Source organism: Melitaea cinxia, chromosome 13, assembly GCF_905220565.1.
Source record: "Melitaea cinxia chromosome 13, ilMelCinx1.1, whole genome shotgun sequence".
Taxonomy (NCBI): domain Eukaryota; kingdom Metazoa; phylum Arthropoda; class Insecta; order Lepidoptera; family Nymphalidae; genus Melitaea; species Melitaea cinxia.
The window spans coordinates 4,635,275-4,779,453 of record NC_059406.1 but is presented as its reverse complement, the minus strand read 5'-3'; the positions used below and the strand labels follow the sequence as shown (position 1 = coordinate 4,779,453).

The 144,179-nt window shown below is 35.5% G+C and overlaps 7 protein-coding genes across 7 annotated transcripts; 3 read left to right on the top strand and 4 right to left on the bottom strand.

The window, feature by feature from the left end:
• The first annotated feature begins 1,569 nt into the window (after positions 1-1,569).
• LOC123659262 (forkhead box protein A1-A) lies at positions 1,570-2,529 on the top strand. The gene has a single exon (XM_045594511.1). It carries the CDS (start codon positions 1,570-1,572, stop codon positions 2,527-2,529), a length of 960 nt encoding a protein of 319 aa, XP_045450467.1.
• Positions 2,530-46,390: 43,861 nt separating this feature from the next.
• Positions 46,391-56,806, bottom strand: LOC123658814 (ubiquitin carboxyl-terminal hydrolase 3-like). Its single transcript, XM_045594112.1, has 10 exons — positions 56,515-56,806; positions 55,627-55,771; positions 55,167-55,485; positions 53,712-54,065; positions 53,069-53,217; positions 52,116-52,227; positions 51,130-51,261; positions 49,795-49,937; positions 47,764-47,910; positions 46,391-46,855 (listed from the first exon to the last, which is right to left on the bottom strand). The coding sequence occupies exons 1-10, from the start codon at positions 56,603-56,605 to the stop codon at positions 46,699-46,701; spliced, it is 1,749 nt and encodes a 582-aa protein (XP_045450068.1). The 5' UTR covers positions 56,606-56,806; the 3' UTR covers positions 46,391-46,698.
• Positions 56,807-57,315: 509 nt separating this feature from the next.
• Positions 57,316-58,454, bottom strand: LOC123658815 (40S ribosomal protein S17). Its single transcript, XM_045594113.1, has 3 exons — positions 58,342-58,454; positions 58,059-58,210; positions 57,316-57,584 (listed from the first exon to the last, which is right to left on the bottom strand). Exons 1-3 carry the CDS (start codon positions 58,342-58,344, stop codon positions 57,338-57,340), a joined length of 402 nt encoding a protein of 133 aa, XP_045450069.1. The 5' UTR covers positions 58,345-58,454; the 3' UTR covers positions 57,316-57,337.
• Positions 58,455-65,196: 6,742 nt separating this feature from the next.
• On the top strand, positions 65,197-83,990 carry LOC123659180 (46 kDa FK506-binding nuclear protein). The gene is made up of 8 exons (XM_045594433.1): positions 65,197-65,433; positions 65,708-65,935; positions 66,296-66,468; positions 68,631-68,791; positions 69,190-69,406; positions 69,590-69,757; positions 75,720-75,892; positions 83,113-83,990. Exons 1-8 carry the CDS (start codon positions 65,424-65,426, stop codon positions 83,192-83,194), a joined length of 1,212 nt encoding a protein of 403 aa, XP_045450389.1. The 5' UTR covers positions 65,197-65,423; the 3' UTR covers positions 83,195-83,990.
• A 264-nt stretch (positions 83,991-84,254) lies between these two features.
• On the bottom strand, positions 84,255-85,022 carry LOC123659181 (UPF0729 protein AAEL015238). The gene has a single exon (XM_045594434.1). It carries the CDS (start codon positions 84,832-84,834, stop codon positions 84,574-84,576), a length of 261 nt encoding a protein of 86 aa, XP_045450390.1. The 5' UTR covers positions 84,835-85,022; the 3' UTR covers positions 84,255-84,573.
• Positions 85,023-94,708: 9,686 nt separating this feature from the next.
• On the bottom strand, positions 94,709-129,456 carry LOC123659001 (YEATS domain-containing protein 4-like). The gene is made up of 4 exons (XM_045594284.1): positions 129,340-129,456; positions 129,178-129,263; positions 112,085-112,268; positions 94,709-96,595 (listed from the first exon to the last, which is right to left on the bottom strand). The coding sequence occupies exons 2-4, from the start codon at positions 129,211-129,213 to the stop codon at positions 95,955-95,957; spliced, it is 861 nt and encodes a 286-aa protein (XP_045450240.1). The 5' UTR covers positions 129,214-129,263; positions 129,340-129,456; the 3' UTR covers positions 94,709-95,954.
• A 5,396-nt stretch (positions 129,457-134,852) lies between these two features.
• LOC123659261 lies at positions 134,853-136,247 on the top strand. Its single transcript, XM_045594510.1, has one exon. The coding sequence runs from the start codon at positions 134,853-134,855 to the stop codon at positions 136,245-136,247; it is 1,395 nt and encodes a 464-aa protein (XP_045450466.1).
• Positions 136,248-144,179: the final 7,932 nt, after the last annotated feature.

Genomic DNA, 144,179 nt, shown 5'->3' with positions numbered 1-144,179 from the left:
TCTTATATGTAACTTACCTACTAGGTTAATAAATTTCAAAATTTTTTTTATTGATAAAGACACAAATATAAAATTATATCTACGTAATAGCGTAATACAATCTTTTTGGATAGCTATAGTATTCAAAGTTTTGTAGGGCTAGCTCTTCAATTACCATATTCACCTGACTTATTAATTTAAAAAAAAAACATAAAAGTTCCACATAAAAACATTATTTATCAAAAAGTATAACAATAAAATAACCGTTTTATAATGAGCAAATTTTTAATAGCAAATGTATAGACTTGTTGGTAACAGAAGAGTAAAAATTTCCCGTAATTTCCTTATTCCGTAGCACCGCTTTCCCCAACAAAGGCTGGTGTGGAGACAGTACACAAAATGGCGTATTTAAATGGGCGGCAACTGCATTGTTAGGTCGCGTCGTTTCATCGATATCTCTAGTGCTACCCTACTCGCACTCGCGGCTTAATCTCTTTATTTTCCTTTCTCATTCACCATCACATAAAATTTCCTATCTAACAAATGAAAAGCTACTATATTTGTATAACTTTAAAGTCTCTTTTTGAGGGCGTCATAATAAGAGTAAGCTGTATCACAGTCGTTTACCGCGACATGTGAAACTGTTGCACATTGTTCTATCCTTATCCCTCCTGTGTCGAATGACGTATTTTTATATGTGCGTCTCGCTCACCCGCACCTCCTGAGAAGTAATGTGTTATTGCTTGTTGTGATATCTCCAAAATAACAGGGAAGTACTCGCTACGAATTTGTCATTTGTAACGGTTTTAAAAGGACCGACAGCAGGCGAATGAAGTAACTCAATTGTTATAAAAATAGTTTTTTTTTTAAAGTTTTGAAATTACTTTGCGTATTTATTGCATAACTTTCGCAATACCCATGATTTAAAACTAAACTAATAATTAGACATTTTATCTAATTATTTTTTTCTGAAAATATGTATTTTTTTGTACAGCTATGAGTTATCATTTGTTTTTAATTTAAATTTAGTTAAATTGGGAAACTTATTTACTAAATTAACAAAATATGAGGTTTCCATAAAGATTTTCATTCCATAAATGGGTGATTTATGGGATGAAATTATTATTACTTAAACGACAAAGGGTTTACTTACTACATATTTTCTAATCTACGTACCTATTATATCTACCAACCAAAATTCATCGAAGTTACTGCGGTGCTTTAAATGTTTAACAACAAAACAAACTAAATACAGATTAATAATATTTGTTAAGAGTGACACACAACTACAATGAAAAAAAATCTCACTACATAATTATTTTCATTACCTTATTATATTCCCTTTGTATAATTTTTACGACCTTAACCGATCATAAATCACTGTTTATTTGCGATCTGTACGGGAGCCTCAAGGCAGGGCGCGTGGAGTCGCAAAGCCGTCGGAGTGGGGCGTCGCTAAACAAAAACACATATACAAGGAGCGGGCGAGCGGTGATTGGCCGGCGACGGAGCGGCCCCCGAACGAGCGCCTCTGCCGCCCGCCGCCAGCTCAGGCCCGGACGCATTCGCGCACCGACCGTCACCGCGAACATGTGCAGCGGAGCCGACGGAGGCTCCTGGCCGCTGGCCAAAGACGCGCCCGCCGTCACCGCCGCCGCGATAGATCACTACCGACTCCAACTTTACAACTACGCCGTCGCTGAGCGTTTCCGTTTGTATTCGCCGGTTGCACCGTGCTATGGACCGTATGCTCCACGCCTCGCGCTTTCCATGTCGCTGCTTCAACAGCGAGCGCTGCAGCCCGAAGAACCAAAACCTCAGCACAGTTATATTGGTCTCATTGCGATGGCAATCCTCAGCTCGCCGGAACGTAAACTTGTCCTTTCTGACATCTATCAGCATATTCTTGACAACTATCCCTATTTTAGAACGCGTGGTCCCGGCTGGAGAAATTCTATTCGACATAACTTGTCGCTTAATGATTGCTTCGTTAAAGCAGGGAGGTCGGCCAATGGAAAAGGACATTATTGGGCGATTCATCCCGCAAATGTCGAAGACTTCAGAAAAGGGGATTTTAGAAGACGTAAAGCTCAGAGAAAAGTGCGAAAACATATGGGATTAGCCGTGGACGATGACGGTGAGGATTCTCCGTCGCCTCCGCCTCATTCTCCACCACCGACAGCTTTGCCTATGCCTTTTTGGGGCAGCGGAAGAGTACCAGCAGGCACACAAGCCCGTAAGCGGCAATTTGATGTTGCATCACTACTTGCGCCTGACGATGCACCAGAGAAACGCGAGCGAAGAGATAGTAGTGGAGAAGATGAGATTGAAGAAGATATAGATGTAGTAGCAAGTGATCAGGAAGAAATGCGATCGAATGATGAAGAAAGTCGGGTGCCATTGACGCCAGCAGCGCATTACCCGCTGCTCGGTGGCTGGTGGCCGGCGCTCAACCCCACGCTCCTCCAGCAGTTGCGTCGGCACGCTGCACCACCTCACTCTCCAGCGCCCCCCAGCCCTCCGGATCAACAACGCCCACCGGATACTTAAGTAAATTTAGGGAAATTGGCGAATAGTCGTTCTATGTACATATGTGAAAAGTGAATACCCAGTATTATTAGAACATGATATAGTGAATTTAATTAGTTTATTTTTCCATCTTCTTTTCCTAATACTACTTTCTATTTTTTTTCCTAAACCATTTTGTTAAAAATCTTTCAAATTTTATATTTATTTTGCGCGCGTTGAACTCTTTATTGGTGAAACCGTATTAATTATACCGCTATGTGCTTACAGTTTTTTTTTGTTTCTTTCTCAGACGAAACAAAGTGTAAATTATTGTAAATTTATTGTTATAAGTGTAATAATTGTATCTATAAATACGTTTTACAATGAATCTACTTAAAGTGAATAATGATCATTAATTATAAAGTCTGAAAACGACCAAGGGACTGTATGTACATACATACATATATAGGTACGTCATATGGCTATTTGTATATAATGTTAAAAAGTATCTACTCAATGTTGTTATAGTAACGTCAACATGTTATTTGTTTATTAGATCTTGAACTTAGTTAGATCTTAAGACAAGTCTATAAAATCCCAATAAATAGAAAATATACCTTTATATAAATTTCTTTTAATTACTCAACTTAAATTTACCTGGATAATATGAAAATTATAAACATATTCTATAAAAAAAATATAAGTGCATATTATTATTATTACATATACTGTTTTAAATAACTGTTTGAAGATTATTTTTATATTTTATATTTAGAAAATAGATAAGCTAAAATTTCAACGCTTACAAACAGTTTCTACATAATTAACAATATGATACGAAATAGTCTTAATCATCAAATACAGTTTTATTTTAAACAATTAACAAAATTTAATTTAACAATTAAGGTCCATTAATTATAAACTTTACATAAACTACGCTAATAATTTTATAATTATAAAAATGAATAATTAAAAAATGTGCTACTCGAGAAATCTTTTTAAATTTCTGTAAGGAAAAAAATTACAAATTTGTTCATTTTAAAATGAAATTATTTAATTTAGGTCTTTTTTTGCCGTCTTATGCTAGATAGGTACGTACCTACCTACTTATTTGTTTGATATTAAAACGGATAATTAGTTAATAATAATAGTTATATTATAATTAACAAATGGGTAGGTATATGTCGTTTATTTATTTATGCTTTCTTTGATACTAAATAAAATTCTCTTCCAGCCACCTTCATGACGGTGGTACAAGATCCGATTTTGCACATTATTACACAGTAACTACCTACAGTTTTGAACAGTTGACAATCGACTTCCACTTTAACTTTGTATTTTTATTATTATTTAAAATTAACATCCATGGTATTTAAAATGCTCATGTCTTTTGTTGAACATCATGCATTATAATACTACAGGCGATTTATTATTCAAACAGTCAGATCAGACAGATCGACAGTCCTGACTGCCTAGTAACGCTAGGACGTGGTCCGACGCTGACGGATTTTTTTTATTACAATATCTCTTTTTTTATGTATACACACACTCACTTTCATACATGCACACAGCTATACACACATACTAGTTTACACATTACACATAGGTAGGTATATGTACATTAAAATAATTATTTAACCATATTTAAAAAGAATGCATTTTTTTCTATGTAGGTGTTTTTATATGTATCAATGAATCAACAGGTTAAAGATATTAGCATTCAACTGTCAAAACAAACAGTAAATCTATACGAATGTAATAAAGCTAAAAAGTTCGTTTGAACAGAATCAGAATACCTACTAGGTACCTACTTCGGTTTGAAAAATTCTTTTTGTGTTGGATAGTGCATTTCCCGAGGAGGGCTATAGGCTATATAATACTTTAGTAGGTATTCATTTTTCTCAAATTAGGGGGGGAGGGTGAAACTGAGGGGCACAGCTAGTATATCTACACAAACATTAACAGGATATAAGCAACATTTTGGTATGAAATTTAAATTTGAAGATGTTGAAATGACGATCGATGAAAATGAAGCGATATACTACATAACATTATGCATTAATATAAGATTTTTTCTGGAAGCAGAGCTAAGTACTAATGTAGCGAAACCTTACGAAATTTTACTACAATCTTATGCTTTAACTATCGTTATTTAATTGAAATCATTACTTAATTACCAACAATTTCAATAAAGGTAGATATTTATCTGTTTCGAAATAGTGGCGTATGCATAAAATTACAAATAAAATTATATAAACAGACAGAGAGCCCGATAGCAATCTTTACTCAAAGTATATTCAGTTTTATTCATACTAAACTTTTTCTTGCTTTAGATATTGTAAGGTTAACTTAACTTAACTTGATATTTATAAGTTTGTGTTAAAATAATATCTCCAGTTGTAGCTTTCGGACTCGCTATATTTTCTTCGTTTTTTCTAATATGTTAACTAATTTTATTTTTGTTTATTGTGAAGTTAGATAAAGCTTCAAGCACAAGGTTAAAAATCATATAATGGTAATTGCTATTATTATGCATATTAAATTAAATTTATCACGATTATTTTGTATTTTTATATTTTTTAAAGTAAAATACATTCGATATCGAATGTACCTATAATCGAAAATAACTCGATAAACACTCCGACTTCATTTTGCCCTTACCTAATTTTCTGTACGAATATGACAACATATCATTCATGTAACGCCTGTACCTATATAATGTACGTATATAAATGCATAAAAACTTTTGTTAGATATATTTATTAATCTAGGTCCCACGCGAAATCACTTACAACATAATTAAACATTAATGAAATATACATATTTACAATTCACAACTTAAGAATTGAATATTTACAGATATATTTATGGTACAAATTCTTTCCGCGTGGAATGGTGCCAAGAATGCTGGCAGCATTTCCCTATGCCGATATTCTCTTGGTAAAAATGCACCAGCCTTCTTATCACCAGTGGAGGCAATAAGGCGAGGAGTTATATGTTAATCACGAATATGATATATGCACATTTATATACGGACATGCGTACGGTGAGACAAAGTTTAGTTACTAAGTAAATTAAGTAAGGGTATCAATAGCGGCTGACTACTACATATAAAGATAATACTTTTATTATAATGAAAGCAGATACATTTGTTATATACGATTGTGCAGCATATACGATTTGTTGTATGATGATAAAAAAAATTCCAAAATAGGAATTCCTTTTTATATATAACTGAGGTAGGGCACAGCAGGAAATAACCCTTACTGAAAATCACAGCTAAATAATACTGCTTTCAAGCAGTGTTGAGTTCCTGTGGTGAGTAATCCCCCCCCCCCCCGATTCGGCTTGCTATGCTTCTCGTGTTGAAAGTATCTATAAGCTACGGTAAGTATCTGATCGCTTGTCATCAGGTGAGCCGTACGCTTGTTTGCCGATCTATTTGTATAAAATACCTGTATATATCGAACCATGTGATACATTAACTTCAATTAAGTAACGTTCCAAATAGGATAACGTAATATTCATTAGTAGAAATTATATCGTAACAATGCACAACAAATGTTCCCACGACTAAAAGCCAATCTTTTTTTTTCTAACGAAATGATAATGAATCACCTCAAACAATAGGGAAATAAAAAAAGTTATCATTTTCTTCAAAGTAACTACCGCTATTTTATTTGACAAATTCTTGTATTCAGACAACATCATTTATAAATATTTTATGCTTATTCAAGACAACAAATTATTATTACAACAAGACAATTGACAAGACAAATTATTATTATCAGGTATGTATTTGTGTTAATGTAGGTAATGATTAATTTAACTAAACATAAAATGATTAATACAGTGGTTATTTATAATTACTTTCTTTGTATTTATTATTTTAATTAAAATATAATGGTATTAAATTTTATGTTTGATTACATTAGGTACCTTAGGTACTCAAATATCTACATTCACTTGTTTTGGGAAAAAGTCATATTTGCGTTTTTTTTTTTATAAATTAGTCTATATTATTACTAACAAGAGGTGTATTAGCAGGATAAATTAAAGAACTAAATTTTTAAGTTCACCTAAACTACTCTACTAGCTATAACTCCACTTTTTACTTTCACTACAATTGAATAATTGTATTTGCTCGCAATTAAAAAAGAAAAACGACTTCATTTAAATCGACTAGTAATACATACACACAACATAGAAGAAGTAGTCGAGTGAATACGCATACGGTGGGACAAAGCCAGCCCTGCGGTCACCAACTCGCCTGCCCAGCGTAGTGACTATGGGCAAAACACATCACTTCACGCCATTTTTGGCTCCAAGTTGTGGAGGCCTATGTCCAGCAGTGGACTGTATTAGGCTGAAATGATGATGATGAAAACGCATAGAATAACACAACATAACAAATATTAAAAGTACTTATTCGATCTTGACTTACTTTAAATAAGATCACATGACAAGCACATCGTTTAAAAAGAGAATCATCGAAATCGGTCCACCCAGTCAAAAATTCTGAGGGAATTTGAAATAAGACCGAAATGGGATCATCCTACTTTTTTTTGTTTTTAGTCGAGCCCTTTAGCCATTTCAGATAGCCTAACCAGATTCTGTTCTTAAGATCGTGACATAACACAAGGAATGCAGTTTGTCGACGTAACTTACATTCAATTACAACGCCCGTTTCTTATTGCTAGAGAACTAACGCTATACAATATATCAGATCTCTTGGCATTTGTAATTCCAGTAGGCTTATATTATAAAATGCAAAAATACTGGATAGAAACAATGACAAATATGAGTAGGGACATCGATGGTGGTTTGCTTGACAGAAAGCCGGTTTGAAGTAATGTTATAAGAAAGGCTCACAGTCCAAAGAGCCTTCTGCATATCATCATCAACTTCCTTTTTAGCTGACTTCCAAAAAAGGAGGAGGTTCTCAATTCGACTGTAATTTTTTTTCTTTTTTTTTATGTATGTTACATCAGAACTTTTGCCCGTGTGGACCGAATTCGACAAAATATCTTTTAATCGAAAGGTGGTGTGTGTCAATTGGTCCTATTTAAATTTATTTGAGATCTAACAACTACTTTTCGAGTTATATCTAATAATGCGTTTTTACTTGACGCTTTTTTCGTCGACCGACGTTGTATTCTACCGCATAACTTTCTACTGGATGTACCGATTTTGATAATTCTTTTTTTGTTGGAAAGGAACTATGCCTAGTTTAGTACCATGATAAAGAAACCAGGATCTGATGATGGTATCCTAGAGAAATCGAGGGAAACTCTTGAAAATCCGCAATAACTTTTTACTGGGTGTACCGATTTTAATAATTTTTAATTTAATCGAAATCTGATGTTTGTCATGTGGTTACATATAAATTTTATTGAGATCTGATAACTAGTTTTCGAGTAATCTTTGATAACGCGTAGTTACTTGACTATTTTTTCGTCGATCTACGTTGTATTACTCGTCGATGTAATTGAAGTCGGTTTTTTTCGTTTGTGAGCAAACACAATTATTGCATATCTAAAGTATAGTGTGATCCATACGGAAGACTTACAGAGATATAAAAGTGATCCTAACACATTATAATATAAAAAACAAGAAATTTTAAATGTACCTAGTTATTATAAGATAGTCGCAAATCACAACTTTTTTTTTGTTACATCCTTGAGGATAAGTTGAGCCTACTGCTAATTATACCGGAAAACATAAAGAAAAACATCACCACCTACTGCCATCAAAAAGAATTTAGACATTTTTATATGACTGGGGTGGCAAATGAGCGTACTTACTGATGGTAGGCCGTTGCCGTAGCCAATGGACGGCTGCAATACCAGAATCATCGCAAGCGTATTGCCCATTATTTCCAGGAGCTTTGGTGACTTGTTCTCCATAAAAACACAACACAAAAAAAAAACACAACACAAAAAAAAATAAAAATAAAAATAATCAAAACTACTTAATAGCAATATTATGTAGTTGTGATCTTCTTTAAGACTAGGTTCCTTCCCAATCGGGCAGCGCCAACCTTTTGAGCAAGACCTTTCCTGTTTTGCCCTACCCTATTAAAAGTATTAGGCGCTAGTATAGCTGCAATAAATCATCCTTTGTGGTTTTCACTTGGCTACAAAGTGTATAACTTTTATACAATAACTTTATAAAGATACTAAAGAAAAAAATTACCTTTGCCGTTTTGTAATTTACCGATCATTAGAGACAATTGAGAAGATTACAAAAGCCCTTTTATTTCCTATTGTTGTAAATGTAAACAAAGCAAAAAATCACTCAGCAAGAAATATTCAAATATTTTTCGACTAAAATGAATGAATTACTAAAGACTTTTTCGATAATATTTTGCTATCGATGTATTATGAACAAACAATATAGGCTTTGTGGTAATCTGTGAATTGTAAACACAGTGTGAATGGATAAGGTGGTCTGTGCATCAACTTCCTGATCTTTATTTAGATTACAAAGGGTAGTTAAAAGATTACCCAAAGATAAAATCATCTAGCGACAATTCGAAGTTCTTGTGAAATGCTTGCAAAAAGTGTTGCTGTTTTGGGTTTCAAACGATTAAAGCATTTTTGAAGTTAGTTGTAATGATTAGATATCTATTTAAATATTATAAAAGTATATATGTAATCTTAATATAACAATTTTCTAACCGAAATTAGTCTTCGTACAAATAATGTTTTTTATTACAAATATGTCGTCAACAACTCTATGAAACTACTTTTATTCTATGTACAGAATTTCGTCAACTTATAACCTTAACATAACATAAATCAAGCAAAATTAATCAAAATCATTTGAGAATCATTTGAAATGGGTGAAAAGGATTTGATGAGTCGTAGGTACATAACCTTCATACGCTTCAGCCTGTAATATCCCACTACTGGGCATGGGCCTCTTTCCCCATGTAGGAGAAGGATCAGAGCTTAATTCACCACGCTACTCCAATGCGGGTTGGTGGATATATTCCCTACTATAAGTAACGATGGCTATCAGGTGTACATGATAGCAAACGGGACCGACAGCTTAACGTGCTCTCCGAGGCACGGTGGGGAGAGCCACGAGGACTGCACAAACACCCATACCACGGCAAACATCTTCATAATATTACCAAAATTTTGTGCAAGTTTTAACTTGTCGTAGACATTAAGAACTGAGGTGTATTAATTTGCTTGAAATATGCCTCAATCTTTATGCCTATTGTTCTTTACAGATCAGTTATAAGTAGGCACTACAAAAGAAAGACATGCAGAGCATTGTAAGTTGGGCTTAAGTTCTAGATGAGGCGATGTCAATGGCCATCAAGAAAAATTAAGAACCAATTAAGTCATCTCCTCATACTTGGCTATGGCCTATGGCTTTCAAGTATTACAAAACATTCGATTTATCTCCATAATACCTATAGTATCATACTAGCAAAAAACAAAAGAAGGCAGTATTTACATCACCTGAATTTAAGATTAAGAAAAATAAAATACACATATGCCACCTAAACAAAAAACCACCAAGGAAAATAAGAATCGTGAAAAACTTGTCAGAAGAACTATTCGAAAGAAAAAGAGAAGAAGTAGCGGAAAGTATTCGTTTAAAAAACAGGGTAAGGCTTAAGATAAGTAGATTGGATACAGTGTACCTCTACAAGATGCTTTAAATGGTTGCATTAAGATTGTCTATTAAAAAGTACTTGTCAGATCTTAATTAAATTGAAATGGGACCACATGACATGCATCACATTTGATTTTAAAAAAAATCATCGAAATCGGTCAACCCAGTCAAAAGTTCTGAGGGAGTTCTAACATACCTACATAAAAATATACAACCGAATCGAGAGCTTCTTCCTTTTTTGGAAGTCGAAGTTTTAATGAAAAGGGGGGTAAAAACTAGCTTACCCTAGGTTTCGGCATCGATATCGAGCAAGGGTCTCAAACATTTAGTTTGCTAATAATTTACGATGCACACTACTACAACTACTCAAATTAAAATAAAATACAAGAAAAGGAAAGAAAATAGTTTTGTTTGGAACCAAAATATAATAAATAATATGTAAATATTTCGTATACCTACATTAAGTATCTATATTAATAAATTATCCATATAACGATCGCGATTAGTACCGGTGGCAATAAAAGCGGAATGAATAATGCTAAGAAGAAAAAGCGGTCATTTTATCATAAGTAAAGTCATAAATTCAATAAAATAATAAACGGTCTCAAATACTCACTGCTTGAAAATGCATGACTAACGATATCACAAAAAAAAATGTAAACAAACAAGAAAAGAGAAAAATTACGTTTTACGTTTAGTTATAAAAATAACTTGGTAAAAAATGAGTCTACAGTAATAATGTGCATGTTTTAAATTGTCTTTTGAAACAATCTTCTTCTTCTATAACATTTTTTTTACGTCTTCGTATATGGACAAAAGTGGGTAAATACCTTGTACAGACTACAATGATAGTAAAGAGGTATAGAAAGAAGATTTAGAGAAAATACCATAATGTTACGTACCATAACAAAAAATACCATAACAGTTATCTATTATAGTAATTGAAAGGTTTTTTATTATTACTTATTAGGTATAGATAGAAAAATAATTTTGGGAAATACTTAGGTACCCCAGCACAAGTAAGTAAGTAGTAAGTGTTCGACCGAAAATGTCAAGACGTAATGAAGATACAACTTACCTTTACTAACACAACTGAAAGCCATTAAACCAATCAATCAATCAATTACCTTTACTAAAAAATTACAACTTATATTACTAGAACAATAGAATCCTACTAATATTATAAACGCGAAAGTTTGTGAATGTATAGATGTATAGATGTATGGATGTATGGATGTTTGTTCCTCTTTCACGCAAAAACTACCTAATGGATATTAATGAAAGTTTACAGTAATATAGCTTATACATTGGAATAACACATAAGCTATAATTTTTTGAGATAGTGTGTGAATTCTTCAAAATATAACGATAATTGTCAAGTAAGTCGGAAAAAATCTGCCATCTGCGAGCTATTCTGGCGTACGCTGCAAAAACTGTGGAGTTCACGTGTATGTGATGTATGGAAGAAATGTTTATCTTAATTAGTCCTACAAAAAGTCTGCGACAGCATATATCTGTCTTTTATGAGTAAGCCATTATCGCCAAAACAGTGAACCATAAATGCAATAAAAATTGATAATACATATATTTCTAATGCACATTTGGTAGTAAAAAATTTATTTTTATGTCGCAGTACCAATTTTGACGAATTTTGGTATAAAGATAGATATTGAGAAGATAGTAAGCTACTCGAAGTACTTACTGATCCCGCGCAGTCGAAGTCGCGGGTACCAGCTAGTATAATTATAATCATAACTGTATCCCTCAACATCCTCTTATTTTACCTTTGATTAATGAAGATTAGAAGATTAGTCACAGGGATATGCTCTTATGAATTTAATTTTGTTCGGTTTTATCGTATTGTTTGTTTTCTTGTTTTTCCTTTTCTTATTTGCACGTTTGTTAATTTAATTTTAAACTGATGGATGGTCGTAATTGGCCTGTATGATTATAAATGAGGATTTTAATGATTCTTGTTTTATTCGAAAGCTGATACTTGTTTTATATTTCAATTTAAATTTTATTGAGACCTGATAACTACTTTTTGAGTAATCTTTGATAACGCGCATTTACTTGACTGTTTTTTTTTTGGCTACTTACGTTCTATTACTTGCCGATGTGATTAAATGCGGTTTTTTTTTCGTTTACGAGCAAACACAATTATTATAATAAGAAGGGCCGAGCGGACGATAAAATCTGATATTAAATAACTACCATCACCAAAAGACATGTGCAACATTGAGGAGTTGCGGGTGCGTTGCCGGCCTAAAGACAAAGGATGTCTTTCACTCGATCGAAAGTTTAAGGAATCCAAGTGGCATGGATGATACTTAGTCCTACGGCTAAAAGAGCGACAGGAGAAATATTACAGTGGCATCATAAATAATGCTTATTCTAAATTCGCAACGTTCAATAAGTACTCCGAGTAAATTTTGAACAGATACAATAAACAACCAATAATTGTCTATCTCAGCGGAACAGCCTGAAGATAAAATAGTCCATTAGCCATCGATGTGTCCATTCGTTTTGTAAGCGGACGAATGGCGTACAATGTCTACTCCGCGAATTGCCCGTTCCCGAATCTAAACGCTCCCAATTCCGCCAAGTGACGACAAAGGCGACTTTTAGAGGCAACAATGACTGAATGAAGCAAATTACCGCTTTTCGACTCTTGAAAGCGCCCATCCAGCCGCACCGGCTGGCACATTGTCGACGAACGGTTTGCGCTCCGAAACAAACGATAACAATAAACAGTAAAAAGGAAAGTGTAGTATTTTGCGTGAAGTGCGCGGGACAAAGGGTGCGCGGTAATAGGTGTTAATGCGTCGGAATCGTTGAGCATTCTGAATGGAACGCCGCGGGTCTCGGCGCAGAGTATTTTTATAACAAATCATCGACTCGATGATTGAAAACAGTTTTATTGTTGTGTTATTTCTTAACGAACTGTTGAAATATAACATAAAATTAAAATAATTAAATCATACCTACATATTCTTTTAGAATGTTACTTTTGATTTAGATACTGTTGAAACTTATGATGTTGATATAGAACATGTTGAAACTCGTGTAGTAAGTACTATATTTTAGAAACAACAGCAAAGGTTTGCTAAGGTAGCTTTCATTATTGAATTACGCTTAAGTATATCCAATATAAATAACAAAAAAAATTGGCAAGTGTTCCATTAAGAAGATAATAAAGTATTCATATAGGAAAACACGCATATCAAGATAATATTGATAGTAAAATGTTTTAATGAAAAAATATGAAACATATTTAAATTCATAAAAGCAAAATGAGATATTATTTCTACTACATAAATATCTTTATATAACTTTACCTAAAACAATACACACTTAGAACTAAAATTTTGTCACATTTCCCGAAAATCGAAAGAGTAACTTAATATCTATCAAAAAAAATATTATAAAGGCATCATAGCGCAATATAGGCGGTCAACACTCCAAAAAACAGGGCTGATACGAAGGGATGTTTTATACCAGTTAAATAAAAACGTTACTCGAAATTCGTCACAATCTCAATAACTGTAGGGGTTAAAATGGAAAGAAATATAATGTTACGGACATTATAGTTAGAGGGTGTATAGTTAGTTCAAACGCCAGCAAAACAAACAGAAGTGAAGAGGCGTAGAGTGGCGACCGCCCGCAGATTCGCACTTCAGCTGAGGATACAGGCAACGAGAGCAAACGATAGGCATATGCTAGGAAACGGAACTATTTGCTTCTGTTATTTATTTTACTACCCGCTTAACCACTACAAACAATCATTCTAGAAATTTATTTACTACAGACATCACCTTATACATTGTTTGAAAATCAATTTTGTTGAAGGTTTTTTAGATTATCTCACTCGTAAATAAATAATTTTAGATTCCAATTGCATTTGCTTGCTAACGAGAAACAACCTACTTCAATTACATCGACAAGTAGGTACAACGTATTCTATACTTATTATCTCGATTAAATTCGAATAGGACGACATTAGAAGTACCACCTTTCGATAAAAAAAAAGAATAATTAAAACCAGTCCACCCAATAAAATTTATGAGGTAGCACACACACATAAAAAATACTGTTGAATCGATAACCTTCTCCTTTTTAGAAATCGGTTGAAAAAAACGTTGATCGTATTCAACGTTTATGGTTGTCTGTCCAAAGCGATCCTGAAAATTAAACTTTAACGTCATTGTAATAACTTAAGTTTAATACGTTTTTTCTGGTTTAATTACCAATTCCAGACCTTCGTAACTGCAAGTACTCGTAGTACTAGGTACTTACATCGCGTTATCATCGTCCATAACATTATCACTATTTTAAAGCGAATTTTCAGCGAAAATTATTGTGTGCAATTTTTTTTTTTTTTTTTTGTTTAATATACCTACCTACATTTAAAAAAAAGTATGAAGCCGGGACGTGTCGGTTGATTTATTTCAATAAATCGATTTGAGTACTTTGTATTTATTGTAGCGACATTTTTAGACTGCTATTCCTATCTGCTGATTTATTACATGGTTCAAGATTCAAGCTTACAATGCCTACTATTCTAATGCATGTAGCGCAATAGATCAGACGCACGATTGACTTAAACCTAGGTTTGTTTGAGAATCTCAAACTACAATTTGCTTTTATTTAGAATAGAAAGAAAACTGTTTGAAATCAAAACATCAAGGCAGTTAGGTTACTTTTTTAATGGTATTAGGTAGGTTTTTTTATGTTTGCTATTACGTGACGCTAAAACAATAATTAAGTAGATTTTAGATTGCGTATCAAATGTCCGCAGTACTTTTTTTAAAATTACTTACGACATTCTAGGAGAAAACTTTTATCAATAGGAGTTTTTTTTCTTAAAGACATAGTAAAATTTAAAGTTTAAAGTCGATATCTAGGGTGGACCACAAGCAGGACAAACTTTCCTGGGCTACCCCTAGGTCTACCCATAGATGTACTTACATAATAATTTGGTAGTTAAACATCTGGTCAACCATTGCCAAATCCTAAAAGTCGTATAGTAATATGATATGTATAAAAAGATTGTAGTAGTAGCTAATTTCTCTTCCAATCTAGTTCTATCGTTTATTCTACGCATACTTGTTACCCACACGTTACAACACACCTCGTGTATGTTTGATCAATCGCGGGCAAATATAGCCGAAAATCGTCAGTTTTCAACTGAGTGATCCCGGAACAGAAACACTGAAGCGAATATAAATCGCGGACTATTCCCATAATGTGAATGCGAATGAAATGGCATTTAGCATTGAGAGTCGGTCGCGTGTAAACATTTAATTGTGGGACAAGGAAACAGATGCTGATTGCTGGGGCGAGTGATTGTGATTACACAGGAGAAAGTTTTACTTTCCTATAACTTGTCCTTATTAAAACTCATGAAATCTGATTAATTACATTTAGAAGTGCTTATGTTGGTTCTAATCAACAACTTTTGGTTGCGGAGGTTTTTGCACATTTTTTTTTTGTTTCAAGTAGGTACTATATATTCTTTATACCATGCACGAGTCTTTAGAACAATTAGGTAAGTATTATAGGTATTTGTCGTTTTTGCTCCCTCAGCAACTCAAGATGACACTCCTGATTGTTTTTCAAAAAAAGATAACAAAATATTTTATTTCCTGTTTAATGACTTGCTGTCGTCTCGTAAAAAAAAATGCTCTTATACAATAAATTTTATCAAGAAGTCTATACTATTAGAAAATAGTTTTAAACAAATTAGTTACAAATTAATTAAATAATTATTCTTTTTAACCGACTTCCAAAAAAGGAGGAGGTTCTCAATTCGACTGTATTTTTTTTTTTTTTTTTTTTTTTTATGTATGTTACATCAGAACTTTTGCCCGGGTAGACCGATTTCGACAAATTTTGTTTTAATCGAAAGGTGGTGTGTGCCAATTGGTCCCATTTAAATTTATTTGAGATCTAACAACTACTTTTCGAGTTATATGTAATAATGAGTTTTTACTTGACGATTTTTTCGTCGACCTACGTTGTATTATACCGCATAACTTTCTACTGGATGTACCGATTTTGATAATTCTTTTTTTGTTGGAAAGAAGATATCCTTAGTTTAGTACCATGATAAGGAAACCAGGATCTGATGATGGGATCCTAGAGAAATTGAGGGAAACTCTTGAAAATCCGCAATAACTTTTTACTGGGTGTACCGATTTTAATAATTTTTAATTTAATCGAAAGCTGATGTTTGTCATGTGGTCACATATAAATTTTATTGAGATCTGATAACTACTTTTTGAGTAATCTTTGATAACGCGTAGTTGCTTGACTATTTTTTCGTCGATCTACGTTGTATTACTTGTCGATGTAATTGAAGTCGGTTTTTTTTTCGTTTGCGAGCAAACACAATTATTTAGATCCGTGTCACAATCGGAGACAAATATTACACAAAGACTATGTATATTACTTTACCAATATTAGAATACTAGCTGTTCCCGCGGCTTCGCCCGCGTTTAAATCAGTGTGTCACAAAGTTTCCCGGCAAACTTCTAGTGAAACTATCATCAAAATCGGCTTAGCCGTTCCGTAAACCTTCCTCTTGAAGCCCTCTCTCCATTTTCCATTTTCTCTCTCTCCACATGAAAATCCGTTCAGTAGATTTTGAAGGAATTGATCACATACACTTTTGGGGACTTTGTTTTATAATACACTAACTGTTGCCCGCGACTACGTTCGCATGGTTATGAAGATATGCATTACTATTAAGATGTTTAACGCAAATTATTTTTTTATTTCAGTCACTTGAAATGCTTACCACACTCACACTGGGTAACTTTTTAAATGGCACAATTTAGTATAATTTAATAGTTATATTTATAAAACCTCTCTATACACCACATTTTTAGTTTTATTTTCAGGCTGCAGTATAAATAACCTATCAGGCGAAATTATAGTTGCTGTATATGTTTCATACGAACTATCAACCCCAATTAAACCCCCTTAGTGGTAGAATATCGCAAAATCCGTTCTTAGCGGATGTCTACTAACTATAATCTAGCTCCTTGCCAAATTTCATCTTTGTCCATCCTGGACGGATGGGACCATCCAGCGGTTTTTGAGTTCTCGTAATGAGGGAGTCAGTGACCTTTCTCTATATATATAGATTACGACATCTATAGAGCATCATACATTTTAAATTTCAAGTCTCTTACTTCAAAAACATAGGACTTTCATACAAACTTCCAACCCCCGTTTTACCCCCTTAGGGGTCGAGTTTCGTAAAATCCGTTCTTAGCGGATGCCTACGTCTTATAAGGAGCCTACCTGCCAAATTTCAAGTTTGTAGGTGTTATAGTTTCGGAGATTTCGTGATGAGTGACCTTTCGCTTTTATATATATAGAGATTACCCGATAGTTATGACGTTTCAGGGGATAGTTGATAATCCTTTTTAAGTTGAATGATATCGTTATCATCAAATACATTAATAACAAATGTAAACAAGATTTTGATTAATCTCATGTTTACAATAATAGGTACAGACCACCGCCGCGTGGTAAAAAGTAAAAATATTGAAGTAGTTCTCTATGATGTTTTGTTAAACGTTTTATTCGACGATCAGTGTCGAGATGCTGGCTTTGAATGTTTGTTTTATTATGATATCATGGCCAGAAAAACTTTGAAATGTCATCATACAGTAAATGTAATACGGTTTTATGTGCTTATGTAAATTTATTTTAACTTGGATTAGTTTTATGTTTATTTAGTTTATTTTATCATTAAATCAACGTTTTTCTAAATAATGTTCGTATGAGTTTGTATTTTTTATTCTGCTTTTATTGCTGAACTAAATACACGTAATTTTTATTTAAGAAAGCTTTAGGAACTACGTCAGTTCATAAAAAATACTGTTATTTTGTGTACTTTTACATACATTTTCTGGAGTTCTCTGGAGGAGGTTCATGCATATTTTTATTAGATGCTTTTCTTTATTTTGAAATATTGAAATAAAAGGCTTTTTATATTTTATTTTATTTTATTTTATTTTATTTTATTTATTTATTTTTTACATACATTTTATTTGAAACATACAAATCCCGGCCCTAAATTGACCACGTTCTTGGTTCAAGCATCATGCATTATACTTTATCCCACAGGCGATAAATTACGTAAGTGACTTCAGATTAACAGTAGAGTAACTGTAAGTATACCTATATCTACATTAAGATTAGATGAAGTATAATATTTTATTTCCAACATAAAGCGCACATCAAAATAGTTTAGGTGTAGGTACCCGTGTAAAGCCGACGAGGGTCAAATGTTCCCAATAAAATAAATGTTCTTTTTTTATAATATTAAAAGCATTGTGTTCTAAAAATTTTTATTTTTAATTTAAATGTAAACAAATCTCTTGTGAGTGTGAAGTTTTGAAAGCTAGACGCAGCCCTTCGGGGAAGTGTCTCAAGTGTTGACTCTGGCTCGGGACAATGGCGCAAACTGAGCACTGTCCTCGGATTATTTTAAACCACACAACCGAACATTTGTCCAAATGACTCGGACTTTTATACTACTTGGAATGCGCTTTTCATAAATTAATTTGATGACAATCCACAAAATGGTATTAAAAATAAAATAAATTGTTTTTCCTTTATTTAACGATATTTTAAATAAATCGATATAGTAGTAATTACTTACCTACATACTTGCATTTGATTATATTGATCTTTAATCACAATAAGCAGGATTCAGATTTTTTTAACGGTTTGACATTACGTAGTGAAAATATTTTTATTTTTTTATTTTTAACTTTATATTTAGAATTAAAAAAAATATTGTTCAGTTCGCAGAGTTACAAAATAAATAAATTTCTAAAATAAAAGTAGCCAAGTTACATCTTATTTCATCAGCTATCTGCCAGCAAAAGTCCCGTCAAAAGCTGTCCAGCCATTTCAGAGATTATCCGGAACAAACAGACAGACAGAGAGACAGACAAAAGTTGTAAAAAAAATTTGGTATATGTAGCGTGTATATTAGTAATATTACCATATTTAGTAAAAATTGGGTTTTTTTTAATATTACAAACAGACACTCCAATTTTATTTATTTTAATACATAGAAAGGTTTTCGTTAGTTGCGATTTGATATCGATTCGACTCAGTCTGTAACATTACATTGCTGGGCATATAGGCATTTTTATCCATGTAGGAGACGGGTCGGAACTTAACCATGAGTTACGATGATACCCTACTATGAGTTACGATCGCTAACAGGTATTTTTTTAAACAAGAAGTTTTCATTGAATTGAATTTTTACAATATTGTACATATTTACAATTCACAACTTAAGAACTAAATATTTACAGATAGTTATGGTACAAATAATGTCTGCGTTGAATGGTTCCAAGAATGATGGCAGCGTTTCCCCGTCGAATCGCTATGCCAATTTTCTGGGCAAAAAATTCACTCGCAAACCGTCGGTATTTTGACGCCTGCACACACCACTACACCAAAGCGGTTGTTTGTGAACTTTACTTCACACCGAACAATAATACTATATAACCCAAGCGTAACCCATTATATACCGTGTCACTGTATAAAAAAAGACAATCATCATTTCTATACCACTATTTATTGACAGAACAAACCACTCCACAAGAAATATGCGCGTTTCTTTTTGTTCGCTGCGTATAATATTTATATTTCATACAATGTTATTTTTGGATTTCTCAAAATTCCCAACAACGTTTCGGAAAAACAAATACAATATAAAATAAACGTACAAAACAGCACACACTGTTGTCAAAAGCATATCATTAATTACTTTATAAAATACCGACTCAAATATTACGTAAAAAAGGTTCCAAAATTTGTTGATAATACCGAATACGAGTATACGAGTAGCTCATAAATGGAAGAAAGTTTTGGACAAATATTTGACCGAACGGTCGAATGTAATTACGGACGGTGTACGCAAAGCACAAAGACTGGTAGTTGATATAACAGCGCTATTATTTATCGTTGAGAAAACAGAGAAGCTCATTGGAAACACATCGGGGTACATGTGTAAATACGCATCGGGATGACCAGCACAAACATCTCCAGCGGGACGATGACAGTTAATTGCTTATGAATAAATCGGACATCTTACTTAAAAGGTAGCTTTCCGCTCGCGTCTTTACACGCGTTGATTACTCTCTTCGGCTTTTCCGTTTTCGACCGTTAAAATATAGTAAGGATACTTATTTCACTAGATGATAAGGTAGCATTTTCCAGGTACAAGAATTTTCAAAATCGGTCCACTAGTTTTATAAGTAGTAGTTGTAGTCCAGTAAGTTTATCCATTTCCATTACAAAAAAAAACTCAATTATTATTAGATAATTATTGTATTATATTAATTATTAGATATTATAATTTAGAACGATTTTTTTTAATCCACAACAAAAGTCTCTATAAGTTATTTTTGAGATCCTATTTTCTTTTAGTTTTCAATTCGAGTGTTCAAGCAGCCAATATACCGACCTCAAGACGTCTACTTCTAAGTATTTTTTTCTAATCTATTATCATTATTTTTTTACCAACCATTATACAACCATTTTTATTACTTTTTAACAATAGCCACAATTAATAAATATAAATATTTATTTCAAAATTTGGCGAGTAATTAAACTCTGTTTGAATCTTATAAGTCTAAGCCTTTTTGAAATATTTGAAGTGACCCGTATTTTACCTTAACTGTAATACTGGTAAGATCTTATCAGTGTTAACTAATTCGTCTTATTGTAAAATAATTTGCATCGATACTTTACAAAGTTTTATTGTTGATAAGAAACTACGAAACAGCATGAGAAAATAGATTTTGCATAGTATCTATAGTTCACAGTGAAATCAACTTTTTTTTTATTCTGCTATATAATTTAGTAATTATAATTATCTAAATAAATATTTATATTAGAAACAAGATCAAATAGATACTAATTGAACTTCTGAATACATATTATTATTTTTTATCTTGGTACTCAAAAATTTATGATATAAAATGCCTCACAAAAACCCCTATTTATATATTGTTTTCTAATGCTTACGCGAATTTCGCTAATTACAATGAAATAACTTTTTCGTATTTTTTCGCGGTTTATTAAGTTTTTTAGATGCTCAACGTTTCGGATACTTTTTAGCAACCATGGTCACGGAAGGACTGAGTCCAAACCCATATTTATATATTATATTCTATATAATTACTTTAAGGGATACCATTAAATGTCCACAAAGCTCAGAAGTGTAAAGAGTGTGTGGCGAGTGCGTATGAGAGCACTGACAACAATGCAGGAGCCGTCTCGGGTTACAACTCAGATCGTAAACAGACTTTATTTTACTGATAGCCGCGCAACCGAAGTATCAGTGATATCGTCAAACAACAGGTAATTTTTACTTTTATTATAAAAAAAGTGGTTTAGAAATGTAAATTTATTATCACAAAAAATTTATTATCACAAAAAATTTGTATATAAAGTATACACTACTTGACACAGTAATAACCCCTAAAGTTTGTACACCAAATCTAACGTTTACAACTAGGTATTACCTAAACTTCTACAATTTAGTATAATTTACACGTCAGTGTTATGTAGGTCTTCTAGATATATAAATATAAATATGTAAAATTGGAATAATTTTCAAACACATATATTTAAAGTTTAAACCTAATGGATGATGACACGCTTCAGCTTGTAATATCCCACTACTGAGCATAGGCATCTTTCCCCATGTAGAAGAAGGATCAGAGCTTAATCCACCACGCTGCTCCAATGCGAATTGGCGGATATATTCCGTACTATGAGTAACGATTGCTATCAGGAATACATGATAACAACCGGGACGGACAGCTAACGTGCTCTCCGAGACAAGGACCAACAACTAGACCGGAAGTAAATATTCGTATAAACACTAATATCCACTTCGAGCGGGAATCGAACCCGCGATCGTCGGTGTGTAGGCGCCGCCGCGCCGACACGGCACACGCACCATTACACCAGAGTGGTCGTCATCAGATGATGACACATATTGATGTTAATAGTTTTTTTTCGCAAATACTAATTCATTGATGATATTAAAATCTAAAAAAAATGTGTAGTGAAATAAGTAGTAGTTATAATGTACAGTGAAACTTTCGTTTTATTATTTACTAGTGATCCGGCTTTGCACGGTTGCAAAAACTATCAGTGTTCCTCTACTATATTATGCATGTATTATCTATATATTAATACGTGAAGCAAAAACTTTTGTACCCCTTTTTACGAAAATTGCGCGGACGGAGGAGTATGAAACATCGTACACTTATAGATTACTAGCTACTGCCCGCGACTTCGTCCGCGTTGAATAGCTACTTGAAAAAAAAAACCCCGACTTTGAAACATTCTTTATAAGTGCTCCGCTCCTATTGATCTTAGCGTGAGGCCGTGGCGTGGCACGCCGTGGGCGTGTGTGATAGCCTATAGGCTGTATATATATATATATATATATATATATATATATATATATATATATATATATATATCATTACGCTATGTAGCCTTTCTCGATAAATGGGTTATCTAACACTGAAATAATTTTTCAAATCGGACCAGTAGTTCCTGAGATTCGCGCGTTCAAACAAACCAACAAACTAACAAATAAACAAACTCTTCAGCTTTATAATATTAGTATATGTCGATATAGAGGAGTACAGAATGCTGATCTTTTATTATTATGCATAAACATATATTAAATCAATAAAAAAAATATTACACTACCATGTACACTTTTTTGTAAATTGAAAATTTTAAAAAAAGGTGCTTGATTTTCATTTTTTTTTTTTCAATTTCAATTTTTAATTATGGTCGAATTTCGACCATTGGTCGACGAACAGCACATATAAACCTTCCTCTGAAATCACTCTATTTACTAAAGAAACATCAAAATCAGTTGCGTAGTTTTATAGATCTAAGCATACAGACCGCGAATCCCGAACTCAAGTAAATACTTAGGTGAGTATTTTTTATTTATTTATTTATGAAGTTTTTATCTTTTTCTCAACAATCGACCCCTTTTAAAGATAAGGCCAGAACAAAAGATAAACATTCGTAACGGTTTTTTAACCTGTAATCGTTATTATAAAATACTAGAATTTACAATTAGTTAAGAACAGTTATTTTGAATTATAAATGTTTAAAATAACTCTGTTACATTTATTGAGATTAGATTTTATTTTCATTTTTTCTACTTACATTTAAAAATTGAGTTTTTGTAACGTATGCTTATAACAAATTTAAAATTTTTATAAAATACTAGCTGTCCCCGCAAACGTTGTTTTGCCATAACACAAAATTTCAAATATTTTTCTCAATTTGATCGCAGCACCAACTGTCGGGACAAACTGAAATTAAAATATAATAATATTTAATATTTGATGCTGCGATGGTAGCGCAGTCTACCGGATCCAATGTAAAAAAATTCCAAAATTAACAACTACTTATAAATGAAAAATTAGTTAAATAAACATTTTCCAGTGGACCAAATTGTGAATCTAAACCATCCTCGAATCCCCTTGAACTCACACAAAAAATTTCATCAAAATCCGTCCAGCCGTCTAGGAGGAGTTCAGTGACATAAACACGTACACAAGAAATATATATATATATAAAGATTTTTCTTTATAGATTATTGAATTAAAGAAAACACAATTCTATGGAAATCGTACTGAAATTGAAATAATATTTAGCCTAGCGTCTATATTATTGAGAAAAATTGTTTGCTTTTGGGTTATACATACGGACCTATAGTCCACCTCATATGATTCCTATAGAATATATACCTATCAGAAATGTGGACCATCAAGATGTTATGTCTATCGATTTACAAGATGTATGTAAATGACAACAATTACCCCAACTATAGATTATAATTATTCAAATATCAATTGAGTTCAACGACCATTTGATTAAATCAAGCCATTCCTCAATACTCAACGTAGAATATATATAACTATATCTCAATTTGTTTACTCTGGATCTGTTATATGAGCTCAGGTAATAACAGTAACTGGTAAAAATTTACCCCCGCTTCCATTTTTCATTACTATTTTAAAAAACTGAAGAGATTTTATTTTTATTCCTCCCAAACTTATCTACTGACAGCGTAATTTCATTCTTGTTTTTATTTTATTTATCTTAATCTCATATACCTAAGGCCAGTTCGATTGAACGTTTTTGTTTATTTGGTAGTTAAATGTTGTATTGCCTATAAAGGTCAAACATCTAGGCAATTTTTGGGAAAACCGAGACCCGCATTTCTTCATCGAAACGTACTGGACGACAAGACATTCGAATCTAAAACCCAGATTATAACAAACATTTCTACAACTTCAAACAGGTTTCGAATGTGAATCGAAATCCTCATCCGCAATCATTTTAATAGCTCCGTACCAATAAATCTTTTTACATATACCTACTAATCCAAAATAATGATTTTTAGTACTCGCTTAAGAAAAGTGAGGGAGTAAAGCGATGAAAGATTCCAACTGAACGGAAAAGAAAAATAACTTTTATACAACGTCAGTGTGACAAACAATAAACATAGAATTATTGAAACTAAAACTGATATTGACAACTGAACCTTAAAGGCCCAAGTATAAAATATCACGCAATGAAGCCAATGATGAATGTAAATCACACTGTCACTGAAGTCATCAAATAAGTTTATGACGAACATTTAATGATCCATTCCAATGATACAACAGAAATACTTCAAATATTATAACTTAAGTATAAGGTCCATTTAAAGTCGCTACGAGATGCATTATTGGTTTCATTATTTGTTTGCCTGCGACGGTTCATGTTTGCTTTGAAATTCTTTTAGAGTTAGTTAAACTTGACCCCCAAGACTTTTTTACAATTGAACTTTTGTTTGCGTGGACTTCGAACATGACTCTGTAGTTTTTCGACTGAATAATTTTTTAATTAACATATTATGTTAGGTCTCCATAGGTACCTTATGACTAAGCTTACTACAAAATCGAGCCTTTTTCTAACTAAAATCTTAAAAATTTGGTGACCTGAATGTAGCACGAAAGCTAGTAATATTGTTAGACCTTAGTCAATCTTTTGTAGTCCTTAGGCTACATTCACCGATTACTGTTAAAGTTTATTTGGTACATAAGGTACTATCAGCGACTGAAAGCTTTAGGCTTTCCAGAAGCAAATAAAAATATCAGATAGACAAAGTGTATTAGCCAACATGAAATATCGTATCAACAACTTTTATGTGTTGATACCATTATGTGCCACATTACCATCTACACTTATCAGGAACAGCTGAATTTGACCTAATCTTCTTTTTATGGGCGAAGTGAACTTTCTCAAAGAAAGTTACCAGACTATTGCAAAAGAATATTGACAACGGAACAGTAGTAATGTGTGAGCGCGTTTCAATTTGGCTAATTGTTTTAACGATAAAAAAAAACACCGAATAGTGCAATTTTTCACCGAACACAACACTTACTATCTTAGGTACGTGGGGATTATATCCGAATATAGCTTCTACATTCCAACAGAGTATTCAGAATGAGGCGAGTCAAAATCAAGCGAGTAACCCTTACACACAAGAGCAATTTCCCAGCACGTAGCCATGAGTAACTGACATACGTCGTATTAAGTTAGTGTTCAAGTGGGAGGGACACAGAATACCCGTTATCGGCTATCTGATATGCCAAAACTTTTTACGTACTTAGAATTGAAAAAGTTTAAAATTTGTAGCTAGGTATATCCTGATACATCGATGCTTTATACGAAAAAAAAAAACATTCGATAGATGTAAATTAAAATATACATATGTTTTTGAAATTTTTTAATTGAGCATAGCATACGTGTTTAGAATTTATAACCTTAGAATCTGCTGGGATTGTTTCGATATGGACTTTCTGTAAAAAAGCCAGGCAATAACATCACATTTGGACCAATAGGTACTGACTGATAAGATCCTTATGAATTTTCTAGTTTGTAAGAATCATGTGTGTAATTACAATCTGTATGTTTTCTTCATAAAAAAATAAAAAAAAATAAGCTTTTCATAATCGGCATTAGTAAGGCTTACCTCTAGTAGTCAACGCATCTACGATAGTATATTGCTAGACGTGCCTCAGTGAGCTGATGTTTCCAGTCTGTGCCAGAAGCGTCGGCAGTATGCTAATTCGGCGCCAACGCTGCTGCCTCCGGCGCGCTGTTTGTGCGGTAATATTTATTAGGTATATGCGATGTGCCAGCGTTCCGCTCCACATCGCTCTACACCCGCTCAATGAGGGGTGAATACATTTATTGTTTTGTATTTTGAACAAAGCTGTTTAGTTGAGGTGTCGATGATTAAGAGTTGTGCTATCAAAAGTTGAAGAACCATTTTATAACGGCAATTTTCTAAAGATAAATTGTAATTTATATAAGTTGAAGCTTGCGTAACGTGACATATTGTCAATTTAAAGTAAATTTACTAAATCTTTAGAAACTCTCTCCTTTTTATTTATTTTTTCATAATTAAAAACAATGATAAGAAAAAGTTTTGTATCCAGATTATAATAGACGACAAAGGTCTCATGTCAAAAGCGAGCACGCAGCATGGCGTTGATTGGCGCACCTTTATTTCAATATGGCCGCTGCAATCCCGTACCGCCTTATTTACCATATTGCTCCATAATTGCCACTTGTAAAGACCCATTCATTGTTTCAGTTGAAACACGTAGAGGGCTCAATCTACGCCGGTTGTCAATGTCAATGTTCTTTGTTAATTTGATTCGATTGATTCTCACTGAAAGCGATACCGCGGTATTGTTTGGGCGATTTTATAACGAGGCGGCAAACGCAGCTCTTTGTGCTTAGGCTATTGTGGGGGAGGATCCAAACGTTTGAGATGTAGTATAAAAGGCACCGCGATGACGAAGCGCGAGCCGAAATCAGTCTCAAGTTACAGGAAATTCATTTAAATTTTAAAGACAGTGACATTCTTTTGATTTGAATTTCCCTTCTTCATGCCTGTAGCGTTACACTACTGGGCATACTCCTTTTCGGAGGAGAAAAGTTTATTTGTCTCATCTACACAAATAACTGCTAGTCCTGAGATATAACTAATATACTACCTAGATAACCTTTGAGAATTGATAACGTATTTTCTAACAATTAATTTGTAATTTATTTGCAACAATGTCTAAAATTTTGTTTATTTTCGTTTATTCGTAGTCGTTTATAACATAGACCATACCATAGATGTTGCGTTACACACGCCGCTCTTTGAGCCGTCCAAATGATTGTTTTATATTTGTAAAGCGACTTGTGTAGTGCCCCTATTTCAAACTGACGTAATGTAGCATTTCAATTAATTTATACAAGTTTTTATAACAATTCATATCAAATGTTACACCGAGATTTATTCAGATAAGCCGTTAGCTAAATTGTTTGAGCATAGTTAATGCAAACATTGTTTTTAATTGTTACTTTTTTGTTAGTATTTTTGTTTGTTGTAAATTTGTATAAATATTTAAAATAAGTGTTATGTTGCGAATACACTTTTGTACTCAAATTTAGACAGATTAAAGGTTCATTCTTAGAATAAAGGGTTCATTATTCAGGGTGTTTTTGTTATTATCGGAATGAGATTTATACCTAGGTATAACGATTTAAAAGACACAGAAAATCTTAATATACAAAAGAGATATTAATTAGGATCGTCTGGTAAAATACCAAATATTTTTATTAATACGCTAAGAAGATTTACATTAAAAAAATAACTTAAAGAGAACATTTTCTTTCCTTTCATAACTTTTATTATTATATTATTTTTTTATTAGCTCTAGTTATTTTTAAGTAAGGCCTACCACTTCCATTTTCCGCCTGTAACTGTTCTTTTTCGGGCTACGACAAATATTTGTAGGTATACAATTCTGTATGTTAATAAATAATTATATTATAAAGCAATCACAAAAACAATCTACAAATAAGAAACCCCGTCGACTTATAGTTAGAGTTCCCAAAAACATTTTGAAATTAAAAACTCCTACATAGAGAGAGGCCTATGCCCAGCAGTGGGATGTCACAGGCTGAATGCGAAAAACATTTTGAAACAGACATATTTTCTTAACAGTTCAAAAAGAATCTCAAAAATTCCACTAAATTGTTTATATCGAATAGAATCTTAAAATATAAAAGGTGTAGTGAGTAGTCAACCTAACACTAATTTTCAGAAGGCATAACAGGCGACCGGCGGCGCGTGATTAGAGGAGAGACAGATTACAGTCCCGCTAATGCATACGAAGCCTAATGCAAGTTATGTTGTGTTGCTGAGTGAACTCCGGGCTTTACTTGTCCTGAAATTAATATAAATGATATTAAGGGTATTTAGGATTATAAATAAGTAGTTCTTGTAACTCGAAACATACATGAATGAAAAATTCTGGTAAAAGAAGGGATGAAATTTTTACATATTATATAATTATAGGTAGGTATGCACATATAGTTAGTTTAATAGTACAGCTGCAAAAAATGTTCGAAGGAGGTTATCTACTTCAACGATTCAACGGGGTTAAATATATTATCTTGGTGCGTTAGGGAAAAATGATGAGAGTAAATTGTTACGATGCGCGCGCACACCGTCACAAAAAACTGACACCCTGAAGTTAGCTAGTCAACGAAGAAGAAGTAAGCAACACTGACTTCAAGCTAGCTAATGAAATATAACTTCTTACGTGACTACATAAGTACCGACATGTTTTTTCTCAATCAGGCTATATTAAGTACTGCGAAACGAGAGATTTGTTTTTTGACCTAATATTATTTCGTTTATGTAAAGGTTTTCTAGTTTGGATTCTTAGTGGGCTTTCGTAGGGATTTTCTACTGATGAAACCCCTCTTATTACCCGAACGTATACACTGGGTAGACAGACGTATACACTGGGTTAACGTATACACTGGACGATTCCCCATTAATTTCTAGTGGGGTTTGACCACTGCTTAAGAGTTAATTGTTATCAATAAATATACATTCGTTCGTTCGTTTTATACACGTCAAAACAATTCGAGTAATATAATAACTGAGGGTAGGTGACTATCGAACGATGTGCTAGGTGGCGCGTCGATCACCCCACTACTCTAACAGCTAATAATTGACAACTGACATTATCTGAATACACCCAAGTCAAACACTTGACGTTCCGTATTCATACTCTGCGACATATATATATATATATATATATATATATATATATATATATATATTAAGATAGATCAGTTAGTCTAAATATACATTAAAAAAAAACAACAAAAATTCTTAAATGTTTATTTAAATCGTAATATATCTTAAATCTTACTCAAAGAGGATTGAGATAGAACCATTTAACGTACTGCCATGATTTTTAATATGCACAAACAAAAAACTGTTATTCCGTAATGCTGACGTGTAAATAAAGATAGCATCAAATGCGCCGGCGCCGATAGATCTGAGTGATGAACTAATTGACACTCGATATTAGAAAAACTTTTAGAGATCCTTTTAAACATAATTATGGTTACAAATTTATAAATTAACACAACCATTCGATTATTCCTTTTGCGGCATCCGTACAAACGTAAACTTTTAAAAAATGTCTACATTGCAATTAAAAAGTGTGTTTAAATGATATCTTTATTCTTTGTTATCATCTCGACTTTTGCAATGATAAATTTAAGCATAGACGTATAAACGCTTCAGCCTGTAATATCCCACTACTGGACATAGGCCTCTTTCCCCATGTAGGAGAAGGATCAGAGCTTAATCCACCACGCTGCTCCAATGCAGGTTGGCGGATATATCCCTATACTATGAGTAACGATCGCTATCAGGTGTACATGATAACAACCGAGACCGACGGCTTAGCGTGCTCTCCGAGGCACGGTGGGGAGACCCACAAGGACTGCACAAACACCCAGACCACGGTAAATACCTGTATGGCCAATACAAATGTTTGTCATGTGCGGGGATCGAACCCGCAACCGCCAGCGTAACAGGCGTAACGCGGCGTATTATAGACGTATATTAAATATAATTTCATTGATATCGAAATATTAGAAAAATAATAAAAAACTGTAATTTACGAAACAAAACAACTCCATTTATTTTAATTGAATGAAGTTCTTAAAAATTAAGTAACTGAACATTATTTGAGTATTATTATACTAGAGTTTACTAAGCGTAGTCTAATCAGCTTACCTACATTTCGACATACGATTATTTTTAACAAAAACTATATTAGACCATCGATCTCCTTTCACCGACACAGAGGACAGAATAAATAACCTAATATATTTGGGTTATTATTGAAAGTGTGGAATTAAATCGTAATTTCTGTGTGAAAACGTGACAATTAGGCATCGGTGACGTTGTATTAGCCTCTTGGATAACAGAGCGAACGCCGACATTTCCTAAAACATTCGAACGAAAGTGTCAAATCATGCCATCCATTTACGTTTTGTTGATGTTCGTAACATTTGGTTCATGCCTTTACGAGGTAAAAAAGCTTTTTTTTAAACAGTAAAGTTATAATTTTATTAATTTGACGTTCATACACATATCTATATATTAATACCTACGTGAAACAAAAACTTTGTACCCCTTTTTAGGAAAATTGTTCGGACGGAGGAGTATGAAGTTTCGTACACTTATATTTCATATAGAGAAGGAGTGCAGAATGCAAGTATTTTTTTTAAATTATATATAAAAATATATTAAGTCAATAAAAAAATCATTACTCACACTACCATGTATTTGACACAACACGCATATTATAGTCTTTTCTTGATTTAAAAATCTGAAGTCAAATTGTTTTTTTTTTTAAAAAGGTTATTTATTTTAATAAAAATATAAAATTAGGGTTACCCTCTAAAACAGCTATATAGACGTGGCTCAGAAGTGAGATCGGTCTGTAATACTTCAACATAGACTTATCGCCTCTCTTAAAGAACAGCGCCAACACACTAATGGCCCAACAATGGTGCCCGTGGATCTCCGGTATCCCAAGTCGTAGGCTTGCAACACAAACACGATGCAAAAAAGGTTTTATTTTTTTATTTTACCAAATAAACTAAAAAAGATTACTAAAACTAAATTTAATACGAATTTAATATATCATAAGCACCAATTTTATTTTTACTTAATTTCGTATAAGTACCCACGCTTATCAATCAAATTATTTAATTAAGTATTAGTCGAAAACATACCTATTTGTATACAAAAGGTTTCAAACCTCGGCATCGGCGCTCTTCTTTCATGTTTGGTTGTTTACAGCACTCCGTGAAATAGCGCGATCTAAAATAATAATTTTACTTAATAGGAAGTTGGTTCCAAGATATTAATCTAAGTTTATGTAAAGTTTACAAAACTAATTTTCATTAAGATTTGAAAGATTTTGACCACGCAATTTGATTTCATCAAGAGATATAGAATTATAGGTCGGTAGCTATAGCTATGCTATATATAGCTCTTGCTGTGTGGCTACGGCACTAAAGAATTTAGCCACCCCCTCTCTTCCCGTGGGTGTCGTAAGAGGCGACTAAGGGATAACAAGGTTCCACAACCATCTTGGAACTTAAGAAGCCGACCGATGGCGGGATAACCATCCAACTGCTGGCTTTGAAATACACAGACCGAAGACGGGCAGCAGCGTCTTCGGTGCGACAAAGCCAGTACTGCGGTCACCAACCCGCCTGCCCAGCGTGGTGACTATGGGCAAAACACATGAGTTCACGTTATTTTTGGCGTAAACTTGTGGAGGCCTATGTCCAGCAGTGGACTGTATAGGCTGTAATGATAATGATGAGCTATAGCTCTACTAACTAATAAACTATCGGATTCTTTATCAGTAGTGACCTATTTTATCCCAGCTAATAAACTATAATTTAAATTACACCGATTTCTACTCGGAATACTTATTTGACAAATAATGTGAACATTGGCGATAAATCAGAAAAAAAATATAGAGAACTATAATCTGTTGGATTTAATGCGTCAGACAACTGTCAACAGCCGCCACAACAGACCTTAAGTATTTAGATGTTTTAATGTTATATTACCGATTATATATCGGTTTGAATATCGGCCGCTATGAAGATTACGATATTCCATTCACTTAAAATAAATTATTTGAAGTCAAATAAATTGAGTGAAACATAATAATAAAAAAATGTAATTCTTGTATACAAATAACTATAGAAATGAATATAATCTATTCGTCATTTATTTCGGCTTTGACACTACTGTTTTTTGACTCTTGAAAAATCAACTTACGCTTAAAAACGCGAAAACATAGGAAAAAAAATTATAATACGTGGTACACATGAATATTGAAATGGTAAAAGTCTACATTACTACAAAACAAAAAATTTGAAACCATATCATTAAACCTACAAGAAATAATTGTGTTTGCTCGCAAACGAAAAAAAAACCGACTTCAATTACACCGACAAGTAATACAACGTAGATCGACGAAAAAATAGTCAAGCAACTACGCGTTATTAAAGATTACTCAAAAAGTAGTTATCGGATCTCGATGAAATTTATATGTGACCACATGATAAACATCAGCTTTCGATTAAATTAAAAATGATCAAAATCGGTACACCCAGTAAAAAGTTATTAGGGATTTTCGAGAGTTTCCCTCGATTCTTCTAGGATCCCATCATCAGATCCTAGTTTCCTTATCACGGTATCAAACTAGGGATATCCCCTTTCCAACAAAAAAAGAATTATCAAAATCGGTACATCCAGTAGAAAGTTATGCGGTATAATACAACGTAGGTCGACGAAAAAAGCGTCAAGTAAAAACACATTATTAGATATAACTCGAAAAGTAGTTGTTAGATCTCAAATAAATTTAAATGGGACCAATTGGCACACACCATCTTTCGATTAAAACAAAATTTGTCGAAATCGGTCCACGCGGGCAAAAGTTCTGATGTAACATACATAAAAAAAAAAAATAAAAAAAATAAAATAAAAAATACAGTCGAATTGAGAACCTCCTCCTTTTTTGGAAGTCGGTTAAAAACGGATGCTTATCATTAACAACATTAATTCTGTAAATGCTGGCATATACATGCGCTGTCATTATCTGATCACGATACAGCTCAAACTTTGACAGTTACTTATTAAAATCATCAATAAGGAAATTCCGTGATTTGCTTGTCAGCCCTTTCTTTTAGCAATTTTTTCAAATAACTGGATTTACAGAATTATAGTCCGAGTGACTGTTTCAATGTCATTTTATAATAAATTTTAAGCATAAAGAGTATAAGCATTATGAGTACGTATGAATTTGTACTTACTTTAATTTATTTTTATTCGATCAACGATTTAATGCCACGCCCTATCGCCGCTCTTATCAATCCCCGCGGAGCTTGATGTGGTGCGGGGATTTCCGCGCGTCGAGTTGAATTAAATAATTTTTCCACGGAGCGGCAACGTCTAAGAAGTCAATAGTGAAACCCATATACTTACGAAAAAAAATTGTATTAAAAATGTTGAAAAGTTCAGACCTCTTCTTCTTTCCAGATTGAATATATTTAAAAAAATGACAAATTGGGTTTAAAAAAGTTAGCTAAAAAATTTTTGGCATATTTTTCGCCAGTCAAAAACGTCACTGATTGCCTAAATAAACAAATCTACCCTTTATCGATTCTTTGGACAGGACAAAAGCATTTGACTTTGTCTCTTACCCAATTTTAGCCATAAAAATGTACAAGTACGATATCATACTTATACATTTTTCGAGGATACACTCGAACGGCTGAAAAGTTACGTATTCAATCACACAGTTCGTGGAAATTGTAAAAAAAAATCAATAAAGGAAAAAAAGTTTTCAATCTATCTACCAGCATAATGCATACGATATATCACAAGGTAGTATCTTGGGGGCTCTATTATTTCTTATATTTATAAATGACATAACGGATATTACCAATCATTACTTTAGTGTATTCGCCCATGAATCTACAATAACCATCTGCTAAAAAAAAAATATTAATGACAAAAAATTTGAAGCAACTACTTTTACAAAAATCGTAGTGTCTTTCACAAAACAATCTAAATATAAATTTATCGAAAACAAAGTTCATGTAATTTCCAACTACTAATATTACCGTTTCGAAAATTGACATTACGTATAATAACTCGCCCATTGATAATGTGGATTCCACTGTATTTTAGGTATAACGTTGGATAAATATTGTACCTGGAAAGTACACATCCTTAAAAATGTGCAATTAATTAGATAGGTTTATATTATTATTTATTTATGTTTTGAAACGCACATATCCAATAGCAACTGTTGTAATAGGCTTCTTGGCATATCATGGGTATGTGGTATCAAATCTTAGATATAGCCTAATCTTCTAGCTTATTCTGTAGACGCTCATCAACCTTTTAAAATAAATGGTAGGGCACAGCAGGAATTTCCTGCTCAAAATATGGAGCAGCCCGACTGGGGTAGTACCTCGACCTTACAGAAGATCACAGCTAAATAATACTGTTTTCAAGCAGTATTGTGTTCCTGTTGGTGAGTAAGGTGACCAGAGCTCCTGGGGGGATTGGGGATTAGGTCGGCAACGCGCTTGCGATGCTTCCGGTGTTGCAGGTGTCTATAAGCTACGGTAATCGCTTACCACCAGGTGAGCCGTACGCTTGTTTGCCGACCTAGTGACATAAAAAAAAAAAAAATAAATAAATAAATAAAATGTATAATATCATCATCATTATGTGGTAATGGATATTTAGAAAATTGCAAAACGTTATTTAAGTCCTTAAAAACACTACCATTGCCATCACTGAACATTATTAAAGTATGTGTATTTGTAAAAAAAAAGCGTTTGTATCTCTTCAAAACTAATGCAGATATAATGTCACGAACAACAAGATATCAACAGCTTTCTCAGCTAGCTCTTAAGCGTAGAAAGTATTAAATAGTTTGTAAGACCTATGAGGGTGGCATCGTCAGACTGACGAAACCCTCCATAAATAGTAAAGATTAAAAAAAAAAGATATCAACAAAAGTTATATGTGCTGTTATGTTCTATTTATAAAAAAAAAAATGTATACTGTATGGCATTTAAGATTTATAACACCTTGCCTGTAAATGTAATAGCTTTTAAGGTATCAACCTTAAAAGATCTTACAATTGTAATGTTTAAAAAACGTTGTTTGATGTGCTGTTGCAGAAAATGTATTATGATGGTAGTCTTTTTATTCCACGATGTTTAGAATTTTTTTTTAATGACTTTAAAGATAATTAATTAAACGTGACGTATATTAAACAATTCAATGATTGTTATATATTTGTATGTATGTATTTATGTATGTATGTATTTATGTATGTATGTACCTATTTGTATATGTGTTTAAGCAAATATATTCGTTTATGTCTCAATTTGTACACCTACACCGACACAATACCATCTCCTTTGCCCCTAGGTTGCCGGTAAGAGATCGCTTTTCAGCGATAAGGCCGCCCTTTGTACCTTATGATACTCTGTTAAAATCAATCTGATATGTATTATTTCTGTATTGGTGTACAATAAAGTTTATTATTATGTTAGGTTATGTTATGTAAGTACCAACTAGTGCAGGTACTATGGAATATTAATGTATTAAAATATTATGTTTAATGAGGGTAGGTCAGTTTCGAATTAAACGATAACTAGCAACAGTCTTTTCTTTAGCCCCTATTTTGCTGAGATTTATAAATATCTCCTTAAATATGTATCAGAAATTTTTTGTAAGTAATTATAATATATATCAATAAATAATATATAATTAAATTCAATGATAATCTATTGTTAATTAATTTAAAATTATTATATTGTACCTCATTAATATTTGATATTTGCACACCGTAAGGTAGAATAATTATGTTTGGATTATACTAATGTTAACTTTATACTTTGTTCTTGCAAAAAAAGGATTATTATAATTATTATTACCGTTAAATTTTGTACACTGTCATTTCTGTTTCTCCGAGTATATACAATAATATACATTTTTTACGTAATAGCGCACTTTTACAGTTAAGGACCTAAAATATAGTTTAGTTAATAGTTTTAACATAATGGTGCATCAACTCCGGGGAAACACTCTGGCTAAATATTAATGCGCTGGTAAATTGCAATTAACGTCACCCGATAGTGTGTTATTAATTTTTTTTCACTTTCTGAATATTTATGGGGCAATTTTACTAAAAGCATCGCACTCACGTACGGAAGTAAGCCTGCATTTCTCACATCACTGTTTATTTTAAAATATGCATATGATGTAATATGCGAGAAATATTTATAATGTAATGTTATTTCTACTAAAGATTATAAGAGTTTTTAGTGTATATTTTGACGTGATAAGACTAATAAATAGACAAGTTATTAATATTTTATAGTTATATACTCAGTAACTATCTACTATGGCGTATCTTTTTGGTTACGATTCCATTTTAATTGTTGTGCGTAAATTTTTAAATAACTTTAATAATATTAAGTTCAAAAAAGTATATGTACAATTTTTTTTTCATTATATATTATATTATAATATGTATATTTATAGCCTGTTGTTTTTCAGCGACTTATTTACCTAAATATAGGTGTATACCTTCATATAAAAACTTAAATACTTATATGGAATACGAACAAATGTGTGAGCTCGAAATAACTCACAACGAACACTCAAATGATAGGTATAATCAGACTTAATCGCAAACATCATACCAGGATTGGTCGGTGCAATTCTTAGCGCTTTACATAATGAGACATGTGAGACGGCCGTATACGTTTAAGTGGCATGTTAAGGAAGAGGCAAAGCACAGCGGCTTCTCCCCTCTAATTACGCTCCGATCGCCCGATAGCGCTCGCTTTTATCTTTATCCATTAGGCAAATACACGCCTTTAAGCCAGTAATAATATACTACAGTATTTTCCAATGCTAAAACCAATTAAAAATATTTTGATAGACAAAAGCAAATTCTAATTATACCGCGCAATGAATGCGACTTTTTGGTGTTGCCCGAGATAATAGATGTTTATGTGAAAAGCAAACATTTTCGTTAAGGTTTTTTTAACTTTCAACGTAATTATTGTTTTATTCGAGAGCCTAAATCTTACGTCAGTCACATTTTTCTGAAAATTACATTTTTCTGACTATAAAACCTTATTTTAAATTATGAAAATTTTTAGTTACTTTAACATCATTAGTGAGAATGCGTTGTGTAAATTTTCAGTAAAAAAAACTGACTTCAATTACATTGACAAGTAATACAACGTAAGTAGACGAAAAAAAATTAACAAACGCACTAGTCGTCACTAAGATTTTCGAGGGTTACCTTCGATTTCTCTGAGATCCCATCATCAGATCCTGATTTTCTTATCATGGTGCCCCCATCTCCCTTCCAACAAAAAAAGAATTATCGAAATCGGTTCATAAACGGCGAAGTTATCCCCGAACATACATATATATATACACGTACATATGTATGTATATAATATATATATACGGTCGAATTGAGTAACCTCCTCCTGTTTTGAAGTCGGTTAAAAACTAATTTTACATTTTTTATATTATATAGCTTTTTTCTTTGATGTAATTTGAGTCAATTTATTAATTTTTAATGGTATTCTAGAAACTTGCTCTCTTTTCAAATTTATATGAATAAATAAATGAACATCCCTAACGTAGGATTACCTATTTTTTAAATACTTTGAAAACAACACATAGTTAGGTACCGTATCTATTCTATTCTATAGTATCTACTATTTCAGGATTATACATTATGAACTACTTATTACAAAATGTAAATTATTGGACCAATTAAGTTTAGTCATACTTTGGAACATGATTGAAATTATCGTATTAACGACTAGGAATTAAGTGAAATAGAGAGAGGAAACACGAGTGTGACGCGAATGAGAGCCCGCTTTGTCAGTGGCTAATTTGTGAATTAGTGATAAGTGCCACTCAGGCGAACAATCAAATTAATTAAGCTTTGTCGCCTAGCGTTTTAAATAAAAAACGAGAATTAGTCATTTTAGTATCGAAAATGAGTCGTTACAAAATACTTATATCTTTATTACGACCGTTCTGTTGTATTATCAAATCTATAATTAGGTATATAGATTTTTTTCATTAGTATTGGTAACGATAAGAACATTAACGCTAACTGTTATGGGATGGACCTACAAATCTCTATTTCTGATCTAGATGTTTTTGCGTGTGATCTTATGACTTTCCCATCAAGTCTTCGGAAACTGCATAAATTCGCAGTTGTTATTAGAAATACCGATTGCTACTCTTACGTAGTAGGTAATAAGCTTCAACCCTTCTGCTATTGGAGAAAGTAGGCCTTTATTCACAGACTACTTTATATCAGAAGCAAAAAAATATGATTAGGTAAGGTATATTAGGTTAATATAACTATTTTCAAGTATAATTATGCCGATACATAATTATACCCTATACTTAAAAGCTTTTGCGCTTTATATTTATCTATACTAATATTATAAAGAGGAAAGATTTGTTTGTTTGTTTGTTTCGAATAGGCTTCGAAACTACTTGACCGATTTGAAAAATTGTTTTACCATTAGAAGCCGACATTATCCCTGATGAACATAGGCTACTTTTTATCGCGTTATTTATCAACCACATTATTTAAGCAACATATTTTAATTTTTCTATCTTTGTAATTCAGTAACTAGCAACTGTCCGTCGTCGTCGCGTCTCGCTTGTCATTCATATGCACGTTTATTATTCTTATTTAAGAAGAAAAGATATCGGGCTCTTTCTGCATACAAACGTAGTCGACTGTTTCCTTCCTGGATAATGATACTAGATCAAATATTTTTGTAAGATAAAACCTTTAACTGCCATGACCATGCCCCTATGTCTTGGTTTTTTTTTTTCATATTATTATCGTAGGGAGTAGGAGTCATCAAAAACTAGTAATATTGCCTAATTTTTATACATTTTCAGACACTCATTAAAAACAGCACGCGTATTAAAAAACCGGGAACATAGGGGCATATAGCTGAAGTTTTTTTTTTTGTTAATTAAAAAACATAAAAGGAAATTGGCATGTAATGCGGAGGAAATCGTAGAATACAATTACAATATATTAATAGTACAATTTTAAATGACATTTTTTTCTCCATGTACCTAGGTCAACTTTAGGTTCTATTTTACTCTTTCATTTATTCGTACGAACTATTATTATGTATTTATTTACTTATTATTCTACCTACCTTTCCAAAAACTGATAACAAATAATACTTAATTAAATAAGTTATCACATTGTAATAACAACACAGATCATTGGAATAATTTAGAAAAATTTTTTGTTAATAAAAACGTACCCTCACAGTTTTGTCGAGAAATAGATCTGCCCCTTACAACAAAGTTACCGACCTAATTTGCAAAACTAGGTGCGAACGGCGAACGTCGCACAAGGGAATATTTCCTACCACTAGGTAACGTTATTTGGACGCGTCTAATGGAGTAAGTGCTTTGCCAAATGGCCCGCGCCGCGGAGCTTTTAATGCAATTTCGTCTCCCTTTGTGTCAGAATTGGCGCAATCAATTCATTTACACTTTGTTTCGCTAACATTCTACTCGATGTAGCAGTGTAGCTACACCCGACACCACGGCTTTTAGCGACAACCTAATTGGCCTTTCATGCTCACTTTGTTGGAAAATATTTTTGAAACGGTATTTTAGTGATAAATGTGAGACTAAAATGTTTTCTATGTGTAAAATATAGATATCGCCCATCATTCCAAATTACGCTTTATATCATTGAGGGAAAGAAGCTTTTTGATTGTGTTTGTTTACTTTATAATTTGATTACAACTTATAAATATAACTAATCTATACACATATAAATAATATTAAAACGTCTGTCTGTGATTTCAGATATCTGTGTTTTTTTTTCAATATACAAGATACTAAAAAACCCAACGAAAGGAGTTTAAAATTTTTGTTTATCTGTCTTTCTGTTTTTATGGGAATTTCACTATAACATAGAGGTTATGGAGGCATACAACATACCTATAGGCTACTTTTTATCTCGAAATTCCTGCAAAATCGGGATTAACGCGGAAAAACCCGTATTTATATGATATGAAATAACATAGGTATAAGTAGGCAAATCTATACATCTAGGTTAATACTAACACTTATTAAGTAAAAACTTGTTTGTTTGTTTAAACTCTCTAATCTCAGAAAATACTGATTCGAATTGAAAAATTCTTTTTGTGTTAGATATAGGCTACATAGGCTATTTTTTTCTTCAAATTACCGCGGTTGGAACCGAGGGGCTGAGCACTGATAGTAGGTACTTAATATGAGATTAGACACGTTCAGTTCATCTGTTACACAGTAGAATACGCTGTGTGATTACGGCAGTAAGGAATATAGCCACCTCCTCTCTTCCCGTGGGTGTCGTAACAGGCGACTAAGGGATAACACAGTTCCACTACCACCTTGGAACTTATAAAGCCGACCGATGGCGGGATTACCATCCAACTGCTGGCTTTGAAATACGTAGGCCGAAGACGGGCAGCAGCGTCTTCGGTACGAAAAAGCCAGCCCTGCGGTCACCAAACCGCCTGCCCACCGTGGTGACTATGGGCAACACACATAAGTTCACGCCATTTTTGGCGCGAACTTGTGGAGGCCTATGTCCAGCAGCGGACTGCGATAGGCTGAAGTTATGGTTGAAAAGGCGAGGAATATAATTAAGGCGCTTAAGATAGTCCTGTTCCTAAGGCCTACTTTCAATATTGTGTATGGTATGGGTTCGAATGAGTTCAAATTTCGCTCGAATGCTTGGTAGATACTAGATATGATATTAGTGATTATATTTATAAAGTATGGGTATTATTTCAACCATAATTACTTTAAAATTATGTTTGATTAAAATAATTAACAGGTCTCCTAGTACAGTCGCCAGTCTCTCACACAGATTGTGTTTTGTTATGTTGAAATTTGTATTTTGTTTTGTGTGAGAGAAAATAAAATAAATATTTATTAAAAAAAATATTATTAATATAAAATAATCATTTATTTCCCTAATTGTTGTGAAAGTAATAAATCTTATTTAAAGGTTATATTAGTAAATTAAATATATATATAAAAACCGATAAAAATGCCCTCTAGTGTTGTTTGCAGATTTTTTTATATATAACTAGATCGGCAAACAAGCGTACGGCTCATCTAATGCTAAGCGATTACCGTAGCTTATAGACGCCTGCAACACCAGAAGCATCGTAAGCGCGTTGTATTTCGCGTTTAATATGACACTAACGTCAGTCTGTCAAATTCTGAACGGTCACTGGAGGCATCGCGATGTGCTAGCATTGAGAACAGAGGAGGCTCTAGAGTCTAGGACATGTAGCACCCGGGTGTAATTTATATAAAGGCGCGGGACGTCATGCGGCTTAAATTTGTGTGTATATTATATAAAACGGACCTCAAAAATAAATGTCGGTTATTAACATTTCGTCGATTACAAGTATCAACGATATCTATCAATTTGTTCTTTTACGACCTTACGTGCCTGTCTCAGCGCCTCTAAAACCCGGCGCTCGGTTCACATCTCTTCGTGCACTATAGGTAAAGCCGCCCCAGATTGAGAGACTACCTATCCAGAGGAGCACGGAATAACTGAAGAAGTCAACAAAAAGTAACAAATAGTCGTTTTAACGGGTAACATTCTTAAGGTTCTATATTTGTTCCCTATAACTTAAGATTAATTATCTCATTTGTAATGAGTGACATTAAATGACAATATTGTAAAGAAATATCTACTTTATTCAGTGTCAAATATAATATCTATTATTTTTTAATAAATCAAGATAAATATTTGTTTATATTATATTATAAAAAAATATTTACAATGAAGCAAACGCGAATACCTAAACTTATAAATACCAGCTTTAGTCAGTTTGATAGTAAGTAGTAGTAGTATATAAATATTTTTTATTAATATTTAGGATTAAAATAATATAAATCGATTTTGTTTTGTATGTCATATGCATGTAAACAAAATGCGCGACACTTCATTCAAAAGTAACAAAGATTATTATTATCATTGATATATCATTAAGTATATTAGCTTAATTTTTTACTTATATAGGTTAAAAATTCTCACAAATAAACAAATAAAAACTTACTTTATGAAATGTTTTACAATCCCATGAATATCATTTAATCACAGTCCTTAGGTTTTCTGATTAAATACAATGCTAATCCTCAACGGTGTCATGCACCATTATCCAATATTCTGGATATCTGTTATTTTTTTTTTTTTATATTTTGATTTAAAGAAAGTGTTTACAAAGTATTCAGAATGAATATTCTTCTCCTAATTAAATTGCCGTATCCAAAAATATTCTATAACGTAATATACGGAATTTAAACATTACGTATTACGAATGAGACATATATTCCTCGTGGTTATAAGTTGTGTTGTATACCTACAAGTTTATTCTCTTTTCATTTCAGATTTCAATCGTAACGCTATTTACCCATACGTTGCTGAACCCTTTGCACTAAATATAAATGAAGTTAAGCCGACTATTGAAATAATAGAAATCAATTCAGATGAAAGTGAAAAACAATGTTCACAAAACAATACTAGTTATCGGCCCGCTGTAAAAAGTGAGGACGAAAATAAATATGAAGTAAAAGGACAAACTAAAGGAACAAGAAATGTTAAATATGAACAACAATATACAAATGATAGAGAAAATCATAGTGAAGATGATTTGAATGAAACATTTAATAGTCACTGCGGTGGAGATTATGGTAAAAATAACACATATTACAATCGTGTTGATAATATAACGTTTGATACGTCTTCAGATGATCAATATGACGATATTAAAATCATACATTTTAATGATACAATCGTCAATGACAATTCACGCGATTTTAATTCATATGCCGTTACTGATCATGAGGAGGATATAAAAAAAATTATTTACTCTTTAAAAGATATAAAAAATTCGTATGAAAATGATTATAACGTATCAAATGTGAGTTTTGACGATTCTACAAGTCTTTCAACAGTTGATGATGAAATAATAAAATATAGAACTATATTCCCAACACCTATATATAATTGGATACCTAAATTAAATTTACTCTCATCGCCATTACCAGCTGTTACGGAGTTAACAGAACCATATACATACTCAACATCAGATATTACTGATGAAAGTACAACTCATAAATTTGTTAAAAAGTCAGCTAACAGTTGGTTTGATGGAAATACTAACAGAGATCAAAGTCACCAAAAGTCAAAAATTCTCACAAAATTAAGCACTTTATCAGAAAGAGAGAAAAGGAGAAATAAAGTAGATAATATATTAAATAAAAAAACAGAATGTAAAGAACAAGTTATTGTATATTGTGAACCAGAATGTAATTCAATATTAAAACTCGAAAATATAGACACTACAATGAATGTGACTGATAGACCTAATATTACAATAAATAAGGAAGATACGGTAAATGAAAATGTATTTGATGCTTCTAAACAGCTTCATTTAAATTTACCCGAGCCTCAAATTAAATGTAACTCTCAACCAACAACGCGTACTAACGAAATATCTGAACCAATCCAAGAGATAGGAGAAAGTCGTTTTAATAACAATCCTAACGAAGTGATAGTATATGACTATGATTTAGATACGGTAGAGAATAGTGATGAACAGAGTATACGTAAGGAAGAAGGTAATTCAAATTGCACGTTTGTCTCAAAGTGCTTGGATTTATCTCAGACCGTTCCAGAACCTAATTCTATACCTTACTTACAACTATCATTAGACACCAACTTTGACGAAGACAAATCATGTTTTAGACGCTTTTTAAAGTTAATTTTATGCTGCAAATAGAGTAGGTATATATGTATGTATATTGTAAATAAAACGAAATAATTTTAGTTGGCGAATTTATTAAATTCAATCACTATTAACTTCCAGTAATTGAAGTAATTAAAATAAACCTGTTGTTAAACAATTAGGTACTTGCAAAAGAGACCACTTCACGACACAAATCATCAAAACGTTCTATTTACACACAATTTCTTATCACAATATTGTTATCGAGCTGAGAATGTCGCTGCGCATAACGCTGTGAGTACAAAAAACAAAGACATATTTCTCAGGAATGTAAAAATACCATGTTTTACAAATAATAGTCGTAATTTAAATAAATAAACAAAGCGAGCTGTATCGACCTTTAAAAGTGCTATGTATAGAACAGACTTCTAATGCATCAATGTTAATATTAGATGTATTTCGTATTCATTTTAAGCTTAAATAATTTTTATTCCTCCTCAACTATTTATATTTATATTATTGACATTTATAAAGTATATTAAATAAATCGTACTATGAGAACTTGCCCTTTTAACCTGCTTGAATTACGTACTTTTAAGTGACAATTCATTTTCAATAATTTCAATAACACATTTTAAATTAAAAGTTGATATTATATATTCTTCTACATGATTTTTTTTATTAAGCAGACATCTGTCAATATATTAATTCATGAACATAATCCAATATTATATAATAGGTAAAGACGAGTGCCAAGATCATGCCAAACGAGATTGAATTTCTTTTTCAACAATTCGGCTAACAGTATTTACTGGCCGAAGACTAAAAAGTACACACTTCACGGTTGCACTAGTCTGAACATGCCGTTAGTCATAAACGATAAAGTCGAAACTGTCATACCAAACAACATAATTATATTTTTATACATTATAGATAATTCAGCTCATTTTTTTTTGTTCGGCGCTTTGAAATTATACAGAGACAATAGATACATTAGATAAAATAGAAAGATATAACACCAGCTCCTTACATATATGATACATTTTTTGTTGTTGTCGGAATTGAATTTCCATTTTTTTTTCTCGTTTTTGTGAGGAGAATAGCTACACAGCCGTTCTTCGGAATAACATTTGACGCATTAATGTTAAATGATATAAAAATAAGAAATTGCCATAATTAACTAATGCCAAACAACGAAATATACATGTTGATAATACTTATCATGCACACGCTCACGTATAAGGTTGACACGCATAACACCGAGCTCTAAGATGGTTTGTAGTATTGTTATTAACGACCGACAGCCCAACCGACGCAAGAAAACTAAAACAAACTGCCAATATAACAAGTCTATATATATAGCTAGGTACAATAACTTGTCAAATAAATAGTAATATACTGTGACCAGCATTTAAACTAATTTTTTTTTTCGTCATGATTCCTCTGTCAATTTTTAGATATTTTTTTACGCCTATATGTCAAAAATAACAATTTCAATTTTAAACAATGCCAAGACTTTTTTCTCGGTAATATTATAGCTTTTTAGTAGGAACGACCCCACAAGTCAAAAAATCATAAATTACTATATTTTACAAGGTATTTATTCCTTAATAATTTTTTGATATTGAAAAAAGTACATGTTATCAGTGTAACTATCGTTCATTAATTAATTAATTCAGATTAATGACTAACAGTGCCAAAGTAGCACGAATAATTCCGCCAATATCACGTAGAAAGGAGAAGACACGAAGGATGCAACTATTGTTAATTAAATTAATTAATTCTTGAATTTAATGGCATTCAGATGTGCCAGGGAACAGTAAGAACTGTCGATTTCGTCAATGTCACGTAGGATAGAAAAGACACGGAGTATAGTGATTGGTGTGGTTGAGATTGTAACCTATATTGATTGTTACAGACAAAAAGAAGAAATAGGCATAACAATTTTTTAAGTTTAATTTAAATTATTTTAAAATGTCAAAAACATCTGAAAAGTAGTATACCAATGGAAAATTCTTACCTTGTTTTCAACTGACTAATAACTGACTGGGGTCTTTCACTTCTGAGAAGCAATATGCCAGCAATAATATAATCTATTACTTTAATAATGCTAGTGATGTGAAAAACTGCAATCAATCGTCAAATTATTATCCTAGACATTTACGAGTCAGCAAACTAACACTAATAGCAGTTAGTTTCACTCTATCTAGTCTTAACCGATCCGGTCTAATACAAATGTACTAAATCAATTAAGCTGTCGTCGTTATTATGTTAACTGGCAAACTCATTCTGATAGTATTGTAGTGTTCGGTCTGGTATGGTTCAGTCAAGTGGACACCTGCACTGCTTATGAAGAAATCAATTAAAACTCGGTTCCTGCATTAAAAAAAATGGTTCGTTTACGAACCGTTTAATTTCGAACACATTCGTTTCATCGTTTTTGTAATATAGGACACCGAGCTTAAGCAGTTAGTGTCGTAATAGCCGGTGAGGTTAGCGAGCCAATTCCGATAGTAGCATCCGCTCGGCCTAGTCACGTTGATAAAAAAAAACAATTTGTTTAAGAACCATTAAATTTCAAATTAATTCGTTTTTTGAATATAGAAACCGACGTTAAGCAGATAGTGTCATAGCAACCGATGAAAATTGTGAGCTAATTCCGATAGTATAGTCCGGTCGATCCGGTCACGTGGAGAGCGCGATTTCTTGTCGTATGTAGAAAAGAATGTATGGCTTGCAAGAGGCCACAGCGCTGGCGTCCGTCGCTCGAACCGTTTGGTCGTTGAAGTGGAACCACTGGTCTTCGTTGATAGCGAACGCGGTGTAGTGACCCGAGCCGGCTCTGCAAGGAAGGAAATCAATAAATAAACGCTTCATACTCAACGACCCTCAGTAGGATTTTCTCCTGTGTCGGGGGTCCGGAAACACCCACAATACACAATCTCAAACGTCCAGAAGACTATGTTTATAGTCAATAGTCAATAAAAATAGAAATTATTGAAGATAATCCAAAAAGTTTCAGTATTCAATTAAAGCACCAGTTTTCGATTTCAAAAAGAATCTTCATAATTGGTGCACCTTGTAAAAAATTATAAGGTAACACACAAAAAACATAGTCAAATGGAGAACCTCCATCTTCATCTCCATTTAAAGTCAAAAATCATATATAAGTATAGGATAAGCTCAAAATAGGAATGACTATTACCTGAGGCCTGGTGCTATTAATATAAATATGTAGTTCCTTATCACAAGGAATCCTATAGTTCAGGGGCCCCTGCAGCTAACCTGTGCATCCTGGAGGCCCAGTGCTATGGATACTTTTTTGAAGTGAAACTTCTTTAGGCTCATGCGAGGGGTAAAATTTTTATGGATCAAACGCGTCACGCGTCACGAATTTTTAAACGTCCATAGCACGTTGTATACCCGCCTTAGAACACCGCATTACGTTGGCTTTTTGTTTTTTTTTTTCAATTCGTTTTTTTAATTAGTATTTTTTTTAAATTAATTTGCCAAAGAAGTTTCACTTCTGACAAGTGTACTTTGTAAGCACGCAATTTTTTTTATACAGCTAGGTTGGCAAACTAGCAAACGTCTTATCTGATAGTAAGCGATTATCGTAGCCGAGCGTATAGACGACTGCAACACCAGAAACATCGCAAGCGCGCCCCCCCCCCCCCCAAAGCTCGGGTCACCTCGGCCACCACCGGGCCGCAGCAGTATCGGAAGCAGTATGATGCGGGCGGTAGTTACCCCGAGCCGTGGTGCACGATGACGGCGGCCAGGTCGTAGAGGAAGCTGCCGCGGCCGGAGCGGCGCGTGTCGGGCACGTTGTCGAGCACGAACCGGGACATGTCCAGCGCGCTCAGCGGAAACGATATGTTGGTGTCCACCTTGGTCCTGGGGACAACGTTTTATAATCTATACATATAATAAAATGGTAGGAAAGTCAAAACTGTACATTGAATATTTTTTTTAAAGAATACTTGGGGTGTGATCTACAATCGATACCGAAGCCAAAAATATAGTTTTTAGAATTTTTGTCTGTTTGTCTGTATGTATTTCCGGGATAAACTCAAAGAGGACCGCATGGATTTACTTCAAATTTGGCACGAATATTATTAAGAAGTCGGGTCAACATATAGGCTACAAATTATCACGCTATCACCTACGGGGAACGAGCAGTGAACCTTTATTTCTTCAACGCATTCTGTAACAACGTGTAATCTAACGTCGCATATTTGAATGTTGTTATTATGTTAATAACCATGCTATAAGCTAGCTTCATACTATAAATAAAGACATTCTGTAGTATATTAAGTATCAGCATTGCACCCGTGTGAAGCCGGGGCGGGTCACTAGTTATATATAACATAATAAATTATCAAATACACATGACACTAGCGGATCTGGCAGACATTGTCCTTCCCGGAATACAGCAACTAAATTTCATTACTGATGTACCGATAGCACCACCTACGGGTTCAATTGTGTTTTCAAACTATTAAATGAACCCATAGAAATATACGTACAAAATTTTAACCGAATCGGTCCAGCTGTTTAGGAGTACAATGACAAAAACACGCATAGAAGAAATATATATTTACCAGCTGACCCCGCAAACGTTGTTTTGCCAGATATGATATTAACATCCTCAATCCCCCACCCCTTATAACTTAGTGGTATGAATAATAGATATTGGCCAATTCTCAGACCTATGCCCCATATGCACACAAAATTTCATAAAAATTGGTCCAGCCGTTTTGGAGGAGTATTATAACCAACATTGTGACACGAGAATTTTATATATAAGATAAGATTTATCAACGACTAGTGGTCGCCAAGTTGTCGAAATTCGACCATAATTAATTTGAATTATAAGTTTAAACATACAAAGACTATAACTTCAATGATAATAAACAAGAGAATATATATCCGTATGTATGTCAAATACATGGTAATGTATGTAATGTTTTGTTTTTTTGTGATTGATTTAATGTATTTTTAGGCATATTTATAAAAAAATATTAACATTCTGTACTCCTTCACTATAATTATGAACTATAAATGTGCGAAATTTCATACTCCTTCATCCGCGCAATTTTCATAAAAAGGGGTACAAATTTTTTGCTTCACATATTAATATATAAATTAAAAAAAAATGTAAATTACACATATCTTCGCACCTCAAAATTGTGTTGAATTTATCACGAGTAACTAAGAATAAATTTTATTTACAGTGTTGGAAAGGTGTGTCTTTTTTTTTCAAATACATGCTCCTGCCATGCCTACAAAAGATAAACGCATCTTTGAACAAGTTTCAACATTTGCTTCATTAAACTAAGTTTACTTAAAAAGTTACAGAAATTTAAATGATAGACAAGAAACTAATTTTGATAAAAGCCTTGTGTTGATTACATCAAACAAATAAAAATTAAACTGTACACCCTTTCCACTTTTTTCACATTATCTCCTCAACACTGATTGTCTGGATGAGACAACTGTTTAGCGGTAAGACCGCCTGTTGTACATTTTTTTTTTTAATGTATTATGTGATATTTGTGTACAATAAAAAGTAAACTAACATTATTAAACATAGTTGGGTTACAATTTAATTGTAACCTAACTAAAGTAATTGTAGTATTGTAACCTACAATTTTCACAGAATTTTAATCTACTATTACTAAAGATATGCTGTTCAATGTGAAAGAGTGAAAAATGGGCCAAAAAATTAATAAAAATAAAAAACCATTATGTCAGAGAACAGGTAAATTGTTAACTCACCTAAAATAATTATGCCATCGGAATCTCTTGAGATGTAAACATAGGACATTAGGTAATCTTCGTATCCAAAACTGCTTGGTGGACTTCTGTTTACACTTACAGCTACTGCAGAAGTATCGCTCTGTATCAGCCAACTCTTCAACCTGAAGCCACAACCATTTTGATATTACATATCAGTTAAAATACTGGACACTTATTTATATAAAGTCAAGTAAATAGTATAAAAAAGTTGTATTATTAATATCTTTAATATATTATGATATGATCGCTGCTTGTCACAAACAAAAGATACCCATTACTGGAAAATGTGTTGGGTTTCTTAACACAAGTGAGTGATACACCTTTTTGAGGCACAGAACACAATTGTGAACATAAATATTTAGTGATTTTATTTTTATTAGCTTTATTTTTAAAATGAAGTTTTTTCTCCTCTTTGTAACCAACTTCAAAAAAAGGAGGACGATCTCAATTCGAATATTTTTTATGTATCCGCTCCAATTTCGACAATGTGGTCCCATTTAAATTTATTCGAGATCTGACAAGTATTTTTTGAGTAATCTCAAGTAATCCGTATTTACTCGACCATTGTTTCGTCGACCGTCGTATTACACATCTCATAACTTCTTATTGGGCGATTTCTATGATTCTTTTTATAATAGCTGGTCGCATGGACTAATTTAAATTTCATCAAGATATGACTTTAAGGTACTTTCTTGTACTTTTAGAGTAATTTTTGGTACGCGTATTTACTTGACTATTTTTTCGTGACCCTTGTATTACTTGTCGATGTAATTGAAGTCAGTTTATTTTCGTTTAAGAGCAAACATAATTATTCTTTTTGTATCTTTTGGTAATTTCCTAATTGTGATGTCTATGACAAGTGATTTGTTACAAACAACTATATTTCTTTCTTTCTTTACATTTGCAAGCCTATGTTCAAAAAAATAAAATATATCTAATATATAAAATTCTCGTGTCGCGGTGCTCCTCCGAAACGGCTTGACCGATTCTCATGAAATTTTATATGCATATCGGGTAGGTCTGAGAATCGAACAACATCTAAATTTCATACCCCTAAGTTATGGGGGGGGGGGGGTTAAGAGGGTTAATAAAATATTATAAAATTGTGTGTGCTTATCGGGTAGGTCTGAGAATCGGCCAACATCTATTTTTCATTCCCCCTAAGTTATAAGGGGGGGATTGAGAGGGTTAATAAAATATAAGGCAAAACAACGTTTGCAGGGTCAGCTAGTAGTATATATATATAACGCTATGTTCAATATATATATATATTTCTCTTTCTAATACACTTAAAAGAAATAAAAATATCAATACCTGTACGAAGCTTGCTAGACAATCAGTTAGAGCTACAGGTGACTCATGTCTGCCAGTTTCGGGAAGTTCCAGCGAGAGATCTAGGAATGGATCAAACTTCTTACTTTCCGTACCGCAGGCTAAGCATCGGACCTGTAATCATAAAATTAATAAGTATTTAGGGTAACATAGTTTAGAATTTGTAGTTTTTTCAAATGCACAAATTCAGGATATTTGTTGGTCACAAGGTGCCTCATGGAATAGTTTCCCTTATAACCATTTCATGCAGCTATGGACTATTACATATAATTGTGATTCTAAATTGTTGTTACGTTAATGAAGGAAATTAAATAAGGTTTATTTTTGAAGCCGGAATGTCAAAACATAAATGCAATTGAGATAAAATATTAGACTTTATTAAATCTCCATAACTGAACTTTAATAACATTACTAACCTAAGATACAAGAAAGAGCGGCCGACTGGCGCAAAAACACTTAAGTAATATGACTGTAGTGGGTATTTAAATAATAGCTCGCAATAAAATTACGTCATAATAGAGTAACCAACAAACTGATTTAGTTTACAATCCTCTTTGAATCATCCACAACGGTTCAGTATAGTGTCAAGTAATATTTCCTCTAAAAACAAATAATGGTTTTATTTTAGAACTAATAACATAGATTACCCGCCTATAAATAATGCACATCGACCTTTGGAAAGAGACAATTGGTTTATTTAAAGTACTACTACAACTGACATTGTCACTACTAATAAAGAAATAGTATTGAGTCAACCACACAGTCATCAACAATCGTCGTCAGTGCGACGTAATACAATGGGAACAGCGATCGTGGATAATATAATGGGCACATTGGGGCAAGTGGGAGCGTGGGGAGCGTGGGGAGCGTGGGGAGCGTAGGGAGCGTGGGAAGCGTGGGAAGCGTGGGAAGCGTGGGAAGCGTGGGGAGCGTGGGGAGCGTGGGGAGCGTGGGGCAAGTGAGGGTACCTCGCTCTGCAGCGTGCCGCCGAAGACCGCGGTGACGATGGACGCCGGCGCGCGCACGAGGCCGGCGTCCGCGCGCTCCGGCGGCAGCAGCTGCTGCAGCTCCGTGTGCAGTCTGCGGGCGCAGGCGTTACTCGCTTACTGACCACTCATACGCTAACCGACTATGTCAAGTTTCACAAGCTAAATGCTAGTTAGCTTACTCAAATTTGACACTTTAGCCACAGGACTATAAATACTGTTAAAAAAATACCACTTCACCACTAAGAAATAAAATTTAAACTTTTTACTACACAAACATTAAATAAAAATAGGGTACTAAATCATGCATCGATTATACAAAATGCTGTGTGTTAAGATTGGGTACTCGATAACATTATCATCAACAATGTAAATCACGACGTCTTCTATAACAATATGTTGAATATCAATGCTTACATTTGTAACGCCTAACGGTTACACAATATTATTATCTTTCCCCCTCATACATGGTAGGTTCTTATTTGACCAAGTAATACCCCTTTTAATAGCCTCACTGTATTTGAGCAATGTACATTGACTACTGTCTACTGCTGTGTGGCTATGGTGCCAAAGAATATAGCCATCCCCTCTCTTTCCGTGGGTGTCGTAAGAGGCGACTAAGGGATAACAAAGTTCCACTACCACCTTGGAACTTAAAAAGCCGACCGATGGCGGGATAGCCAAGCAACTGATGTCTTTAAAATACATAGACCAAAGACAGGCAGCAGCGTCTTCGGTACGACAAAGCCAGCCCTGCGGTCACCAAGCCGCCTGCCCAGCGTGGTGACTATGGGCAAAACACATAAGTTCACGCCATGTTTTGACGCGAACTTGTCCTAGAGGCCTATGTCCAGCAGTGGACTGAGATAGGCTGAAGCGATACAAAATACATATCAATAAAAGATATTAAATACAAAAAAAAAAATTCAACACACCTATCTAGCATGTATCGCAGAAACTCGTGCGCATCTTGTTGTTGATAACCGCGAAACCTCGGCACTACCTTCCAGATCACGAGGAAGAGGCATTCCGGGGATATAGCGCCTTTCGACCCACATCCACCCGTGTTCAGATTTATAAGCACCTGTGAGCAATATACAATTTCAATAATATTTAATTGCGTTTGCTCGCAAACATTCACATCGAAATACGCATTTTCAGGGATGATAAAATATATACGTCAGATTTCGATACAAAAAAAATCATCAAAATCAGTAGAGTTACGAGATAACACAACAAAAAATTCAGTAGAATTGAGAACCTCTTCCATTTTTTTAAACACGGTTAAAAATACAAAATAAAATTACTTTTAAACTAAAAAAATAATAATTATACTAACGCAAATACTTATATAAATAAATATAACATGCAAAAAATGTGATTGTTTGGCCTTTTTGGTACTGTACTCAGTTTGTGTTTTCCACATACAAATAGATAAATAACATATTTCAAATATACCTTAATGAAACTATACATGATGTATATACTTAGCTTTTATAAGTTGTAATTTATGACTATAAATTAAAGTTAAAAAGTTTATCAAGGAAGCAAAAAATGGTACAAAATACAAACTCATACCTTTCTGAGTTCTTCCGCCATAACGACATCGTGCATTTCTTGTCGAGTATAACTTCTCGAGTGGTACACTTTTCGTCCATTCGTCTTCGTCTCCAGTGATGGAAGCTGACTGAAGTAGCAACTAAATTCCTGTATATTATTCAGACTTTGTAGTACCGCATTCATAAAACATGTATTTCCTAAATTCTTTAAGCCTACAATCTTCTTTTCTCTCTGACTCTTTCCATTGCAATGTAAATTTTTCTTCTCTTTGCTTCTAGAAGGTTGTCCTAAATTCTCTGTTGAACTGCTGTCTTCAGAATGAGATCGTTTCCGTGAACGTGGTCGTAAGCTTCGCACTGGTTCTTCTAAATTCTAAAAATTAAAACACAATTTGTATTTTAAAAAATATATTAATAATTTAAAAAAAAAAATTATACTGCTGGTACACATATGTCTATAAAAAAAATACATAATATAAAGGAAATGTACCATCACTTGTAAGGTTTTGCACATGCTACATTTTTCAACACATCTTTTAATTTATCTAAAATATATTTTAATTTACATAAAAAAAAAGGTTATAATCCAGTGGAGTTGAAAAAATTAATGAAATTTAATTAATATCTCACTTTTTGTCATTAATGATTTTTTTTGTAATAACTCAATTTTTTGTATTCATTGTGTTATTTTTGCAATTTTATAGAATAAAAACTATTATGTTTTTAGTTTTTATTACAAACAAACAAATTTCATAAAGTACACGACATAACTACAAGTTAGGTATATTGTTAGGTGTATTGTTTGTGGTATATTCCTTCAAATGGCAGTTCTGTAAGTGTAATGGATCATGTTCCGCGTGAAAAATAATCCTAGTCCTTTTTAAATTTAACTCTGTTTAAATAGATGAGCTACTATGACAGACTCGTTCCACAGGCTACCTTTCGTGAGCATGTAAGCAAGGCTATAATTTACAATGAAAACATTCTACGACGAAAAAGAATTAGTATCTATGCATTTCTTTAGTTGTATGCGGTAGTTAGTATTCATATTTCACTTTATCAATTTTTCTAGGGCTAAGAAAAATAGCATTAGACAGTTATTCATGGTACGTTGCTAGAGTAGCTCGTACACTAAGAATAAGTAAAATTTAAAAAGGGCTAGGAATTTTTTATTCAGGTGGAACATGATCTATTCCACCCACAGATCCACCCATTTAGATGAACACAGTTAGAAGTCAAACCCCTTGTACATACTATATATACTAAATTTATCTTAAAATTAAGAGGCTTTAAAAGTTTAAAATTTTTGCTTATCAAAAATTACAAGTAAAAAATGATTAGACAAATTCAATATAATTTAGTTGCATTGATTATTATAAAAAAAAAGAACCAAAAATAGTAGTGTCGTAAAAGTCTTGTCAAAAGGGAATTGTTAATTTTTTTTTAATATACATATATTTTGTTATCACCTTACCTTAGTACTTTTCGTTAGTTTGTTTTCTGACACATCAGAGACACTCGGTTCTGTACTTTCAGCATCACAAGAACTAGTAGGAGTCACTTCAACGCTATTATCTTCTGTGATATTCAGCGATAGTACAACCTTATCGCTTGAATCCAATTCGTTTGATGCGGGACTGTTGTGACTTTGACTGTCTCTGACATCTTCAATTTCATCTATGTTTCTATTTGGTTCAGCATTTTCATTATTCCTAACTTGCATAATACTTTGCCTTATTTTGTCTATTTTTTGATGATCTAAATCGTTTGAAACATAATCGTCACATTTGTAACTGGAATGGAGTTAAAAGTACTGTTAATTTAAAAAATTTATTACTTATACACAAAAGATAAATGATTAAAATATGTTCGAGTGGCAGGCAGAAGGTATTGAATAATTTGTTTACATAAATATATGTAGGTATTTGTCTCACCAGTAAACTGAATACACATCGCAACTCATGCAGAGTTGGTGGTCAAGTGATTCTGCATGTTGTTTCGCATGTCCATTGGCATAGCGGCCACAGTTGACCATACCACATTGCAAACACAGCCAGTTTTGCTCTTTGATCATGCATTCTGTATTGAAAAACAAAAAATCACAAGTTATAGTAACAATACTTATATGTTGAACTATTGACACTTTTTTATATAAAAATAATTATTTATAACAGTACTCAGGTATTATATTTCTATATAGAATGATTTTATTACTTTAATTTTGTTTTCATATAAATTAGGGATGTGTTATTATTGTTATTTTTAATCAATTTATTGTTTCCTATAAAATATTTAAGGAAATAGGAAAGATTACTTTTAGTGAAGTATCGAGAGTTTATCGCTTATGATGTCAGAGATTAGCTCTACTACGCAAAACTAAATCTATGCCAGCGTTAATGTAAATGTTTTGCTTCGTGACTCATTATATTCCGTTTCGAATGTACATTATGGGGTTAGTGGCGTCAATCGTGGTACAGAAACGACGCAAGTTATGTGTGACATAAAAAGAACGATATACGAATAAGAAGATATATAAGAACTAGTTTAATCATCTTGCATCCTACAAGAATATAAGACGTTTGATAGATTGATTATAGGAAAACTTTGTGTTTTAGATTATTTAACGCATCGCATCACGTCTTCACGGTCACCCATGCCGCGCCCCCTCCCTCTCCGCGCCTCATGAACAGCTGATTATTTTAGCTCACTGTATTGATTTTTCAAACTAACCTCCAGTTATAGATTTGATGTCGCGTATTTTTACAAAACCCAATGAATACCACTAAATACAGCCTGTAATTAAAATAAATTGCGTATTTTACCTGCACAATTAAAGTCCTTTGTGATCGCAGTCTCCTCACCGAAAAGATTGCTATCCAACTTAACGTTATCTAATAAATGGGTACATTCCATTATTCATAATAATTAAAATATAAAAATAACTAAATAAAATAAGTTTTTTAAGTCATAGAAATCTAAGTAAGTCTTTTAGCAAATAAAATTGGAATTACAAAATGGTACTCTCGAATACGAGCGAGAGCAATTTATCCATTTCACACATTGGGTAGGAGCGAATGAGCAAGAAAACATCAAGCAAACGAAATACCGCAAACAACAATCCCTCCGATCGGATACGCGTACTGACATATAAACGTCATTCAAGTTTTGGATTATTTTGTTTTGATTTACTCAATAGATTGAACTGGTACATTAATATTATATAAAATTAATATTTTTACATACTGTAGTACTTTTTTATTTTAATACTTTACCTAAATGAATTTGATTAAGCTCTCTCGCAGTAACAAAAACATCATATCACTTATAATCAAATAGTGTAATTATTATTTTTCAAAGCTTTTGGGGTGAATGAACTCGAAACTTTTTATTCTTGATTTCTTAGTACTTTTAACAGTTTTAACAAGGAGCAGCGTGGTGGATTAAGCTCTGATCCTTCTCCTACATGGGGAAAGAGGCCTATGCCCAGTAGTGGGATATTACAGGCTGAAGCGTAACTAAATGTAAGTAAAACATGTTTTCAAGAATTCAAAGACATTTTTGCATAGAAACAGGTTATATACTTCATTTGACACATTTAGAGGGTTTATAAATAAAACAATATCTAGATCTTAGAAATTTTTATTCTTAGTTACGTCTGCCACTGTAGCCCCCCTGTGTTGAAGGCTGGGTGAGTTGGAGACCATTAATATTATTGAAGTCAAGCATTTTCAGCATATCCTTAGTGTCAGGGTCCACCTCAATGATGTCGTGTTCCAACGCTGAAACTTCGGGAACGTAATTGTCACGTCTTTCACGTTCCTCCTCCTGGAGCTTGATCGAGATACCGCGGACTTGGGAATGTCTGAGACGTCTCATTAAGTGGGTGGCAAACCTTTAACATAATAATTATACAATATTTTAAAACTTTTATTAAATATTTACATGTGTAATTTTAATTTCCACAACTATTGTATGGTACTAAAACTTTAAAATTATAAGCTAACCAAAGTTTACATGCAAATAAGATTGTTGTTTATTTATATTAAATATAACAGATTCCTTAACTTGCATTATTTATACTTTAAAATTTGTAAAGAAAGATATGAATACTCCATACGTTAAATTGTATATTCATTCATAACATCTAGACAGATCTACTCTTACAACATATACATCTCTATATTACGTTGTATAAAAATGATATTTATGGTGTTAACAAAATTTAATTTTAAAAAACAAATAATATACAACTTGCTAGGGGTTTACTGCTAAAGGTACTACGAAAAGTAATATTTACTACACATATTAATTATGTATTAAAATTAATATAATTAACACATAACCTTAAAACGTAAATATTACTCACCCAGCAATTTTGTTACGAAGAGGCTTCGTTGGAATAATAGCTATTTCCTCGCATATCCTCTTATTTGTATCAAAATCAAGAGTCAATCTTGTGTAGTACTTCTCAATTATGATTTTGGCCGCTTTCTTGACGGTCTTAGTTCGGACACGACCCTGTAATACATAAAAATACCATTTTAAAACGACTGAACATCCATATGTAGAGCTAGATTTGGAATTTAAGAGGCCTTTCCTATCATGATTATTTTGGTAAACAGCGATTTCTAAAATAAAATAACACTCACCATTGCGAAAACTGTGTATTCGCCGTTTGACAATGAATAAAAGAGAACTTCTAAACAGACTATAAATTGTTTATACTATTTCTACAGACAACCAATAAATACTTGTAAACTGGAATTGACAATTCTCTATGGTTCTGACTTATGGTCATAATTAAAATACAATTATTGCTTTTTAACATAGAGCAACACGGAGGGGAGTAGCCATGCACAGACGTTCCCCTCTGTCAAGGTATAAGTCCAAATGGTCCTACGGGTACAATAAAACTAGTTGCAGCCGCACTGATCACTAGACTAAATCTAGTTGCGCGATTGAATCAACGTCCTTCAAAAAAATGCCGAATTGTTCTGTTATTTACTGCAAAAAGAGATCTGCCACGTCAAATTTACTAAAAGATGGCGTTACCTTTCATATGGAAGTATTTTTTTTAATCACATCATTTATGTACACTTCTTTTAAACCCTTTTTTAAACTTAAAAAATACAAATTTTATCAGTCGTGTTGTTTCGGATTTGTGTACCTACACAGACCGCTCGTCCTCTACATTATGCGGATCGGTCGAGCGACTGATCTGAGTTCATTTCCGAGAAGTTGCTGTCGCCGAGTGATAGTGTTGTTACCAGTTTGTTTGTAGATAGTTTATCGATAAAACGGCAAAGGCAAGGTTGGAGACACACATATTTGAGATTCAGATTTATTTATAATATAATATTGCGAGCTTAATTTTAATATACATATTTTTATAATAAAATTGCATTAAATTAAATATAATACAATACTTACGAGTATTAACAAATTTTACTTGAATTGCTTAGTGTGAACTTCGACCATAATGTTTTATATAAACGCCCGATATCCGGTTTGGTTTACACGGGACATAATTAGCGATACAAACCGGAAACTAAAATTGCATCGAAACTGGAAACGTACCAAATCGGATGATACATATCAGGCTTTTTCTGATTTAAGAGCCGAATTAAAGATACGTATTTTATTGGCATATGACTCGTACTTAACTAATATAGAGAGAAATATTAAAAGCAACCTGCACCAGTTTTGGCGTCACATCTCAAGCCTGCGATCCAAAGGTGGTTTTGAGCCATCTGTTGAATACAGTGGCAGCACTGTGAGTGGAAACAAAGGTGCTGAAGCATTTGCTCACTTCTTCTCCAGTGTATTTTTGACTGAACTGCCTAAACTTGATGCGGCAAATATAATGAATCAGAATGAATTGTTCTCGAGTAGGTACATTGGCATAAATTAAGTTACACCTGAGGATGTGAAATCGGGAGTCGGGGCTCTAAAATCAAGTACGTCCGTGGGTCCTGATAGTGTTCCTCCTCGGTTCTTAAAACAGGGTGAGGATTTTCTGATTGAACCTCTATGCCATATTTCAATGTCGCATTAAGAACTGGGCATTAACCCTCTCGGTGAAAACTGACTAGAGTGGCACCGATTCCAAAGAGTTCCAATAAAGCTAGTGTCGAAAAATATCGCCCGATAACTATACGTTAATCTTTGCGAAACTTTTCAAGCATATTCTTCACGCTAAGATTTACAAGCAGGTGGAACCGTTTTTATATAATGAACAGCATGGATTTAGAAGGAGACGATCGGTCAATACTAATCTGTTAACCATTGTTGACTATATCACTTGATTATGGAGGTCAAGTGGATGTCTTATATTTTGACTTTAAAAAATGTAGTGTGTGTATTTTTTTTATAGATTTAATATATTTTTATACATAATTAAAAAAAATATTAGCATTCTGCACTCCCTCTCTATATCTTTTAATTAATCTCGTTCCCTATTATTTGACGGGACTTCCACTGGCAGATGTAGTAAGGAGTAATTTAAGCTACTTTTATTGTAGAAATTTATTTATTTTATAACTCTGTGAACTGAACAATAATTTTTTTGTAAGATATTATAAATAATAAAATACATAATACCTCCTCTAAGCGAGTGATACCTTCGTTGAACGTCCGCGTCGGGATTAATACGTCATCCATATAAATGATGGTGTAATTGACTCTAGAAAGTATTTTATTCATCGCTCGTTGAAAAATCGAGGGCGCATTAGTATATCCGAAAGCCATACGCTTAAATTGGTATTGCCCATCGGGTGTGAGAAACGATGTCTTATCTTGCGAGTTTACATCAACTGCGATCTCGGTACGAGAAGCGAGATCTAAACTTATAAATAAAGAATTACTGGCTAATCAATCTAGCTGATCATCTATTAGGGGCATTGGGTAGTGATCCTTTCGAGTTTTATTATTGAGGCGCGATAATCAATGCAGAGTCTACTTTCACTAGTCTTTTTCTCTACTAAGAGCACCGGACTGGCGTAGGATGAGTTAGACTCGCATACAATATCCGCATCAACCCTCTCTTAAACCATACTCCGAACCTGTTCGCGTTCTGGAAACGATAGTCTATATGGCCTATAGACTACTGGTTGACTATCATTCAGTTCGATTTCCATCTTAACTATGGTAGTAAGTCCTAAATCATTCAAATTATCCGAAAAACATGTTTCGTATTTCTTAAGTAACTCTTTTAATCGTTTAGCTTCAGCATCACTTAACTGTTTACCACAGTGAAATGAACTAGCAATATCGGCACTATCGAAATTTAATAGATTAACATTTAAGTAATTTTTAGTACAAACGACGCGAGTGATCAGTGCATATTGTTTTAACGTAATTGGTCTTTTGGTAAAATTCTGTAACAGCAACGAACCCCTTCCGTTAACCAATTCGTACCCGCCAGGAAGCAAATAGAACTCGGGACTGTGGTATACCACGTTAAAAAACCCTTACGATTACTGCACCCGAATAATTATCACTAAAGAAAACTGGTAACGAAAACATTCCTATTGATGGAACCGTGACGTCATTTAATAATCGTAAATGTAGCTTGGTTGAATTGTCACGTGAAAATATTAAAGAATTAGTAGTTTTTGTTATAATGATCCCAGTATTTTCAGTAGAGCTGTCCCTTATTAAGATTGGATACTTGATAACATTATCATCAACAACTAGCTGACCCGGCGAACTTCGTATCGCCTAACACAAACTTTATCGTATGGTATTAAAGTTTAAATTGACTTTTAAGTATTATCACAAATCTTTTGTATGGGAGTATAGAAAAGTGTTGTTTTTAGACTTTTTCAGGAAATTAAAAAAAATTTTTTTTTGAATTTTTCTCTCCGTAAGAACCATCCTCGTACTTCAAGGAATATTCTAAAAAAAGAATTAGCGAAATCGGTCCAACCGTTCTCGAGTTTTGCGCTTAGCAACACATTCAGTGACTCATTTTTATATTATAGATGTAAATCACGACGTCTTCTATAACATGTTGTATATCAATGCTTACATTTGTAACGCCTAATGGTTACACAATATTATTATCTATCCCCCTTATACATGGTAGGTTCTTATTTGACCAAGTAATACCCCTTTTAATAGCCTCAATGTATTTGAGCAACGTACATTGACTACTGTCTACTGCGGTGTGGCTACGGTACCAAAGAATATAGCCACCCCCTCTCTTCCCGTGGGTGTCGTAACAGGCGACTAAGGGATAACACAGTTCCACTACCATCTTGGAACTTATGAAGCCGACCGATGGCGAGATAACCATCCAACTGGTGGCTTTATAATACATAGACCGAAGACGGGCAGCAGCGTCTTCGGTACGACAAAGCCAGCTGCTGCGGTCACCAAACCGCCTGTCCAGCGTGGTGACTATGGACAACACACATGAGTTCATGCCATTTTTGGCGCGAACTTTTGGAGGCCTATGTCCAGCAGCGGAATGCGATAGGCTGGAATGATGATGATGATGATGACATAGACTACCTAGATCAATATAATCTTGAATTGTATCCCCGTTGATTTTATGATTCAATACATATTATTTAGAAACACTACAGTCATTTGTCTCGATACGCATAACATCCTTGTCCTTGTACTGTATCATTTTTATTTACAGATCCAGTCGGTAATCTGGGGCAGTTTATAGTTAAGTGTCCCAGCCTATTACAAACGTTACCTCTTTCTCTACCAAAGTACTCAGAAAAGTTTGTGTGTTACTACTGAGAAGATAAGAATTACTTACATGAATGGGAGGAGTTTTACAGTCATCTCTTACTACCAACCTTGTCTCACTACCACGCTTGTCGCACGTACTGCTGCCACGCCTCCTGCTGCTGCGCGGTCTGCTACAGCGTCTTCTGCTGCTCTGCGCACTGCTGCTGCGTCTTCTGTGGTCATGCGGTCACCTTCCACTAGTGGTCTCCCGAAAATAACGTATATGTCTTCTGCTGCTAACACTCCTTCTTTTACGACTACGACTTCGCCGAAGAGAATCTTCATTTTCAACACCAGGTCTTGAAGGACTAACTGTCCACTATCGCCGACGCTTCCGTACGCTTGACACAGTTTGACTTCGGTTTCGGCGCCGCTTTTGCCGTTTTTTCTTTAGTGTCGGTGTTCTTCGTCAAGGGTGACTTCTTATTTCATCTTCATCGCTGCTCGAGACGTTCATATTCCAAACGAAATTAATGAATACGTATTTCCAATTGAGGGTACAAAAAATAGGTCAAGGTCATTCCAAGGTTTGTTCGTACGCGGAAAAAAGGAACGAGAAGATCCAGTCAATTTGGATCATATCTAGTCTTGTGGCGAAGGACGCGACTGTAAAAACGCGACGATGTTTCCATATCAAAGAGTCCTCTAAAACACTTCTCGTTATACAGTCGGTAAAAAAGGGAGCTCTTGCTTAAATTTTCGAACAGAACTCATCATGGAGACTAACCTGAACTTTTAAAGCAGAGGTACGATGTTCCGATGTGAAGTATGGTCCCACTCTGCTCAGGATTCTTAGCTTATGCCTATATTATCTTAGCCATGGGCGTTCCCATTATTTTTTAAGTCGGGACAGAAAGAAATAAATATAAATATAAAACTCGATTTGGCGTTGAAAAATACATACAACCCTAAATTTTACCCTTCTACCACCAACCCCTATTTTTAAATAGCTTTTAGCGGCAAGACAACCTTTGCCGAGTCAGCTAGTATTCAATAAAACATTCTTAAAACTCGGCGGTACAATACAAGCTAGGGGACTCATTAACGAGAAACGCGCAAATGGTATTATATCTACTATCTACGAGGGGTTACATTGGACGAAACTACATCTGCCTCATTTCGAGGTCTACTCCAAGAAGGTCACATACATATAAATTGTAATCGGTTCGGTATATTAATCGCCCACAGTAAAAGGCGTCACTCATAGCAATGAATATAGCTGTTTTAAAACATCTCGTAACGTCACAGAAACAGTATAAATAAACAGTGTGGGTGAGAGCACTGACCCATGAGAAACTTCAGCGCTTAAGGGTAGGGTTTCAGATCACACTCCTTCGACAGCAACATTGATGCTACACTTTCAATGGTGGTTGCCCAGCGAGAGCTCAACAGTCAAGTCTGTGCTAGCCAGTATCATTTTATATCAACTTACGGTCACGCCATTTTTGGCGTGAACTTGCGGAGGCCTATGTCAAGTAGTGGACTGCGAAACGCTGCTGTGATGATGATGAGTACCATTTTATTGCTAAGCATAGGCTTTTTTCTCTACATTATTTACTTTTACTCTGTATCAGTAATCTTAAAGTGCTCTGATATTGACAGTGGGAAAATCGAAATATAGTACTAATATAATTCATACAGAATGTACAAATATCAGCGTAAATCAAACACACACGGCCGCTAACTTACCTGCACTACTACATCAGAATGGTTGTTTTATTAAAATATAGGTAAATAACAAATATAAATCTTATCAGTAATATTATGTTTCCATATTCATCACGATATAATAAAATAAAACATGCAAATATTCGTAACATCACTAATGTATGTATGTAAGTATGTAATGTATGTTTGTTAGTGAAATCTGAAGTTACAGTGTTCTTGTAAATTGATTGCAATGTTTAAATAAATAAGTATTGTTGATCTTTTAAGTTTTAGCCGGTGTCTGGAAAGAATTGGATTGGCTTATTAGCGAGACAACCATTTTAAAACTTGCACGCACGTCTGTACTTAGTTATCTCTGTTCTAAAGTTTTTTTTTTTCAATTTTAATGAAAAATTTATATTTCAAACAATATAGAAAATGAAATGGAATAATAAACTATTTAGGACTGCGAGCAATTCACTGTATTAATAGTTAAATGAAATATCTCTCTTGTTCAATTAAAGACTACATGTGATATAAAATTGAAAAGAAACGGGTTGTTATCCTCATACTATTAAACTTGATTCGTTCAATTTGAAATTACGAAGATAATACTTCTATTGCACATACAACGATATTAATTACTTTGCACTGGTCTAGTTATTAATATTAGTATTAGGTATTTTATATTATTAATATACGATTTAGCACTTTAATTTTATTTACACGAACTACATATAAAATTACTCTAAACGGATAACAAATCGCCAAAGAATTTATTACATAATTACTTTTAAAAAATAAATATAAGTTAATAAAAAATAAATATATTTTTGTTACAGGTGAATCTGAAGACCCATGATGGTGGACAAGTTATTTCTATCTATTCTAAAAGAAATAAAACAAACTTTTTTTTAACTTTTACTATTACCATGTAATGTTATTACACAATGTATATAAAAGCTTGTCGCGAGATTTAACGATAAGTTTTTTTTTAGTTAAAATGAAATAAAATATTGTGTATTAAAAAAAAAAATACTTTAAAATTATAATTTTTTTAATTTTTATATTATTTGTCTATGGAACATTAATAGCTCGAATTTTCAAAGACCGTATTAGTGGCGCTGTACTGTCTTTATACTCTTTGGTCTTTAATTTTTATGGTGTGGATTTGTGGAACTTGGAAGGAATCCGCCGCTTCTAAGTGTAATTTTACCGCCTGTAGTGATAATCCGTTAAAGTAGTCTAATTTTAGCGAGATTTTATCTTGTGTTAAGCATTTGTATTAGGCAGTTATTGTATATTATCTTCATTTCCGTACATTTAATAAATTTCCAACATGTTTTGGGGTAAGTTACCGGTAACCGTATAAAACCACGTGTTTGTGAGTTTAAACAGTTTTTACTCAAAAATCCTTTTAAGAGTATTAAGTAACACACGTTTAATTAGATAAATCATACCTTGAGCAAGATTATTTGTTAAAAAATGTAATTTCGCTTTTGTTTCAACTCGTAACGTGTGGGACTTTATGCCGTCAACACATGTTGAATATATTTTGTGAAATATGAAATGTAACGGATGCTTATCTTAATTGACGTTATAAAGAAGTCTCGTTTTCTTTAGGATTAATAATGGAACCGAACAAGCGGTACTCCCAAGTTGTGGAGAAACCATTCCATATCTCGCAGGCGGCTATGGACATCTCAACCGGTGACAATGATCCTTGCCAAGTCATGATTGTGGTGGATGGCAAGAACTTCCTCGTGTGCACATTGCAGAAGAACAAAACCATTCAAGTGCCCCTTGATTTGTATTTCAAGGCTGGAGATTCGGTTTCTTTTTTGACCAATGGTAACTAATTAATATATTATATCTTCAGCAAATCGCATAAGCTAAATAAATGTAAATTTTATTTTGCTTTTTGATTTATTTTGCAGTCTAAAATTTTAGTTATTTTAGAATCACTCGGAAATTTTTCTTTTTTATGTATAGTGTTGAAGAAGAGTATTTAGTCATGTCATGTTACTTGTGTAGAATAAAACAATTTGATAAATACTTCTTACATGTATGCTTTTAATAATTACATATTAAGCAAACGTTAGAAGTGATCAAATTTTATGCTGGTGCTACCAGTGTTAATTTGTTTATTGTGTCAAACGTACTGAAGTCTTTTATGTAATAATATTATTTTTACTCTTAATATTACTGTAGGCAAATGCAATGTCCATTTAACGGGATACTTGGACCCTGAATTTGAGGATGAGCCTTCAGACGAGGAGGAGGCAGAAGAAGAAGAAGAGGAGGAAGTACCAGCTCTGGTCCCTGCTAAGAATAAGAGGAAACTAGAGAACAGCAATGAGGGCAGTGCTAACAAGAAGGCTAAGGTATACAAATAGCATTATTAGCCTGTTATGGATAAAAATGTAATTAATATAATGAAATTACATTTATTTCTGACTTCCACACAGCTTTAAAACACTTAAAAAAATGCAGAGGAATTAAATTTAGGCATTACATTTAAAATTAATGTGCAAAAAAAAAACACCTGATAAAATAAAGTGTCTACATGGCACTATACTGGCACAATAAAGTTGAGACACAGCAGAAAGTCATGTATTATGTTTGAGACCGCACTATACTAATCTGTTATTGTTTGTTACATAGATATAGAATGTTTCGCTACGTAAATGTTCGCTATGTTTCGTTTGCGCAGCGAAACATTCTATATCTATGGTTTGTTAGCAGTCCTTCTCTTGTTAAGCATCAGGTAGGGTGTTAATGTGCAGTGCTTTAGTATGTTTTGAGATATGTGCATGTTTGTTTCTTTATGGTTTTTTGTCAACACCAAACAGTGAGAATATTAGCCAATAGCAAAAGCAATAAAAGCAGACTAGATTTAGTCCTGAATTCTTTAGGTGTAGGTTGGAGTTTATTAATATAATAAGTACACATCAATGGTTGCATTCATGTTGTTAGTTTTACACTATAGGGTAAGAAATTTATAATAATAATAATAATAATAATAATAAATACTCTTTATTGTACAACACAAAGAAACAATAAAAAAAAAGTGATACATATAAAGAAAGATGTATAAAGGAGGTCTTAGCTAAGAGCGAGTTCTTCCAGACAATTCCTTTATTAATTAAAAGCTTTATAAAAAGATTTTGTGCTCAAGTCAACAGTGTCTAATATTTACTATAGCAACACCCATGTTCTACCAACTTCTATTGTGGAAACAAATAAAATTGTCATATTTCAACAATTATCCTTATGAAGATATAACTGTTCAAATTTTATTTGTAACCTTTGTAACTTTTGCTGTATTATGATGGTTCACTCAACCAACTCCTTTTTAACCAAAAAGGAGGTTCTCATTTTGACTGTATTTTTTTATACATGTTACTTTGGAACTTTTGACTGGGTGGACAGATTTCGATATATTTTTTTTAATCGAAAGGTGTTGCATATTATGTGGTCCCATTTCAATTTAATTGAAATATAAAAAGTTCTTTTGGAATTATATCTAATAAAGCAGTGATGAAACGGATATCGGTTTGGCCGGATACCGGATACCGGATATTCGGCCGACCATGTGGCCGAATAGTCGAATATGCGGCCGCCGGATATCCGGCGAAAATTAGCTGTTTGGTGTATCACACACACACACACACACACTTGCTCTTTCTCGTGGGGGTCGTAAAAGGCGACCGAGGGATAAACCTGGCTCAAAATCATCAGGGTCCTGGAAAAGCAAAACTTCATTTGAAACCCGAAATGGGGTCTCCGTCAAGCATTCATGGCATAGCTCTAAAATGTGAAAGACCCCTGCAGCCGAACTGGCTCCACACGTATCGAGTCGTCGTTCCTGTAGGCCTAGCCAGTTAGGTCGAGAGGGTGACGCAGAGCTTAGGCAACTCTGTGTTTTCCTGAAGAGTGTCCTAGGCGACACAGTGTCTGTCTGACACTATCTAAATCGTCTACAATAGACGGACTAAGGCCAATAATGATGATACTGAATTACTATCCGGTATCCGGCCGGCTACTGAATTACTATCCGGTATCGGGCCGGATAGTGAAAACAAGACCGGATAGGCCGGATACCGGATAGTTACCGGATATCCGTTTCATCTCTATAATAAAGCATATTTACTTGACAATTTTTTCATGTCCATTCCATAGGTTCCATTACTTGATGATGTAATTGAAGTCGATTTTTTTTAGTTTGCGAGAAAACAATATTTAAATATATGAACTATAAAAGAGTCCTGAGTATCCTACTTTTATGACAATTTTTTTTATAAAATTAAGTTGTCAAACAAGTGTCTACCTTAGCTTAGACAGCTGCAACACTAGAAGCATTGCAAGCACATTGTTGTCCATATTGACAATACCCCCAGGAGCTCTGGTCAACTAACTCACTTATTCTGTAAAGTCGAGGTACTTCCCCAGTCGGGTTGCTACAGATTCTGAGCTGGATATTTTCTGTCTTTTACCTCAGTTGAGTAATTTTAATTTTACTAATAAATTATTTCTTGACAAACAGCAAGAGAAAAAGGGCAAGAAGGCTGCTGCTGCCGAAGACAGTTCTGACTCAGAGGATGAAGGAGACGATCCATTACAGAAGTTCCTAGAGGGTGAGGACATTGATACTGATGAAAATGATGAATCTTTCAAGGCCAATACATCCGCTGAAGCAACAGACAGGTAGAAAAATTCTTATATTTGTTTGAATTTTATTTTTAAAAGATTAGTGTGTATAATCTGTCATGTTATGTTTCTTCGTATTTTTTTTATGTTATCAATAATTTCTTCATGTATTTCTATTCAAAAGTACCAAATGGTACACATTCATGCTGTAACATCCCACTGTTGGGCATAGGCTTCTTTCCCCATGTAGGAGAAAGATTGGAGTTTAATCCACCACACTGCTCCATTGTGGATTGGCAAATATGTTCCCTACTATGAGTCAAATTGTTATATACTCCACTTAGGCAATTCCTGTAAGTAATGTCCATAACTATACATATCATATCAATAACTTCCCTGGTAAATTGTAATGTATTAGTCGGTAGTATTAATTATTATTTTTTGTATAAAAATAGTGATGAAGAAGATGATGATGAAGAAGAAGAGGAGGATAACGATGACGATGAAGAAGAAGAGGAAGATTCTTCGGAAAAGGCAGAAACAACTCTTGAAAGCAGCCAGGACGGCAGCAATGTAGATGTCTCCAAATTGTCGAGGTCTCAGAAACGTCGCCTTAAGAAAAAACTTCAAAAAGAGAAACAGCCACAAGTGAATGGAGTTGACAAACCCAAGGTGTGAAAAATATATACTAATAACTTTCACTTGTTTTCACTTTAACTTGTTTTCCTGTTTTTTATTGATCTCAATATTTTAGGTAGGCTTAATTAAAATAACTTTTGATAAAGATTTTAATGATAAAAAAGTATAAAAAAAGTAAAAGCAATTTGACATATGTATTTATTTCATATTCTGTAGAAAGAGAAACAAGCGGAGCAGCAAAAGGTTGACAAGAAAAAACCTGAAGCTAAAAAAGATGCTCAAGATGGTGAAAAGAGAGAAAAGAAGACACTCTCAGGTGGAGTGTTTATTGAAGACATAAAAGTAGGCACCGGACCAGTCGCTAAACCTGGCAAAGTCGTCCTGGTATGATTATAAGTTTCTTTATATCAGTTTTTTTTATACAACTATGTTCGCAAACAAGCAAACGGCCCACCTTATAGTAAGCAATTACTTTAGCTTATACATACGAGAAGAGGTCAAAATGTTCGCGGAATGACGGAGAAGGATTATGAAATGAAACAACAAAAACAACTTTTTCCTTTTCAATGTAATCTCCCTTAACCCTAATGCATTTATTAGATCTGTCAAATAACTTAAAACAACGTAATACCGTCGAAAAAAAATGATTTGTCTTGGGCGTCAAAATAGGCCGGAATTGCCGACTTCACTTCATCATCGTCGCCAATTTTTTTTTTTCCACGCAGTCATTTTTTGAAACAAATAATAGTCGCTTGGGGCCAGGTCTAGTCTGTAGGGTGGGTGGTGGTGCAGTTGTTCGAAACCGAACCGGTGAATGACAGCCGTCGCAACCTGGCTTGTGTGCACGGACGCATTGTCGTGCAAAAGGAGCACGCCTTTTGTAAGCTTTTTTCGCCTTTTTTCTTTAATAGCTTTTTTTAATTGATCTAGTAAAGAAGCGCAGTATTCTCCCGTTACGGAAACACCACGTTCCTTACAATCAAACCAAAGAATACCTTCTGTATCCCAGAAGATCGACGCCACGATCTTTGCGGCCGATTGAGACACCCTATACTTCTTAGGGTTTAGGTGTGCCTTTTTTTATGCCACTGCATCGACTCTTGCTTTGACTCAGGTTCATAATGGTGAACCCAAGTTTCATCGCCAGTTACAATTCGGGCCATAACTTCTTCCTACTGTTCAAAAACTCGCGACAACTTTCGACGCGCTCTCGTTTTTGATGCGCAGAAAGCATTCTCGGAACCCATCTTGCACAGACTTTAGTCGTACCAAGGTGTTTATGTAGGATGTTCAAAATAATTGTTTTTGATACTCCAACTAATGCTGCAAGCTGTTTTTTCTTTAGCCGGGCATCTTCCAATACAAGTTTTTCAACTTTTTCGATTATTTCTGGCGTGGTAGCTTCAATCGGCCGTCCAGGTCGGGGGTCGTCTTCAATGGAGAATCTCCTTGTTTGAAAAGGGTGTGCCATTTATAAATCACTAGCTGACCCGGTGAACTGCACATATTTTATTTCTCTAATCGCAACTGAGCAAATAAAACCCTTCCGGTAAAACCGAATTAGCTAAATTGAAAATAAAACTGGAGTACTCAATTGAAAAATTCATACTGTTGTACAAAATGCGTGATACAAAATGACTTCTTTACAAAATATATACAAAAAATTAATTGATAATATTGAAAAATTCAAATTTATAAATGAGGTAGATAACATTGATTTTGACCAATTGTTTCCATTTAAAATTTTTTTTTTTTTTTAATTTAATAAAATTGACAATTATCTCAACACTAATTTGTGTTGTTGTTGTCTCAACACTAAGTTGTGTAATTGTGTTTTTTAATTCTTGGTTAACCTGTCTTTTGCTAATACAAACAGGTTTCGGTGGAGTAGGAAGAGATGAAGATACATACATACCGGTTGTTTCATTTCGGAATTTCAACACGTGGCAATATTGGCATATTTTATCCATCGCACGTTCGAATGTGCAGAGTAATTAATGTCTGGTTCATACTCGAACGCACGGCAAAAGAATGAAGCACGTGTTAATGCGCGACTGGTTTGTTGCCTCGTTCTTTCGAGTTCTCTAAATTTGGCTATATTCTGTTGTCGCGCAGTTCTTGTCCTTAATACATTTTGTCGCAGGCGTTTATCACGCTGTTCTTGAGATTCTTGTCTACGAATTTCTGCTGTTCTAATTCATTGAGCTGCATTTCTTGCTGCAGTTTCTTCCTCTGATTCTCGAGCTCGCAGAGCACGCTGGAGTCGTGCCTATCTGCTACACGCATTGTCGAGGTTAGAGTTTTTCCGCGGCATTATTCTGAAATTTAAAATATTTATAATTGAAATAAATTAATAAATTAGATCGAAATTAATGAATGGATTAATTAACAATTATCGGATAAAAAAATCAAAATAAAAATATGGTTGACAATAATTAATTTTTATGATTGAAAAGAAAATTGTTAAAATATTAATAAGTTAAAAAGAAAAAATGCATGTTTATAAAGTTAAATCATTTATTCATAAGTGCGTTTATTTTATTTTCATTTATTTATTTATTTATTTTTATTTATTATTAAAAAATGAATTTTAGTCTGCGAAATTTACACTCATGAACAAAATAAAATGCAAGTAAAAAATACTTACATGTGCATAAAGTTATGATTTTGCACTGATTGATACTTGCAGAGGTTATATACTTGGTAAATGCACAGGAGTATTTACGTAGAGACTGATGCAGAGAGCTGTACTAAGACTTGCACTGAGATTTTACGGAGACTATTCACACTTTCCGGGAGATAGTATTAATTCACTCATTTAGAAAGGAACTGAACTGCGGTGACTCTTGGTGCCAGTATTTATACCTGAACCTTGAATTTCCCGAACGTTCTGGTTCGCATGCTTCGAGAAGAATCGATTGATCGATTGTTCGAAATAGTGGGTCTCGACTGTTCGAGAGGGAGCTTTGTTTACGCTCAGAGGTCTCAAGAACGAATGAGATACCAAAGCTTTGGACAAACCAGAGATGACGACTCGATAGAATTTGATGGCCAGATCTTGAAACTTTGATTAAAATTTGGCGCCTAGACTTTATTTAATAATTCTCTAACAAAAATAGTACAACATTTTTTTTTTTGTTATTAATGGTAATAATATTGTAATATAATACGCAGTATAATTATAAAAATACCAGTCACAAACCATTAAAATAAACGGTTATATCGTGAACATAAATAAATATTACGTGAAATAAAGTAATAGAATTTTTATTCTAAGAAATAGAACAGCGCCATCTATTGGGTTTATTTGCAACCTAGATGTCAAACAATATTGAAGAATTTTATCGATGAATCAACGTACACCGCCATCTATGAGAACTTTGTAAAAATAAACAGTAAATAAATACTTGCTTAAGAAACAATTGATTGAATTATTCGTTTACATTCACGACATAAGCGAATAATTGAGATGATAACTATCCTATCCAGTAAGTTAGACCAAAATACGGGTACATGTGAAATTTGATTAAAATTGGTTTAGTAGTTTTGGAGTTTATTGGCAACATACATCGTGACACAAGATATATATCATCATTCATCATTACAGCCTATACAGTACAGCCACTACTGGACATAGGCCTCCACAAGTTTACGCCAAAAATAACGTGAACTCATGGGTTTTGCCCATAGTCACCACGCTGGGCAGGCGGGTTGGTGACCGCAGTACTGGCTTTGTCGCACCGAAGACGCTGCTGCCCGTCTTCGGCCTGTGTATTTAAAAGCCAGCAGTTGGATGGTTATCCCACCACCGGTCGGCTTTTTAAGTTCCAAGGTGATAGCGGAACTGTGTTATCCCTTAGTCGCCTCTTACGACACCCACGGGAAGAGAGGGGTGGCTATATTCTTTAGTACCGTAGCCACACAGTACAAGATATATATATATATATATTAATAAATAAATATATATATATTAATAAATAAATATATATACCGGGTGATTTTGAAAGCGTTTTGGAAACGAAAAATTTGAATTATTTATCAATAACAGAAGCTATATATAACGTTAATTTAATAATATATGTAATTTTTTTTTCATCAAAGTCGATATTCATATCGTTTACAGACAAAAAGTGAGAACCAGTAGTAGCGGCTACACGGTAGGTACATTCTAAAAATAGAAATACTATACGTTTTAATATCGAGTCACAAAATCGTATTAGCCAATAAAAAACAAAGCTACCGAATTGCGCCGGAGTCGACCAATGACGGCATTGCATTGAACATGCGAGTGGGCGGGGCTCACTTTTAATCGTCGGCGTCACGCGTCCTTGACTTTCAGTTTCAGTCGGTCAGTAATACCATAGCGGTACATGCGTAAACAAGGTCAAGGACATTTAAATTATTATTCGCCGAAGTTTGAAGATGTTCTTGAGTACTTCGAGCGCGATCCCCGGCGGAGGACAAAGATGGCAGCAAGAGAACTCGATGTTAGCCAAAACTTCGTATGGAAGATATTACGTACACAAGGATTACACCCGTATCATTTTCGTAAGGCTCACGTAATAAACAACACACCGGCAAGAATCGCCTTTTGCCAGTGGTTGTTAAATAATACAAACGACAACATACTCTGGACGGACGAGTCACTGTTTACTCGAGTGGGACTATACAATGTGCACAATAAGCATTACTGGGCTCTAATTAACCCCCACTTGATACGAGAAAACTATTACCAGGTTCGTTTCAGTGTGAACGTGTAGGCCGGTATTATTAACGACCAATTAATAGGGCCTATTTTTATTGAAGGTCATCTAACCGGCAACTCGTACTTAGAGATGTTAAGGAGAGTAATATCTGAGTTAGTAGACGATGTGCCGTTAGCTTACTCGAGAGGTATGTACTACCAAGACGAAGCCGACGGCTGTCCCCCTCATTACGCGAGTGTAGTGCGTGCGTACCTGGACAATGAGTTTAGTGATCGGTGCATAGGTCGAGGAGGGCCTGTGTCTTGGCCACCTGGAAGTCCGGACTTAACGCCCCTGGATTTTTTCTTGTGGTCGGAAATAAAAAGTTATACACGTCAATATGAAAGCTGTGATGATTTACGCATTGCGATAGTGGACGCTTTTGATAAAGTGAAAAGTGATAAAGACACATTAAGAAAATTAAAAGAATTGTATTAAACGTGTAAGTTTGTGTATTAACGCAGCGGACTCCATTTTGAGCAGTTGCTTCGATACAGAGAAGTGTAAATAAACTGGTAATACGTATGTAAGTTAATTATTCTGTAGATAGCTCCGATTTTTTAAATACGCCAGAAATTTATACCTACAGTCCGTTTATAAATTGATTTGTTGTGAAAAGAACAATCGTGGTTAATAATCGAAAAGAAGTTTAAATAAAATAGGTATTTCTGACGGTCCTAAGCCCGTGTAAAGTATGAAGGACAAACGAGTCTATCTACGTAAGTACTCGCTAGCTCGCGCCTATAGGTATACTTTTATCAACCGAAACGCGCACGGACGTGTTTCATTCATATAAAATAATGAATGAATGATCAGTGCCTTACTACTTTCCAAGTCGATCGAGTAAAAATGAATATTAAAATTGAAACTTTTTTTTAGTCAACATTACAATTGATTTATCAATTTTTATAGGTACTATAGATGATTCCAAAGTAAAATATTTCGTTTCCAAAACGGTTATAAAATCACCGTGTATATATTAATAAATAAATAAATATATATATTAATAAATAAATAAATATATATATATACATATATATATATATATATATAAATATATAAAGAATGATGGTTTTCCCAGGAGCGAAATCCCCATAAACAGTTGACATCTCTTGAAAAATGCTTTGAGGTGTCTTTCTTTCTTTGGTGAGAAACTTAATGACGGCATGATATTCAATTTTCTCCATAGTGGCTAGTTTCTTCCCGATTGACTTGTTTACTCGTAGATAACTCAAGAACTAATGGCCAGATTAGGCTAAAACTTGATATATATATATACTAATAATGATTCACTCAATTAGCGCCTACCTGGATGAGTAAGCTCAACCTCGCCAACCCCGCCATTCCGCGAACTTTTTGACCCCCCCTGGTACGTATTGTGTTGCCGACTCTACCCCCTAATTTCCCCCAGGAGCTCTGGTCACATTACTCGCCAAAGAGATAACACTTCTGGTGAGCAATATTATTTAGCTGGGATCTTCTGTAAGATTAAGGTACATCCCAAGTTGGACTGCTCCAGATTTTGAGCTCGATATTTCATAACTCAATGAAAGTTGTTGTTTAAAGATTGCTTAAAATTAATTTAATTATTAAATTGACAGGTGTATTATGAAGGTCGTCTGAAGCAGAACAACAAGATGTTTGACAGCTGCCAGAAGGGACCTGGTTTCAAGTTCAAGTTGGGTGCCAAGGAAGTTATCACTGGATGGGACATCGGTGTTGCTGGTATGAAGGTCGGAGGAAAGAGAAAGATTGTATGCCCACCTGCGATGGGGTAAGTAACGAAATTGGTAATTTCTAGGCAGTTATAATTGAAGTGATATATTTATTAAATATAATATTTTATATAGGCTATCCTTTTTATATTCACTGTTGTTTTTACAATAATGCTAATTAAAATTTACTTGTGCTAATGAACAAAATATAGATTTTCTATAATTTATATCAACCAAGTTTCTTCTTCTTCTTGTATAATGGCTTCCGTGAGGATTTGCCAATGTCAGAGTGAGTCTATGATTTTATGTTTAGGGTAAATGCTCTGCTAAGAATATTGGTGTCATGAGAGTACAAGTGTTAAATATTTATACGGTATTAAAGTGGCAGATTTTCACTGTTGAATTACCTAAAACAAACACAAACACAAATTGTTAATTTATTAGATAGACATCACATTACAATTTAATGTTGTTAGTTGATATATACGAACATAAAATATCAATAAAAGGGGTATGTACATACGATAAAATAGATTTGAAATTACAAGGACGGGGAATAGATGGAGGAAGTAGGTCATAGAGAGAAGAATAATTCTTTGGGCAACAGAAAAAGATATGCTCTGGGGTACCTTCGTCGATCCCACATTCACAAAGGGAGTTGTCCCTGATCCTGATCTTTGCAAGAAATACAGGAGTACATGAGTGTCCAAGTCTAAGGCGACATATTCTTGAACAGACAAATTTGCAAGCTTGACGGTATTGGAAAAACCAAGGTGTAGGAGGGATGGAGTCTTGAATTTCAGCATAATATCTGCCACAGGATCTGCTTGACTGAGACCAAAGGTTATTCCATTTAGTCATCATGTGGGACTTTGCAAATGGGATGAGATCCTGGCAATGTACTCTAAATTGACTAAGGATACCAGATATTGTAGCTTCTTTAGCAAAAGCATCTGCACTTTCATTACCTACAATCCCACTATGTCCAGGAATCCATGCAAGCACAACCCGAATGTTCTGTGAGTGGCATTTAAAAAGTAACTGTCTTATTTTCAGGATGTAAGAAAATTTGTTTTTTGACCGAAATGGGTTTGACACAATAGCTTGAAGAACACTTCTGGAGTCTGACAGTATAATAGACTTATCTAAATGATGTGATTCTATAAAAGAAAGTGCTTCTAAAATAGCTATTGACTCCCCTGTAAAAACTGAAGACATGGCAGGTAATTTAAAGTTTAAAATCACATTTACTTTAGGGATCCAGACGGATACACCAACGCAGCTATGAACAGAAAATTTTGATGCATCCGTAAAAATAAGTATCCAGTCCTTAAACTGTTCGTTTATTATTTGATTAAATTGAATGTTAGCAATAGGTGAGCCTTTTTCAATAGAAAAGTTAAGGATGATGTCAGGTGGGAATATAAGAGATTCAAAAGGAGTATCAAAAAGGGGATTAAGTCGGCATTGATAGATAGGGCAAGGGAGACTAGTCAGTTTTTGGTAACTAATTAAGAGGCATGGGGGATCTTTGTGCAACCAATAATTAGAGGAAGAGAAGAGTCGGGAAAGAGTATGGAGTTTACTAATAAGTGGGTGATAGTGAGATTGAAAGACTTTAAAAAGGAATCTATCAGATAGGTATTGTCTACGAAGATGAAGAGGAGGGTCAACACATTCAACTTGGAGAGCATTAACTGGGGAGGATCGCATGGCGCCTATAATGATTCGTAGTGATTTGGACTGGATCTTGTCTAATGACTTTAAAGATAATTTATTACAGGGTTCTAAGAGAAAAGATCCATAGTCTAAATGACTACGGACGAGGGAATTATAAAGTAGCTGCTGGGAATAAGGATGGGAGCCCCACCATACTCCTGAAAGGGACCGTAACATATTAATGTTCTTTTCACATTTCTGGTTTATGTGATTAATGTGATGTATACCGGTCATCTTTGAGTCCAGATAAACACCCAAGAATCTTACACTATCTTTAACCGGGAAAACTTGTTGGTTACTAGTTATATTAATGTCAGGAACAAGTCTGGAACGAGAGAAAACCACTACAGTACTTTTTTCAATAGATATAGACAACCCATGATTACCTAACCAATCATTCAAATAGGCAATGGCAGAGTTAAGTCGAGTAGTGCATTCATTTATGTCTTTGGAGGAAATATATAGTGATAGGTCATCTGCATATTGAAGGACATTGCAAAAACAATTAACTGAGAGGTCTAAGTCGTAAGTATATATACTATAAAGGAGAGGACTCAAAACAGAGCCTTGAGGGAGTCCTTTCCACACCATTCTTGGAGGGAAAGAAGAATGTCTTGTAGATATAATAATAGAGCGAGAAGAAAAATAGTTATAGATAAAATTTGTCATCCTCACAGGGATACTCAGATTTAGCATTTTCTGCCTGAGCACCGGAAGAAGAACATTATCATATGCAGATACCACATCAAGAAATACTCCCACAACTGTTTCTTTTTTAGAAAATGCAATGCGTAAGTCTGTCATGAAGATCCCAAGGCTGTCCATAGTACTAAAGCCTTTTCGAAAACCGAATTGAGTTTTGGAAAGGACTCCTCCACTTTCCATAATCCATTCCAATCGGTTTTTAATAAGATGTTCAAGGATCTTAGCGATAGTGGACGATAATGCTATTGGTCTGTAGCCATATGGGTCTGTACTAAGTTTTCCCGGTTTCAAGATAGGCAAAACTATTTGTCTTCGCCATTCATTTGGAGGAACTTCCGATTGATATATATAATTTAAAATATCTAGGCAAAGCTTTTGAGTAGCTGGACCACTCTTGACAATAAAAGAGTAAGGAATCCCATTCTCACCAGGAGAGGAGTCTGTTAAGGACTGCAAAACCAGTTGAAATTCCTCCATAGAATAGGGGGCATCGAATTGATTTGATGGGATATGATTTGAGGTTATATACGTTGTACACTCTTCCAATGAAGGGACTGATAGAGGTGCCAACTTTTGCGAGAAGGCATTGATCCAAGTAGATGTATCATTGGACTGATGGTTATCACTAGCAGAAAGTGTTCCTCTATATCTCCTAATGTTTTTCCAAACAATAGAAGGGTGAGAGGCAGGGGATAAACTTTCGCAAAAGTGGTACCAGCCACTCTTTTTCTTTTTAGAGAGCAGTCTATTCACTTCAGCTGCCACTCTTTTATAATTTAAATAATTATCAAGACTCATAGAAGAGTATTGTCGCTCTGCATCTTTGCGACGCTTACATGCATTTGAGCAATCTGCATCCCACCAAGGAGGGGATGTCCTTTTAAAAGTGCCAGACCCTTTTAAAGGAATTACCTTTTCAGCACTTTGCAAGAGTGCATTTTTAAAATAATTATATACTAGGTGGACGTTATTTGATTGGACAGGAGGGATATGACTGACTTCATTATCCGTAACTACTGCAAACTGTGACCAATCTGCTTTGGCCACATTAAATTTCAATCTAGGGGGAATAGGGATAACAGTAGGTCTAGAAGAGAATGATAGTGATATAACAATTGGAAAATGATCGCTGCCAAAAGAATGAGGGAGAATGGTCCACGAGGATAGGGAAGAAAGGGATGCAGAGCAGAATGATAAGTCTACAGCACTATTTGGGTTTTGTAGAGGGGAGACTCTGCGAGTGGGGGACCCATCATTTAACATAACAAGGTTATAATCATCTAAGATATCTAAAAAATATGGGGACAAATAATCACAATAATAGGAACCCCAAGATGTGTGATGAATGTTAAAATCACCTAACACAACAATAGGGGGAGAAATAGAGGAGAGGATAGATGAGAATTCACACAGGACATTAATATTAGGTTCAGGTATATACACAGAGAAGAAAGTAATGTTTAAAATGCGGACAGCCACAATATTGATTAAGTCACTGTGTGGGGGAATGGAAACGGAAGAATATATACAGTTCCTGAAGACCAGTATGGCCACTCCAGCTTTGCCATCAGACCTGTCGTCCCGGAGGCATGTATAGCCCGGGACCCTAAAATGAGAACCAGGTCTTAGCCACGTCTCCTGAACGGCAAGAATTAATGGATTGTGCTTTTTAATTAAATATAATAATTCATGGATTTTGTTTTTAACGCTACGACAGTTCCACTGTAGGATGATGTGCTCCATTGTTGGGAATGAGGTTTGCAAGCTGAGTTAAGTTTTTGTGAATATTGTTCGGTAGCTCGGAATCACTGAACCGGGAAAGCAAGTTGATCAGGAGAGAAGTAAGAAGTTCAATAACGTTATCGTTAGGAGAGAGAGAATCATTTGGGACTGCACATCCATTTGGAGATTCAGAAACAGGTGTCTCTACAATCTCCCTATGAGCATGACTGTCATAGCCGGGTGTGATAGGGGGAGGAGGGCGTCGAGGAGTAAATACTGTTTTTTTATAGGAGATTGTCGTTGGAGGAGTATTCTTTCTATTTATAGAGGAAGCCGGAGAAGAGGAAGAGATTCTTGTAGAGTCAGCAAATGAATGTCTTACATGAGGGAATCTGGCAGAAGCTTCGAGGTAAGATATGCTTTCTTGAGACATGATCAATTTAATGGACTTCTGCCTAGAGTATTCTGGGCAAGAAGTATCATTTGCTGAGTGTGGACCAGAGCAGTAAAGACATGTAGGAGATGATACATTACATGTTTCCCCTTCATGCATCTGGGAGCATTTATAGCATCTGGGTTTGGACCTACATTGTGCTTTAATATGTCCAAATCTACAGCACTTGTTACACTGTATTGTTGGTAATAGATAAGTCTCAACTGGTAGAGAGGAGAAGAAACAATAAACACGAGGTGGGAGCTTTTGAGAATTAAAAGTAAGGACAACTGACTGGGTGGGGATCCAGGTAGGGGAACCATCATTAACAGCTTTCCGGCTCAATCTCCTAGCTTTCATAACCTTACCGTATCCAAGGGGAACCTCTAAATTAGATACAAATTCCTCCATAGACCAATCTACTGGGACATCTCGAACAATTCCCATGCGAGATACACTATAAGATGGAATTATTGCGGTAAATCCAGCAGCTTCAAGGGCGGGATGGTCTAGGAATTGATTAGCATGTTCGGCTGATCTAAATTCAATATTCAAATTCAAATTCAAATTCAAAATATTTTATTCAGCATAAAATTATTACAATTTCTTACTGAACGTCATGAGTCTACTACCAGTTCGGAAAGAAGAAGCCTCTGACCTGAGAAGAACTGGCGGAAGAAACTCAGCGGGACTAATATCATATTTTTTTTTTTTACAGTAATGTTTTTTTTTTTTTTTTTCCCAAAGCAAATCGAATTGAACAATAATTTTATAAGTTGAAATAGCCTGGAAGCGATCACATCATTCCCAAGGCGTACTGTCTTCTAGAAAATCATTAATCGAATAATATCCTTTACTACACAATCGTTTTTTCACAATTTTTTTAAATTTAGCAATAGAAGCTTTTTGAACGTTTTCTGGGAGCCTGTTGTATAAGCGTATACATTGTCCATAAAAGGAATTACTGACTCGGCGTAAGCGAGTTACAGGCACTGCAAGTTTATGTTTGTTCCTAGTATTAATGCTATGCATGTCGCAATTCCTGGGAAATTCGTGTATATTTTTATGAACATACATAACATTTTCGTACACATATTGAGAAGCAACAGTCAATATTTTTATTTCTTTAAACTTATCTCTTAATGATACTCTAGGGCCTAAACTATAAATTGCACGAATAGCTCTTTTCTGCAGGACAAAAATAGTATTGACAGTAGCTGCATTTCCCCATAATAAGATTCCATATGACATAATGCTATGGAAATAACTAAAATATACTACGCGAGCTGTATCTACGTCAGTAATAAGTCTAATTTTTTTAACCGCGAACGCTGCAGAGCTGAGCCTATTCGCTATCCCCTCAATATGAAGATCCCACCGCAATTTCGAATCTATAGTGATGCCTAGGAATTTAGTGGACTCCACCGGTTTTAACATCTCTCCTCCCAATTCTACACCATTATCAACAAGTTTAACATTAGGTGTCGTGAATTTTATTAATTTTGTTTTTTTTTTATTTAATAATAAATTATTTGAATCAAACCAGTAGACAACCTTTGAGAGAGCATCGTTTACATCGTCGTATATAAGTAAATTACGTTTCACCTTAAAAATAAGTGAAGTGTCATCAGCGAACAATACTATCTCATGCTTGTCCTGTACAAAAAATGGCAAATCATTTATGTAAATAAGGAAGAGAAATGGGCCAAGGATAGAGCCCTGTGGAACCCCCATATCCAGAGGAGCCCCAGGAGATCTCTTACCATTTATATCAACCCTCTGTATTCTATAGAAATTCGGTTCCTACCGATTCTCTTGATACCATCCATTACAATGTTTTTGATGTTGTTTTTGAATAAGAAATGTCCAAATTGAATAGGGCGAAGAACCGTACCGCTATTGGATTCAGACTCAGGTTTGGTGACATGAACAACAAATGGAGCAGCATCATCCGAAGAGTATAACCTCTTGTCGTTTTGAAATTCGGGGCTGGTGTATGTTAATTGAATTGAAGGAATCGACGAAGATGGGTTAACAACTAACCTTTTAGTCTGGTCAGAGTCAGAAGTATCGTTTAAAGGTCTTTTTCTGTTGGTTTTGTTACCCCCACCGGGGTCCGGCGGGTCGGTATCCATTTTTTTAATACAAAAAACAAAAAAAAACTACTTACAACGTACACTTAACAGTAAACAACACAAACAAATATATAAATAATTCAATTCAAGTGGGAATTGCCAAAAAACAAGAAACAAAATCGCTAAACACTCGAAAACGCTTGTAACTGACACTTACCAGCACAGAGCAATCTCAACCAAGTTTAAAGAAATAGTAAAAATTTTAAATAATAGTATTACCCTCTTGATGGCTTTTGCTATAAAATGTAACAAACATAATGTCTCACATTGTAAATAATCAATAATACTATTAACATCAAAGTAGAAAAAATCGTCTGTGTGTTTGATGTAACAATTAGTTCTTATTTATATCCCTATCTCACCCAAGTTTTTTGGTTAAGAATAATATTTACAGTATTTACTCTGTCTATGAGACCACAGATTGCATTATATAATTTATTTTACTTTTAATAGTGTAAATTTCTTACTGTAGAAGTATTATTTTAAACATTATTTCTAGTAAAATCTTTTTCTTCTAATATTTGCTCAGATGCTAGTTATTTTATTAAATAAAATTATTTTGCAGCTATGGTGCTAAAGGCTCCCCACCAGTTATTCCACCGAACTCAACCTTAGTGTTTGAAGTAGAATTGAAGAACATCAAATAAGCAACAATAAAACATCAAGAGTGCAGTGTATGGACATATTTGTTTCCGTTGAATTGATTGTTATAAATTGAATGCCATTGAGAGAATGCTTTCAGCATGCCTACTTTTATATTAATATGGAGCATCATCAAAGATAAAGTTTATTTTTTTTAATTGACATTTCAAAAGTATCCAAGTTAAATTCTTTTTGTTGGTGCTCTATATTAGTTTTTAACATGTAAGTTGATAATTTTAGACAGTAAGAATAAACAGGATATATAGATTTTAAGAACTTAAATATCATCAACTTAAAAGTTATCATGATTTCTGGGTGGACAACAGTTTTAGCCGCACTTTTTAAACTAAATATTCCTTAAATTATAAATTAACATCCTATCAATGTATGCTAAGTATTGAGGGAAGTTTCTTTTCTATTTTTCTAAATATGTAAGTAAATCTCATTATTTTTTTAAACTGCTATCAGTTGACATTTTACTTGTTTGATATTCTATTTTATTCAACTTTACAAATTAAAGATAGTTTGTAAGAAATTTAATAAATAAATTCTTGTTTAACTTTGAATGTAGTTCGTTTTCAAGCATTTTGTTGAGTTATTGGTTAAAAAAAAAACTGTGCTAATGTTATTTAAAGAAAATATTCAGTTTCCTGATTAAATTTATCTGTCCTTCAATGTAATAAAATTTTAGCTTTGAATTACATGACTACTGTAGAATTTTGACTCAGTATAAAATGAAAATATTTGTAATTTAAATCTATGAAAAGCTTTGATGTAAAATATAGCAAGTATTTCAATTAATAATCTTTTATTTAAAAATATATAAATTTTATTATATTTTACTTACATAAAAATCAAAAACGAACTTTTAGAGCAGAAGGAAATACAATACCTATTACACATTTCTTGCAAGATCAAAGGTTGCGATTCTGATTATGAATTTACAGTAGTTGTTAAACTATATGACTCATGGCATGTCTCTTTTTTGGTAGCTTTATTTAGGAAAGTGCCATCTATGAACCTAAAGGGGAATGTTTAGTGATTATGACGAATAAAAAAAAAAACTTTGAATTTGTAGTTTATTTCTTTTCATGCTATTTTTTTGGAATTTTGTGTTTTTACATTAAATCTTTAATCTTCTAGCCAACAGAATTTGTATTATGATATAAAAGAAAATCATAGACCAAAATCATTTCAATAATCATTAGATATAAATTAGTAACATCTTTTATTTTTATCCTGTCCTGTCCTAGTGTAGATTGAACTAATATGTGACCTTGAAAATAAAATTAAAAAAAATTAACAATATATTAGAGGGATAATACTTTCGTAAATAAATGTTCCAGAGTAAATATAAATCATAAAATAACTATACTCATATAAGTTAATCAGATTTTAATCGAATGTCGGATGTCTTAGAGGCTTCCGAAGAATCTTTCTGTGCAACTTCAGTAACGTTTTTTTCAACTGCCTTTCTGCTAAATGCACAAACACCCCCTTCACATTTGAAGGGAAATTCCGTCTTCACATTGCCATCAGCATCTTTAACAGCCCACGGGTTCCAAAAACGTAGCACGTAAGGCTGAATGAATTTATGCCACAAAAACAGTAAAACTGGAATGATAAAGCAAGGAACGCACACCATTGTTTCTCTTTATTGGAACTGTATTAAATAAAAATGACTTTCTTTTAAACAATGATGTATGGAATGTCCTAGAATTTACAACGCAACCAAGGTTTCCAACTGTTCTTTTAATCGTAACTTGTGTTTTGGATCTGGATACTTAAAAAGTCATCTATTCGAATGTCAATGTCAAATATAGTCTGACAGTGGATGAGTTGACACAGATTATACACTTTATTTATGTCTGTGTCTGACATAAAAAAAAAGTTGCTTTCCAATTACACAAAAAGCAACACGACAAAACTTTGTACCTACCCATAGAGCAACACAGAGGAGAGTAGCCATTCACAGGCGTTCCCCTCTGTCAAGATATAAGTCCAAATGGTCCTACGCGTACAATAAAACTAGTTGCAGCCGCACTGATCACTAGACTAAAATATCTAATTGCGCGATTGAATCAACGTCCTTCAAAAAATGCCAAGCTGTTCTGTTTTTTGCTGCAAAAAGAGATCTGCTACGTCAAATTTACAAAAAGATGGCGTTACCTTTCATATGTAAAGTATTTTTTAATCACATTATAATGTATACTTCTTGTAAACCTTTTTTCAACTTAAAAATTCAAAATCAAAATCAAAAATAGCTTTATTCAAATAGGCTCCAAGAGCACTTTCGAATCGTCATTTTACAAATTAAAACTTTAGAAATTAATTATTATTTTTGTAAAAGTGAAGCTACCACCGATTCGGAATGTAGATTCTGCAGAGAAGAATCCGCAGTTACTCTTTTGAAAATAATATATAAACTGTGTTTTAGAACAAAATTAGAAACATGTTGCATGAAATACAGCGTCACTAAGTCGCGTCGTAAAAACTTTAAATTTATGTTGAGACAATACCAAAATCGTTTGTGGTATTTTATTATACAGGCGAATACCATGACCCAGAAAGGAAACGTTTACTTTGCGCAGTCGAAAACTTGGAGTTACAATTTTGTTATTCCGTCTCGTGTTTACAATGCGATTATTACTATTTATTTCAAAACAATGAATATTTTGGTGGATATACATAATATTGTTATAAATATATTGCGACGCGATCGTTAATATGTCCACCTTTTGGAAAACATCCCGTAGGGAGACTCGAGCTCCAAGATCGTAAATGCCGCGAATAGCCCTTTTTTGCAAGATAAATATAGTCTCAATATCTACAGCAGTACCCCACAGTAACAAATGTCATTGGTTGGGTTGTTTCAGATTTGTATACCAACACAGGCCGCTCGCCCTCATACATTATGCGGATCGGTCGAACGACTGATCCGAGTCTATTTCCGAGAGGTTGCTGTCACCGAGCGAAAGTGTTGTTACCGGTTTGTTTGTAGATAGTTATCGATAAAAACGGCAAAGGCAAAGGAGGAGACAGACATATTTGAGATTCTGATTTATTTATAATATAATATTGCCAGCTTAATTTTAATATACCTATATAAAAATATGTAGCTATATACCAGTTAGCTGTTATCTATAACACAAGAATTAAGTTGCTTACTTTAGGAACAGACGACCGTGTGTGTATTGTGTATATGTAAAAAAATATATACATATTTTTATAATAAAATTTCATTAAATTAAATATAATATAATACTTACAAGTATTAACAAATTTTACTAGAATTACTTAGTGTGAACTTCGACCATAATGTTTTATATTAATTTTTGCAGGTTTCCTAAAGATCCAAATTTAACGCATATATGGATTTTTTTTTGTAATAACAGACTAACCTGGACGCCCACAAGAAATAGTGTCTTTTGTTCAAAACATTTTTTTTGAATATCATATCAAAAATTGACCGCTCCAGCGGGATTCGAACCCACGTCTCCGACTGACCGTGTCGGCGCTCTAGCCAATTAAGCTATGGAACGATGTACCCGCCAGAGCGAAATTCTTGATATGATGATTTTTATTTTCCGTTTAAGCGAACCGTGGCGCCGTCTATAGTGAGTTCTTTACAGAGACCCGTAACTATTCAAAGTTTCATATTACAATGAAAATCTTTGACAGGAGACGACACCATGCTATTCTTAATATGTACGATTTTATTTTTGTGCTACCCACACATTAGGGATTCTAAACATGTTTTGAATATCATATTAAAAATTGACCGCTCCAGCGGGATTCGAACCCGCGTCTCCGACTGACCGTGTCGGCGCTCTAGCCAATTAAGCTATGGAACGATGTACCCGCCAGAGCGAAATTCTTGATATGATGATTTTTATTTTCGGTTTAAGTGAACCGTGGCGCCGTCTATAGTGAGTTCTTTACAGAGACCCGTAACTCTTTTGTTCAAATAATTTCAATACTTCTGACTTTCAAGTGTGGTACTGGTAAGAATAATAATGGAAAAATATACCTGCACAAGCATTTAATTTTCTTTCTTAATGAAAAAAGAAAACCCACAAAAAATATATTCGTCATATTTATTGAAAAGTAATCCATTTTAAGAACCGGTAATAGGTAATATAAACTGTCACTGGTTTTTAAAATGATATAAACATTTAGTTTATTTTTGACATGATAATTTTTATAGTACATTAGTATCACTTTAAAAATTTAATTTCCCTAACCGAGTACTTGAATTTATCGATAATGCGTATCGACAATTGTTACAACCACAGCTGTAAGAAACTTGTCAGTGTCGTTGCGTCATGTCATTATACTGTAATGACACAGAATGTATCTATGCGTGTGTGAAAAATGTAAGTGTGTTTTTAATTTAGTGTGTGTGAGTTTCGTAGTGACAGACGCTTATTTTTGTGTGGGAATCAATTAAAGTGTGCGTAGCACAGATTTCCCTCCGCAAAAAATGACAGACAGATTTGTATTGGTAAAAAACGTTATGGCTACTCCCCTCCGTGTTGCTTTATGTACCCACCCCACCCAAGCCTGCAAAATAATTATATCTGTAATAAAAAAAAAAAACTAATCTATAGATTTTCAATATCTCAATTCAATTAGGTACGTTGTCCTTTAAAATTGCTTACCATAAATTATTTAATTAAAAATCAATTAGCGGAGCACCAATAAAGAACGTTTCAAAATCGGTTTTTTTCTTTTGAGAGTTTCCGCTGCGTGAGCTGCAGTTTCGCAAAAATCATGTATGACAGAATTGTGCCTATTCCACGCGGACGAAGGCGCGGGCAGAAGCGAGTATTATATACATGAGCAAATAATTCATATACATACTATACAAATACATGTACGGTGTGTGTGTGTGTAATACAGGGATGCTTTATTGAGTAGAATTTACGCGAAACTTCATTTACTTGATTGGACCAGGAAAGAGACTTGTCAATAATTATGCACAGATCTTTAACTGTTGTAGTAAATGGTATTGTGTATCTATCAAAAATCAGGTTTGGTAAGAATTTGAATCAATCAAGGCCAGTTGCCGAGCACTACCCACAATAATCACTTGGCACTTGGCGGCATTGACAACAATACCATGATTCAATGACCAGTTATACCAGTGTATATGCTTTAGATCTTGATTTATAAGAAGAATAGTAGAATTTAGTGCGCCAATCATTGTCTGTTTATAAAGCTGGAGGTCATCGGCATAAAGGTGGTACTGGCATTTTAAATAAAATGTAATTGAATTACCTAATAAAAAGAGAAAATAATACAGAAGATAATTTACCACCTTGAGGAACACCAAACCTTCTTCACACCGATCTGAGTTTCCCTCATCGGTACGAGAAGTCTGCCTACGCCCTCGAAGATAAGAAAACCACTTGATAGCGAGAGTCGAGATAGAGTAACGAGTCAAAAATGCAGCAGATCGTGGTCGACAGCGTTAAATGCATTGCTGAAATCTATTAGGACTAAGACAGTCACACATTTGTTCACCTTCCTCTCTCTTATATCTTTAGTGATAGCAATACCTGAATACGACTGATCCCATCTAATGGCCTGTAGATATTTTTGAATCTCGGGCAGATCGACAAGCGAAAAAGTAAATAGAATAGAAAATCCGGCTTAGGCAAACTATAGATGTTTGAAAAAGTGTTGGATTTAATTTGTGGATCAATAGCAGATGAAGAATCATCATCATTACAGCCTATACAGTCCACTGCTGGACATAGGCCTCCCCAAGTTTACGCCAAAAATAACGTGAACTCATGTGTTTTGCCCATAGTCACCACGCTGGGCAGGCGGGTTGGTGACCGTAGTACTGGCTTTGTCGCACCGAAGACGCTGCTGCCCGTCTTCGGCCTGTGTATTTCAAAGCCAGCAGTTGGATGGTTATCCCACCATCGGTCGGCTTCTTAAGTTCCAAGGTGGTTGTGGAACCTTGTTATCCCTTAGTCGCCTCTTACGACACCCACGGGAAGAGAGGGGTGGCTAAATTCTTTAGTGCCGTAGCCACACAGCACCGATAATGACAAATGTGGCTACGCCATACAGCACAGATGAAGAAGAAATATTGGAATTGAGAGCCAGATGAAGAAGAAAAATGGGAATTGAGATCATTAGGGTGTGGTAGTGGTATTTTCTATAGGAGTTAGTTGTTTGCCTATACCGAGAGTTTTTTAAGAATTTTACTAAATCCGTTGCAGAGCAGATATTTTCATGGAAATAACGGCGTTTTAAGTTACGACATAACTGACTGCACCGGTTCTTGTGTGTTAATTTATGGATCAATAGCAGATGAAGAAGAAATTCCAGCCATTAATGTCTAACGTGGTATTTAATAAAGGAGTTAGTTGTTTGCTTATACCCAGAGTTTTTAAGAATTTTAGTAAATCAGATATTTTCATGGAAATAACAGCGTTTTAAGTTACGACATAACTGATTGCATCGATACTTGTGTATATGCAAACGGGCAATGCTGATACTAAATATACTACAGAATGTCTTTGTATACAACGTTCAGAGCGTTTTTGTCATTAGACAATAGAAACATATATTTCTTAGAGGTTTTCTTGAAAGAGTGACAAATAATTGGCTATGTGAAAAACACTCAACGCTCAAATCTATGCCTGCGACGTTGAAAGTTTGACTCTGCGATTTACTAATGGTTTACAAAATTTACTCAGTTCTTGTTTGAGCTTTTAACTGAGGTAGGGCACAGCAGGAATTTCCTGCTCAAAATATGGAGCAGCCCGACTGGGGTAGTACCTCGACTTTACAGAAGACCACAGCTAAATAATACAGTTTTCAAGCAGTATTGTGTTCCTGTTGGTGAGTAAAGTGACCAGAGCTCCTGGGGATTGGGTCGACAATGCGCTTTCGATGCTTCTGGTATTGTAGGCGTCTATAAGCTACGGTAATCTCTTACCATCAGGTGAGCCGTACGCTTGTTTGCCGACCTGGTGATATAAAAAAAAGCTCACACCAACCTATACGTATGATTATGAACAAATTGCCATATTATTAATGTGAGCTGCGGTATATTATAAAAACCACAATAGATATGTAGGTACCTATTCTATTAAGTTCTTTTTTGAACATAAATACCTAACGGCGTCGTAGGATTTTCAAAAGTTGAAAATTGTTGCTCTAATACTCAATTGAGTTAAGTTTTAATTGAAACCAAGATCTTAGCAGAAGAAATACAATTGATAAGTTATGGTTTTAATCTAATCCTATCCTACCTAATGTACTTACTACGAGTGCGGTTTAAAAATTAGACGTTAATACCGACTAAAGTACGAACATACAATTCCGTCAAAAAAATGTTGCGTTGAAAACGTTTTGTCTTAAAAAAGAATTAATTTTTTAGTTACTATCATACAATTTCGAATATTTTTTTAAATTTATTGTAGCGTACTTATAAGTATGGATTATCTTGTCGCGCTGAAAAGCACGTTTTATTATTACTTTCCTCGCTAGAAAGCTCTGATAAACGCGAGCGATCGCTGCTAATTATAAAGTTCTACTGGGTGAATCGCGTCTGTTTTTCGGAGTATCTAGGGCTGTTGGCCCTAGCGCTTGACAGCGTCACCGGTACTGAGACCCAGACCAGTTTTTTTTTTTTTTTTTTTTTTTTTATAGAAGAGGGGGCAAACGGACAGTTGGCTCACCTGATGGTAAGTGAAAACAACATCCACAAACACCCGCTACATCAAAGGATTAGCAGGCGCGTTGCCGGCCTTTCAAAAAGGAGTATGCTCTTCTTTTGAAGGTCCCTAGGTCGTATTTGTTCGGAAATACCGTAGGTGGTAGCTGGTTCCAAAGAGGGGTCGTGCGTGGCAGAAAATGGCGCAAAAATCGAGCTGTCGTAGACTTCCAGACATCGAGGTGATGTGGATGAAATTTTGAATTTTGACGAGATGTCCGGTGGTGGAATTCTGCTGTAGGTATTAGTCCGAACAATTCCTCAGAACACTCCCCGTGGTAAATACGGTAGAAGATGCACAGTGACCCGACATCTCTACGCAGCGCCAAAGAATCGAGCCGATCGGAGAGAGTCTTGTCGCCAACGATTCGAGCCGCTCGGCGTTGAACACGGTCAAATGGAAGGAGCTGGTACTGGGGCGCCCCAGCCCATAGGTGAGAGCAGTATTCCATGTGGGGCCGTATCTGTGCCTTATATAATTGTAGGCGGTGGCAGGGCATGAAATACTGCTTCGCCCTACTGAGCACACCAAGTTTCTTCGAGGCTAGTTTAGCCTTTCCTTCCAGATGACCACGAAATTGCACATTGCTCGATATGTCGACGCCTAGTATCCCAATACTGGCTGAGGCTGTTAGGGGAGTGCCTTCAAATTTGAGAGGAACGACGAAGGGTGATTTTTTTGCGGTAAACGCGCAAACTTGTGTCTTAATGGGGTTGAACTGGACCAGATTATGTCGTCCCCATTGCGAGACTTTGGCTAAAAGAGACTCGATTTCAGACACAAGTTTGTTCCGACACTCATCGACTTGTTCCCGAGAAATATTAGGACGGCCTGTGTATAAGGCGTCCCCGGTGCTGTCGTCCGCATAACAATGAATGCCACTACTTTGTAACAGGTCATTGATATGCAGAAGGAACAAAGTAGGTGATAGTACACAGCCTTGGGGAACGCCAGCATTGACAGACTTGAGGTCCGAGCATGCACCGTCAACAACGACCTTGATGTTCCTGTCTGTCAAAAAACTGGTGATCCATTTACATAGTTTCTCGGGAAGCCCATAGGATGGTAGCTTTGTTAGAAGTGCCCTATGCCACACCCGATCGAAGGCCTTCGCTATGTCCAAACTAACCGCCAGCGCTTCTCCCTTGCTCTCAACCGCCTCCGCCCATCGGTGAGTTAAGAATATTAGAAGATCACCAGCCGAGCGACTCCGTTGAAAGCCATATTGGCGATCGCTAATCAGCTGGTGCTCCTCTAAATACCGTCGGAGCTGGCAGTTGATTAAGGATTCCATAATCTTTGAGAACAAGGAAGTTATAGCAATTGGTCTATAATTGGACGGATCTGAGCGGTCCCCTTTCTTAGGGATCGGGTGCAGCAAAGCCATCTTCCACGAGCGTGGGACAACGCCTAACGAATAAGAGTGCCGGAAAAGACGCGTGAGGACGGGTGCCAACTCAGGAGCACAAGTTCGTAGCACTAACGGAGGGACGCCATCGGGCCCACTCGATTTATTGATGTCCAACGAAAAAAGGGCTTTGCGTACGGAGCTCTGTTGGAAAATTATTTCCGGCATTATTGTATCACACCGAGGGATCGTCGGTGGTATTTTTCCGCTATCATCCAAAGTCGAGTTGGACGCAAAAAGAGAGCATAAAAGATCGGCCTTCTCCTTCGCGGTGTGGGCCAACGAGTCGTCCCTCCTGTGCAATGATGGTAGGGATGGCTTACAAAAATTCCCTTGGACAGCTTTGGCGAGTGACCAGAATGCACGAGTTCCCGAAGGAAGTCGAACCAATCTCTCCCCAATTCTGCTCACGTACTCCGCTTTTGCCTCAGCGATGACTCTTTTGAAGGACCTGGAGGCAAAGTTATACTCCTTTTTTAATGCGCTGGTCTTTACATCCTGGGACATCGACGCATTAGCCCAAGCTCGGTAGCTTTCCCGCTTATGGCGTGCAGCTATTTTGCAAGGTCGACCAAACCAGGGCTTGGATTTGCCGCCTATAGGCACCGCAGAGAACGGAATAAAAAGTTCCATGGCTTGCAGAACCACTTCGGCGACAGAATCAGCAACGATGTCTGGATCATCCAGCGAAAAGCAGATTCGCCCCCATGGGTAGGATGCGAAGAAGGACCGCATTCCATCCCAATCAGCTAACCTATAGTGCCACACGCGTCGGCTGCCCGCAAAGCGGGGCCATGGTGGGCGTGTGACTGGCACAGAACTCCGGACCAGACAGTGGTCCGACGAGCCAAGTGGAGAGTCCACGGAAACTACATAGTTGTCCGGGTGAGACGTCAGCAGAAGGTCCAACAGGGAAGGTATATGATCTTCCACATCAGGGATACGCGTTGGTGATGCTACTAATTGTGTCAGATCATACGCTGAGGCAAAGTCGTAAACAGATCTTCCCGCATGATCGGTTGTACGCGACCCGAGCCACTCGGTGTGATGGGCGTTGAAATCACCAAGTATCACGATCTCTGCGGATGGGATCTGTTGTAGCACGGTGTCTGTAGCCATTTGTATGTGCTCCATGAGTCGATCAGTTTCGTCGTTACCGCTGTGGGACCTATATAGGCAGGCATAGACGCGGGGATGGTCGTCGCTGTCTATGCGCAACCACAGGATGGAGAGGTCCCCACCTTCAAGACTGCCGAGGCGACGAGAGCAGACATCCTCTCTGACGTACGCGCAAACTCCAGCCCGCGGTACAAAAAAGTGTTCTAATTTGTACCCCGGACAGGAGAGATAAGAGGTATCAGCTGGAGAGGATATCTGCGTCTCTGTCAAAAAGAGCAAGGCCGGCTTCGCCGTCTGGAGGTGGTAGTGGACGGCGTTAAGATTAGTATGAAGCCCTCTGATGTTACAGAAATCCACAGTCATAGTGGTAGGGGACTTCTGCCGTCTGCTCCGTTTACCCCAGGCAGTTAATGTTTTCCAGTGGACTCGGGATGTCCGTTCGTCCTAAGGGTGTCTCCTAGCGAGATCGCACCTCGCCTTAGGACAAAGTTGGTGTGGTGTGTGAAACGCGGCATGCACCGCCGCCGCCCGGCCGGTACCGCTGTAATCGCTATGTCCCTACATTTTAAATCTGTTATATCTTCGAAAATATTAATATAATTACACGCTGTAAAGGGTCATCTATATTAAATGCACAATGTATTTAAGGTACTCAAGTGGATATTGGAGATGGATTGGAGGATTATTGCTGTATTGCTCAAAATCGCTTCGTTAATAAGCAAATAATATAATATTTCTCGTAAAAAGTAAAGGAAAGAAAATGGTTATTGTGGGTTATCCCTAAGAGATGAACATAAACCATTGTGTACTTTTTTGTAGCCCTTCTTAAGGCGTACAATACTGTAGTACATTATTTTTATCTATCTCGTAGGGTTCAGCCAGCGTTTGCAATGTAAGCGCAAAAAATGTGTTTATTTACGACGAAAATTATCAGTATTTTTCTAGTATATTATGCATGTAATATACACATTCCTTTTGAACCACTCTATCTATTAAAAAAAACGCATCAAAATTAGTTGCGTAGTTTTAAAGATCTAAGCATACATAGGGACACACAGATAGCGGAAGTGACTTTATTTTATACTATGTAATATTAAACCAGGTTTAAATTTTTCACCGTCTGTTTTAATTTACGTATTCTATAAAAATCGTAATTTCGATACAATATTATTGTAAAAAATAGAATATAAAGGGATTATAATAAACATTTCTTTTTTACTTCCTTAACTATTTATTTTTTAGAAATATAGCAATAAACTTTTTTTTTCTTAAAAAAAAGTACAACATAAAATAATTAAACAGCACAACAAACTTAAAAGAATAAAAACTATAACTCTTAGAAATAAGTAAATTCCTTTTATCACATTTCTTTTGTCAAGAATATACGTATCTATAAGTCTACGTATATGTAAGAATGAAACTAAACTTTAAACTTAACTTAAATTATAATTTTTAACTTAGTTATAAAAGCACCCTTTTCACAAATTTTAAATAGTAATATGGTAACACAATATTTATAATAGGAACATAGTTACATTCATATTTTTTACTACGATCATGGATACCTATTCTGATTCATAGTAACACTATGATGAGTATATAATTGTTGTTTTTTTAACATTTCAAACTAGGTATATGTTTAGTTTGTTAATAAATGTTAAATACAAAATTGAACAGAAAAATGTGACATTATAAAGTAGTAATTTTAATATCTGGCAGAAGTATGGTAACACTGCTAATTACTATTTAAAAAAAATTAATACTAAGATTAAAGGTGTTATACAATTTAAATCCTAATAAACCTATAGATTCCATAACAACATTGACTTTTGAGATCTTGTTCACAGCACATTTACTCAAGTCAAACAATGTAAACATAATTATTAGTTGTATGTAATGAACGAGATAACTAATAAATATAATTTAAATTGTATGTAACATTGTATATAAATATCTTTTACTACAATATTCTCTTTTATATGAATTTCAAGTCAATACGCTATAAAATATAATAAAAATAACTTCTTACTCGATAATAAGAAGAACACGTAACAGTCTCATGGCACAGCTTATTTTATTAATATTGTATTGAATAAATATAAATAAAGTGGACTGCGCAATTCACTTACTGACAATTTGTTCGTAACAAACCACGAGACATCGATCACTATAATTAATTACCTTTGTTTTATGCAATTGAAGCAAATTGTGTCTTATATGACTTACTAACTAATTATTCAACCTTATCTAATAAATATTTGAAACGAACAATGAAAAAGCACAAATTAAACAACAAGAAAACATATAAATACAAAACAAAAATTCAAGAAAATTTCAGTAACCCTAAATTAACTTCACTGAGAGACAAAACATTACCTACCTCCTACCTAACTTATTAACAATTTGTTCCTGTATATAATTAGTGCTTGTTAAAATGCGCAGTCCACTCCACGTTTGTTAAACTAAAATTAAACTATAAATGACTAATTAGAAGGCACGTTATTGCATCGCGTAGTCCGCTTCTACACTAGTGAGTGCACCTCGCAACGACGCAGGCAACTCTGGTACCCTGTATATAGGATCTGAGAGCGGGGGCAGTACCAAAGCGTTCACTGATTTCTCGTAGCCACTGTACGATATATATAACTGTGACACGTGGTTTATCTCGTCCTCGGTCATGGCCACTGCGCGTAATTGCTTTCTGATGTCAGAATTTATCAACTCGCCGCATTTAGAACAAATCTCATCTAGTATGCACGATTTTGATAAGGTCTTCGCTCGATGTTTACAACGAACTGGTTCGATGAATTTGTAACGTTTTGTTTTCATCGCCTTCTGATCTTTAGAACGGTTTTCCGAAAGGACGACTACTAGTTTACCCGAGCTATCCACATTTCCGGTTCTGCCGATCACTTCACCTCCGCCTTTCATCAAGGCACTGCACAACGTTTCCGACGGATTCTCAAAATCGTAATAGACGCACCTCGACTCCGAGCTCGCCTTGTTATTATTCTCGATACGTAGACTATATCTGAGACAGATTTTCTTTGGCTTTTTCGCGAATTTCAGGTACACGTGGATCGGTATATCTATCGAAGAACAGCCGGATTCTTGGATTTCATACGGCGGTTCTTGAAGAACTGAAAATAAATATATATAGAGATCAGTTAAATGTGAGGCGGAGTGAACTATTGCGATCTTGTTTGCAGTGTGCTTGGTTACCGACTATCACGCACGTGATAACGATAATGAGTTTGTTTTATTTAACATGTAGCATTTCTACAAACATTGATATGTTTAGTATGTAAATCGTTGAACAGAAGCGAAGGGTGATTAATTTAAATATTTGTACGTTTATCTCTAAATTTTAAAATAGCACCAATTTTAAAACAAATGTAGTGTGAAGAGTTTGTAACTAATACCGTTAATGTTAATGGGATTTGCTCCACATAGCTTTAAATTACGATAAGATAATTTATATTTATTTTCAAACCTTCATTGGCCCTAACGCTATGCGTTATAGGTACATATAAAAAACGGGGCTTTTACGATCATTCTTGAGCATCACCCGTCATCTGGTGTTTGTAATAGGTAGTGCCAAAATATCGTAAACTTAAATAACCATAACAAACATGAAAAATATGTCGTTTTACATATAATCATAATTTCACTTAAAGTTATAATCATAATTTCAATTATATTTCGTTAAATTTTCTGTAAACTTTTATTTTTAAGATTTATGCAGTAAACAGTAGCAGTAGGTCAGAGAAAAACTTTCTTCGTATTTTATATAGAAATTCAATACATTAATTAAAATATACGAAGGTGGGATGATAAGTAACTAGCCTAATAAGAAAACACCTAACTTTCCGTGATCAAATTAATTTATTTTTCGACATAGTCTCCGTGAACCTCTACGCACTTATTCCATCTTCATTCTAAAGCAGTAATGCCTTCCATAAAATGATTTCTTTTGAGGCCTGCAAAATACTCCTCTACAGCGGCTATGACTTCATCATTTGTGGCAAATTTCTGTCCGCCCAAAAAAGTTTTGAGCTTAGGGAATAAGTGGAAGTCTGATGGCGCTAGATCACGCGAATAAAGTAGGTGGGGCAGCAAATTATATTTCAATTCGATGATTTTTGCCATAGCTTTAATACATGTGTGAACCCTAGCGTTGTCTTGGTGGAAGATGATTTTTTCCCAAACTTGGTCGTTTTTGCTGAATACTTTGATGAAGCTTATCTAAAAGATTAGCGTAGTATTCTCCATTACTTGTTTGACCTTTAGGAAGGTAATCTATCATCAAGATCCCATCTGCATCCCAAAATACGGAAGCCATCACTTTTCCAGCCGACTTTACAGCCATGGCTTTTTTGGAGCCGGGCATCCCGATTGAGTCCACTATTTTGATTGAATTTTTGATTTTGGTGTATAATGATGAACCCATGTTTCATCTGTTGTTACACCATCATCATTGGCCTTAGTCCGTCTGTTGTAGACGATTTAGACAGTGTCAGACAGACACTGTGTAGTCTAGGACACTCTTCAGGAAAACGCTGAGTTGCCTAAGCTCTGTGCCACCCTCTCAACCTCACTGGCTAGGCCCACAACGACGAGTCGATACGTGTGGAGCCAGTTCGGCTGCAGGAGTCTTTCGCATTTTAGAGCCGCCTTTTACGACACCCACGCAAAGAAAGGGGGTGCTATTCTACTCGGCCCACACCACACGGCATTGTTACATATCGATGTATTACTCTAAAAACGGTCCAGACATTCTTTTGAGTTTTGCACCCGAATCCTTTTTTTATCGTGCGTAAGCAATCGCGGCACTCAACGGGCCGATAACTTTTTCATATTTAATTCCTCACTTAGGATATGATGTACCCGTTCTTTTGAGATACCTGTAGTGTCAGCTATTTCAGACAACTTCAATCGTCGATCTGCTATAATAACCATATCATGTACTTTCACGACCATTTCCGGAGTCGTGAGGAGGAGGAGTCGTGTGAAAACGCTTTGGCTCTACTTTCCTGATGCGCACAGCTAAGGAATGGAACTCGTTGCCCGCGTCTGTGTTTCCCGAACGATACAATCTGGGTGCCTTCAAGGCCAGAGTGAATAGGCTGTTATTAGGCAGGCATGCTCCACCTTCGACCGCATCATCACTTAACATCAGGTGAGATTGTGGTCAAATGCCTGCCTATTTGTCATAAAAAAAAGAAGTCGTGACGCTTTTTCGACGTCCAGGGCGGGCTTCATATTGGATCGCACCAATTACAGAAATTGGAGTATGTTCGCGATTTAGGTATCACTATTGATGGTAAGTTACGTTAAATAATGTATACATTGATAACATATGCAGGTCGGCACGCAAGATGTTGGGGTTTATTTTTAGAAATTCTAAACAATTTAAAAAACTTAAAACCAAAAAAATTTTATTCACTACATTAGTAAGGAGTAAGCTAGAATATGGAACGCTCATTTGGAACCCTAACTACCAGACCCATAAAGATAGATTGGAAAGTATACAGAGACGGTTTACGCAATTTTATTCTATTGGACAGGACAAAAGAATGCCCTACTACTCACGGCTAAATAAGTTTCGGTTAAACTCACTCTCTAACCGGCGCAAGTTACTTGATATGGTATTCTTACACAAACTAGTGAATGGAACTGTGGATAATTCAGAACTCCTAAGCAAAATTTCAATTAACGTTCCCTCTCGCATACCACGATATCCCCTTTCACTATTTGCTTATAAAACCCAGAGAACAAACCTCGGGTATTATTCCCTCATCCCTAGACTGAGTAGGCTCTACAGAGAATTTACAGTTAAAAACAAGTCACTAGACATCTTTGCAGATAACTTAGCTGTATTTAAAAAGAAACTATTAAAGTCATTTGATTCCTCAAATCAAAAGTTATGTAGCACTAATATTAACTTATCTTAATTTATAATAGTAATAGTTATGTATTTAGTTCTTTATTTTGTATGTATTTTTTTTAATTTAAATCCTATATGTTTAAAATCTTTTGATGCTGATGACTCAATTGTCTAAAGCGCATGCTGTAACTACCTTTAAGAGGAATTATATGTATATACTTAATACCTTTGCATATATCTAATTGTAAATTTTTTAAACATGCAATTCTGTTGGTGGTTCTAATTAAATAAATAAATAAATAGACACATGCACGACCGTGTTTAAACTCAGCCACCCAGTTTTTTACTGTGGCTTAAGAAGGAGCACATTTACCCAAAACATTCTTTAACTCGTCATAGATATCTTTCTTAATTTCATTTTTAAAATGTCACCTGTTTATGGTAACAACATCAAACAGTTACAACAAACAAGTATCAAAAAGATTTAACTAAAACCTTTACTAGAAAATGCGAAAAGACTTTTTGCTCGAACAATTAAGTACTAAAAACAATAATAAGTATGATGATGTCATGAGTGGGTCGCTTGACATACGTGTAAACATGACGTTTGCGAAATGACCGACCAGCAACTAATTCGCAAACATTACATTATAATACCTATGTATAAATTAATACTTATCACGACACGATAAAAATATATATAAATATAGTTTATGTAAGATATCTTACAAATACTTCCAAATTACTAAACTTATTCAAATTATATTGTATAAAATAAACATAAATCAAATTTGAACAAATTTTAAATGGTTGTTTTTCTCTTTGTAGTAGGTATGTATAAGAATTTGTTAGAAAGAGTTTTATTTTTTGTTATTTACCTCTATATAATTCTTTGTAATCGTTTTATAAAAGTAATTATTTCTTAGATGAAACTGTCCATAAGCATGCCGTGCCGTGGCAACTTTTAAATAAAACAACAATCAGCAAATAACTTCAAACATTTTTGTAAAATCTATACTAGTGTATGTTTTATAAATCTTCCTAATAAATAAATAAATTAATTAAAATTTCTTAACGAACAAAGTAAACACCTAGTTTCAATGAAGAATTTTATATAGCATCGAATAATTTTACTCAATAGGTATCGTTGTATATTTTATTGTTATTAAAAATTAAATTTAAGTTACTACCACATGATTTTATAGCCAAACGACAGTCAGGATTATTCAATATATTGATGTGATCTCCTTGTTAAGCATGAAGGTTACATGTTATTTAATTACCTTCTTTATAATATTAGATAATACTATGACATTATCATTAGTATTATTCTGTCAAAATATCAATACCTAATTATTTACTATGTCTTATTTTATTGTTGAATAAAGCCAATATTCTATTTGGTTCTGTCTTATCTGTATCAATTTATTCAACAATAATTTTGTGTTTTGCTGATATTGTGCTCGCTATGCCTGACGAAAAGGAAAAGTCTTCCTCAATATCGCGGTATCTACGTCCCGAACGTTTTGACGTGGAACCCGCAATGGCCGGCTCAGACCTGAAATGGATTCATTGGAAGTACTCATTTGAAAATTTTATCGCACAGGAAGCCGCTTCGGCTGACGATGCCCTTAAGTACAAACTCCTTGTAAACCATATTTCGCCATCAACATTTAATTTCATTCAAGCTTGCACCACGTACGTCGATGCCATGACCACTCTCAGTACCACCTACGAGAAACGAAAAAATATTACCTTGGCTCGGCATCGCCTTGCTACTAGAAAGCAACAGCCTGGCGAAACGTTAGCTGAATATTCGAGATCTCTTGCCATTCTTGCTCGTGAATGTCACTTCAAAGCTGTTACTGCTAATGAACATCAAAACGAAACCGTATGTGGTACGTTCATTGCCGGAATATTGTCACAGAAAATAAGAGAAAGGCTGCTAGAAAAATCGACTATGTCTCTGGAATAAACATTGAATCTGGCAATATCTTTAGAAACTGCTGAAAATACTTCACGATTACTTACAGTATCATCTCCATCAACGTCTGCTGTCCCTGTTAATGCAATCTCTGAAACTCAAGCACCGCAACCAAAGCTCAATTTAGCAGCAACAAGAACTCAAAATTTTCAATACAGTCGCCCTACGCAAAGTGACCGCCGATGCTTTTTCTGCGGTGGCAATGTTCATCAAAGGATCAAGTGCCCCGCTAATAATGCTCAATGTCAACTTTGCTCCAAAAAAGGACATTTTGCAACCGTTTGCCGTAGTTCAAGACCAGGTCAACGTACAGTAAATGTTATTACCACAGACAATGACGACGTTACTCAACCCCAACTTACCGATTCTCATTTGTCAATTATATCCGCTGCTGCTCCATCAAGCCTACGCAAAGCTACCATTCCTATTACCTTGAACAACTATCAAGCAGATGCGCTACTCGACACCGGAAGTTCAATCAGCTTTATCGATAAGAATACTGCTCTAACCATGAACCTTAAACGAAAGCCCTGTCGACAAGCGATAACTTTAGCATCTCTTAACAATATATCATATGTCGAGGGACTATGCTACGCTACAATTCAGATTGGTGAACATATATACCAGCATCAACCTCTGCTCATTGTTGGCGATCTGTGTGCTGACGTTATCATTGGGCATGATATATTAGGAAAACACTCATCATTTGAACTTCAATTCGGGGGAGACAAAAGGCCCTTGAAAGTTTGCAATGTAATGGAGGCATCTGTCCCACCAGCTTCAGTTTTTACCAATCTTTCACCAAATATAAAACCTATAGCTATTCGCTCCAGACGGCATTCTCAAGAAGACCAAGAATTTATATCTAACGAAATAAGCAACTTACTTAAAGACAAGGTTATCGAACCCAGTATCTCGCCTTGGAGGGCACAAGTACTCGTTACGAGTGATGGCTATCATCGGAAGCGTCTTGTCATAGACTATTCTCAAACTATAAATAGATTTACGGAACTAGATGCATATCCTTTACCTAACATCGATTCTATCATAACTCAAGTCGCTAAATACAATATTTTTAGCCAAATCGACCTCAAAAGTGCTTATCACCAAGTTCCAATTCTTCAAAAGGAGAAGGTATACACCGCCTTCGAAGCGTGCGGGAATCTCTACCAATTCACACGAATACCATTTGGAGTCACAAATGGTGTAGCGGCTTTCCAGCGAACCTTACAGTATATCATTGATTCGGAAAAACTGAAAGGTACATATGCTTACTTAGACGATGTAACTGTATGCGGAAAAGATAAGCAGGATCATGATGATAACCTTCGCAAATTCATGAAAGCTACTGAAAAATACAAACTCACTCTAAATATGAGTAAATGCACTTTTGAATCAGAATCCATAAATCTTCTCGGCTATACCATCCATCATAACGTTATCAAACCTGACAAATCTCGATTGGAACCACTGACGAATCTTCCTATCCCATCTGATACAACTACTTTGAAAAGAGCACTGGGACTATTCGCTCATTATTCAAAGTGGGTCAACAACTTTTCTGCCAAAATCAGACCTCTGATCGAAGCTACATTTCCTTTATCTGAAGAGGCTATTAACTCTTTTAACAATCTAAAGATTGACATTTCTAAATCAGCCTTGGCTGGAATAGACGACAAAGAGATATTTTCTGTTGAAACTGACGCCTCTGACTTCGCGATCGCAGCAACGCTGTCACAGAAAGGGCGTCCCGTAGCGTTCTTCTCACGATCGCTTAACGATTCTGAGAAAAGACAACCTTCTATTGAGAAAGAGGCTTGCGCTATAGTTGAAGCTTTACGCAAATGGAGACACTTCTTGATTGGAAGACACTTTCTACTCATAACTGATCAACAGTCTGTTGCATTTATATGTTCAACCAAACACACTCTAATAAGATCAAGAACGAAAAGATCGAGAGATGGCGCCTAGAATTGTCTTGTTTTAAATACGACATTGTTTATCGACCCGGAAAACAGAACTTTGCTGCCGATGCGCTCTCTCGAGTCTGCATGCACATAAATACTTTGTCTAATAGCTCCAAACTTGTTGAACTACACCGATCTCTTTGCCATCCTGGAATTACACGTATGGTTCATTGGGTCAGATCGAAGAACTTACCATATTCCATCGAAGAAGTGAAAAGAATGACGGCAGCATGCCCTATCTGTGCTGAAATCAAACCTCGTTATATGAAACACCAAGGGCATCTGATAAAGGCAACTGCACCTTTCGAAAGACTGAACTTAGATTTTAAAGGGCCGATTCCATCTAATACTCAAAACCGATACATTTTAACAATAATCGATGAATATAGTCGTTTTCCGTTTGCGTATGCCTGTAAGGATATGACATCCGGAACGATCATAAATTGCCTTAAAGATTTATTTTCCACGTTTGGTACTCCGGCTTATATCCATTCCGATAGAGGAAGTTCATTTATATCGGATGAAATAAGACATTTCTTAACCTCACTGGGAACATCTTGTAGTCGCACCACCCCTTACAATCCCCAAGGAAACGGTTTGGTTGAGAGACTAAATGGTACGCTGTGGCGAACAATTCAATTACATCTCAGATCGAATAACGAAGACGTTGCTAACTGGGAGAAAGCTTTGCTGCCAGCGCTACATTCCATAAGATCCCTCTTATGTACGGGAACGAATGCAACGCCACATGAGCGTATGTTCAACCATCCTCGTCGCTCGATAAACGGCCAATCTTTACCAACTTGGCTTCATTCACCCGGACCTGTTTATATGAAGAAGAACGTAAGGAGTTCCAAATATGATCCGGCTGTAGAAGAGGTACAGCTGTTACAAAGCAATCCTGAATATTCTTACGTTCGATTAGCGGATGGACGAGAGACGACAGTCTCTAATAGGTCCTTAGCGCCACTACCACAGGCCGTTGATGATGACTCGTCGGACGACGAAGAGCAATTAGAAATGGAGGAGGTCCCTTCTAACGAAGCTCCACCTGCTAGCCCAGAAGTGGAGAGTACACAAGTTCGTCGCTCTGTTCGAGAACGCAGACCTCCAGCCCACTTTCAAGATTACGTCTCTTCATAAAGGGGGGGGTGAATGATGTGATCTCCTTGTTAAGCATGAAGGTTACATGTTATTTAATTACCTTCTTTATAATATTAGATAATACTATGACATTATCATTAGTATTATTCTGTCAAAATATCAATACCTAATTATTTACTATGTCTTATTTTATTGTTGAATAAAGCCAATATTCTATTTGGTTCTGTCTTATCTGTATCATATATTAAGGTCATTTTGAGTTGAAGATCGTTTTTTACTTAAAAATAACAATATTCGTATATTTTATCCTATAGAAAACATAGCAAAACTTTGTTAGGGGTTATTTATTAATCACATGAGCTTGAGAGGGAAAAATCTTAAAATATCATACGTAGGGAAGGAGGGGTACGGTGTCATCCATAAATTACTCCACACCTGGGGCGGGGGGACAGGGGAACCACGAAGTGTGACATAGTGTGACAAGGGTTGGGGGGTGTGACATTGCGATTCAAACTATAACATACTAGCATCCCACACGGCTTCGCACTAATATTTAACCATAATTTAAAAAAAAATCCCAAAACTTTTTGAAAATATAAAAAATCGGTTCAATATTTTCAGAGCATACTGACTGAAAATAAAAACAATAAAATTTTCCCTCTTTATAATATTAAGTAGTAGGTATAGATAACATTGTTACTATTAAAATAGTTTTATTTTTTTATACCTATATAATTATGTTCGATTGATGATGATTTTATAAAAAATAATTAAGAAGTAAATAAAAGTAATGTCAAACTGATGTTTTGATAAATAGCAATTTCTAGATGTAAAATTGCAAATTATGTGACGTCACACTAGATAGGGATGGGCTCTCGTATTTGTGACCATCTGTGCACAAGACGCAGTAAAAAAATTGTGAAATTCTTGTGACGTAAGGATTAATGTATGGCCCTTAATGAGATATGACGTGTATTTATTTTTCGTTGAACGCGTGATTTCTACACCAAAAATAGCCAATAAAAACACTTCAAGATTGATCTCTCTTTGGAAAATTATATCACGATGCTTAATTTTCTAAAATCATATTAGATTTTTATCATTAAAAAAAATACAAGTAATATTTGCGTATCAGGGAGGGAGTAGTTTAAAAATTCACCACATATCACCATAGTAGGGCTTAAATAATTGTGTTTGCAGACAAACGAAAAAAAAACCGACTTCAATTACATCGACAAGTAATATAACGTAGATCGACGAAAAAATAGTCAAGTAACTACGCGTTATGAAAGATTACTCAAAAAGTAGTTATCAGATCTCGATAAAATTTATATGTGACCACATGACAAACATCAGCTTTCGATTAAATTAAAAATTATTAAAATCGGTACACCCAGTAAAAAGTTATTGCGGATTTTCAAGAAGTTCCCTCGATTTCTCTGGGATCCCATCATCAGATCCTGGTTTCCTTATCATGGTACTAAACTTGGGATATCTCCTTTCCAACAAAAAAAGAATTATCAAAATCGGTACATCCAGTAGAAAGTTATGTGGTATAATACAACGTAGGTCGACGAAAAAAGCGTCAAGTAAAAACGCATTATTAGATATAGCTCGAAAAGTAGTTGTTAGATCTCAAATAAATTTAAATGGGACCAATTAGCACACACCACCTTTCGATTAAAAGAAAATTTGTTGAAATCGCTCCACCCAGTCAAAAGTCCTGATGTAACATACATAAAAAAAAAAAAAAAAAAAAATACAGTCGAATTGAGAACCTCCTCCTTTTTTGGAAGTCGGTTAAAAATTGCTTAAAAGATCATATTATTAACGGACGACCATATCTTATCAAACTTTATAGAGATGATGCGATAGAGTCATCTCATTGACTTACCAGAAAAATAGATATTTCTTGGTGTCAGTGTATGTATGCTCAGTTCTGCAGATTACATTAGAAATAATAAGCAAATTATTCAATCGAATATCATGATAGTTGAAGTTTTTTTTTACCACGTCGCCCTAAATACAACAATTTACTACACTTATAAACAAACAATAACCGCTCTGGGGTAGTGCATATAGGCACATAAAACACAGACGATTTACACGTTCGATTCCTGGTCGAGATGGATATTTGTATTTGTACTAGAGTTCTACCCTGTCGGTCCCGGTTAATGTCGTAAATAGGTACCTGTTAGTGATCGTTACTCATAGTAGGGAATATATCGGCCGACCCGCAGTAGAGCAGCGTGCTTGATTAAGCTCAAATCCTTCTCCTAATAAAGAAAGAGGCCTATGCGCAGCAGTGGAATGCACAGGCAGACAACTATAGCTCTATATTGTAGAATGTGCCGAAGAGAACGCGTCACACACATTGGTGGATTAAAGGATCCAGAATATCGGGATAAAAAATATTACCTATGTGTTATTCTGAATCTCCACCTATCTACGTAATATGTTTGATTAAAATCGGTCCAGTAGTTTTTGCGAGAAAGAGTAACAAATATAAATACATACATTCATAAACATTTTTGAATATCATATCAAAAATTGACCGCTCCAGCGGGGTTCGAACCCGCGCCTCCGACATACCGTGTCGGCGCTCTAGCCAATTAAGCTATGGAACGATGCACCCGCTCGAGCGAAATTTTCGATATGATAATTTTTAATTTCGGTTTAAGCGAACCGTGGCGCCGTCTATAGTGAGCTCTTTACAGAAACCCGTAACTATTCAAAGTTTCATATTACAATGAAAATCTTTGACAGGAGACGACACCGTGCTATTTTTAATATCTAAGATTTTATTTTTTTTGTGTTACCCACATTAGGAATTCTAAACATTTTTGAATATCATATCAAAAATTGACCGCTCCAGCGAGGTTCGAACCCGCGCCTCCGACATACCGTGTCGGCGCTCTAGCCAATTAAGCTATGGAACGATGCACCCGCTCGAGCGAAATTTTCGATATGATAATTTTTAATTTCGGTTTAAGCGAACCGTGGCGCCGTCTATAGTGAGCTCTTTACAGAAACCCGTAACTATTCAAAGTTTCATATTACAATGAAAATCTTTGACAGGAGACGACACCGTGCTATTTTTAATATCTAAGATTTTATTTTTTTGTGTTACCCACATTAGGAATTCTAAACATTTTTGAATATCATATCAAAAATTGACCGCTCCAGCGGGGTTCGAACCCGCGCCTCCGACATACCGTGTCGGCGCTCTAGCCAATTAAGCTATGGAACGATGCACCCGCTCGAGCGAAATTTTCGATATGATAATTTTTAATTTCGGTTTAAGCGAACCGTGGCGCCGTCTATAGTGAGCTCTTTACAGAAACCCGTAACTATTCAAAGTTTCATATTACAATGAAAATCTTTGACAGGAGACGACACCGTGCTATTTTTAATATCTAAGATTTTATTTTTTTGTGTTACCCACATTAGGAATTCTAAACATTTTTGAATATCATATCAAAAATTGACCGCTCCAGCGGGGTTCGAACCCGCGCCTCCGACATACCGTGTCGGCGCTCTAGCCAATTAAGCTATGGAACGATGCACCCGCTCGAGCGAAATTTTCGATATGATAATTTTTAATTTCGGTTTAAGCGAACCGTGGCGCCGTCTATAGTGAGCTCTTTACAGAAACCCGTAACTATTCAAAGTTTCATATTACAATGAAAATCTTTGACAGGAGACGACACCGTGCTATTTTTACAAACGCGCTCGACCGTGGCGCCACGGTTCGCTTAAACCGAAATTAAAAATTATCATATCGAAAATTTCGCTCGAGCGGGTGCATCGTTCCATAGCTTAATTGGCTAGAGCGCCGACACGGTATGTTGGAGGCGCGGGTTCGAACCCCGCTGGAGCGGTCAATTTTTGATATGATATTCAAAAATGTTTAGAATTCCTAATGTGGGTAACACAAAAAAATAAAATCTTAGATATTAAAAATAGCACGGTGTCGTCTCCTGTCAAAGATTTTCATTGTAATATGAAACTTTGAATAGTTACGGGTTTCTGTAAAGAGCTCACTATAGACGGCGCCACGGTTCGCTTAAACCGAAATTAAAAATTATCATATCGAAAATTTCGCTCGAGCGGGTGCATCGTTCCATAGCTTAATTGGCTAGAGCGCCGACACGGTATGTCGGAGGCGCGGGTTCGAACCCCGCTGGAGCGGTCAATTTTTGATATGATATTCAAAAATGTTTAGAATTCCTAATGTGGGTAACACAAAAAAATAAAATCTTAGATATTAAAAATAGCACGGTGTCGTCTCCTGTCAAAGATTTTCATTGTAATATGAAACTTTGAATAGTTACGGGTTTCTGTAAAGAGCTCACTATAGACGGCGCCACGGTTCGCTTAAACCGAAATTAAAAATTATCATATCGAAAATTTCGCTCGAGCGGGTGCATCGTTCCATAGCTTAATTGGCTAGAGCGCCGACACGGTATGTCGGAGGCGCGGGTTCGAACCCCGCTGGAGCGGTCAATTTTTGATATGATATTCAAAAATGTTTAGAATTCCTAATGTGGGTAACACAAAAAAATAAAATCTTAGATATTAAAAATAGCACGGTGTCGTCTCCTGTCAAAGATTTTCATTGTAATATGAAACTTTGAATAGTTACGGGTTTCTGTAAAGAGCTCACTATAGACGGCGCCACGGTTCGCTTAAACCGAAATTAAAAATTATCATATCGAAAATTTCGCTCGAGCGGGTGCATCGTTCCATAGCTTAATTGGCTAGAGCGCCGACACGGTATGTCGGAGGCGCGGGTTCGAACCCCGCTGGAGCGGTCAATTTTTGATATGATATTCAAAAATGTTTAGAATTCCTAATGTGGGTAACACAAAAAAATAAAATCTTAGATATTAAAAATAGCACGGTGGCGTCTCCTGTCAAAGATTTTCATTGTAATATGAAACTTTGAATAGTTACGGGTTTCTGTAAAGAGCTCACTATAGACGGCGCCACGGTTCGCTTAAACCGAAATTAAAAATTATCATATCGAAAATTTCGCTCGAGCGGGTGCATCGTTCCATAGCTTAATTGGCTAGAGCGCCGACACGGTATGTCGGAGGCGCGGGTTCGAACCCCGCTGGAGCGGTCAATTTTTGATATGATATTCAAAAATGTTTAGAATTCCTAATGTGGGTAACACAAAAAAATAAAATCTTAGATATTAAAAATAGCACGGTGTCGTCTCCTGTCAAAGATTTTCATTGTAATATGAAACTTTGAATAGTTACGGGTTTCTGTAAAGAGCTCACTATAGACGGCGCCACGGTTCGCTTAAACCGAAATTAAAAATTATCATATCGAAAATTTCGCTCGAGCGGGTGCATCGTTCCATAGCTTAATTGGCTAGAGCGCCGACACGGTATGTCGGAGGCGCGGGTTCGAACCCCGCTGGAGCGGTCAATTTTTGATATGATATTCAAAAATGTTTAGAATTCCTAATGTGGGTAACACAAAAAAAATAAAATCTTAGATATTAAAAATAGCACGGTGTCGTCTCCTGTCAAAGATTTTCATTGTAATATGAAACTTTGAATAGTTACGGGTTTCTGTAAAGAGCTCACTATAGACGGCGCCACGGTTCGCTTAAACCGAAATTAAAAATTATCATATCGAGAATTTCGCTCGAGCGGGTGCATCGTTCCATAGCTTAATTGGCTAGAGCGCCGACACGGTATGTCGGAGGCGCGGGTTCGAACCCCGCTGGAGCGGTCAATTTTTGATATGATATTCAAAAATGTTTAGAATTCCTAATGTGGGTAACACAAAAAAATAAAATCTTAGATATTAAAAATAGCACGGTGTCGTCTCCTGTCAAAGATTTTCATTGTAATATGAAACTTTGAATAGTTACGGGTTTCTGTAAAGAGCTCACTATAGATGGCGCCACGGTTCGCTTAAACCGAAATTAAAAATTATCATATCGAAAATTTCGCTCGAGCGGGTGCATCGTTCCATAGCTTAATTGGCTAGAGCGCCGACACGGTATGTCGGAGGCGCGGGTTCGAACCCCGCTGGAGCGGTCAATTTTTGATATGATATTCAAAAATGTTTAGAATTCCTAATGTGGGTAACACAAAAAAATAAAATCTTAGACATACATTCATCTTCATAAGTTCGCAATTATAATATTAGTAGGACTTAGAGCTTCTTGGGTAGTTTAATTCCTGATGATGTTAAAAAAGTTCAGAAGACATAAAAAGTCTATAAAGTTATTCTACGCAAACAAGTTTGAAAATATCATGTATTTATTTAGTAATACAATTTTTTTTTGTATTCTCTCGAAAATTTTCTAGTTTGTGGCGGCATCTATCTCGTGACATACAAAACTAGAGAAAATTGACGTACCTACATCGCGATATCAAAGTTATGCAAAGATTTAACTAATATACAAGAACCCGACAACAATTTTCGGGGCGGTAGCCCACCAGACACAACTCCCGTCTGGTTGGAGGATCCTCCCTTTGCGTTGGTGGATGAGGGACTACACCCTCTCCATCACACCCCAAAGAATATACATGAAGTCTAATTATTGGATTCAGAAGACTACTAGGATATAGGATTAAATATTGGTAGTTATACCGATACCTCATATGAAGAAAATTGTATCTCATTTTGTTAAGTTTTCAGGAGAGTGTTTTACAATATTGTTTCATTTAAAAAGTGGCCAAGTGATTTTAAATAAAGCTGCATCCGTAATGAAGTACAATGTTCTTCATATCAGATGTCGATATAAGTGTATGGTTACTCTCGTTGCACAAAATTATTTGCACACAACTCTTACAAAACTCTAATCCTTTTCCATATATTAAATTTTAGAAATTTACAATTCACAATTTAAGAACTAAATATTTACAGATAGTTTTGGTATAAATCATGTTCGCGTGGAATTGTGCCAAGAATGCTGGCAGCATTTCCCCGTTGAATCGCTATGCCGATTCTCTGGGCAAAAAATACACCAGCCCTCTTGTCACCAGTGGAGGCAATAAGGCGAGGAGTTATCTCATTTAAATTTTTTTTAGCACTGCTACTAAAAGGTCCAAGTGTTCGACTGCAAACGGCACAAAGATGTAATTTCGAATTAGTGACGAATATTTGTGCCACTTAGTCGTTTCATCTTTTTCCGATGCGGCTGCCGCTTTTAAGGCTGTTTCCTTGACATGAAACGGAGCAAGTGTGCCAACGCAGGTTGCGTCCCACAAAAGCGCCCGTCCCCTTTCCCAGGGAACCAACGTCAATCTATCAGGTCTATTGCCATCATTGCGACTAATTTCAGTAGACTCGATAAGAGCAGGCATTATTACTAATAAGGAGCAATTTTATTTTTATTTAATTTACAGCAATGGAATTAGTCACGGACCTAGATAATTTTAGAAAATTATCTAGGTCCGTGACCATGGTTGCTGTAAAGTGTCCGAATCGTCGGGCATTTAAAAAACTTAATATAAAATCCGAAAAAGTTGTTTCATTATAATAAATTAAGTGTCTTTAGGATAATTTAAAAAATTTTAAGATAAATTTTATATTGATAATTCAAATATTTATCTACAAGAAAACACAAAAAATTACTTCTGATAATAGACCCAAAAAATTAGTAAATTGAAAACAAAAAACCCTAACAACAAACATTATTTCAATAAACGTATATTACCTCGTTTGGGGTAAACAAACGCGCTGGGTGGGTGTAGTTTGAATACGACTTTGTGCACGAAGGCGCTGATGTCCCCGCGCGCGCCGCGCACCCACACGCGCCAGTCGAGCGCGAGCGCGCGCCCCGAAACCGAGCGCCGCGGCTCACACGCGTGTCCCACTTCCAGCCATATGCGTACACACATCTGCAAGATATTTGGCATGATACTCAAGACTCCCAAACCTGCCCTTTATCATCGTCTAAATCAGGGTTTCCCAAACTTATTTTGTCTATTTTGAGACTAAATTATTTTATAGTGCCGCCATTTTTTCACCAACTTAAAACCACTAAAACTTCAAATAAAATTAATTATTGCGAGCTATATTAGTGGAGATTAAACATTAATTCTTAATGAGACTTTTACTATAACCCACAAGAGCTAACTTGAGACTTGAGCGCAGTAGGTAGTACACAGTGGCGCTCTAGTCTCAAGTTAACTTTTACGGGCTACACCTGCCAATGAGAATGATTATTGAAACGTCACTTTATAGTATTAAGAGAGAGTATCTTTTATTCAAAATAAAACAAACATAATCGATTCTAATATAAAAACATCTACACAACGCCACCTTTTTTTTCTGGGTCTCTTACCGCCATTTAGGCTTACAGTGCCCACAAGGAGGCGTGATCGCCCACTTTGGGAAAGGCTGGTTTAAATAAATAATGCCAGAATCTTCTAGACCTAGGACACTTGAGTAAAATCAAGTTTTTAGAACATTTCCGAAAAAAAAAACAAATTAGTTGTGTAGAAGATTTTGTTCAAATTGATTGTGTATCTTTAATTTTATGGGTATATCGGTATATATATGGAGGAGCTTCAATCATTTTCAAAGAAGAATAAATTTAGGAAACTTTGCCGGATGGTCGCTAACTTACAACTATAAAGTCTGAAAGTAGGAAAGCATATACCTAGATTATTGGTCCTTATTAGTAATAATTACCATCCCGCACTACAGCTACTTTCAAATTTCATATAAATTACTTAATTGGTATGTTGTCCATTCTCCCCATTTATCTTATCTAATACTAACAAAATAAGAAGTACTGCTTATATAGATCGTTTGTAAGTTTGTAGAGCTAATCTCTGGAACCACTGAACCGATAATGTGTATTATGATGCCCAACGAAGTTGGCATGGCGTAGCTTGACATTTATGAGTATGTATTTGCAGCTACTTTTCAACTGTTTGTTTGTCTAACATTCATACGTTATAAGCTATATTGGTGTATTAAATTTTAATACAAATTTTCCAACCACATAATAATTCCATAAATATCCATAAATAATAATTATATCTTAAGAATATATAGTTTTTTACAATCATTGACCACATTGTACCTATTGTTAAAGGCTTTTTTTACATTTCTCGTACACTGTATTCAACGTAAACTATGTTTTGTATTTAAATAGAATCAGAAATCGTTGAATACATAATGAGTGTCACATTTTAATACATTCAAAATATATTTACGTAATTTGTTATTGTTTCCTATTTTATCGAAATAGGAGATAATCTAAAATAATGGACAATATTGATCATAATCACTAATACTATAGCTTGCCTATGCCTGCGGTTTTGTTTGCACAGATACTTATATTTTACTGTATTATTGTGCAAACGATGTAGGTAAAGTAGAACAAAAAATGACGGCAATTAATTCGACTTTTATATTAACATACATACTCGTAAAAATAAAAATACATTTTAAACTTATACAAAAAATCGCAGACCAACTTGAACACCGATAATAAAAATTTGGTTTTAATAAATTACAATAATTTCAGATAACGTCAAAAATAAAGCCACATTATTTTTATGGCATGAAGATTGACAAAAAAAAAACAACAAAAAAATGAGTGTGCTGTGACCACAAGACTGAAAAGACTGAAATAAAAGCTACGAAACGTAACTCTCTCTCTTTCTATCTTCACTAACTTATATCTCCCTCTCAACTTCCGTTCACCTCACCCGATCACACTTTTCGTAACGCTTACGCATTTACTAACTTACTTCCTCCCTCCTCACTAACTTACTCTAAGTCAAACGTGCGTAAAGAAGTTTTACTCCTAAAACGAGTGTGCATTAGATCTCACGACTGAAGCACCATTCGCCTCGTCCGATCACACTTTTCGTAACACTTTCGTCACGTATTCACCAGCTTACTCCCCAAGTCAAGCGTGCGTAAATAAGTTTTATTTCAAAACATAATTTATAATTATAAATAATTATACACAATGAAACAAAATAAGACACAAAAAAAATTTTTTAGACGAAATTGTAGTTGGTAGCTTTTTTGTTTAACTACAAGTAGGTAAATTAAATAAAAACTACATACTCACTCTCAACGGCCGTCACTAGGACGGGAATATTGACGCAAACACAAATGGTTAGACCACTACAAACTTCTATATGTCCTATCGAAAATCTTTTCACTAGCGCCAAACTATGGAGCTATCCATTAACTACGTTTCCTTAATAAGTAATACTATTAATCATGCCATATTTAAAAACCATTTACAAATTACTATGTTAACTTTATTATTTACAAATGCATTAACGAATTTACTTGAAAAAATAATAGAATCCTCTCCCCTTTTCGCCCATCAAGAGTAGATACAAGTTTAACGCTCTTATGATTTTTTTTTTTTTTTCGAAATGATAGTAGCTGTTGGCCCTACTGGCCTTTACAGCGTCACCGGTGAGGGGGGCCGGGCACTTAGGCAACCGGCCGCGAAGGAAGATGTGGGCCCTTTTCGGCGGGCGCGGGGGTGACGTTCGTCCTAAGGGTGTCTCCTAGCGAGATCGCACCTCGGCTTAGAACGTCGTCGGGATGGAGGAGGCGCTATGCGGAGCGCTGCGGCGAGTTGTGGACGGTCGATGCGCCTAAGCGTATCCGAGCCGTCCTAACGCGGGGGACCTCGTCTTCGCCGGCGAAGGCGGTGCGTGAGTGTTCGGTGTGTGGGTGTGTTACCTACGAGAGGGGCGTTGACTGCGGTTATTCTATCATCGGGGTCTGTCAAGACGTGTTTAGGACGTCTAAGTCTCGTCTGTACGCTTCCTCTACCTACGTAGGAGCAGGCCTCTGCTACAAGAGGGTTGGGGTGTCGGAGTGCTCTCTCAAAAAACCTTGAAGAAAGATTTTTGAGATGCTTGGCGATTGAATCGATCCCAAAGTCCTTATGGAGGTCGACGTTACGTACGTACCACGGTGAGGCCGTGGCCGTGCGTAAGAAGCGGTTCTGCATCGCTTGCAGCCGTTGGATGTAGGTGGGGTGACAGTGGGCGAAGACTGGACTCGCGTAGGTCATGATAGGACGAACGCAGAGTTTGTATAATGTCGTCTTATTTCTAAGAGACATTTTACTCTTTCCGCATAGCATCCTATACAGCCTACCGAGTACGAAGGCGGCTCGGTTACGAACTCGATTTATGTGGGACTTGAAAATAAGTTTCCTGTCTAGAGTGACTCCGAGATATTTGGCTTCTTTTTACCATGGGATCGGTTTCCCGAAGAGTTTGATTGTCTCCGGGTGCCCTTGTCTCCAAAATAAGAATTTTGGGTTTCGGGTAAAGTGCACCGCTGAGCTTTTCTCGGCGTTGACCTCGATTCTCCACTTCCTGAACCACTCGCCTAGTGCGGTGGTCGCAGATTGGAGGCGTTTGGACATCATGGCTACGGAGACGGAGGTCGTGAAAATAGCAGTGTCGTCTGCGAAGAGAGCCAGCTTGGTGGCTGAGCTTTGGCTGGGTATGGGGATGTCGTTCGTGTACAGAGAGTACAGGAGCGGAGAAAGTAGGGATCCCTGTGGGACGCCGGCGCGTATCGGCCGAGGCGACGATAACGTGCCTTCGACTCGATAGCGGAAGGTGCGATTCGACAAGTAGTCTCGTATGATGAGCACGAGTCTGTCTGGTATTTTTAGATTGTACAGCTTGTAGATTAAGCCGTTATGCCAGACTTTGTCGAAAGCTTTCGCTATGTCGAAAAAGAGAGCGCCCGTCGAGTGGGCTTTCGATTTAGCGAAACCGGACAGGAGCTCTTATGAGCATGACTGTGGTTTTATGTATGTAGATTTTTACAAAAAAAAAAAAAAAAAACTGGAATGGAACTGTTTTTGATATACTAATGCGTTATCATTTTAGTGTATTATTAATAATATATTATTATTAATATATTATTATGAATATCTTTTGTTCTACGAAGCTCTGTACTGTTTGTTACCCTAAATTACTTTTTATTATTATAGTAGTCAATTTGAGTGATTACTTTTCGGCCCTGATATTCTAATAAAATATGTAGGTAAACATAGCATTTGTAAACAACCAGAGCCGTCGTTGATCATTCACTCTATCAACATATGAAAAATTGTAATAATCATTATGTTGTTTAATAATGTTGAAAGGGTATATTTGAATAAAAGTAATATAATTGTGTTTGCTCGCAAACGAAAAGAAAAAACGGCTTCCATTAAATCGACCAGTAATACAAAGTAGGTAGACGAAAAAATAGTCGAGTAAATACGCATTATTAGAGATATAAATACTCATCAGATCTCAATTAAATTGAAATGGGACCATGTAACAAGTGATAGTTTTCGATTTAAAAATCATTAATCGGTCTACCCAGTAAAATGTTTTGAGGAATATACAACGATGGTTGACGAAAAAACAGACAAGTAAATACGCATCATTAGAGAGAGCTCAAAAAGTTTTGTCATATCTCAATTGAAATTATATAGGACCACATGACGATACGCACCACCTTTCGATTATAAAAAAACATCGATATCGGTCTCCCCAATCAAAAGTTCTGAGGTAACATACATACGCTTCAGCCGTAATATCCCACAGCTGGGCATAGGCCTCTTTCCCCATGTAGGAGAAAGATCAGAGGTTAATCCACGACGCTGCTCCCATGCGGGTTGGCGGATATATTCCCTACTCTGAGTAACGATCGCTATCAGATGTACATGATAACAACCGGGACCGACGGCTTAACGTGCTTTCCGAGGCAAGGTGGGGGGGACCCACAAAGACTGCACAAACACCCAGACCATGACAAACATCTGTATGACCAATACAAATGTTTGTCATGTGCTGGGATCGACCCCGCAACCGCTAGCGCAAACCATTGGTGTGACCGTTGCGCCAATACAATGCTCGAATTGAGAACCTCCTACTTTATTTTAAGTCGGCTAAAAATGTTTAAATGAAGTACTTAGATATAAGCATTTCCGTACATTTTCAGGAACATCCCATGAAAAAAAGCAAAAACAATGATGATGCGAATTTTGTTTTTTGTCCATGAAAAATAGGATTATTTCACAAATGTAGTATGTCACAAACGAAGCAAAAAAAAGTTTTTCGTAATATTTGTTAGTCTTATTATTGCCTACTTCCTCCAAGAAACGGACAGCAGCACTGTGTTTGACGAAGTCATTTTATAAAGAATGCAATTTAGCTTACATAATAAAATATTTTTGAATGATAAAATCCTCAAACTGCGTATGACATAGGTAGTTCGAATATAAATAGGTCTATGGGAAATGGTCTGTCAAAAAATATAAATAATACTAAGGGCCTGTTTCACCTGCTATGGACAACGCTATATAACGTATGATGGTATCCAAGTGATAAAAGTTTTTTATATATTAAAATTTTTCGCCATCGAATTGCACTATCATTTTAGCATTTTTTTAATTCGCAATTGTGAATCTAAAAGTTGAAGTTTATTAATTAAGGAGAAACAGGCCCCGATGGCATATTCTTCCTCCTGCTGTTATTAAAGTTTATATCTTGCACATAAGTTCCGAATTCGATACTAAATAAAATGTATCCACAACTGGAGAAACCTAAGTGAATGGCGCCAAAAACGACAACAATCTCGGCAAAAAGAATTACGTCAGGTGTCACGGCCTTGGCAGTGAATAAAATCTTGACAACCGATATGCCATGAAATTATACCAATGAGTAATCAAATTATTTTACAAGAAACACAAAACAATATATATTTTTTTTTAATTTCGATAAACACAAACAATGTGATGCTATATATTTTAGCGACTAGATAAGTTTAGCGAATTATGTAGGTACTTATGCACGATAAATATATAACAGACGCATAAAATTATCTCTATCCAGTAATTTAAATTATTATAATATACTATTACTTATGATGTAGGTGGGAATTGAGGATATTTTTTTTGTCATATTTTAAGACACTATATGAGAATGAAATTTATATAAGTACTATAATCTAAGAGGCAGTTACTGTCCCAAAATTTGTCATAGTATTGACAAACGAGGTGTGTTTAAACTAATTAAAAATTATATAGGTACTTGTAATTAATACTATACTTGTAATTTTTCGTGTACTTCTTGGTCGTTAATATTTGTATATATCTTGAACGTATCCTAGACTCGCTTAAGGTCATATAAAATTCTGCCGCTCACTTACTCAGCCGTCAGTTTACAACACATTCATTATATTGTTCACTTGCTCAGTAGGTATACTGCGAAGGGTGACTATGGTATGGTTGCTTTAGATGTTATACACTGTATCAAACTAATTACTTTGTGTAGTTTATAAATATAATTATGACATATCTATACATCTATGAATAGAGCTAGAAGAAAGATTGTGAAAGCTACGAAATTCTTCTTCTAATCTCAAAACTTTAACCATGGATATCTCATAACCATGGGGTTCTGAAGTGTGGCAGTGGTACCGGGGGTAGCGGTCCCCCACCCTCCTTCCTCCCCTTCCTCCCAAAATCCCGAAATTCGATGATTCTTAATCTAAAACTTTACCGATAGATTTGATTTTTATAGAAACGATTTTAAAATACGTCACTAATAGAATGCTACGTTATCACTGACTAAATTATGCTATGTTTTAACGGGAGAAAATGAAACAATTCAAATCACGCTGATTACAAGGGGGAAGCCGCGGCGGAAAGCTAGTACAAGACTTTTATCTTGTACTAGCTTTAAAGTCTTGTACTAGCTTTCCGCCGCGGCTTTCTTTTAATCAATGTTTATAATATTAGTAAGACTAGTCGTTAAGGAAAGACTAGGATTGTTATTGTAGCGACATCTTTCTCGCGACATACAAAAAACGGCAGTACAATAACCGTCTGGTCGGAGGATCCTCCTTTTTCAATGGTAGATGAGGGACTTCACACTCTGTTCCTTGCCCCCAAATTATGTTTACTAAAACTAATGATATCCTAATTTTAATACATACCTTATTTACCGTATTATTAACCTGAACTTAGTAAAATCAATTCTTGTCTATTTTTATCAAAGTAATACAAGAAATATAACTTTAAATTTCAACACTCCATCAATTCAATTTTAATTATAATATGTAGCATAATATCAGTCCTCAAAATATTATCAACAAATTGAGACATAAATAGACATATGTGTAGAATATATATGTCTATTTATGTTCAAAGCATCGTAATGTCATATTTTTTTTAATGCATCTTACGGAGTTGAAGCGCAAAAAGTTATTTCAAAACGAAACACAATAATTATGCAACATTTGCAAAGTATAAAATATACAAAAAAGCAACTTTTAGTTGTCAAGCAGTTTTATTGTTGTTATCAAGTTACGTTGGCTAATACTCTTTCGTAATCATTATACTAATTTTAAAGTCAATAAAAGTCATATTATTATATTATATATTTTTAATATATATTTTATTATATATTTTATTATATTATATATTTTTAACCGACTTCAAAAAAGGATTATTTAAATTATAGATTAATTAATTATAGATTATATAAATATGATATTAGAAAGTTATTATTATTATTATTAAAAAAGGAGGAGGTTACTAAATTCGACCGTACATTTTTTTATGTATGTTCGGGGATAACTTCGTCGTTTATGAACCGGTTTTAATCATTATTTTTTTGTTGGAAAGGAGATATCCCAGGTGTGGTACCATAATAAGGAAACCAGGATCTGATGATGGGATCCCAGAGAAATCGAGGGAAACCCTTGAAAATCTGCATAACTTTTTACTGGGTGTGCCGATTTTGATGATTTTTAATTTAATCGAAAGCCGATGTTTATCATATGGTCACAATTAAATTTGATCGAGATCTGATTTCAACTTTTTGAGTAATCTTTGATAATGCGTATTTACTTGACTATTTTTTCGTCTACCTACGTTATATTACTTGTCGATGTAATTGAAGTCGGTTTATTTTGTTTGCCAGCAAACACAATTATTAACATAAGAAAATACGTAGGGACTAGATTAGGTATAAAAGAAACTGAAAATTTTAATGTTATTTATTTAATAAGCCGCTATTGATATAGAATAGCTAAGTATATACCTACCAGTTGCATTTATTACACCATAACAAAAACTAGTTTGGTTTTATTTTATTATTATTGTGTTGAACACAAACTCTTAAAAAAATTGTTATACCTACATCTGGTGTGACGAATAACTTTTGTTACACATTTTAAATCCGTAAGATGAATTTAAAAATTTATAAGATGATTTAAATAATATATCCTCTGAAAGCGGAATGTTATAGTGGCGAAAAAGTTTTATATATAAATCAATAAATAAACTAACTAACTTTAATAACTAAATTAACTTAATAAACTAACTTTTCTCAAGAAAACCTATACTAATTAACCTAACCTAGCCTATGATAGAGTGATGAGGAATGAATTGTGGTCAGCATTTTCTGTGAATGGTGTGAGCATTATCCTCATACGAGCATTGCAATCTCTTTATAGAGATTCTAATGCTTGTGTGAGGAAAAACGGGACATACACTGAATTGTTTAATATCGAAAAAGGTGTTAGACAGGGATGTGTAGCGTCACCGTGGCTGTTTAATCTATTCATGGATAATTGTTTGACAGATTTAAATGAGAATGAATGAGTTACTCGTCAAATGTCTTCTCTATGCTGATGACCAACTATTACTTACGTCTTCGGTCGAGGAGTTGCAGATGGTAACTGCTATGAATGGAGTTTTTATAAGAAAGGGAATGAAGATTAATGTAAAGAAGACGAAAGTGATGGTGTTTGAAAGCCGTAGCGTGCATTCCATATAGGCAGAAAGGTACTGCCTACCTTGCCATGTTACTAAAAATGATATGTAAAACATGAACATTACATATTTTTGAAAAAGATATAAATCATCATTACAGCCTATACAGTCCACTGCTGGACATAGGCCTCCACAAGTTTACGCCAAAAATAACGTGAATTCATGTGTTTTGCCCATAGTCACCACGCTGGGCAGGCGGGTTGGTGACCGCAGTACTTACTGGCTTTGTCGCACCGAAGACGCTGCTGCCCGTCTTCGGCCTGTGTATTTCAAAGCCAGCAGTTGGATGGTTATCGCGCCATCGGTCGGCTTCTTAAGTTCCAAGGTGGTTGTGGAACTGTGTTATCCCTTAGTCGCCTCTTACGACACCCACGGGAAGAGAGGGGGTGGCTAAATTCTTTAGTGCCGTAGTCACAATATAAATCATAATTCAATTTAAATCCGCTTCAATTCAAAATCCCGCCGTCATAATTATATGCGATATCAGCGCTTCGCGTGAATCGACGACGTGCCTTTTATAAAACTTCTGCCTACAATCGCTAACAAAATGTTAGCAATGACAGAAGGACATTAGATAATCCTACAATTTTATAATATCGCGCGTCATATGGAATACGAACAAAGTATTGTTGATCGATTGAATTGAGTAATCTCCTCCTTTATTGAAGTCGGTTAAAAAGTATTGTGTTTTTAACATTGGTGGGTTAAACAATGACAGTAGGCACAGCCAATAAAACGGTAGCAAGAATAACCTGTCAAATCAAATTGTCTTGAATTCGATAGCGTTTTTACCAATAATTATGATTTTTGACACGGTCGCATAATCGCAACATTCCATAGAGTAATTTCGTAACAGTAGTAATTCGCTTTAAATTTTTCGTTTGTGCGTTCTTGTTATTAGTGAAAATATTAATATATTAGTGATGAATAAGTTTACTTATGAAATATGTAACGGTGAAATACCAACAGATGAATCGAAAGCGTATATCCATTCCATTTCTCCTCTAGCCTTTTGCTATTTTTCCTTGGCATTGTAGCTGTGCTGCATATATTTAAGTGCGTTTGGTTTATTATTAATTATTCCTTATAAGTTTTTTTTTCTGATATCTACTATTTTATTTATTAAATGAAGACTATACCGTGTGTACGTGATAGCTTTCTTCTTTTATATTTTTCCATATGATAGTATGCGATGTTTTACATAATACATACGTCTAAAAAACCCACAGAGGTTATCGTCCGCTCCAGTATCGTGCAATGATAATCGTACCTACGTTGTTTCAAAAATAAAATTACGAAAATCGGAATCGAAATCATTTAGAAAAGAAGGATGTTCAAAATGTTTTATCTTAAAAATTATGTTAAACAATTTCTTTTCATAGGGTTTATGAATTAGTTTTTCGTTTGTAGATTTATTAAAGATTATTTTAACACTGAACACAATATTTAATGTCTATGACGAATAAGTAAACAAATTGTAAAAAGAACAAGATTCAGTTTATTGCTGTACATTCTAATTATATATTTACTTACCCTTTTATTTCCTGTAAAACATAAACTGTTAACAATATCAATAAAACTTACGATTAAATCAAGAATATTAAAATTAATGCAACTTTTCACTACGTAACATAAGATATAACAGGTAGGTATCCGTTAATGAACCATTTTGCGTAATAGTAACGAATGTTCCGCTAATGCTAAATATTATTGGTTCGCTTCCCGCTTATCCTTAATATTAATATAAGCGGGAATAACATTTAATCATGAAACACATGACTAAATCTACGAGTATATCATTACATAGTATAAAACGAAGTCGCTTCCAGCTGTCTGTATGCTTAGATCTTTAAAACTACGCAACGGATTTGAATGCGGTTTTCTTTAGTAAATAGATTACAAAGGAAGGTTTATATGTATAATACATGCATAATATAGTAGAGGAGCACTGATAGTTTTTGCAACCATGTGAAGCCGGGGCGGGTCGCTAGTATGTATATAAAACAAAGTCGTGTTAGTTACAGCATTTGTCAAGAACGGCCGGACCAATTTTTATGATATTTGATTTTTTGGTTTGATGTTGGCATATGCACACTAAATTTCATAAAAATCGGTCCAGTCGTTTCGGAGGAGTATGGTAACTAACATTGTGACACGAGAATATTATATATAAGACTAGCTGACCCCGCAAACGGTGTTTTGCCATATATATTATTAACTGCATTAATCCCCCCCCCCTATAACTTAGGGGTATGAAAAATAGATGTTGGCCGATTCTCAGACCTACCCGATATGCACACAAATTTGTAGTATTTTAACTAACATCGTGACACGAGAATTTTATATACTTATAAGATTTACGTCACGAAAGTGTAAAAGACATGTGTTATATATCTTAATCTGTACTAATATATACTAATATTGTAAACCTGAAAAGTTTGGATTATTTGTTTGTTTGCTTAAACGTGCTTATCTCAGGAATTACTGGTCCGAATTGAAAAATTCCTCTGATTTGGATAGCCTATTTGAAGAGGAAGGTTCGGTATGCTTTAAGAATAAAATGCTGATCTCGGGAAAACCCCTTTAGTTAGTTCTAAAGGGGTCCATCTTATGTCTAATCTACTAGCTTTTATTTGACTTGTTTTTTTTTGTATTTAGCATGGAGTATGTAGTAAGTGTTAAATAATTCAATTCCTTTTGCGAGTATCCACCCTAGAGTGGGATACTTTGGATGTATGGTGGTTTAATACAACACATGTCGCCGTATCTATCCTGTACATACCTATAATAAAAACTAATCGCCGTTCGTTAGTCTCGCTAAAGCTCAAAAGCAGCTGGATCGATTCGATTTTTTTTGAGTATTAAATAAAAAGTTAAACTAATAATTTTGTTTAATTTTTTTCAACCGACTCTAAAAAATTGAGAGAGAGGTTCCTAATTCGATTGTACTTTTTTTTAAACTAATTTTAAATAAACGTGCTTGCTAGGGGGATTAGGATTAATTGTAGCTAATATAAAATTTTAACGAAAAATATTTTATTTAAAACGATAAAGCCGTTATTGCGTTTAAGCGAGACAAGCTAACGGAGATTGTAATTGACACGAAGTTCAACGGGTTCAGGTAGTAAATAATAAACACCTCAAAAAAAAAACTGGGTTTGTAGAATATAACTTTGACTGCATTTTGTCGAATCTCTCGACAAAATGCAGTCAAGTTATATAATTAATACTAGTTCTTGCTTTTTTTTTAATTTTGTTGGTTGGTTTTTAATTTAGTATATAAAAGTATTTAGGAAATTTAGTATTTTAGAAAATAACAAATACCGTAAAATAAAATAAATCAAAAAAATAATAATAATGATTCAAACTATGGTATTAAGTGAAATAAAAAACATATGTCTTTATTTATTTTTATCGACAGTATAAAATTACATAAATAATTTAAAAAAAGTTTACTAGTAATATTTTAGTTTTGCAAGCGTCATATTATACAGTCGTGTGACTGATATTACGTCACTTCCGTTATATATTTTTCTTACGGTTTTAGTATCACATTTTTTCAGTTCAGTCGCCCAGCCAAATGTCAAGCCTGCCGTAAGGAACTTCGTTCCAATAAGTAAACAAAATCTTTATTGTAATATTACATTTAAAATTATAATAAATAATGAAATATTTACAGCGTTACATCGCTTTTCATCGTTTCAAGTCTCATTACGCTAGTCGCTACGTCATTTACCATACATTTCAGTGTTTTCTGAAAATGAAGGGTATTTTCATAATGTATTATCTAATCTAATATATTTTTTAAATTGACTCATAAGAGTGCAGCTGCCGATTAATCAAAAAAATATAAATATATAACACATAAAATTGGGTTTAGTAAAAATATATCATTAACTTTTATACGTTTTATACCGTTATACGTCAGATAATTTTATCGGCTACTGATAACTATCTCTAAATATTGCAAAATTTTCAGATAGTCGTACGAGAAAAACAAAAGAAAAGATACGGCTTTAATATAACTTATACGATACAAGGACCGGAAGGCAAACAGACCTTGATAACTCACGCTGAGTCTCTTAGTTCAATTTACAATTATTTAGATTAGTGTGAATACGTTAACCAAGGTTTTTAAGTTTTTTTATATCCAGATTGAAGCGAATATACTTTAATTACGTATTCTGCTTTTATATGACTAACCTACTATATATATAAATTGGAAAACCAGTTTTGTTATATTTTGTTCAATTTAAGTATGCTATAGTGTTATGTATTTGAGTTAACGAATAAATACGAGTAAACATAATTATTAGCATTATTATTTATTAACATTTTGTATTAAATGGTAAAAAATGTCTGTATTTAATGGTAAAAATTATCCAGTAATATTACCTAATATTAATTTATTAAATCATTTTAATATAGCAAAATTGTAGTTAACGAAGTATCTATATCATAAATAAAATGATAAACAAGAAATAAATTAAAAATAAACGCAACAAAAACCGACGTGACGGTTTAACCTCGGATATACCTACCTAACTCAAACAAATTACAAAATATATAGATACAAATTTTAATAGAATGAAACTACTTCTTAGCCTTCTAGCTCTTGGTAGTCTAAGTTATGTGTTAGAATTGCTGATCTTCAGTTAAATGTAGAACACACATGGATATACAATATGAAATAGAATAAAAAAGATACTGGCAACTAAGAGCCTTTCGGTTTTATAAAAGAAATATTTACTTTGTCAAAAGTTGATAGTGACAAATAAGTACTACTGCGTAATACTTCGCATCGCCTAATTTCTAATAGAAAGCCAAGTTTTCAATTGATAGTAAAGAAGATTAACTGTGCTATCTTTTACCGTGCCAACGGAAATTAATGAAAAAAAATCTCGGCAATCGGCCCATTTGAAAAATATAAGTCAAATACATACCTAATACTACAACATACTACCACTAACACTATGTCTTAACTATAGTGCCTATTAGTTCCGTATGTATATACTAACGTTAAATTATTATTCCTCCCTTTTTTTCTTCTTAATTTGAATTTTACTAATACTCAATTTTGCATACCCACAAACGTCTGCTCTTGTATACGTCCAAAGGTTTGCTGGTAGAGAATGCTTTTAGCATTAAGTTCGCCTTTTGTACAATTATTCAATGTATTGTGCAATAAAGTATTAATAAATAAATAAATAAATATATTTATTTTACGTTAAATAAATATTTGCTACTTAATTTTTACATAAACAATCCATATTATTTTTAGAATAGTCACATTTCGTTTTATCCGCACTCTACAATTCGACTTGTCACAGAACGATGTCAAAAGATTGGCACTACTACTGTTATTGCTAGTGATAACACTGATTTTGTACACTTTTCATCTTCACAATTATTGTATTTATTTATTAAACTTTATTGCACACACAACAAAGAAGATACATTTTAGAACGATTCGATACAAAAACAACTAATGTATGCAAAGGCGGCCTTATCGCTTATAGCGATCTCTTCCAGGCAACTTTTAATTTTGTTTTAGCAATAATTAGAATTATTTTTATGTTTAACTTTTTGATGTCTATAATCCCCATAATTGTCGAGTTTCCATTGGGTTAACAAACGTACTCCTATGATTAATTCGAAATTATCTAGAGAACTCAACATTTTAAAAGTTCTCCTTTCTGTGGAGTTTCTTGTCGATCCCTTTCGGCATTTTACTGTAATTTAATGCGTACTTATCTAATTATGAATATGCTTTTCATTTTTTATGTTTAATTTTGGTTCAGCTTTTCGTGGTTTAATTATGTGTACATCGGTAATTAGGTATTATGTCGTAATACTGACAATATTAATTATTAGATAAAGATAGTAATGATATTAACTAAACCAGTTTTTGCTTATTATTTTTTTGTTAATGAATAATTTCGATTCATAAATTACTTTGATAGGTTTAATAAATCTCAAACATGATTTCTAAAATATCCTTTTAGAAGCGAAGTCATATCGGTAATATTATTCTATGTCATAATTCTAATTTTTCTAATTTTACATAATAATTTTATTAGCTACAAAGATAAGTTTTGTGCAGGATTGTAAAGGATGAAATTTATGAAGTCAACTTAAAAAATAAAAAATTATTTTATTAATTAAATTTATGAAATAACCTATAATTAAAATTCTTCTTCTTCTTCTTTAGGGTTAATTGCTTTCAATAGTGTCAAATGAGCACAGATGATTTCGCAAATGTCACGTAGAAATAATTAAAATTAAATATTCGTTTGTATATGTCTACTATTTTATATGTAGGTATTTAATGAATTTCATAATATTAGAATCATGTTTTTTATCATTAGATAATTATTTATTACAACACGTGTCCATTAAAATAATCTTAAGATAATTTGTATTTAATATTAATCAGTTGTTTGCAACGAATTTCGACTTTGACTAAATATGTTACTTAATTGATGACGACTCGACTTCATTGTCGTTAACGGAAAAGGATATTTTGACTTAATTAATAAATAAAATGACAACAAAGACAAAAGTATATTGAAGAAGCACTGTAAAAACAATTTTTTGGTAGTGGCGCTGTCAAATTTCTTTATTTTTTCATTATTATGCAATAAATTAATATTTATCACCACGTATTCCTAAAATCATAACGAAGTTCGTTTTAAAAGTGTAGAACTCTGGCTGCGTATGAACAAAACATATATATATAACGTGTTTACGTTAACACCCCCCCCCTTTCTGATGTATGCGACTAAAATACCGAGGCGAGAATCAAACCCTAGAGCGCATGGCGGGGTCACTGACAACTGCGCAAACGGGAAGTCAAAGAAGCAGAGGTTTGCATTTGAGGCAGAATTTAAACACATAAAATTAATCGTAACAACAAACAAGTACGACGTTTACTGTTTATTTATACAAATATAATAAGTTGTATTATATTTTATATATTACCTAAGAAAAAAAATAACCTTTAATGATAAGAATCTATTTGTAAATATTTAAAATCTCGACACAGACGTCTTTTCTATAAGGTTTAATCTTTTGCATGTGTTTCTGATGTATTTTCTAAGAGATTAGATAATTATACGTCCTAGTGTTTTATTTCAATTTTGAATTTATTATGATATAGGAAATTAGTTAATGTTCCATTCGCCAGGTGGCAGAGGCCTCCTCGAATCTTCTCCATTCTGGCTTTTCTATGGCCACTCTACCCTATGCTATTCCCGCGACTTGTCTAATGTCGTCATCCCACCATTGGGTACCATTGTGTGATTATTTTACTCTACTTATCCTTTTCTCTGATCATGTGGCCTGTCCATTTCCATTTTTGTTTCGGATCTTGTACCTTAATCTTGCTTCGTATGTTTTTACTCCTTATTTTGTCTGGTTTTTTGATGCCATACTTCTTTCCATGGATTGTTGGCATATGGCGTGTTACAGTCCATGTTTCGATCCCATATGCCAATACACCATAGGAGTCATGTAGACCCCTTAATTAATTAATTTACTTTACTTACCAACTGCTTAAAACGAGAGTTTATTTGTGAGAGATAAGGAAAAGTTACCTATATTAAAATCGTTTTATTTATCTATATTCCAATGACAGGTGTAGTACATGTAAGATAAATCTTTTGGTATTTGTGTTCGCAAGAACCTGTTGCATGAATGCGCGGCAAAGATCACCGTCGCCTTTCTCAATGAAAATGTGTTTACCAATCCTTTAAACATCAACAAATGTCAATTATTAGCAAACTATGAGGTGACTTCCAAATATAAACCTAATATAATAAGGAAAACAAATTTGTCACCGCATACCCGCTAAGCGAACTCCGTCGATCATACGAATACTCGTACATTCCAAATCATGCGTTCAAAACTTTTTTAGTCACAGCCGTCAGTCAGACGGCACGCGATATTATTATGCGAGCACTCACCGGCTTCTCATGTCGGTACGGAGGACCTTCAGTCATTTTCTAAGATGTGATAAAATCGCCGCTCCTCGTGCGGTGACGGCTGACATCTGTAACAGGCCACCGAGGTGATTATTCGATCATCGAGGGCAGTGATAGGCACACTTGCACTTTTACCGGACTCACTTGTGGTTTGTTGGTAACAGGCAAAGATTCATTAGGCTGAGGATTTTCAGCGGTAAGTTAAGCGCGCAGCATGTCGGACGAGACGTCGTAGGTGTACGTTTATCGCTGGCGGACTGAATAGAGGTCGGCTGACGCGAGTGTGACGTCGCAGCCTCGCACCCTCCACCTCTGTCCTCCCGCCTCCGTGTGACGTGCGCATACGTTCCGTTTCGCACGCTTAACATCACGTTCAACTGATTGATTCCTATTATACAATTGCAAGCAGATTCAATTCACCTACATCTTATCCATTAAACGCCTAGAAGGATTTTATCATAAGGATATAATAGTGGAAAGAATTACTAGGAATTACTAAGAATCACTACTATTATAATATAATTTAAGTGTTTTTGTTAGCAATGGGTAAATATTTAAATTACTGGGACTACTGAAATACCATTTTTTAAAAATGGTTAAACCCGTTTTGAGATTTTATCCGACTTCAAAAAAGGAGAAGGTTATTACTTCAATCGTATTTTCGAAGTAAAACTTTACGCATGCTTGACTCGAGGAGTGAGCTGGTGAATGCGTGACGAGAGCATTACGAAAAGTGTGATCGGGCAGAGGCGAACTGAGCACATTTTGTTTCTCTCTTTCTCTTATAACGTTTCGTATAACTAAGACACAGTGCAGGCCTATTTTACAGAAGTTTTACTTTAGTTGTGTGGTCTAAAGCACACTCGTTTTTTTATTAGGTGGGCAGATTTCGATGTCCGATTCTTTTTTTAATCGACATCGTTATCTCTAATAATGCGTAGTTATTTGCTTGGCTAAATTTCGTCCATCTACGTTGTTTTACACCTCAAAGCCATTTACTATGTTTACAAATTTTGATGATTCTTTTTTTTTTAAACGAAAGTTAGTGCTTGTCATGTAGTCGTTTAAATATGTCCAAGATCTGATGAGTACTTTTTTTGAGTTATCTCTGAGAATGCGTATTTACTTGACTATTTTTTCGTGTACATACTTTGTATTCTGGTCTAAATAACTGAAGTCGGTTTTTTTCGTTTGCGAGCAAATACAATTATTAAATATAAAACCTGCCCAAGTAGTAGTATTTTAAAAAACTATTTTTAATTACATTTTCAGAATAGTATCCAGTAGGCAGCATGTTACTAAGAGGACTTAGTGACGGACAAAAGACATTAAATAAAGGAGGTGTTAGTGATAAGAATTCACTGAAACCGTAAAGAAAAAACATAAATTGGGCAATTATCAATTTTACTAATTTATGCACTCTTTTAACCGATGTCTAAAGGGAGGAGGTTTGTTGTCGACTTTATGTTTACTCCATAGGTCTGTGGGGTCTGCGGAGATAGCGTAACTATATTTTTTTTCCATTATCACCAAGGAAAGCTAACATGTACTTAGAAGCTATTTAATGTTAAATACATTCATTTGTACAAATTTATATTTTTAAAATAAAAATTTTCAAAGGGTTCAAATTATTATGACGTAATATTTGTTATGTGTTTGTGTAGGGAGCTGTAGAAAATACTTACGTAAAAGTAACGATAACTCTGGTTTTGTGGTGCGTGTGCCTTGTACGCGCCTAACAACCGCCGGTATTTGTACAAATATTTCTTTCCAGTTTCGATGTAGTGACCTTAACTTAAGTTTAACTCACGCTCGGGGCACAATACCTTTTTAGCCCCCCCCCCCCTCCCCATTCGAAAATCATATAATATGTCCATCAATTTTTTGTTTTACCGACCATTTGACGCTCCTTTGTGGGTACTTGAGTAGCGCCCGGGTCATGATGCCCCCTCTTGCACCCCCCAACCCCTCTCTAAGTAGCTACACCACTGTTTCGATGACTGTTCTTTTGGACCATGCTTTGGAGGGCACGTTAAGCTATCGGTCCTGGTTATTATCATATACACCTGATAGCGATCGTTATCTACCCGCAGTGGAGCCGCGTTGTGGGTTAAAATTTGATCCTTCTCCTAAGGGGAGAAAGGAGCCTGTGCCCGGTGGTGGAATGTTGTTACTGGCTAAACGTATATGGATGGATATACCTATACATTATTGAAACGAAGAACGTAGTCATTAATTTTTAAAAGTTGGGTTTCGTAATAATATCAGCAATTTTACTTGTTATTCATCGTAAATTTTCCTAAGTGATTAAACGAATAACACAAAACAATCAAACGAACAACAAAAAAAAAAACCGGTTATTATCTGTGTGCTTGAGCTTCTTCCTCAGTCGGGCTGTTCTAAATTTTAAATAAGATATTTCTTGCTACGCTCTACCTACATACAAGAGAAAAAATATAAATAACTAAGCGAATGCAGGAAATGCAAAAATATACTTTAAAACGTTATTTATATTTTATTACTTACAATATTATCATTCTGTAATTGCCTCTTTGCCCAAATAGAGGTCCATTTTGTTCTCAACACGCAATTTAAGTGATGTTTGTGTAAATTAACTAGTAAGTCGTTCAGTGGTCGACACTCGAAAATAATTAATAATTTAAATAACAAAAAAAAAACGAAAAATGATTAAAATAAAGAAACCCTTTTTAAATTTGTCAGTTTGACTACAAACTTTAACAATAAATAAAAGAGTAGGTATATACGTATTATATGCGTGTTTGTGTCAAATATATGCTAGTGTAACGGTTTTTTTTATTGATTTAATGTATTTTTTATGTCTAATTTATAAAAAAATTAGCATTCTGTACTCCTTCTCTATATAAACATTTACAGTTCAAGCCTCTCGTTTATGGAATAGCTTGCCCTTGAATATCAGACGTGTACAAACAGATGCAAAATGCTGCCTGCTTTAAAAAGACTGTTTGGAAACATTTTCTTCAAACTCAACAATAAACAAATAATTTATAATTATAATGTATATATGTCAGTATGTATGTATGTATTTATGTATGTTTTTTTTATGTCACTAGGTCGGCAAACAAGCGTACGGCTCACCTGATGGTAAGCGATTACCGTAGCTTATAGACACCTGCAACACCAGAAGCATCACAAGCGCGTTGCCGACCCAATCCCCAATCCCCCCAGGAGCTCTGGTCACCTTACTCACCAACAGGAACACAATACTGCTTGAACAGTATTATTTTGCTGTGATCTTCTGTAAGGTCGAGGTACTACCCCAGTCGGGCTGCTCCATATTTTGAGCAGGAAATTCCTGCTGTGCCCTACCTCAGTTAATGTATGTATGTATGTATGTATGTATGTATGTATGTATGTATGTATGTATGTATGTATGTATGTATGTATGTATATGTTTAATTATTTGAATATTTATAGTAAATTTGTTGTAGCTTGTACACCTATGCTGACGCTAGACCATATCCTCTACCCTAAGGTTACCTGGAAGAGATCGCTTTTTAGCGAAAAGGCCGCCCTTTGTACCTAATGAATATATTGTTAATATTTTTCTTTCTTTGCTATGTATCATTTCTGTTTTTGGTGTACAATAAAGTGTATTATTATTATTATTAATCTATAAGTGTGCGACATTTCATACTTCTCCGTTCGCGCAATTTTCGTAAAAAGGGGTACAAAGTTTTTGCTTTACGTATTAATATATAGATTTAAGACAACTCTCTGCTGCTCATTTCAAAGCTATATTATAGGCTATATACGGGTTCATATTGTAAGTATACTTCAGCGATTGATGAATGTAATTGGTATTGGAATAGTTATACAAAAAAATTAAATCAATGAAAGCAATTGTCTTTGACATATATTTGTTTCAAATATTTATAAGGCGCATAGACATATTCAGCTAAATATAAAAGCTGCATTTGTTTTATCTAGTAATATTTTATCAGTTAATGAAATATTATTTATGAAAGTTCCCTTTGTGCAGTTTGCAATGATCCTACTTTCTGCTCCGTGGATTGTGGATTCGATTCCCGCCTTGAGTCTGGGTGTGATACACCCATGTATTTATTTATGTTAGTATTATTTAGGTATATATATTCATCATAAAAAATATGTAGCCAAATCAGCCGACTGATACTTATAATACAAGCCCAGTGTGTGTTATAGGTATGTAGATATTTATTTATTTTGTGCTGTTTGTTAATTCATTTGAAATGATTCACGCTTCGGCCTGTAATATCCCACTGCTGGGCATAGGCCTCTTTCCCCATGTAGCACAAAGATTGGAGCTTATTCCACCACGCTGTTTCACAGCGGGTTGGCGTATATATTCCCTACTATGAGTAACGATCGCTAATAGGTTTTTTTTTCAAAAACAAGAAGATTTCATACAATTGAAGTTTTACAATATTATACATATTTACTGCTGTGTTTCTACGGCATTAAAGAATATAGCCACCCCCTCTCTTTCCGAGGCGAGGCGACTAAGGGATCGCCGTGTGGTGCCGGCGTTAGAATTTAGCATCACTCCTGTTCTCCCGTTCAGGAGACGGGCAGCAGCGTCTACTGTTTATTATGATATCTACTACGATACTGCGGTCACCAATACGCAATGCCAAGCGCGGTGACTACGGCTGAAAAACCCCCTATGATAGGCACTAATACACAATATGGGGTTAGATGCCAGGGGCTCGGCCCGACTCTTGGCTGAGACCTTCTACCCGGAGGACTCCGAAGAGGATGACTCCGAAGAGCACCGCCGGGGTCTTGGCCGGGCGGACTGACAGACTTCTTCGGGCCAAACTGATCCTCCCTTCACTCACATAGAACTGAAGTTGGCCAGTAGATCCTTTGACCCGAAGAAGGCCCCAGGTGCGGACGGTTTTACTGCCGATATATGTCTGCACGCGATCCAATTGGACCCGGACCTCTTTTTGTGCGTCTTCAACAGGTGCCTCGAGCTCCGATATTTTTCTAGGCCCTGGAAGGAGGCGACGGTGATCTTCCTCCGGAAACCGGGGAAGACTGATTACACAACACCAAGATCGTATCGTCCAATCGGTCTCCTTCCAGTGCTTGGGAAGATATTGGAGAAAATGCTCAGTACTCGCCAATTCGGCTTCATGCCCCAGCGGAGCACCGAGGACGCCCTCTATACCCTAGTTAAGTATATTAGAAACAAGTTAGAAGAAAAAAAGATAGTTGTACTGATCTCGCTGGATATAGAGGGCGCCTTCGACAACGCTTGGTGGCCTAAAATAAGGGTAAGGTTGGCTGAGGAAAGGTGCCCCGAAAATATTCGGCGGCTCTTGGGCAGCTACTTGAGCAACAGACGTGCCAGAGTGAGATACCTGGGGGAGGAGCACGTAAGAGACACCGGGAAGGGCTGCGTGCAGGGATCTATCGGTGGGCCGATTTTGTGGAATTTGCTCCTGGATCCACTACTTCGGGAGTTGGAGGCTAAAGGCGATTAAGCGCAGGCGTTCGCCGATGATGTGGTGTTGGTGTTCGAGGGTGAAACGGCCCTCGAGATCGAACGTCGGGCCAATGCCGTCCTCTAACGTGTGAGAGCGTGGGGAGCATCTAATAAACTTCGGTTTGCGCCCCACAAGACAAACGCTATGATTGTGACGCGCAAGCTGAAGTATGACACCCCGCGTCTTCACATGGGCGGGGTCGACATTGTCCTGGCGAGCGAGATCAAGCTGCTGGGGGTCGTCATAGACTACAAATTGACCTTCAACGCCCACGTCGCGAACGTCTGCAGGCGCGCGCTCGCCTTTTACCACCAGCTGGCCCGTGCGGCTAAGGCCAGCTGGGGTCTCCATCCTGAAGTAATCCGCACTATTTACAGAGCGGTGGTTGAGCCCGTGATCTTGTATGCGGCTACCGTCTGGGCGCCGGCCGTGGACAAGCTCGGTATTCGCAAGCAGCTGAACGTGGTCCAGCGGGGCTTCGCGCAGAAGCTTTGTAGGGCATACCGAACCACGTCTCTGAACTCCGCATTGTTGCTCGCTGGGATACTCCCCCTCGACCTCCGCGTCCGCGAAGCCGCGAATCTGTACGAGGCGAGACGGGGGGTCCCCCAGCGGGTGATAGGGGATCGAGAGGTGGAGCGGATGTCCTCGGCTCTGCGGTCTCCGCACCCCCCCTCTCATATCGACCTCGAGTTCAAGTGCCTGGTCGACCAAGAACAGTTTACCGCAAATAGCGAAAACGAAGTCAACATCTTTACGGACGGCAGCAAGATTGCGGGCAAGGTGGGGGTGGCACTGTCCGTATGGACTGGCGCCGCCGAAGCTAGAACCCTCAAGCTTGCTTTGCCGTCCTATTGCACGGTGTACCAGGCGGAACTCTTGGCGATATGCCGGGCGGCGCGGATGGCCGCAGACAACTTGGCCGGATCAGTCGGGATATACTCTGACTCCCTGTCGGCACTGCTCACACTCAAGAATCCAAAAGCCCTCCATCCCCTGGCCGTAGAGGCGAGGGAACACCTGCGAAGGGCTCTGCTCCGGGACAAACATATAGAATTGTTCTGGATCAAAGCCCACGCAGGGCTAGAGGGGAACGAGCGTGCCGACCATCTGGCCAAGAAGGCTGCGCTGAAGTCCAAACGCGCGTTTGACTACGACAGGTGCCCGGTTTCGTTCATCAAGCGGAGCATTCGCATGCAGTCGCTTGATGAATGGAACCAGCGGTATCGTGGCGGTGAAACGGCTGGCGTCACCAGGGTATTCTTCCCTGACGCGATAGCCGCATACAGAATCACGAGCAAAATAAGGGTGGACGGGCTCGTCACCCAGGCGTTGACGGGGCATGGCGGATTCTCCGAATGCTTGTACCCCTTCAAGTGTAAGGGGAGTCCGTCGTGCGTCTGCGACCCTGGATGCTCCGAGTCCGTCCTCCACGTCCTCCTGGAGTGTCCAACATTTGCCTACGAGAGGCTTGCCTCTAGAAAATCAAACAGGCGTACACTTAACGGAAGGAAACCTATGCGAAATAATCAAAAATAAGCTAAGCAGAGAACTGTTCCTACAGTATTGTATAAAAGTAGTTAAAGCTGTAAATATAAGGAATAAGAATTAGCAAAATTATGTTTTCTCAATATAATAGTATATTAAGCATAACATAAGCAATTAAGATATGTAAGTAGGAATAAAAGTAAGAAATTAGAATAGCTATATGTAAAATTAGTTAAATTTTCCTAGAAGTAATAATAGCATTTAAGAGAATCTAATAATGTACAACCCTTGTAAACAAAAGTAAAATACAATTGAGAAAGTATGCATAAGAAATAAAGCCTGTAAATAAAATTATTATACCTAAACCCCTGTAATAAAAGTAAAATATAATTAAGAAAGTATGTAAACATGTATGCACAAAAAAAAACAAACCCTGTAAATAAAATTATTATACCTAATCCCCACTCATACAGACAGACAGACAGACAGACAGACAGACAGACAGACAGACAGACAGACAGACAGACAGACAGACAGACAGACAGACAGACAGACAGACAGACAGACAGACAGACAGACAGACAGACAGACAGACAGACAGACAGACAGACAGACAGACAGACAGACAGACAGACAGACAGACAGACAGACAGACAGACAGACAGACAGACAGACAGACAGACAGACAGACAGACAGACAGACAGACAGACAGACAGACAGACAGACAGACAGACAGACAGACAGACAGACAGACAGACAGACAGACAGACAGACAGACAGACAGACAGACAGACAGACAGACAGACAGACAGACAGACAGACAGACAGACAGACAGACAGACAGACAGACAGACAGACAGACAGACAGACAGACAGACAGACAGACAGACAGACAGACAGACAGACAGACAGACAGACAGACAGACAGACAGACAGACAGACAGACAGACAGACAGACAGACAGACAGACAGACAGACAGACAGACAGACAGACAGACAGACAGACAGACAGACAGACAGACAGACAGACAGACAGACAGACAGACAGACAGACAGACAGACAGACAGACAGACAGACAGACAGACAGACAGACAGACAGACAGACAGACAGACAGACAGACAGACAGACAGACAGACAGACAGACAGACAGACAGACAGACAGACAGACAGACAGACAGACAGACAGACAGACAGACAGACAGACAGACAGACAGACAGACAGACAGACAGACAGACAGACAGACAGACAGACAGACAGACAGACAGACAGACAGACAGACAGACAGACAGACAGACAGACAGACAGACAGACAGACAGACAGACAGACAGACAGACAGACAGACAGACAGACAGACAGACAGACAGACAGACAGACAGACAGACAGACAGACAGACAGACAGACAGACAGACAGACAGACAGACAGACAGACAGACAGACAGACAGACAGACAGACAGACAGACAGACAGACAGACAGACAGACAGACAGACAGACAGACAGACAGACAGACAGACAGACAGACAGACAGACAGACAGACAGACAGACAGACAGACAGACAGACAGACAGACAGACAGACAGACAGACAGACAGACAGACAGACAGACAGACAGACAGACAGACAGACAGACAGACAGACAGACAGACAGACAGACAGACAGACAGACAGACAGACAGACAGACAGACAGACAGACAGACAGACAGACAGACAGACAGACAGACAGACAGACAGACAGACAGACAGACAGACAGACAGACAGACAGACAGACAGACAGACAGACAGACAGACAGACAGACAGACAGACAGACAGACAGACAGACAGACAGACAGACAGACAGACAGACAGACAGACAGACAGACAGACAGACAGACAGACAGACAGACAGACAGACAGACAGACAGACAGACAGACAGACAGACAGACAGACAGACAGACAGACAGACAGACAGACAGACAGACAGACAGACAGACAGACAGACAGACAGACAGACAGACAGACAGACAGACAGACAGACAGACAGACAGACAGACAGACAGACAGACAGACAGACAGACAGACAGACAGACAGACAGACAGACAGACAGACAGACAGACAGACAGACAGACAGACAGACAGACAGACAGACAGACAGACAGACAGACAGACAGACAGACAGACAGACAGACAGACAGACAGACAGACAGACAGACAGACAGACAGACAGACAGACAGACAGACAGACAGACAGACAGACAGACAGACAGACAGACAGACAGACAGACAGACAGACAGACAGACAGACAGACAGACAGACAGACAGACAGACAGACAGACAGACAGACAGACAGACAGACAGACAGACAGACAGACAGACAGACAGACAGACAGACAGACAGACAGACAGACAGACAGACAGACAGACAGACAGACAGACAGACAGACAGACAGACAGACAGACAGACAGACAGACAGACAGACAGACAGACAGACAGACAGACAGACAGACAGACAGACAGACAGACAGACAGACAGACAGACAGACAGACAGACAGACAGACAGACAGACAGACAGACAGACAGACAGACAGACAGACAGACAGACAGACAGACAGACAGACAGACAGACAGACAGACAGACAGACAGACAGACAGACAGACAGACAGACAGACAGACAGACAGACAGACAGACAGACAGACAGACAGACAGACAGACAGACAGACAGACAGACAGACAGACAGACAGACAGACAGACAGACAGACAGACAGACAGACAGACAGACAGACAGACAGACAGACAGACAGACAGACAGACAGACAGACAGACAGACAGACAGACAGACAGACAGACAGACAGACAGACAGACAGACAGACAGACAGACAGACAGACAGACAGACAGACAGACAGACAGACAGACAGACAGACAGACAGACAGACAGACAGACAGACAGACAGACAGACAGACAGACAGACAGACAGACAGACAGACAGACAGACAGACAGACAGACAGACAGACAGACAGACAGACAGACAGACAGACAGACAGACAGACAGACAGACAGACAGACAGACAGACAGACAGACAGACAGACAGACAGACAGACAGACAGACAGACAGACAGACAGACAGACAGACAGACAGACAGACAGACAGACAGACAGACAGACAGACAGACAGACAGACAGACAGACAGACAGACAGACAGACAGACAGACAGACAGACAGACAGACAGACAGACAGACAGACAGACAGACAGACAGACAGACAGACAGACAGACAGACAGACAGACAGACAGACAGACAGACAGACAGACAGACAGACAGACAGACAGACAGACAGACAGACAGACAGACAGACAGACAGACAGACAGACAGACAGACAGACAGACAGACAGACAGACAGACAGACAGACAGACAGACAGACAGACAGACAGACAGACAGACAGACAGACAGACAGACAGACAGACAGACAGACAGACAGACAGACAGACAGACAGACAGACAGACAGACAGACAGACAGACAGACAGACAGACAGACAGACAGACAGACAGACAGACAGACAGACAGACAGACAGACAGACAGACAGACAGACAGACAGACAGACAGACAGACAGACAGACAGACAGACAGACAGACAGACAGACAGACAGACAGACAGACAGACAGACAGACAGACAGACAGACAGACAGACAGACAGACAGACAGACAGACAGACAGACAGACAGACAGACAGACAGACAGACAGACAGACAGACAGACAGACAGACAGACAGACAGACAGACAGACAGACAGACAGACAGACAGACAGACAGACAGACAGACAGACAGACAGACAGACAGACAGACAGACAGACAGACAGACAGACAGACAGACAGACAGACAGACAGACAGACAGACAGACAGACAGACAGACAGACAGACAGACAGACAGACAGACAGACAGACAGACAGACAGACAGACAGACAGACAGACAGACAGACAGACAGACAGACAGACAGACAGACAGACAGACAGACAGACAGACAGACAGACAGACAGACAGACAGACAGACAGACAGACAGACAGACAGACAGACAGACAGACAGACAGACAGACAGACAGACAGACAGACAGACAGACAGACAGACAGACAGACAGACAGACAGACAGACAGACAGACAGACAGACAGACAGACAGACAGACAGACAGACAGACAGACAGACAGACAGACAGACAGACAGACAGACAGACAGACAGACAGACAGACAGACAGACAGACAGACAGACAGACAGACAGACAGACAGACAGACAGACAGACAGACAGACAGACAGACAGACAGACAGACAGACAGACAGACAGACAGACAGACAGACAGACAGACAGACAGACAGACAGACAGACAGACAGACAGACAGACAGACAGACAGACAGACAGACAGACAGACAGACAGACAGACAGACAGACAGACAGACAGACAGACAGACAGACAGACAGACAGACAGACAGACAGACAGACAGACAGACAGACAGACAGACAGACAGACAGACAGACAGACAGACAGACAGACAGACAGACAGACAGACAGACAGACAGACAGACAGACAGACAGACAGACAGACAGACAGACAGACAGACAGACAGACAGACAGACAGACAGACAGACAGACAGACAGACAGACAGACAGACAGACAGACAGACAGACAGACAGACAGACAGACAGACAGACAGACAGACAGACAGACAGACAGACAGACAGACAGACAGACAGACAGACAGACAGACAGACAGACAGACAGACAGACAGACAGACAGACAGACAGACAGACAGACAGACAGACAGACAGACAGACAGACAGACAGACAGACAGACAGACAGACAGACAGACAGACAGACAGACAGACAGACAGACAGACAGACAGACAGACAGACAGACAGACAGACAGACAGACAGACAGACAGACAGACAGACAGACAGACAGACAGACAGACAGACAGACAGACAGACAGACAGACAGACAGACAGACAGACAGACAGACAGACAGACAGACAGACAGACAGACAGACAGACAGACAGACAGACAGACAGACAGACAGACAGACAGACAGACAGACAGACAGACAGACAGACAGACAGACAGACAGACAGACAGACAGACAGACAGACAGACAGACAGACAGACAGACAGACAGACAGACAGACAGACAGACAGACAGACAGACAGACAGACAGACAGACAGACAGACAGACAGACAGACAGACAGACAGACAGGGTTGGTATATGTACCGTGTATACATCCATATGCATTTAGTAAAAAGCGGTTATTTTATTGCTACAAACTGACCTCCAATTTTATTTATTTGTATAGATTTGAACGGACTTATAATATAACTTATATTTTCGCATTTGTTACATTATATTTATTACACTAAACTGTTCAAGTTGAACAATAATTATAATACACATCTCATTATACTAGGCTACCATACCTTGTTTAATTTATCACTTTTCTTTATTAAACAAGAAATTTTAAAAAAAGTACTTTTTGACTTGCCTGTTGGCGCAGTTTGTAGTGCTTCAGTGCTGCTTTCAGCCCCGCGGGTTGCGGATTCGAGTCCCGCCTGAGTCTGGGTGTAATATTTGTATTTATATATGTAATATTTCTATGTATATTTATCAAAAAATGTATTTAACTATATTAGCCGGCTGTTACCTAAAACAAGCATAAAGTTGCTTACCATAGGAATAGACGACCGTGTCTTAAAAAAAATACGTACGTAATTCTGGCATCGTTATCTGCGAAAACTAATTGCTTTAAAGTTTGTGCTCGTTTGTCTGTCTGTGTTTTGTGTATGAGCGTTTTATTCAAGTGCATTTCCGAAGGCGCAACTTTAACATTGTGCAAGTTTTGTCTTAGAAGTAGAATAATTATTCTAGACATTTATTTTTATAAACAAATTAGAATAATTTAGAACATAAATTAGAACAATTCAGAACTACTTCTTGTTTATTACCTTTCTAACTTCGTTTGTAAAAGGAAAAGTTAGTTCGGTAAAGGTAACAGTGAAGTGAAGTGGTGAAAGAATAACGATTTCTGTTATCTTGTGGTAGCCACACATTTTTGAGGATCTAATTAATATGTATTAACAAATAGTCACTCTTATGATCTGACCTATTTTTAATACATATTATATAATATGACGTGCTACTTATAAATGAACTGATAAGATTGTTTTTAGATAAATTTCGTTTTAATTGCAAAAACGATTATGATAATACATATATATTTGATTGAATCAGCTGTTAACATCCACTGCTGAGCATAACCCTCTTTCTCCGTGTAGGAGAAGGTTGGAATCCACCACGCTGGTCCACTGCGGATATAATTATTGCCTACCGCTACAGTAACGATCACTATAAGCTGTCTATGATAACAACAGGGACCGACAGCGTAATGTATTCTTCGAAGCACATTTCGTACAAGAACGGTTGTCGACCTATTTGAATAAAGAAATGTAAGATTTTTATAATAAAACTATAAGAGTTCATTATTTGTCCCAATATAAGCGTACTAATTTTTTCAACGCTACCAAAGGGAGATTTTTTTATTTGAATTATTTCCTTCTTCCAACATATTGTACATAAATATGTGCCATTTTGTTATAAGGATACTTGTGATATAGTGTTATTTGCTGATGAATAATGATATATCACCCATTCAATTTATTATTACTATCGATTTAAAGTTGATAGGAAAAAGTAAATAATGATGAAGTGAACGCTGAACGGTTTTATCGCGAATATAAGATTGTTTTAAGACAAAAAACTCGATTTAGAAATGCCCAGACGACCAAGTGCGATGTGTTTTCGTTGCTCCGTGCTAAGCATTCGAATTATTATTTAGAAATAAATTAAGAGCCTTATAGTAAGTGACACTACACTTTTCTTAGGATTAAATTTGGATTCGATATTTCAAACAGCGGTATTCTCATTTGTCATCTTTAACTGGCAGACCTAGCATTCGCGTTTATGAAAGTTCGTCAACCGACCAACACGTTGCTATTGCTCGATTAATATAATTTAGCTAGATACAAATTTCCATATTGTTAATGCCTTACGGTCTGTTACTGTGGGATATTGCTACAGATGTTGAAACAGTAATTATATTACCAGAGGCTATTCGCGGCATTTATGTACATGATCTTGAAACCCAAATCTTCCTGCGGGATGTTTTTAATAAGACGGATGTACTAAGAATTGCGTTACAGTACATTATATATATTTATACTAGCAATGCTCTGTTGTTTTACCCGCGTTAATTTGAATAAAAAACATATTAAATTAAGATATTTTTAAACTTACTAACACTGGCAACTTGCAAAGGCGAGTCGTTTTATTTTTTTATTTCAATGATGCGTCCAAATTTAATACTGTAAAAGACATAGTTTATCTTCATAAACTTTCCTTGTTAATTGAAGTATTTTTCATTCGTAAGAATTCATATGCTTGGCTGATAAATAATAATGTAATGAAATTATCCTTTATTTTTTTGTGATAGTTAATTAAATTCCTCGCGGATATAATTTAAAAATATGATATATATGTATGGAATGATATCAAGTGATGAGAAGGACAATTTTTTTTCAAAAAGAAATACTTGTGATGTACTTATTTGGATAAAGATTTATATCATTTCTATAAAACCACCTTCGCAAATAATGCATTATTATTTGAAACTTGATTAAAAGTAAGAAGGATTATAATGATACCTTAAAAAATAGAGACATTTATATTGCCACAGACTTATTTTAAAACTTTTAATGGCGATCAATTCCGTCTTAAATAATTTTTCAGTAACTTTAATCGTTTACGCAGCGCACGCAACGGAAGCTCGCATATAAATGTTTTTTTTTTCTTGTATTCGTAACATTTCCCTTTTAATGCTCAGCTCCTATTGACCGTAGCGTGATTTTATATAGCCTTTAGCCTTCCT

Coding starts and splice junctions, on each gene's coding strand:
- LOC123659262 (XM_045594511.1), top strand. CDS start 1,570: ATGTGCAGCGGAGCCGACGGAGGCTCCTGGCCGCTGGCCAAAGACGCG.
- LOC123659181 (XM_045594434.1), bottom strand. CDS start 84,834: ATGGTGTGCGTTCCTTGCTTTATCATTCCAGTTTTACTGTTTTTGTGG.
- LOC123659001 (XM_045594284.1), bottom strand. CDS start 129,213: ATGACTGAAGGTCCTCCGTACCGACATGAGAAGCCG. Junction 112,269..129,177: donor CGTACCGACATGAGAAGCCG/GTGAGTGCTCGC, acceptor AATATCTTGCAG/ATGTGTGTACGCATATGGCT. Junction 96,596..112,084: donor GTTTGTTTACCCCAAACGAG/GTAATATACGTT, acceptor ATTTATTTTCAG/TTCTTCAAGAACCGCCGTAT.
- LOC123658815 (XM_045594113.1), bottom strand. Junction 57,585..58,058: donor CTTCGTAACAAAATTGCTGG/GTGAGTAATATT, acceptor ATTATGTTAAAG/GTTTGCCACCCACTTAATGA.
- LOC123659261 (XM_045594510.1), top strand. CDS start 134,853: ATGATTGTGACGCGCAAGCTGAAGTATGACACCCCGCGTCTTCACATG.
- LOC123658814 (XM_045594112.1), bottom strand. CDS start 56,605: ATGGAATGTACCCATTTATTAGATAACGTTAAGTTGGATAGCAATCTT. Junction 49,938..51,129: donor GTCTAGCAAGCTTCGTACAG/GTATTGATATTT, acceptor TTGTGGCTTCAG/GTTGAAGAGTTGGCTGATAC. Junction 46,856..47,763: donor ATCGTGCACCACGGCTCGGG/GTAACTACCGCC, acceptor CCTTCCTTGCAG/AGCCGGCTCGGGTCACTACA.
- LOC123659180 (XM_045594433.1), top strand. Junction 66,469..68,630: donor GTGCTAACAAGAAGGCTAAG/GTATACAAATAG, acceptor CTTGACAAACAG/CAAGAGAAAAAGGGCAAGAA. Junction 69,758..75,719: donor AACCTGGCAAAGTCGTCCTG/GTATGATTATAA, acceptor TTAAATTGACAG/GTGTATTATGAAGGTCGTCT.